Source organism: Trachemys scripta, chromosome 11 (assembly GCF_013100865.1).
Source record: "Trachemys scripta elegans isolate TJP31775 chromosome 11, CAS_Tse_1.0, whole genome shotgun sequence".
Taxonomy (NCBI): Eukaryota; Metazoa; Chordata; order Testudines; family Emydidae; genus Trachemys; species Trachemys scripta.
In genome coordinates, this window is record NC_048308.1 from 33,584,547 (window position 1) to 33,728,725 (window position 144,179).

Genomic DNA, 144,179 nt, shown 5'->3' on the forward strand with positions numbered 1-144,179 from the left:
CAGTTCAAGCCACAGGGGCTCATTCAGCCAAAATTACACATAAGCAACTTTTGAAGAAATCGTAAAAGTCAGTTTCATTCTACAAATTACCTTCATTCCTCTGGCTTCTGAATTTGAAGCAATACAGCTTTAAAATTTAGATCTCCTTCCAGCTTTTGGAGCAGGAATTCCTTTTGTATATTCATGTGGGCTTTTCTATTCTATTCAGTCTATTCTAGCAACTTCCTCACCTCCATTGACCAACAATTAGGAACTTCCATGTGTCTATAGATCTTGTGCCATCTGAAGTTCTTGAGATGCATTTGCAGTTTATTTCTTCTATTCTGTTATTACTTGTCTCTAGGTTTGGCCAGTCCTTCTTGAAGTCTTTCCCTGACAATGACGATTGATGATATTTGATAGAAGGTGTCCTAAAGGGAAAGAAGGTGTCAGTTTTTGCTCTGTTTATATGATTGGTTCCTACTAGCTCCCTCTCAAGATATGGCCCTCTTATATTCCAATATCTAGCCCAAAAATTCATGATTTTCTCACTTGGATTATCTTGTATACCATCTTTGAGTAGTATTTGATATCTCAGCAGGAAAGGCTGGCGTTCCCTTCCAAAAATGTGATATACATCATTAATCAAATTAGCTGCTTCTGTTCATTCGCAGCTGCATGCCAAAGGGATTCTGTTGATTTTTTGTTTGTTTGTTTGAAAAATTATCACTCCAGGCCATCTCAGATATTGCTGATTCTCATCATATTGGAAAACTTTAGGTTAGCCACACAACACCTCTAATGAACCAGAGTACCACCTTCTCCAAGGTGATCTTTGGACACTCAGACATATTATATTTGGCTTAAATAAAGACATAAGGGTTTGATATCCACTCATGAGGAAAATCACTGACTTTTCTGCGCTTTGCTTGGAGGCTACTAACAACATTCTACCACTGCCAGTGCGAATTTTCAAATCAGGCTAGGGAATGGGACAGAAATGGTGACGATGATAGGTTACCTCCTTCTGTAAGGATATCCATCACAATAGTAAAAATGCTATATGAGTTAGGTGGTATTATTTATTGTTGACCTCTCAGCAGCTTTTGAAGCCTTTGATCATTTGGTGTTGCTGTCTTGTAGGTATAGGGAGAACATTTTTTAGATGGCTTTTCTCACAAGTACTAAATTCATTACATTTTTGAAATCCTACAGAGTGGAGGAAGTTCACTATATAGTTTAAAATCCCTCTTCTGTTCAAGATCAGGCCTTCTGAGCTAAGGTTCTGAGATGCCTCATTAGAGGAACTTTGTAAAATAAAGTTTATTTGTATGCCTAAGACTTTGCCAGAAATTGTAGGTTAGATATCTTTGCTTCTGCCGTGTTTGGTTGCTGCAGTATAGATTATGACTTTATAAACACCTCCTTTTTGGGTGATCAGATGATGAGATCCCACCAGTTCCAAGTTCATAGTGGCTAAGAGTGCAGAAAGAAGAATGTATTAACTGCTAATGATTATTCTGTATCTCAGCTTTGTCAATATATACCGATCCACCCTAAGGATTACACTACAGGCTTTGTTCAGTTACATTAAAAGCATTTTTAAATTGCACTTTTATTTGCCTGTTCGTTAGTCTTGCTGTCATGGGAACTTGTTCTCTGGAAATAAGGCTTTTAGTAGAGAAGAGGGAAGCATCCAGAAATTAAAAACTTCCAAAGATAGGTAAGAATGCTTGATCTGGAATGTAGGAACATCACTACCAGGTAGCAAACTCTACCCTCTATATTCCTATTTGTGAGAAATAAAAAAAAAAAAATCAGAGCGTCATTTCATTTAAACAATGATAATTATAACTTATCTGTAGAGATTTCTTGTATTTGATATAAAGCAGGGTAATACATGTTTTTATTTTAATAAATTAGGGATGACCTTGCAGGATTTGTATTTTCACTCTTGAGTTATACCTCATTCTAGTTGGCAGAGAGAACCTACTACTCTGCACTGTCATTTCCATATAAATGCATAAGGTATAGACAAATACAAAGCATGTTTATACTGATTAGATAATGCCAGAAGCAGGGTATTATGGACACATCCACATTGATGGGGTACTAAGTGTATTATAGGCAGGTAATTATACCTTTGCCAAATGTAATTGTTTAGCTTAAAATTTTCTAACCTAGGTCTCTTCCTTGTGTTGTTTTGGGTTTTTTAAAGTTTCAGCAAAACCAGTCCAGCCATCTCCATGAATGAAGTTAGGGAAAAAACAGGTAATTTTGCCAATTAAAAAATATTTCTTTGAACCATTTTAGCACCGCCGTACTTTGAAATAGGTACTTGAAATGTGGCAGAAAGAAGACTGGGGTGAAGTAGGTGCTTTGTGCTGTCCCTGTTAAATCTGTTGGCTATCAAATAGTGGAGGTCCACAGAGCTTCAGCAATGTAGCAGCCATAGAGGGTAACTTATTTAATGGTGAACACTGCATTAAACTCTCTTTAAATATACACTTGTTTGATTTACTACTTATGCATAATATTTTTATGACGTGTGAAGATGGACGCATTCCTTGTCAATATGAATCCCTCTCTTTTCTTTCTTTAAACAATAAAATCACAGAGACAAAGAAAGTAAATACAATAAAAAATGAAATCTTTATTTTTTGGCTCGATTATAACGTAGTTTACGTTCTTTATGGTAACAGCAATTTCCTGCATGCAGTTCACCAACACATTACAAGTCAAAAGCTTTAGTAAAAGAGTCTACCTTTAACTTTAGCTTGTGTATGAAACACAAAATGTCCTGATCTAGATTATACAAGTGTGCCATTTTATTCCCGGAAAATATTGTGGGTCCCATATTGTATTTAGAAGAGTTCTAGCGCAGCATGAATCAAAAAGATTAAGTATAATCTATGTCAGGGGTCGGCAACCTTTCAGAAGTGGGGTGCCAAGTCTTCATTTATTCACTGTAATTTAAGATTTCGCATGCCAGCAATACATTTTAGCGTTTTTAGAAGGTCTCTCTCTCTAAGTCTATATTATATAACTAAACTATTATTGTATGTAAAGTAAATAATAGTGCAGCGAGGTGAGTGGGGCTGGCGGCCAGTATCCCAGGCCAGCAGCAGGCTGAGAGGGGCCGGTGGCCAGGATCCCGGCTGACACGGGGCTGGTGGCCGGAACCCCAGACCGGCTGTGGGCTGAACGGTGCAGGTGGCCAGGACCCCAGCTGGCATGGGGCTGGTGGCTGGAACCCCAGACCGGCTGTGGGCTGAGCGGGGCCAGTGGCCAGGACCCCGGCTGGCAGGGGGCCGGTGGCCGGAACCCCAGACTGGCTGCGGGCTGAGCAGGGCTGGCGGCCGGTATCCCAGACCAGCAGTGGGCTGAGCAAGGCCGGCGGCCGGGACCCCGGCTGGCAAAGGGCCGGCGGCCAGAACCCCAGACCATCAGCGGGCTGAGCAGGGCCAGTGGACAGAATCCCAGACTGGCAGCGGGCTGAGCGGCTTAGCCCGCTGCTGGTCTGGGGTTCCAGCCACCGGCTCCTGCCAGCTGAGGCCACCGGCCCCACTCAGTCCGCTGCTGGCTGAGGGTTCCGTTCATCCAGGCTGAGCAGGGCCGGCGGCCGGGACTCTGGCTGGCAGCAGAGTGCCACTAAAAATCGGCTTGCGTGCCGCAGGTTGCCAACCCCTGAGCTATGTAAACAAACACTGGAAAAATAGCAAGGATTCCATGAACAATAAGACTATCTCAAAACTTCTGATGCAAGCAGTGCTAGAAATTCAAACATTCCCCCGCCACTTCCACTTACTAGCTATAACTATTTGGAACCAAATAAACTTGGTTTCCAGTTTTACACAAAATATTTCACATTGAAATGTTTGCAATATTGAAACAAAGTAGCCTACAAATACTCACTATTTTCTTTATTTCTTTCATTGTGAAGTTCTCCATTGAAAATTAACATGGATAGAAAATAAACAAGTGACTGTGGAAAATAACTTAAGAAACAATTACATGAATCTGATGACAGTTTTCTTATGTACAAAAATGCTGCCAAGTAATATGATTTATTTTTACATTATTTATATATGCTAACCACATTTTCAACAGGTTAAACAGTTTGTAGGAGGCCCTATACAGTCTGGCTTTACACCAAATAGTAACCATTTAAAATGCAAAACTAAAGAAGCTGGTAAATAACTGCAAACTATTGCTTAATGATATGAAGGAATGAGGTCTGGTTGAACAATTTAATTCACTTTACCACTGACATATGGCTTCCTACAGTGAAGAACTCTGAACAGTAGACCGAGCAAAATACAGCAGCAAAGGCAATATTAACATGCATCAGTGATACCCTCCAAACTATCTATAATGGTACAGAATACAATAGATTACCTGTTGAAAGCTTGCAAACTAAATATTCTGTGGTACTTATTTGATACAAAGTACTGTGGCATGGCCACTTATTTGTATGCTCAAATATGCACAACAGTGTAAAATAAGTATTTACATAACAGAGGGCATTTTATTGACCTATTAGATGTCAGTCTAACTGAGAGAAGAACATACGAAACAATACCTCAAGATAAAGTAGAATTTCTAAACAAGTGACTTGTTTTGGTGAAGTCACTTTTCAAGAGCAGATTCCATACGATATTTTTTTCCTGTGGAACATTTAACAAAAACAAAGATTATGTGACTGGAATTTGGGATGAAGTTTGCACTTCCTGATATTTAACAATTTGCATTAAAATAATCCATTTCTAAATTCTTGTAAATTACAGGAGACTTTGCAGGCACATAAAGATTTGTCTGGATGCGACAACACAACTAGTTAAAACACCTCAAATTTTAGAGCCACCCTGAAATGTGGAAGTAATTAAAACTCTGTTACTTTGTCTGATGTCATTTTTTTCCATGCGTGATCTAGAAGTGCAGCATGCCTTCATGCAAATCACTGCTGTCTGTACATTATAGAGAATTAGAGAGCAGAACACCTGGTCCTCGAACCCTCTTCCCCAACATAAAACCCGTTTACAAAAATAGTCACATATAATAGTAAACAACCTGTGAATTAAAAAAACAATAAATTCACCAAAACCAATTTTGTAAAAATATGGCAAATGTGGCAGTTGAATTACAAACAGTGGATACAGTTACTGTACTAAATATTTTGCAGTATGTTAAAACCCACAAAAATTATAGCTTTGCACACCTTTCATGGTCCCTACAGACTGTAGCCACTGTGTGTCTCCTCTTCAGCAGTGTCAGCTGTAGTGAAAACAGAAACCTCTTGTCAAGGTTGTTACCCTGTTTTACAGAGTCACAGGTTGATGACAAGAGATCACTGTCTTGTTATAGGCACTGACCTTGAGTGTGTGTATATATATATGTATAATATGTATATACATATATATATATATATATATATGTATATGTAAAAACTGTCAGTTTGGCATAAACCTCCTTCAGGAGTCCTGTTGACACAAATACATCTTTCAAAGGCTGTAAACAATTTGTCACACAAACAGAATTCTTAGTTTTTTATTTTTTACTTTCCCTAACATTTTTACCTTTATAGTCTTTTTCTATTTTATCTTTTTCATATTTCTCTTTGTCTGGCTTTGTAACACTATCATAGGAAGGTGGAGAGGTTGTAGAGGAGCTCTCATACGTTTTTTCTGGAGTGGAGTTTTCATTGAGTTTATCAATAATCATATCTTTGACAGGTAAGCCATCCCCTTCGGTTTTATCTTTGTTATACATACAGGAGACTTTTTTAACTTTTTGCTTTAAAATGTAACATCTGTAAGCACGCTGAATAACAGTAGCAGATACCTCTTCTTGTTTTCTTTTTAATGTAGTTGTAATTGGCTCATAGGAGACTTTAGAAGGATTTGCTGCCATAAACCGGTCTTCCATCTGTATTCGAAGTGCATCCATCTCATCACTGTCCCCCAAAACACGCTTTGTAAAAGCAAACAAGATGTCAAGGCAGTGAATTCTGTCACCACTCACCATGGGCAGATCCATTGCAATAAGCTGAACTTTGTTTGGTTTTGCTATAAGAAGAGGAGGATCCAGTGAAGCTGCAAAATCAGACAGTTTACTGTATTCTATGAACTGGGTGGCATCTGGATCAAACTTTTCCCAAACCTCATAGAACATCTCAAAGTCGTCCTCACTCAAGGGCTCGGCACTTTCTTCTGTAGCAACACTGAAGTTCTCCAAAATAACAGCAATATACATGTTTACTACAACTAGAAATGAGATGATAATATAACTGACAAAAAAGAAAATCCCAACTGAAGGGTTACCACAGTCTCCTTTAACCGAGCTTCCTGGGTGATCTTTGTAAGGGTCACAGTCTGGTTCTCCACTGTTAAGAATTGGCGCTAACAAACCATCCCAACCAGCTGACGTGGTAATTTGAAATAGGCAGATCATACTGTTGCCAAAAGTTTCAAAGTTGAACATGTCATCAATCCCAACTTCTCTCTTAACGTAGGCAAAGTTGGACATTCCAAATATAGCATAGATAAACATGACCAGGAAAAGCAGGAGACCAATGTTAAACAAAGCAGGAAGAGACATCATCAAAGCAAAAAGCAAAGTACGGATCCCTTTAGCTCCCTTAATGAGACGTAGGATTCGGCCGATTCTGGCAAGTCGGATAACTCTGAACAAGGTGGGGGACACAAAATATTTTTCAATCACCTTAGCTAGAAACATACCTGTTAAAACAAAAAATTCACATTGTAAAGTAAATAATACAATAGCAGCTCTTAAAGTATATTAACTCATTATTTGTGGAAATATTTATTGCTGCATCAGAAAAAATCAGAACAGTAAGTTCTTTATTTTAAATGCTGAAAGTTAATATCAACCTTCACTGAAAAGAAGATAATAGCTTTCACGTCACATGGACTGTTTTATTTAATTGTAAAAATGTTACATTGGAGGCTGTGACACTGTCGTTTCCTTCTGTACAGATTATACCAAGTAAAGATACCCTCCAGGAAAAGGGAAATGAGTGAGAGAAAGAAGGTTGCTTACAGCAAAGATAGCTCGTTCCTATCTAAACTTTGCATCAACTCATAAGGAAGCCTAGAAACAGAAATTTCTTTGAGTGCATTAGTTCTTGCAACTCAGTCTCCTACAAGCCTTTTATATCAAACAGTAATAATTAGATGAAAAGTAGGGTGAGCTCATGCAAGTTGTTGGAATTTGTACCTCAGGCTCTGCAGAGTGCTCCACAAAGCCACTATGGGTATGTCTACACTGCAATTAGACACCCACTGCTGGCCCATGCCAGCTGACTCAGGCTAAAGGGCTGTCTAATTGCGGTGTAGATGTTTGGCTCAGGCTGCAGCCCGGGCTCTAGGATTCTGTGAGGTGGGAAGGTCCTAGAGCTTGGGCTGGAGCCTGAGCCCAAACGTCTACACCACAATTAAATGATCCCCGTAGCCCAAGCCCAGCTCAGGATTTTTCATTGCAGTGAAGACATACCCTATGAGGTCCATCAGAAAATCTGCAAAAACAATTCCACATCACCTTGAAGTGTCGTGAACTGTCACAAATTGCACCATTGAGATTCATTGCCTTTTCGCTAACTGAACTCTAAATATTTAGCCTACATGATGATTAAAAAAATCCCTCCCTGTTCACATACTCAGTTTTGCTCCTGAATACAGATTCTGACATTTCAAATTACAATAAACCAAATCAAATTGGTAAAAATGCTCTTACATGCATCATTTTATGCACATTGTACTATAAAAATGAAAACTGAAGAATTGCTATCTAAATTGAATTGTAGGCCATATAGCAAATGACAAAGCTATATATAAAGCATCATAAAATCATTAAAGGAAATGTTCACTTTCTGCTCACATAGCCCCTTCATAAAAGTGAACTGTTCTTACCCACAATGGAGAGAATGACAACCACAAAATCAAAAATGTTCCAGCCTATGGTGAAGTAGTAATAACGGAGTGAAATCAATTTCAGGACACATTCTCCAGTGAAAAGGACAATGAATACCAGGTTTATCCTGTGTAAAATAGTTTCCATCTCATCACTCTGGTCATCTGTTTCTATCATCATGGTGACCATGTTAAGGCAGATAAGAATCATGATGCTGATGTCAAATACTTGTTTTGTTACAAAATCAAAGACCAGGCCTTGGAATTTGTTCTGCAAAAACAAAAACAAATACTATTTAAAGTTTGAAAATATGTTTTTCCTTACAAATTGCAAATTCGGGGAGAGCAATTCTCTGTAGCTTGGCAGGAATTAGCTTTGTAGAAGAGGAGTTGGTACCCTCTGGGCTGTGAAGGTGGATCAGTTTAACTTATCCTTTCCCCCTTTTGACTTGTGTCTGAACAAGTTGTCAGAGGTGAGCAAGAAGGGAATCACTATTGGCTGGAGGGTTGATGGCAATGCTGTGAGGAATAAAGATTAGGAAAGTCAAAGGCCACCTTTTTCACCAGTCTGTGCTCCAGGAACAGGAAATGTTATCTCCCAGCCTCTGTTCTGCGTAACTGCCCTTCACTGATTGTGCTCACTGACTTAGTTGAATGGTTAAAGTTATATCCCTTACTTACTGGTTCCATCACCCCAGGTTATGCATTACTTAGTTTGATGACTACATACGTGCTTCCAGTTTGACTATTATTTAATTTGCTGTAGTGGATAGCTTCTGCAAGAAGTATTATTTTCCAAAAGTTGTAGGGGTTGAGTGGAACAGTTCATCAAACAATACAGTATCTGGTTCACCACATCAGGTAGCTCACATAAAGATTTAGCCTCGTGGAAATTGAACATCTATGAACACAGTTTCATCTCTTCCCACACTTCCTGACAGGCCCTCCTTAGTTGTCTTTGAGGTCGGAGGTAATTAGGGTCTGCTCCCCTCTGTCTTTGTCTTCAAAGCCCACCAAGTTGCCACTATCACTCTCCCTTATTGCAGGTCTTTATGGAACTCCCAGTAAGGGCCAGTGCATCCCCATTTCCTGCAAAGGTCTTCTGGAGTGAGAAGACCAGGAAGTCAAGGTTAGGAAAGATCCCCTCTCCCTCCAGGTTAGCAAAAGCAATAAGCAGCCAGAATTGACTGCAGCTGCCCTGGGACTCAGCTAAATTACATAGTGCATCATGAAACTTAGCACAGGTATCTAGGGAATCCCCCATTTCATATGTCCAATGTATATGTTCTTAAAGAAAATATGAGAACAGCCCTAGTTATTCAAGTAAGCTAACTCTCAAAAAAATAGGGGCAAGGAGAAAATTCTACCTCTTTAATGAAAATAATGGAAAAAACTGGTTCCCTCTACCACATATATACTGTACTTTGAACTGCTGTGGGAAAGTTGCATGGATCAGGCCATTCATGCTCTGTGGAAACCAGTGTCCAGAGTGGCAGAGATCCAACCTGGCACTGGCTACTGAGAGCCAGCCGACACCAGGAAGCCAGTGAGGCTGGTAGCAGCCAGGAAAAGACTCTGCCCCACCCAGGGGTTAAGTAAAGGGACCCTTTTTTGTTTAAGCTAGCTAACATTCACAGCACTGCAGCACTCATCTCTGGACTCCTCCTCAGCATATCATCTACATGGGAAGTGCTAGGGAGGGAGCTGGGGGATGGGAAGAGTTGTGAGTGTTGCGAGGTAGGAAATTAGTTGATTTGTTAATGTTTAGTACCTACTAGTTAACCCTAATCCTTTCATCCCCAGTTCTTATTTTCCTGTTTCCAGTAAAGTCCCCCTTTGTTACATTGTTATTTTTGGGTGCATCATTCCTTTGCTGAACTTTGAGTTGTTATATATTGTTTCTTGTGCATTGGGTTTTATACACCTTGTCTGTTAGTAGCATTATTCATTTTCCCAAGGGACTGCACTGCTTGTGGCTCAGACACAATGTGGTGTCACTTTGGGTAGAGGCACTAGGTGTCAGAAAAAGAACCCAAGATCCAACCCATGTGAGGAGAGGGGAGAAGCCACTAAAAGGAGTAAGCATCAGGGTGGAGGCTTGGGCCACTACTTTAAAATGGGTATTTAATGCAGGAGGCATGAAAATAAAGGCACTCTTACCGCTGGCCTAGGTATAGGTTTTTGTGGTTTCTTGGACCCCAGTTTTTTCATTGCATTGTAGTATTTCTTCTGTTCTTCTGTCATAAATATGTCTTGACCTCCAAAGTAAGGAAATGAGATCAAAACTGGTTACAACCATGTTTACAGACATAACCTCTAACTATTGTATGTCACCATATAATTTAGTGATGTACATTTGAGTTTACATTTGATTTATATACTAAAAGGGCAATTTTCAGGTATCATACGAGTGTTATTGAACAGCTCTGTCAGCACAAAGTAATCCCAATGATCACTTCCACTGGTAGTGGGACGATTCCTCCAGTGTTTGCAAAACCACCTCTCCCTACTCCCCAGTAACATAAGACCACTACAGCAGTTTCTGCTCTTACCTGTTCCCAGTCCCTGACACTGAGCACGTGTCTGCAGGAAAGGGGCATGGCTAGAGCATTTCTGTGTCCTCACAGTCTCAGACTGCTGGAATGATTCTTCAGGTGACAGTGAGCCAGATATAAATTAGGGCATCTCACTAGCCCAGGAGTTCTGCACTAGCACTAGCCCAGGGGTTCTCAAGCTGGGGGTTACGACCCCTCAGGGAGTCACGAGGTTATTACATGGGGGGTCACGAGCTGTCACCTTCCACACCCAGGGGGTCTCACTCAGAGGCTTGCTGTGTGAAAGCAGTCACCAGTACGAAAGTTTGAGAACCACTGCACTAGCCTCTTCCTGGCTGGCTCCAGGATTGGGGGGCTTAATGGTGGCCACCTTAGAAACCACCTTAGAACCATCCTCTGCCTCATTCCTGGACTGTTCCAAACACAGCGTGGATGCAGGTCACCATTGGGATCATAGTCTATACAGTTAGTTTACGAAACAAGCAAAATGGAGTGATACTGAGGGGGATCACGGAGCATTCTGTCATACGAAGACCTGAATTAAAAAAAATCCAAACAAACTGGAGCCCCTATCCATTTTAAGGGTTTTATCTAGACTAGGAGTGCTTTACTTGTATAAGAATACTGTAATCTATACCAGAAAAGTGCTTCTAGTGTGATGTACCTATACCAGTAAAGCTGTGCTTTATACTGGTATGGCAAAACTAGTGCCCTGGAATGAAACAAGTTACTCCAGTAAAAGTTCAGTTTTGCTGGTGTAACTGAGTCTGTACAAAGGACTTCTGCCAGCACAGCTTTTTTGGTTAGGGATCACCTCTTCACATCCTCCACTAGGGTGACCAGACCCCCATCCCTGTCCCGATTTTTCACACTTGCTAACTGGTCACCCCATCCTCGACTGACATAGCTATATTTGTAGAAGTCTGTAGTGTAGACAAAGCCTAAGACTTTCAGGGCCTGTTATTTGTTTTTCACATTAGCCTCCATTTTGCAGGTACAAATGCTACCAGTCAAATATCTGACTATTTGATTTGTGGGTGCTTTCAACATTCTAACATTTGTGTTAGTTGATTATGGACACAATTCAATGGAAGTCCAGTGTTAAATTTAAAGGCTGTCAGTGTCTATTAAACTGGAAACTTAAGCCTCAAGTCATGGCATTTGCCCCTTGAAACATCCGAAGAAGCTGCAGGTTGGTCTGCAGTTATTCTGAAGAGAAATCCTGACTGTTTAAAGATGTTCATTCACAGCCGAGTTTTGCCTTAGACTCAGCTGGGAGTAGAATGGAAACGTTTTATCTCATTAATTGATTAGAGTGGCCACAGCTGAAGCCAAAGGATTTTCACAGCAAACACAGACATTTAAGATGATACTCAGGCTGCTAGTTCCATCAGACATCTGAAGAATTACTAAGGATCCTAGGGTCTCCAATTATTTTTAAGTAAATTATTTTAAAATTACTTTAAAGTTCAACAGATTCAGAGAAAAAAATTAAATTTCCCATTGTTTTCTTACCCTTTTTCCACCTTTCCAATGAACTATAAATTAAAGGAGGGTTAAATATGGTTTACAAATTCCTCCCATTTCCTATAATTGAACAGGTCCGAATCATATGGCTCATTCCTACAGATCCTTAATAAGCTTTACTCCTGTGATAAATCCTGTTGGAATTAATGGGACTTATTCTTATAAAGGCTTGTAAAATTGGATTTGTAGTTGCTTCCTTGTTTTTTTCTATTTTATTTATGTTATATACACTTTATTTATGTTATGTCTACACTGGAGCTGGAAAGTGTAATTTCCAGCCTGAGGAGACATACCCACGCTAGCTCTGATAGAGCTAGCACACTAAAAATAGAAGTATAGTCCCAGTGGTGCGAGTAGTGGGGACAGGTGCCAAGTACGTGCCTAGGATCGTGGATGGGATTGTACTTGGGGCGGCTAGTCCCTCCCGCCACTTGTGGCTATACTTCATTGAATGATAATTATTTAAGTAGTAAGCACATCTGATTAATTTTAAAGAGGGACTTTTTCCAAGAGGATAACTTTCCTGCTAATTAGAGTGATAACACACATGTTCCTCTTTTGCTTATATACTGTAAATTTTCTTGCACAATTTGCAAATTTCTGTGAACATATTTGTACAAAAATATTGTTGCCTGCCTTCTCTTGTCTTCTTGCACTGAAGTCAAAGTGCTGAAATTATGATGTTGCAGTCATATCCATGGCAGCAAATTTTTTCATTACAAAAACAGGACCAGGTAGAAGGTGAATTTATTTAGATACTTGAAAATAAATTGTGTGTTCATCATCTTTACAGAGAACAAGTCATTGGTTCTCTTTAAGGAATGTCTAAAAGGGAAATAGACTTGGGGATTCATAGCTTTTATTATATCTTGTTCACTTTTAAAGTAGTAAATAAATACTTGAAATACTTATCTTCTTTTTTTGTTGATTGAAGTTGTCTATGATGACACCAATAAAAAGGTTCAGGGTGAAAAATGATCCGAAGATGATAAAGATGACAAAGTAAAGATACATGTACAGGTTGTCCTCATACTTAGGCTGATCTAGTAGCTATAAAACATTATACATTTATATATTATCTGCATGAACACTGAGAATCAAAAATTTCATTTAATTCATAAAGCAGCAACTCATGGCAAGAGGTGATAGATAGATACAGATACCATAGTATAGGTAGATAGTATACTTAACTACTTTATATTAGCAATATATTTTATTTGCCTAGCAAAGTGAAGCTTGCACTCAACTAGATGGAATTTCTCTCTGTCTCTCGGTCTCTGTTTGTGGGGAGGGGAAAATGGGGACACCCAATTCCCAGCATAGGGGAAGAATGGGGGACCCTGGTACATGGGGAGGAGGAAGTGGGGGCCGGCACACACATCAGCTTTAACTAGGTCTGTGATTGATGGCAACCATTAACAAATTCCAGTGTAACAACTAGGGCTGTCAAACAATAAACAAAAAAAAATTGCAATTAATCACGAAATTAGAAAAAAATAGTCTCAGTCGCAGTTTTAATCACCCTGTTACACAATAGAAGAATACCAATTTAAATTTATTATAAATATTTTTGGATGTTTTTCTACATTTTCAAATATATTGATATCAATTACAACACAGAATACAGAGTGCACAGTGCTCACTTTACATTATTATTTTTTATTACAAATATTTGCACTGTAAAAAAGATAAAATAGTATTTTTCAATTCACCTCATACAAGTCCACTCAGTCCTACTTTTTGTTCAGCCAATGGCTAAGACAAACAAGTTTGGTTACATTTACGGGAGATAATGCTGCCCGCTTCTAATTTACAATGTCACTTGAAAGTGAGAACAGGCGTTCGCATGGCATGGTTGTAGCTGGTGTTGCGAGTTATTTACATGCCAGATATGCTAAACATTTGTATGCCCCTTCATGCTTCAACTTGTAGGCTCTAAAGTTTTACATTGTTTTGTTTTTGAGTGCTGTTATGTAAAAATAAATTCTACATTTGTAAGTTGTACTTTCATGATAGAGATTTCTTTACAGTACTTGTATGAGGTGAATTAAAAAATACTATTTCTATCCCCCCGGATACCTTCTCAGATGCTCCTCAACCCTGAAAAGTGATTTGCATCGAATAAGTTGGGCAACATATAGTGCCCAGTCTACATGAGCAATGAAGTGTGTGACCTTCTAATTATCAATTTTGAAACAAGGTTGCATGTTCCTCTATATTCAATGTATGCGTTTCCTGAATATCACTTTTTTTTTAACAATTCACACAGATGATTACCAAAGGCAGTGTTTAATCCATCACCATTTGGCATCTTTAAATTGAGACTAGATGGTTTTCTAAAAAATAATCTAAACAGACTAATTCAACTATAATAGGGTTACCATATTCAAACATTTAAAAAAGAGGATACTCCACGAGCCCCTGGCCCCGCCCCAACTCTGCCCCTTCCCCGCCCCGCCCCCCAGCCCCACCCCAACCCTGCCCCCATTCCAACCCCTTCCCCAAAGTCCCTGCCCCAACTCTGCCCCCTCCTCTGAGCACCCCACATTCCCCCTCCTCCCTCCCACTCTGATCTTGGTTGGGGGTTGCTAAGTGCTTCTCTGCTCCCCACTCGCCCTGCAGCCCCTGCACACACCCCCGCTCCTGCAGCCTCTGTGCCCCCTGCTCCCCACTGGCCCTGCAGCCCCTGCACCCCCCCGTCCCTGCAGCCTCTGCGCCCCCCACCTGCCCTGCCCCTGCACCCCCCTGCCACCTCTATGCCCCTGCCTCCCTTGCTCCTCCTCACCCTGCAGCCTCTGCACCCCACCGCCTGCCCTGCCCCTGCGCCCCCTGCCCCTGCCTGCCCTGCTCCTCGCTCTGCAGCCCCTGCACCCCCTGTCCCTGCAGCCTCTGCACCCCCGTCTGCCCTGCCCCTGCGCCCCCCTGCCCCTGCAGCCTGTATGCCCCTGCCTGCCCTGCTCTTCCACGCCCTGCAGCCTCTGCACCCCCCGCCTGCCCTGGCTCTGCGCCCCCCTGCCCCTGCCTGTCCTGCTCCTTGCCCTGCAGCCCCTGCACCCCCGTCTGCCCTGCCCCTGCACCCCCTGCCCCTGCAGCCTCTATGCCCCTGCCTGCCCTGCTCCTCCTCGCCCTACAGCCTCTGCACTCCCCCGCCTGCCCTGCTCCCCTGCTGACCTGGCAGCCTCTGCCTGGCGGGGGCTTCAGATGCTCAGCAGCGACTGGGGCAGCGCGGGTCCCTGCAGCCCCGGCACACGCCGCACTCCTGCCCCGTGCTGCAGCCTCCTTCCTACCACGCGGGGTGATGGGGCCGCAGGAAGGGTCCCCCAGTGGCCGGGGAGTCCCCGCCCATGAGGGAAGCCCGAGCCGCTGGCTGGGCCCGGTATCCCCATGGTCCTGTGGGCTCGGCTGGGGCGCGTGGTCCGCCCGGCCTCCGGGGACAGCAGTGGCCCCTCCGCCGCCTTCTGAGGCTGCGCCCCCCTCTTCCCCCGCCCGAGCTCACTACAATGTAGCCGGGCGACTGGGCTGCGCTGTGGACCCGGCGGATCGTGCTGGGGCCGGGCGGACCCTGGCTTATGCTGTCTCCCTATTTCCCCGGACATGTCCGGCTTTTTGGCAATTCCCCCGGACAAGGATTTGAGCACCAAAAAGCCGGACATGTCTGGGGAAATCCGGATGTATGGTAACCCTAAACTACAAATTATCGGGCTTAATAGAAATAAGGAAGATTAATTCCCTTGATTGCAGGAATTGCTTTGTGAAATTCTATAGCCTATGTTATGTAGAAAATATCATTAGTTGATTAAAATTGTAGTTTTGGCTTTATAATCAGTGAATCCATGTCGTTACTGTTCAATATTTTCAATACAATTCAATATAGCTATAAAAATTTCATTACATATGCAGAATGTCAGAATATATTCAACAAATATAAATGGTCTTAAAACTTATATTCTACTTACATCTCGTGAATCAACAGCTGCATACATAATATCCATCCATCCTTTAAATGTAGCCTGGAAATGGAACACAAGTGTTTTTTTACCTGTAAAAATCCAGGCCCTACAAAATTACTAGAGCCCATCTCCTAATAATCTTTTTTTGAAAATACAAATTCATGCCAGCACAGTTCATACCACAATAAAAACACTCATATAATACAATTACACCTCTATCCCGATATAACGCGACCCGATATAACACGAATTCGGATATAACGCGGTAAAGCAGTGCTCTGGGGGGGTGGGGGGGGCTGCGCACTCCAGTGGATCAAAGCAAGTTTGATATAACACGGTTTCACCTATAATGCGGTAAGATTTTTTGGCTCCTGAGGACAGCGTTATATCGAGGTAGAGGTGTATATGTATCTAGTATTAGTTTCCTACACTTTTTCATAAATAGTTATCAGCTATACTAAAAATGTTCCGATCATATGTATGCTACCACTTCATCCCTTCACCATGCACCATATATGGCCCTTGATTTTTGCTAAGAAGCTTCAGTGATATCATTAGGAGGTTTTTTGTATGGAATAAGTGGCAATTATTGCCCATTTTAAGTAACAGTATTGGGTAAAATAAGTATAATCAGGCAGTACCATAAAATGTGATTTCTAATACTTCACTATTCATTTAATATATGGTAACTCCTCGCTTAATGTTGTACACCTCTACCCCAATATAACGCGACCCGATATAACACGAATTTGGATATAATGCAGTAAAGCAGCACTCCAGGGGGGTGGGGCTGTGCGCTCCAGCGGATCAAAGCAAGTTCAGTATAACGCATTTTCACCTATAATGGGGTAAGATTTTTTGGCTCCCGAGGACAGCGTTATATCGGGGTAGAGGCCTAGTTATGTTCCTGAAAAATGCGACTTTAAGCAAAACGATGTTAAGTGAATCCAATTTCCCCATAAGAATTAATGTAAATGTGGGGGTTAGGTTCCAGGGAAATTTTTTATTCTAAAAACTATATCTACATATAGCGTACACACAGTATACGTTTTAAACAATTTAATACTGTTCACAGCTATAATGATTGTGAAGCTTGGTTGAGGTAGTGAAGTTAGAGGGTGGAAGAGGGTGGGATATTTCCCAGGGAATGCCTTACTGCTAAATGATGAACTAGCACTTGGCTGAGCCCTCAAGGGTTAACACATTGTTGTTAATGTAGCCTCTCGCACTCTACAAGGCAGCAGGAATGGAGGGAAGGGGAGACAGCATAGCAGATAGAGACAGACACACACCTTGTGTGTGGGGGAGAGCGAGAAATGCACACTGCCCCTTTAAGTAGGCTGACCCCTCTTAAGTGCATTGTCTTGTAAGTGGATCAGGAAGTTGAGACAGCAGCTGCTGCCCCAAGCTCTCTCTGTCTCTCTCCGTCCCTGTCCCCACCCTGCTCTATATGGAGAAGGGGTAAGCTGGGTGTAGGAGTAGGGGGGGAGTGGGACACCCTGACATTAGCTCTCCCCTCCCTCCCCGTGCACAGCAAGCAGGAGGCTCGGGGAGCAGCTCCAAGGCAGAGGGCAGGAGCAGCACATGGCAGTGGGGGGACAGGCAGTTGAACTGCCTGGCAATTGATAGCCTGCTGGGCGGCTGCCGCACAGGGAACTTAGAGGAGCGGGGAGCTGATGGGGGTGGGGCTGCCGGTCCACCCTGGTTACAAGCCCCCACCAGATAGCTCCACCGGGCTGCTCTTCCTGCAAAGCAGGAGGCTGCCAAACGATGTTATAAGGGAGCATTGCACAACTTTAAACGAGCATGTTCCCTAATTGATCAGCAACGTAACAACAAAACAATGTAAACCAGGATGACTTTAAGTGAGGAGTTACTGTACCGTGTAGAGCTGTATTATACATATCAATCCAATAGGAAAGTTATGAGTCTTTAGTATATTTGTCCTCCTTAAAACATTTTTAGAATGATCCTATTTACCTCATTAATGTTAGTCTAGTTTCCCTTGCTTTAATTATTTGTAAATGACAATTGTATAGATTTTTTAGTGGCAACCACTGTTTGTCCCAGCCATGCAAGAAGAAAGACAAGGCCCAAGGGATGTGGTTTAAGTGGGCCACACATTTATTAATGTAACATCTAGGGACTATCCTGCAATAACTTGTCCAGAGCAGGTCATCCTTCCTTCCTTCCATGATTTGTTCACTTAGTGGAGGTTAGGAACCACAACTGGTTCCTGCCTGATGCTGGGATCTTACCACCCTCCATGTGTACAAGGATTAAGGGGCTACAGAAAAGTGGGTTCTCTTCTTGTTGAATCAGACATTAGGAGCTCCATCCCGATTCCCCATCTTCTTTAGGAGAGGCCGTCCCCTAACTCCACTTCCAATTACTGTCTACCAGGGAACTCGACTCCCATCCCATTGAATGAGTATCTGCACTGGACAACTGTCAAGTTATCAGTTTGAACTGTATCTCCTGACCTAACCACCAGATCCCTGAGCTGCTGTGGGGAAGACTAAAAAACCCGCCCTGCCCCTGTCAATCTGGCAGTGAGGGGAAAATTCCTTCCCTCTCCCAAACAGGTGACCAGCACGATGCCCACAGAAAACCTGTTCCTACTGTAATCTCAGGGATGGGAGGGTGGGATTTGTTATTCTGGGCATATAATGGCACCCTGGCCAGGAGAAAGGGCACACGTGCCCTCCCCTTGGGTGCATGGGGTGCCAGGGGGTTCTGGGGCACCCCTCCTCAGACCAGCCAATCAGCTAGGATGCCTGCCCTCTTCTCAGCTCCATTTTCCCCATCCCAAACCCACAAGGAACTGAACTCCCATGAGGAGGGGGGAGAGGGACAGGGAGGGAGGGGGACCCTTAAAAAAGCCACAGAGCCCTCTTTCTTGTGCCAGCCTAGACTAATTCCCACTCCCGAGGCTGCAGGGGGTGCAATTGTATTGTGCATCATCAAAACGCCTCCTTTTACCTTTTTAACATTAGGGACTATCAATACAAGAAGGAATTCCCTATGTTAGAATGGGTAATCCCTCTTGTACCACTAATATCTTAATTGCAGTAATATGAGTCTTTTTAAGGGTTCTGACTGTATATGAAGAAATTAACCTGCTTTTTGATGAAAGTTGCCCATTTCACTTGTACTTTTTTTCAAATACAGCAATATAAAATACAGAAATTCACTTACTACTTGAAGCAGCGCAAGATACCCAGCGCCTACATTATCGAAGTTTACTTTCACATTTTTCCATCGGGCACTTTCATTCTTTTTTATGAGGTCCTCGCACTGAGTATAATTGTCAACATCGCTGATATCAAACATCTCACCAGTTGTTGTGTTAACACAGTGGTAGAACTTGCCAGCAAACAGATTTACTCCCATGATGCTGAAGATTAGCCAGAATATCAGACAAACCAGTAGCACATTCATGATGGATGGAATTGCTCCTATCAGGGCATTAACAACCACCTAGCATACAAATTAAAGACAAAAAAGCCTCAATGTATGTTTTATAATTAAAGAATCTATTAATGTTCTATTAATATTTCTATAAAACTAACACTTAGATTTTTTTTTCTGCCTATGTTTTATAATGAAATATTTTAGCAAATATTGAAAGAAAATAATATCTTTAATGAAACTGAAAAAAGCAAGAAATAAAAACCTACATGGAAAGCCAGACAATGAAAAAGTATGAAAAGAAATTAAAGAAAACCTGGTAGTGGTTAGATGGAGCCTTAGAATTTGTGTGCTCTAGAAAAAAGAGAGAAAGAAATGTTAAATATTAAGAACATAAATCAAAATCTATAAACAGTGCAACAAAATATATTTTTAAATAAATGTAAAGAATGACTGATGATGGAAGACTGAGCAAAAGAATTTTACACGTAGAGTCGGCAGTACTGATGATTTGATTCTCAGACTGAATTAAAACATTAGGAATTATACACATGATATTCTAATATTCACATAGAAAAGTTAGACAACTCTGTACCATGCCTTTGCTTTTGTCATCACATAATTAATTTTAAACCTTGGTCTAAAATAATCTTTATATTCATTGGACTTAATGAGTGCAAAGAAATTCACACTTCTGTTAATTTGTTTTTCTTGGCTATGTTTAATTTATATACAATTAAGCAATTCTACAGGGAAAAAGTGACTGCAAAAGATCAGACCAAGTGCAACTGAGCAAAAGGTTATTTGAATTATGTATAATGATTCTATTTTACTCTGAAAAGAAGATTCAACAGCTGAGGAAACAGCAAAGAATCTGTCTGCGGTGAAGGTTTTAGGTGGTTAATTTTGTATCCAAAGACCACTAAAATCAAGAGGAGTCTTTCCATTTACTTCACTAGGCTTTTGTTTGGGGCCTATGGGGTGTGGGGAAAGAGCTAATATTTTATCTAGTTGCCAGACACAAAGGATCCAGCTTTTTTGCCACCCCAAGCGGCGAAGAGAAAAACAAACAAAAAAGCTGTGATCGGCGGCACTTCTGCGGCTGCTCTACCGTGCCGTTTCATTCTTCGGCAGCAATTCGGTGGCCGGTCCTTCCCTCCGAGAGGGACTGAGGGATCCGCCGCTGAATTGCTGCCGAAGACCCGGATGTGCCGCCCCCTTCCATGGGCCGCCCCAAGCACCAGCTTGCTGCGCCGGTGCCTAGAGCCGGCCCTGGTGATGGGGTGTATCAGCCCCACACTGGTACAGCAGGGGTTAACCCTTCTCTTTTAGCCGAGGAGGCCACACGCCCCCAGCTTTGCTGGGCATGCTCCAGCTGGAAGCAGGATATAAAAGCCAGCAGAGCAGCTCAGTCTGGGCTGACCATGGGGTGTGTCACCAACTCCTGAGGGAGGACCGCCTGCACTCCAAGATGCGGAGGCCAGCCCTGTGGAGATGGACCCCGACACAGGACATCATAGAGAGGGGAGAGACCGGAGAATCCCAGAGACAGAGGACTCCAGAGACTCGGGTAGGAAGTGACCGAGGGAGGTTTTGTGGGGAAATGGTAACAGAACCGGGCCAAGGTGCAGCGTGTTTCGGTCGGACCTCACCTTGCCAGTAGTACTGGCTCTGGCCATTGTGCTACACTGCCCCAACAACAGGGGCTATAGTATAGTCTCTGGCCATTGAGCCGCACTGCCCTGACAGCAGAGGCTGTAATATTGATTCTGGCCATTACACCGCACTGCGCTGCTATCAAGGGCCGCATTAAGGACTGAGGCCCCTGAGCTGCGCAGCTCCGAGACCCGGGGCACCCCTTCAAACTCGATGTGATGCACCTCTTCCCTGCCCCCACAGGGTGACGGGGTGTATCAACCCCGCGACAATTGGAAAGAAACAGTACTGTTTGTATGTGAGCTTAAAGTATACAGATAGATTATAAAGGGAGTTTTGTAGAAGCTGAGTTTTCCAAGGTGAAGGTTAACATATGAATGTTATCCATTTTGTTACAAATCAGTTTTTTCAGGCATTAACATCACCTGTCATTGCAACAGAGATAACTGCTGTTATATTTAGGCAGATTGGCAAGATATGGAAATCTGAATAATTTTCTAAACAGGAAAGAATTGGAAGGCTGTGTGGGAAGAGAGGCAAGGTGGTGGAGTCACACAGGCTCATCAAAATTGCTTTGGTCCTTAGGAGAAACATACACAATAAAATTCAAAGTTAAGGGGCAGTAGCTAAAAGAACTCTGCTCCCATCTCTGTCTTCCATTTTTACCCCATCCTTCCCACTACCATTTATTGAGAGCCCTCCCCTCACTTCCTATCCTGTGGGGGTGCCTCTCAGAAATACAGAAATGTGTGTCCGCCCCGATTCCAGCCAGCAGGGAATCTCATGCTCCTGACAAACCTTACATCCCACTGCTACCATCCTTTTCACCACCATGTTGCTTTGTGTCCCATGCCAGTTCTGACACGTGAGGCAGGGGATGGAGGCTGGCAGCAGAAGTAGATGGAATTAGCATCCCAGGAAGACTGGAGGAGGAACTGGAGTTTCTCAGTTCTAAGGACAGTTTCTCCCCACTCAGGTCCCTAAATCCAATGGGAATTATAACAGCTCCAGGGCTGGAATAACTCACCTCTGTAGTCATGAGTAGAGTGGGTACACTCTAAGTCTGACCTGCAAGAAGTAAACTACATGCATGTAAACCCTGTGCAGATACCTTTCCCTCACACACTTTCATATACTCCGTCATAGGAGTATTGTAGTAAGCCCCAGTATCATTATTTAAAACCTGATTGCCATACATAGTAGAAAGATAGCAACCACAGTTCTTCAAGCTAAGTGGCCACAATTTTTGTAGACTTTTTTTTTCTTAGCAGGAGGGAAATACAGAAACTATGGTTCTTTCACTCATCATGTGATTGGAATTAACAATGCATCCTGATAATTCCTTAATGTTTTACACAAAACCTCTGTAATTAGCTAGGCGGTAAATAACCTAAAAATATGTGTGATTGCTTGTAAATACTAATGCTTGCAAAGGGATATAAGTTTTAGTTATGTAATAAAGCAGAGGTAGGCAACCTATGGCACGTGTGCCAAAGTAGGCACGCGAGCTGATTTTCAGTGGCACTCACACTGGCCGGTTCCTGGCCACCGGTCTGGGGGGTTCTGCTCTTTAATTTAATTTTAAATGAAGCTTCTTAAACATTTTAAATACCTTATTTACCTTACATACAACAATAGTTTAGTTATATATTATAGACTTATAGAAAAAGACCTTCTAAAAACGTTAAAATGTATTACTGGCACGCGAAACCTTAAATTAGAGTGAATAAATGAAGACTCGGCACACCACTTCTGAAAGGTTGCCGACCCCTGTAATAAAGTATCCTACTGTAGATACTGGTATGCAATAGAAAAGAGGATAGTGCAATATTTCTGCATGGATTTGTCATTCCTCATTTTGCAAATATGGTTTCTGTTTATGGTTTCTGTTTATGGTTTCTGATTATTTCAGGTTTTTTCATTTGTCTCACCCGCATCCCTTCAAATCGTGACAAGGCTCTTAGAGGTCTCAAAGCTCTGAGTGTCCTAAGCGATTTAATGGCACCAAGTTCGGAATAGCCCAAGGCATTGGCTACTAGACTAACCAACGACACCTAGAGAAAAACAGAAAAACAATAATTATTCATTTCCTGAACCTGTTGATATTAGGATATAATATGTGTTATGTGGGTTTCTTAAGACTGGTTGGACCTCTTTCTACAGTATTCCTTTTTTAGCCATAGGAAATGTTTAAAAAAATAATTGAGGAAGGGAAAATTCTTATAGGACACCTGTTTATGGAACCTTTGTTGACATAAAAAAGTCCTTAAATTTTCACATATTTTGTTGGAGGGGCAAGGAACCATAATGGACCTAAAGAGGGCCTGTTTTTTAAAAAAAAGAGTATACATTAGTCTGTACTGTTTGCCAATTTGTCTTATCTTTATCTCTTCTTATCTGGTTAGAGTTCAATATCTAGACATAGCTCACTGTTCTCAAAGGATATAGTTTTCAAAAGCGCCTACGTATCTTAAGGGCCTGAGTTCTACTGACTTTCAATAGGTTTTAGTCGCTTTCAAAAATTTTACCCACGGTCTTTAATAAGGATTCTTTTTACCTTTATCTGAGGTTTTTACGTACTTTATAGATGTGGCTAAGTGTTATTTATTATCCTCATTTTACAAAGGCACAGAGAGGTTATGTAACTTGTCCAGGGTCAAGCAGTGGCGAGTTAATAGAACAGGTCGGACTAGGATCTAGTTCTCCTAACTTCTGGTTCACTGCTCTAACCAGCACATCATGAGCCTTCCCTACAGACTTGATCATTTGGTCAGACTCAAAGGGCACGGATCCAGTCTTAGCTCCATGCCATACATGGAGCAACGCATGATAGCCATATAAAATAATAGTTCCTGTAAGCCACCATATCTACCTTAGAATCCAGGAACTAGTAGATAGAACACCTGGAGTGCAAAAATTTTTGGTAAAAAGTGGGCAGACACCCCAGTAATTGGTGCAGATTCCACAACACTCTTATTTATTCTTCCGCTTACCAACAAGTTTGGTAGGTTTCAGTGGCAGCAGTTCACCTGTGAAAGGCTGATGATTGCTGTGATAACTCAGCATGGACATCTTCCCATGGCCTGTTGTCAGGAAGACTTCATAAACCTTAGATATTAATAATACAGTCGCTGTTCCACACCCAGACATAAAAACATAGTGACTAATATCTGTGAAATTAGTATTGGTGGAGCTGCCATATTCCTACTTTCTTGACTATCTTCTTCCAAAGGGGAGATTTGAGAAGGATGATTAACAATATCACTAAGGTCCAAAAATGACTTATTGAGCAAAAGCCTAACCACAACCCATTTAAAGGCACATTCTTGTACATTATAAGTCTTATGAAAGTAAAGATAGCAGGATTTGAACTACAGTGATTGCCATTTAAAAGGCATTGTTTACCAACAGATGAGCAATTGAGGTTCCCAACTTATTTCCTGTTCTAAATACAGGAAAGTACGGTGCTACCTCAAATACTTGTGTGACAGCTATTGGCGAATTTCAGCTTTCTATTGACCACGACTGTATATTTACAAAGACACACAGGCAATGAAATCATATTGGTACTATATCAGAGAAGATTGCTCAATGTAAATTACTCTACCTTGAGAGAGGATTAACTTTTATGTCTGAAATTAAGCTAATTTAAGCAGTCTTTAAATGGAAGAATTTGCCACAGTTGTGTTTCTCTTGATTAAACTACCTATTCCATTCCACCACCAGAAGTATAGAAGACATGTATACCTGAATATATGCCTATTTCTTTCCAGTACTTGAAAGAATCCTGAAGACCTTCACTTAATCCCACAGAATTTATAAAATAAGTAACTTTTCAGATATAAGTATTCACTGATATGACAATAAGGAATACCCCTTATGTGCTATAATAGCACCCCTGTTTTATTTTATATATAAACAAAAATGACTTGAACCACAAATATGGGAGTATGTATCTAGAAATGACAATCTGAGAGCAGATAGTAATAAAACACCTGATTAATTCTATTTTGCTATATAGAGTAATCTGACAGAAAGTAATTTTGTAATTAATTCACTCAACATACCTTTCAAATGGATTATGTCTAAGGAAGAATGCATTTTTACCAAAGGAAAGGCTTATATTATTTTATTAGTGCCATAATGGATAAGGTTGTAATGGAATTTACTGTGCCTTAGCACGGTATTAGCAAGAAAAATCTTACTGATGACTGTTCAGTAATAAGATAAAATATTAATATTTCTGTCCTTACAAGGCAGATTTAAAATAATCTATTTTCTTTCTAAATCTATAATGAAAAAGTACTTTTTTATACTGTGCCATTATTAATATATTCTAGAGGTGACAAAATGTGGAGTGCATTGTATTGTGAACAAAATATTTATAATTCATTCCTGTCGACAAGAGATAACCAGGCCCAGATGAGGGATAATACATAGTATTGAAAACACCACATTCTGTGTATGGATTCAAGAATCAACTATAAACTATAACAATATTAAACACATCCACAGTTAGGAGGACAAAACACCTCCTTTGAAACCGTTTACATACTAATGGCAGATTCATGAGCTACTCCTCTCCCACATTGGCCCCACTTTTAGGATGCTCTCAGCCCCCTCTCTCAATTAAACAGGACTCTTTGGGCAAAATCTTCAGCTTGTGTAAATAGATGCAGCTCCATTAAGTTCAGTAGAATTGTGCCAATTTACAAAAGTGAGGTTGTGGCTGTTAAGGTCATTTCTCAACCCACTTTGTCTGTAAGTTCTTTGTGCTACTTGTAGAGTCCTCAGCCTCACTGTAGCACTCTTACTTTCATGCCTTATTAGTTTCTTCATAAAAAATATTGAACTTACTGTAAATTACAACTGTATGACTGAACTAGTCAGGAAAAGATGGACAAAGTAAGAGGACATAATTTGCTTGTAATCATTAGGATTAGTTTTATAGTATATGTAGTGTGGATAGTTATTGTAATCCATACACTCTACTGCTTCAGTATCCTTAGTTTGAATTTTGGCACCAACTCTTTTACTGCTTAGGTAAGAAAATAACTTATCTTTTAATACCTTAGCAATCAGAAACTGTTTTTTTTTTTAAATTAATACATTTATGTGTATAGATGCAGTAATGAAGAGTGGATCTTAACAATAAACTTTTAAACTCATCCTAAAAATGTTAGCAGAAAAGTGAGGGTCAGGGATGTGTGACTGATATTTAGGAATAGGGATCTCCCAATACAAGTCTAATATTTTGAAAAAGTTTTTAAAACTTTTTGGAGGGATTTAATACCCACAAGTAGCTCTTCTCAGGATGACCTTATGCCTCCAAGACTCCATTGCAGGTGAAGTCTGAGAGGAAACCTAGATCTCCCACACTATAACAGCAGGAGAGAAGGTGGAAGAAGGACCGGGAATACAGAGGGGGCATGTTCAACCACTTCCACAGCCCAAAACTATCAGAGGGAAGTACTGCAGGAAGGGGCAGGCATGTCAGCTATAAGCGGCAGGTGAGAACTGGTAAGAGGGAAGGAGAGGGAAACCTGCCCTGCTGAAAGGGAAGAGGAAAGAAGAGCTAGAGAGGGGGTAGCAGGCAGGACAGAACTGGTGGGAAGAAAAGGGAGTGTATTCTTCCAGCTCAGGCCAAAGAGAAAGTGTTTTCTGGGACCACAGCACAAGACTGAGCACCGTATCAGAGAGTCCCAAAGTTACCTATATTCTACACAAATGTGGTGGCCCTTTACTTTTGTTGTTGAAAATTATTTATATCAGAAATGCAGAATCATGAAACTGAGGTGATATGAGGGAGTTATAATGAAGCTAAAGCTTCAGGGTGGGATTTTCAAAAACACTCACCATTAGCCCAACTCTGTTACCATTAAAGTGAGTGCATTTGAAAATCTGACCGAGAGCTGTGAGAATAATTCATTACATTCATTAGGAGATGAATTTCACTTCTGTCTATTTGCAAATTGTCCACAAAATAGATTGTGATTTTCTCAAGTTTGTTTTTCTAAATAATTCACTCAGTACTTTTTGTGAATAATTACTGGTCTATAGTTTGTTCCTTGCAAGTATTCAGAATTTAATTTGATTAGACACATAATTCACAAACTGTATTTCTGTTCCCTGACTGGTTGAGCAAAACTGTTAGGATTAGGTTTACTGTGTAAAGAGTCATAATTATGAATCAGAAATTCACTTTCAGCAACCGTTTTGCAATACCTATCTTAAAATGGGCTCTACCATAGATTTCCTATGTGGGCACGTCACTTAATCTTTCTCTACCACTAATTCCCAACTATAAATGGAGATAAAACTTCTTTTCTCTGGCCCTTTTCCTGTTTTGTCTATTTAGATTGTAAGCTCTTTAGGGCAGGGATTGTCTACTGCTCCATGTACATATAGTACTAGACACTATTGTACTACAAATAATAATTAATAATACTTTTGGGGAACATTCCTGCTGGGAAATTAATTTTCATAGAAAGCTAAGAGTCATGTGTACAGTCAAAGTGAATTAATTTAAATATTTGAACAAATAAGCATGGAACATTTTTAGGCATGTTCACCCAGATCTATTAATAATATATAAGTCAGCAGTATGACCTATCTTTCTCATGGAGCATCTATTAAGCTTTTTTTTTTTTTTTTTTTTTGCTTAGTTTAATTGTTCTTTTGGAATTTAAACCTATATGAGTTGTTGAGATGCTGGGATACAGGAAGGTCAAATCAGTGATTGTATCCCAATTATAGATATACTAGTGCCCAGTAGTATTCAGCAAATATGTTATTTGTTTAATATGATTATATCTTATTATATTCAGATTTTATATACTACAGTTTAAAAAATGGGCACACTCAATAAAGTTCTAAAGATACATATAATAAAATCAACAGACTCCAGAAATTGCCCAAGATAACACTGCCCCAGCAGCAACTTAGATAAGCACAAATGTAATAGCTAACAAAATCATCCAACTGTTCCCCAACTTCACTCACCTTTTAGCTCACTATGGGCCAAGAAGAAGGTATGGGCCTGCCAACCTGCCGTAAAGGCTACAAATTCAGACTGTTCTGGACCAAAGGGGGAGAACACATTTTGAAGGTTCAGGACCATCACAGAGTCCTGCCAGACGTCCCTTTACTTTTATAGCCATAAAGCTCTGGTTTGGGCACTTCCACTTCTGGTTTGGGCACTTCCAGTTGTGGCAGTTTTTCCCAGGGAGAGAGGCCATATCCTACATAGGTTAAAACCTTTGAGGAATGTCCCTGTTCATCCTTAAAACAATTTAGCTGATAGTTGTTTAGGCAATCAAGCAATTTTTATTAGGTGCAAATTTCAGTCCTTTACAATGGGAAAAGAGGTTGTAGGGAGAGAAGCATAAACCCCATAAATGGGAGAATGTAAACATAGCTTCTGTGTCACAGTCTGAATCTGTCTCTATTACTTTCCCTCGTACTCTCAAGTGAGTTCATAAGTTTTTTTTTGGAAGTGCTGATTTGGAGTGCTCAAGAGGGAACTGCTGAATTAGCCTTAGGCACAGTAAAACATTTGTTGACTGCATTCCAGAACATGGAATATATTTTTTCTAGGAAGGCGGGATGTTCAGCTGTTGTCTGGTTATTCTTATTTTTATAAAATTAAGGAAAATGGGGAAATTTTAAATTAGATTGCAAAATATTTATCACTTCTGAGGACCTCATTCTGAGATTCTTTTCTTAGGCAACGCTATTGCTGAAAAAGCACCAAAAACTCTACATCAAGTATGCTCTTTAAAAAAAATAAATCAATTGGAGCCTTCAATATAAAAACAGAGCAACTGAAACGTGATCTATGGCTCATCTATAAAGGTGTGAGTACATTTCTTCTTTAAAATTCCCAGATAGAAGCCCCTGAATTCTGCATTACCATCCTCTTATTGAAACCACACATTGAGACTACCACATAATGGCACTGGCCTTTCACCATGGTGTAGCATACATTACGTCATCCAGGTGAAAATTATGTTTTTCTCCACTTCCTAGCTGCATGGTAGACCAACTAAGCCAGTTTGTCATGTGAGACTCCTGAACCTGACAAATTTCTAGAGCAGGGGTAGTCAATAGGCGGACCGTGGGCCAAATCTGGACTTCCAGATGCTTTTGAATGGACCCAAAATCTTTTTATTTACTTATTATTATTGTTATTGGGTTTTTTTTAATTTTCTCTGAAGTCTGGACCTTCACTATACCTTGACTAATAAATTTGGACCTTGACAAAAAATAATTGACTACCCCTGTTCTAGAGCATACTAACAGAAACATTACAGTCAAGGGACCCAAATTTGGACTGCCTAGTGAAGCAATACAATAACTTAGTGGCAACAATCATAAGCACCTTTGCCTCCAAGATACTCATTCTCATTTGAACGCACACATCACTTTGGCTCACTAAAGAACTGAGTCAGATAATATGAGAAGGCAGGAGACCAAAATATTCTGGGAGCACTGATCCCTTAAGACAATGAACATAAGAACATAAGTATCAGAGGGGTAGCCGTGTTAGTCTGGATCTGTAAATGCAGCAAAAATGCTGCATCCGACAAAGTGGGTATTCACCCACGAAAGCTCATGCTCCAATACGTCTGTTAGTCTGTAAGGTGCCATAAGAACATAAGAACAGCCATACAGGGTTAGACAATCACCGTCCTGCACTTTAAGAAAGTGGGGGGGTTATCTGGCTGGACTGGGTAGGAATTTTTCCCTTACCATCATATTGGCCAGGTGCAGTTGGGGTTTTTTGCCTTCCTCGCAGCAGGTTCAGGTGGGCTCTGTTCATGCAGAGCATGACGGGCGGTAGGCCATATGTTGCAACTCTTTATTTAAGTGTATAATGGATGTTCAGTGCAGGTACTCCATAAATTAAGGTACAAAAGAATGGATAAATGGCTTGGAAAAGGAATTAAGGAGAGGTGCTTGGTAATTGAGCAAGCCGGGGGCAGTTGGGGACTCCTATGATTGGTACAGCAGGGAGCCAACCCCCCATCATTATAGTCTATGTTAACCCATCCTACGAGGGCGGGTGGTCAGTAAGGTCCCAGCAAGGGAATTGTTGGAGGGACCTGGAGGGGGGAGCTGGTGGAAGTCCCCCCCCCCCCGGAATTGGAGGGTCCCAGCAGTGGGTCTGCTGGAGGGACATGAACGGAAAGGTGTGTGTGTGTATGTGGGGAGAGGAGGGCGGAAGGGGAAAGAGGGGCTGAAAAAAAGCATTCACCCCGCCCCTCGGTGAATTGTGGGGGTTTTCACCTGCACTGCACATTTTATCCACCGGGTTAATCCCAGACATCTAATAATGAAGTTGCGGCCTGATTAAACCCATATCTAATGTCTCCTGTCATTTTTTCGGCATAGCCAGACAAAGGTCCATCTAGCCCAGTATCCTGTCTTTGTACAATGGCCAATGCCAGGTGCCCCATAGGGAATGAACAGAACAGGTAATCATCAAGTGATCCATCCCCTGCAAGGACTTTGTACATATATGCCATGGCTGGGAAGGAAGCCAAGAAAGCTTCTCTCCTCTTCCATCATAAACCCTCCCAAATCATAGCTGACTTATTTATTACAAATTGTCAAACTCGTAATAAAGCTTTGACAGCATTTGGACCAAACATAATTTCTTAGATGCAAAGTTTGGATGGCTGTAGAAAAATTCCATGATGATATAATGTATTATTTGAGAAACAACATGTGATCATATAATAAGACTGTGTCATAATGTATATTCACAAATTGTGGAGTTTTGCACAGGACCTTAACTTTGGTATGTCCTGGCTTTAGTTTAGTAAGTAATGTTCTGTTAGTTAACAGATTTTTCTTTTGAATATAAATGTACGTTTAGTAACACCATCGGATAACAACAGGCTGTTAGTAAAATTTTCATTATTTTTTGCTGAAAGTACTGTGTTCATTAGAAATCTACTTCACAATAGTGAACTTTGTAACTCTGTTGATAGGAAAATCAGTCAAAAAAGACTCGAAGAATAAAGAACTTACATCAACAATCAAGAAGTCCAGCCAGCACCAGGCATTAGTGAAATACATTTGAAAACCATAGGCAACCCATTTCAGAAGCATTTCCAGAATGAAGATGTAAGTGAAAACCTTGTCAGCATATTCCAGCATGGTCTTGATAGTCTTGCGCTGCTCTATATATATGTCTTCAAAAGCCTGTGAACACAAAGTTTGCAAGTATTCATAACACTTCCTGGTTCAGAAAGATCAATTAGATAAATGAAAAAAGTGGCAGGATTTAAGTTGTTGTCTCTTCTTTGTGCACCATTTTCAACTCTTATGTTACTTAGCTCCCATTTCATTACATCTGCTTCAATGGAATCCAACTTTGAGAGAGGCAGTCTTGTTTTGTGCTTTCTCCAATAGAATACGGAGAATATGTTTTGAATACGAATCCTTTTCTTAAGCAAAAGGAAAAGTCTAGTCTCTTTTATTTGAGAAACAAGAAATATAGGGACTCCATATGTAATTCTGTGTACTGTTTGTGTGACCCTCAATTGGCTGTGACTTTTTTTGACAATTGAGGTTTTACAAAATCAAAGTAAATAATTCCAGGCCAAATCCTGAGGCCCTTAGTCAGATTTTTACTCAACCTTTAAATAAATCCTCACAGAAGTTAGTGAGAAATTTGCCTGGGTAAGAATTATTGCCTGTAGAGACTTCAGGATTTGCAATCCTATTTTATTGCTGAATCAAGAAATAAATACAAAGAATGATTTTCTGCCAAAATTTTAATATGGGGCTTAACCCAAAAAAATCCTCCTGTTCCAGATACGTATATTCTCTCAGAGAGGAGTAGTGAGTAGTGAGGAAGATTTTATTTACTTCCCCATTTAAATAAAACCTTCTTCCTATCAGCATAATCAAGAAAATTATGTAATGCAGAGCTTATGTAATTTGAAATGGGATAGTGGTGAAGAGTGACGATCTTTTTGGAAACAATTGCCATTTTGTGAAATTTTATGCATTCCAAAGATGACAAAAAATTTAGAAAATCATAATAGTAAGAAAACAATGAGCCAGGGTGGAGCATGAAGGGGATGATTTAAGCAGAATGAAAGCTTCACCAGATAGTTCAAATGGCCCGAAATCCTAAAGTAAAATAATTTGAAGCCATAAATGTGTACATGTTTTCATGTCAAAACCATGATTTGCATATGATTTTGATGTGCATTCATACATCGGCCCAGGTCCTCTCAGAAGTAGAGATGGACTCACAATTTAAAATTTTGGTCCAAATCCAAACAGTAACAAAAGTCAGTAGTATTCAGTCCAAAACTTCTGCAATGAGTAACCACTATAAATTCTGGGTAACTCCACTGGCTTTAATAAAGTTACTCCAGATTTACAGCAGTCTAATTAAAAGCAGAGTTTAGCCCAGTGTTTTGGATTTGGTCCATCTCTAATCAAAACATATGTGAATTTTAGCAAGCCTTCCAACCTTGGTCCACATTTCAAAACTGTAATGAAACATGAAATGCAGGAAGTTTTAGAGTGATTTTGGTTTTCAGCATGAACATTTTGCAAAGCTGCGATTAAAATACATCTATCAATACTTCTTTATCTTGCAGATTATAACGTGAGTGTTTGCTTCTGCTGATTCCCAAATATTTCTTAAATTGAATAGATTTTCATACTGATCAAAAACTATCCTGTATGAAAACATACTTTTAATAAATCACCCTTCTAAAAACTTATTTTTCAGAATATGTCATAATTGTTTCACTCACCAGAGCGCCACTGCTCAGAAGAATCATGAAGACAATGAATGTCTCAAACCAGTTGTGTTCAACTATGCTGTAGCAGGTTTTCCTAAGATTCCACCAGTTTTTGCCTTTCCCATCTTCTATACTTACTTGACAACATGTGAACTTCTGCACACAACCTGTAAACATATTAAATAACTAGAAATTGGAATAAAATAGCAACTTATTTTGAAATAGTTAATCGCTCTGGCATCCAAATTATTATAAAAATTCTTAGTTTGATAGCCACTCTCTTTATGAGATACTTTTAAAATCTGATACTGGAATCCCCTACTTGCCGTTACAAGGTTCTGAATATCTGAATAGTGATAGTAAATAGATTTAAACTACATTTAGGAGTGAAACCATGGAGAGAAATTGACAGTGATTTGCATTTACAACTAAGTATGAAATTGACTTTAAAAACATCTCTCTATATTACACACAATCTGTGAACTACAGTAGAACCTCAGAGTTACGAACACCTCGGGAATGGAGGTTGTTCGTAACTCTGAGATGTTCATAACTCTGAACAAAACATTATGGTTCTTTCAAAAGTTTACAACTGAACATTGACTTAATACAGCTTTGAAACTTTACTATGCAGATGAAAACTGCTCCTTTCCCTTTTATTTTTTTTAGTAGTTTACATTTAACATAGCACTGTACTGTATTTACTTTTTTTTGTCTCTGCTGCTGCCTGATTGGTACTTCCAGTTCCAAATGAAGTGTATGGTTGACTGGTCAGTTCGTAACTCTGGTGTTCATAATTCTGAGGTTCTACTGTATATCCAAAACACAGTAGTGTTTGTGGCTGTTGGCCCATGTCAGTTCTGTTTCTCTCAGAAAAACAGAGTTGCTCCAAATTCTAAGGGCCTTCTCTATTGACTACAAAACACAATTATAGGATTGGAAAAATTAATACTGCAAGTACCTTAATATTGAGATATAATAGCGATTGAGCAGGGAGGAGAGTTAGCCACCTTCCAGAGAATTCCTACTTTGACAGTTGATTGTTATCACTGAGAAGGGAGTAGCTTCTCTTGGCTAGTGAAACCAGGAAGGCCCATGGTGTTTCAAGAGCCAACTGTTGTAGAAGCAAATTGTGATTGAATCAAGCCCCAGTTTGCTAACGCAATCTTTAGGCAATATTGTGTTTTGTTACCTTCTGTAAAACAGGCTATTGGTTCAAGCGCTTCTTCAGGTTCAATCTCAGCTTGTTCGCCCTCTCCAGGAGGGGCAATATCAACTGTGCTGCCTTCAGATGAGCTGGATGCATTTAGCTTCTGAAAATAAAATCCCACAGGAAATTTTTTTTTCCTCACTAACTATATATTATTCATAGAAGACATTGAAATATGTCAGTGCTCCACAAGTTTTAAATAAGATTATCAGTAAATACATATTGATAATATGCATTACTATAAGTAAAATCGTAGTATTAAAATCTATGTAGTGTGGTTTTGATTTCTAGAATATCTTCTTATAGGAAATTCTAAAAAATAATTTGTCCACTAACCTGATCCATGTGTAAGAATTCTGAAATTAAGGTTCAATAATATTAAAATTGGTCAATTTGCATATGCCATACTGTTAGTTATTTCACTCCCTCTTATATTGGATTAAACTGTGAATGTCACTTAATCTTTCCAGCACAATGACCAAACCAATAGAAATCAGCATATCTTCATGTCCACTACAAATGGTATTTTCTCTAAAATATACAGTGTATGGATTGAAATGTTGAAAATTAGATCTTTTTTCCGGTAGCAAACCTTATGACAGTACACATGACCTGTTGTTTAAGTATCTTACTGTAATGTCAGTTGAGAGGAGCAGCAAGTTAACTTTAGGACAAGCCACTATTTTGCATTATCTTCCACTATGCATGTATTATCGTTATACATAGTCAAATCATGCAGTCCTTACTCAGGCAAAACTCCTACTGACTTCAGTGGAAGTTTTGCTGAGGACTGAAGAGTGCATGATTCAGGGACTGATCCAAATGCTCCTGAACTCAATGGAAGCCTCTCCACTGACTTTAGTGGACTTTGAATCAGGCCACTGGTCTAATGGCAGTTTAAGGCTATCTATTATTCTGGCACCTGTATTTGCTTTTAAATTTGCAAGTAAAACTATTTTTAAATGCATTTGTTTCTGAGCACAACTAAAGTGAAAACAAGCACTCATCAAAGAGTTTGTAACATCTTTTTAGCTGTTCATAGTTTGTTGATTTGTGTCTTGAATTACTTCAATCAGAAATACATTCTTATTCAGTTTTAAATAAGTAATGTAACCAAGTCTTCAGCCCTAAAGAAAGCACCGTAGTGAAATACATCATTATAGACCATGCAGCTGTAGAAGTAATATGCTACATCACTGTAATTTAGATTATAGTATGGGTAAGAAACTGTTAGTGTTATTGCCATATAATTTATAATGTCAGGAATGGCTACATACTCTACGGTTAATTTTACAGATTTATATAGGAATTGATGTAAGTACATCGAGTACACTACATACATGAAACATTAATACTGATAACTGGATGCTGATTAGGAGCATTATTTAAAGATTGATCCTGTATTGTATTAGAATACAGAATAACTTAGCGGCATTATTTATATTGAAAATTTGAGTCTGATTCCTGATCATGAAATAATAATCCTAGTCTAGGCTAAAGTACTTGGATGCTGATGTGCCTTATCCTGAGATGTTGTGTAAATCTGTGTAGCTCCATTGACTTCCAATCAAGGGGAGCGTGACCTCCGTTAAGCTACACAAATTTACACCACCCTGAGGATCTCGCCTGACACCTTTATCAGCCCAAGATATGGATACTACTGAATCAATAGGCACCACTCTCAGGTAGCTGTTACCCTGCTGAAATATCTAATGAACAAATATTTAATTGAATACAATGATAAACAAAATGATTGATTAAATGTGGACATGAGATTCGGGAGCTGTCATGTTTGTGAACATATAGACATCAAATTCTGAGGATATCAATCAGAATGCTGAGACTTGCACAATGTATGGAAAACTATAATATGGTTGAAAGGCAGTGACTGTATCTGAGCTCTGACTGGCTGTGACAGTCTGTTTCAGTATAAACCTTGAGAAAATGTTACTTTATGATTTCTTGTGGCTTTTTTGGAATTTTGTGTAGCTTTTGTAAAGGAGATGAACAGTTCTGAAAACTACATTTTCTATTGATCTTTAGTTAAGGACTGATATTACATCCTTGCCTTCCATTAACTCAGGAGACAGCTTGCAGGATCAGGCCTTAAATTATTTGGAAACAAAGGACATGATCCATACATAATTGAAATTGATGTGACTCTTTCCATTGACTGCACTGGGCTTTGGAGCAGGCCTAAAGAAATAGGGTTACTGTAGATCCACATCTAAATAATAAGTACATTATAATTTTTTCTTTGAGCAGCTCTGCATATTCCCACTTATGGGTATTGCGCTGCCTGGTGGTGCCTGATGTTAGAACCTTCTCCAAGCAGTGTCTGTTCGAGCACTTGCACAGCCCCTTTGTCTCTGCCCTCAGCATCTACAGATGTTGTAAGGAGTGGGGGCAATGCCTTCTATCACCTCACTTTCTTCCAACCACTGTGCCAGATGGAAATAAACCACTCCAGACCATTCGGATCTGAGTTTTTTCCCCCAGTTCTTAGTGTCTTGGTAATTGTTTAGTATAGTTTTAGTTAGTTAGTTAAGTCAGTTAGTAGCTTGGTGAAACTGAAGAAAAAGCAGAAGCTAAATGAATTCTTTGTCGGTCTTAACTGTAGAGGATGTGTGGGAGATTCCCATTCTTTTTCGATGACACATCTCCCAGACTGAGATGTCAATATTGGACATTTTGGAACAAATTAATAAATTAAACAGTACTAAGTCACCAGGACCAGATGGTATTCACCCAAGAGTTCAGAAGGAGCTCAAACGTGAAATTGCAGAACTACTAACTATTACTATGTAACCTATCACTTAAATGAGCCTCCGTAACAAATGATTAGAGAATAGCTAATGTAATGATGAATTTTTTAAACAAAAGGCTCCAGAGGCAGTCCTGGCAATACCAGGCAAACTGATTGAAACTATAGTAAAGAACAGAATTATCAGACACATAGACACACACTATGTTTTAGTGAAGATTCAACATGGCTTGTTGTTTCCTAGTGAAAGGAAATCATTCCTCACCAATCTATTAGAATTCTTTGAAGGTATCAACAAGCATGTGGACAAGGGTGATCCAATGGATATAGTGTACTTAGACTTTCAGAAAGACCTTGACAAGGTCCGACACCAAAAACTCGTAAGCAAAGTCACAGTCATGGGGTGAGAGGGTATATCCTCTCATGGATCAGTAACTGGTTAAGAGATAGGAAACAAAGGGTAGGAATAAATGGTCAGTTTTCATACTGGAGAGAGGTAAGTAGTGGGGACCTCAAGGATCCATACTGGGACATACTGTCACTTACTCCTGCAAAATGAAATAATTTAAAGGCTGCAGGAAATCAGAACCTTTGTTGGGTCTGTCTCCAGATCCTGTTGCTCAAGCAGCCAGGGCTTCAAAGGCACAGGTGATGATGAAGAGCAGACTGTCTGCTACAGAACCAAGAGCCACATTGTCAGCTCCAGCTGTGTTGGTTCCGAAGAAGCATTCAAGGGAGAAGATAGCCACCGTTAGAAATGCCAGATCCCTCATTTCAGATTTGTCAGATCTATCTGATTCTGACAGGGCCTCTACAACTATGGCTCCAAAATCCAGACTGGCTCTGGCTTCAGCTTCAAGTACCAAGCAGGCAGATCTGTGTATTTCACCAGATTCCATGCCATCCAGGTCTTCAGCTCCAACTTCGACCTGTGTCCAGTTTCAGCTCCAACTTCGGGTCCATAGAATATATTTACTTTGGCTGATGTACACCATTTGGTTTCTGAGGGCTTCTTGGATCTGAATGAGAGGAAGAGACTGGCTTCATCAGTTCTGAGTTCAGTGTCAATTCTCCTGAAAAAAGGAGAAGAGAAGAGGAGATTATTAGTCTTTCTCCTGGTCCATCTACACCTTCTCCTCCTAAGTCTCCTACAGTGTCCCCACAAAGAGTTTTCTCTCCAATCTCTAGGTCCATTACTATCTTCAGTGGAATCCATTACTGATCCAAGGCCAGATCCATGTTTAGAGGTTGACAGAGGAAGAATAAAGAGACTGTTTCTTCCTGCTTCTTCTTTTTGATCCTCCTCCTGCACGTATGTTCTCACATCACAGTTGTGGGGGAGACTGGCAGTCCTGGAGTCCATGGCCTTATTGGGAGCTGCCACAGGAATTTTTCAGTCATCCTCCTTATGGATGGAAAGGTGATATTTTATCTGTAAAGGATCCAGTGGTGGAGAAATCCTCGGATCCAGTTCCACCAGATCTGTCTGCATCTCAGATAGTGGTACCTGATTGTCTGTTTGAAGAAGAAGATACGGAGATAACTTCTGTTTTTGAACAGGAGTAGGCTGACATAGACCCCGATCCTGATTTGTCACCAGATGAGCATGTGGGAGTGGCTTCTGCCTCTTTTCCTTTTGAGGATGCTCTGCAGTGCCATGACCTGATGGATCACACAGTGTTCACATTGAAATTAACTTCACTAGTTGTGGAGAAAACATCCCATCCAGTGTTCGACATTGTTTAAGCTACCTGCAAGAGTCGGAAGTTTATCAAATCTTGATGGTCTACCGCAGCGAGCTACATCTGTGTGGTCCACTTTTACTTTTTGCCAGCCTATTTTGAAGAAGGCAGATAAATTATATCAGATACCCTCGTAGCAGTTTTTATATTTTTACACACAACCTGTACCTAATTCATTAGGTTGTGGCTGCTACCAGTAGCATGTTGAGGTCTGGACAAGCACTGATAGAGAAGGGAAAATATTGATTCCTTAGGGAAAAAAGTATTCTCCTCTTCCCTTCTTGGAAAATTATCAAGCAACTATGATCCACTCTCAGTTCCACTTATGGGAAAAAATGGCATTGTTTGTGCAGGATTTGCCAGATAACAAAAGGAAATTAGCAAATGTGATCCTAATGGAGGTGAAAATATGACAAAGCATGCTTTTGGAGCTTCTTTAGACACCTTGAACTCTTCTGCTAGAGCACTGGCATATGCAGTTACCTAGAGTAGACAAGCTTGGCTTTGTTGCTCTTCTCTGGCTCAGGATATGAGAATTGAGTTAGCGGATGGTCTTTTAAGTAAAAAGGCAGATGAGTTGCTGGAAAATCTGAAGGGACAAGCTCAAAAGCTGCTATTTGGGCTTTGATTTCTTTTACCAGGTGGAGAACTTTGACTACTCATTTCCATTAACAGAAACACAGTCTTCCTTGACTTATTTCCCATTGAATCAAAGACATCAGTAACAACACGAACAGGGTATGTCTTTCCAGAGCCAAAACAAGAAGTCTTTCGAATCAAAGCCTAAATCTAAACAATCTGCTTCCTCCCTGTTGTCTTTGGTGAACAACCAACCCTCAGATTTTCTGACAGGATCAAGAGTCCAGAATCAATCAGTGGGGATCTTCCCTTCCTGTTTGGAGACAGGCTAGCATATTTTCTCATCAGATGGAGGACAGATAATACATTGGACAAATGGGTTCTACAAATTATAGAAAAGGACTAGGTCAATCAATCTGAGAAATTTCCCCCTTTCAATTCCTTGTACCCTACCTTTTTCAGGGAACCTTCTCATGAGGCTATTTTACTTTCAGAAGTGCAGAAATTCCTTCTGATAGGAGCTGTTGAGGAGGTATCTAAAACCTGAGAGGTTGAGTTTTACTCAAGAGACTTTTTGGTACAGAAAAAGTACAGTTTCATCTGATTTTAGATTTAAGGAATCTGAACAAATACATATGAAAGTTTCAGTTATGTATGTTAGCTCTGGCCTCCATAATTCCTTCACTTTCAGCTATAGATTGGTTTGTGATGCTTGAGTGAAAGGACACATTTTCATATTTCTGCCAGTACAGTCATCAAAAATACCTTTGTTTCAAGGTGTTGGGAGGCCATTTCCAATACAACATGATCCCATTTGGCCTGTTGACCACACCAATAGTGTTTGCAAAGTGCCTTTCTGTAGTAGCTGCTCAGATGTGAAAGCGGGTTATTTTTGTTTACCCATAATTGAGTGATTGGCTGTTTAAGGATGCTGTTCGCAAGGATCTATCAAGCCATACTGCTATACAACCACCCTTTTTTCAGACTTGGAGATGCTTCTGAATGTCAAAAAGTTGAATTTCTGCCCAACTCAGAGAATTGTACTCATAGACTCCATATTGGACTTGGTGATAGGAAATATCTTTTTACCAGAGGACAATTTTTTAAAAATAGTGCTGTATGTTTTAAATTCTCAAATATGTCTAACACAGAAAGTAATTTTCTTCCTGGGTCTCATGGCAGCTAAGACTTACAAGACTCTGTTTGCACATCTCAGAATGAGGACAATGCAGCACTGGATGTTTCAGGTTTACAGGCCAAATCTGGACAATCTTCAATTGTCAGTTAATATCCTTTGAGACATTTTGGACTCACCTGTCTCTCCTTGGGATTTTATTTGTTTTTTATCTACATTTGTGAAGTCAGCTTTTGAACCCTTGGCTGAGTGTTTATGTATTAAAATTACATTAATTGTTGCCATAACGTCAGCCAGAAATTAATGGAATTAAAGGCCTTGGGACTGATCCACCGTACATCTTTTCATAAAGGGGGTTCTTAGACCTGATTTTAAGCTTATGCCAAAAGTCGTTTCTAAATTTCACATTAATCAGACAATTAATTTGCTGCTATTTGTTCCAAGACCACCTTGTAAAAAAGGGGAATCAGTTTGAAATATTTTAGATAGAAGAACTGTTGCATATTATTTAAATAGAACTAAAATTTTTGGAAAATCATCTAGATTATTCGTCTCTTATTCTAAGAATCACATGGATCATACTGTGTCTCCCCAGATTTTTTCTAGATGGATAAAGGAATGTTTTGTTGAATGTTACAAGTTAGCAGAAATTCCTGTACCTACAACAGTACGATCTCATTCCACCAGAGCTGTGGCAATGCCTTTTACTTGTCCTGCGCAAGTCCCTGTTACTAAAATCTACACTGCTTCAACCTGAAGTTCTGTGCACACTTTTTCTAAACGTTATGCTCTCAATTTGGCTTCAAGGGCTGAAAAGCAGGCCATTCATCTTATTTTAAGATAGACAGTCCTGGTTTTAAATGATTTGTCCCCTGTCTGGTAGGGACGTGCCAGCAGGGGTGAGCCCACCGCCATTCTAGGAAGTACCGGAATGCCTGGTACTCTGGGGGTTTGTGAGTGGCCATCCTAAGGGCTGATGCTAGATTTGATAGAGCGGTGCTTCAGTCTCAGTTCAATGAAGACTCTGTTCCTTCATTGAGATTATTTTCAGTACTGCTTATCAAACTATTCCATAAGTGGGAATATGCAAAGCCCCTCGAAGAAGAAATGAAGGTTAATTGTAACCAGAGTTCTTAGAGGTGGCTCTGCATATTTACACTTCCCAACCTCCTTCTCCACTTTCTCAGAGTCCTTTTATTTTTTTTCTCTGGGTTGGCGGTGGAAGGAACTGAGGTGTTAGAGGGTGCTGCACCCCTTTATAGAGCTTTGCCCTCAGAACATTCAGAGATACTGACAGGGGGGATAAAAGGGGGTGTACTGTTAGGCACCACTAGGCAAGGCAATACCCAGAAGCATGAATATACAGAACATCTCAAAGAACTCCAGTTGCAAGTAACTTTCATTTTATGCACATGAGGATTTCCACTGAGTTCCCATTGACTTGAGTTGGATCGGGTCTCACATGCCTAAAATTACTCATGAGGGTATGTTTTTACACGATTGGGGCCTTAATTGGGCTACACATTCTAGGAGCTGACAGATACCATAGTTCTATTCCTTTAGACTTGGTGTTGTATGTTATGGTTATAATGAAATGCAGTACCACCCATCTTTATTTTTTTTATGTGAATGTCATATAAAATAATAATTTTGTTATAATAAAGGACACTCATTTGTTACAAGAAGATGTCACTGGACTCAAATACTGTTGTATGTTGTTAATCTCCTCTTGCTGGATACATGTAGTCACCCAGTCAAGTACTTTACAAACAATATACATGAAGGCATTTACAGATAATTGGTTTTCAAAATAGGAAGTCCTGATCCTATTTTAGTAATTGTACTTCTGTTATCTTGAAAGACATCAATTTAAATGTTTCATCTGATAGGTGTTGATGAAGCAGAATTTAAAATTTTCATTTGCTAGTTGGTGATTGTAGCATTAATGGACATGATTTCTGATTGGAAGATCACATCTCTTTAGTGCTTTGACCTACAAGAGACCAGTTTGTCCACAAGTATTGCTTTTGAAAAGAACACTGGATAATGTATTTACTATTTCCAACTAGTGGCTGATTTTTTTTATTTTTTTTTACTGGTACCTAAAAATCAGTCATTGAACAAACTGCTTGACTCACACTAGAGTGTCCTGAAATAGAAAAATCTCTAACAAATAGAACAATCCAAAAAATTCCATATAAAAGTTATTTTTAGAAACCATCTTTCTCTTGTAAAATATTGTGTGAGCCATCATATACATGAAACATACAAGCAAGGTGTGAGGAGGGTAAGATAATTATCTCAGGATTTGGATAACATTGCAAACTATTCTAGCTTTACTTGGCTACCAGGATATCCTCACACCTCCCTCCTCATTCCCCCCATCCTGATGTGCATCCTTTTAGTTTACCGGAGGAATAACTAATTATCAAGCATGCATGTATGTATATATTCTTAATTAGGCATAATTGAGCTCATTGTTTATTTTATATATATACTATATATATATACTACATACTACATATGTATTATAAAACACAAAAAGTGCATGTATGTGGTGTAACATACACACACACACACACACACACANACTTTTGGCATAAATTATGTGTCCTGTTCATATGCAGTTTATGAAAATTCAAGATATGTGGGTGCCCAAATGAATACAGAATATTGCTCTTCGTACCTAGCAAGTTTGCATTAAACATTTCAAAATATAAATAAATGTAAATATTTTTGTGACATGAGTAGATTTTGAAATGTTCCAATTATATTCATTAAGGAATTTAAATGTGACAATAAGCATTACATAAATCATCTAGAACTTCCTTTAGTAAACCAATACATTTATAAGGGCTGAATCAAAAAGGGTTGTTTTTATATTTTTAAAAACTATGCATGCTCCCTTTTTTCTTTGTTCTTTTTAAAGTTGAACATTCCTTTAATGGTTTGATCCATATTACCAAAACCTGAAGAGCATGCAGTTATTGTTAAAGTACTTCATCAAAAATATCTAGAAGAGTCATTAGCATAGTCAAATGTATGTTGGGGTTGCCAGTCTTGCCTGACCATGCTGTGATGTGAGTCACATGACTCAGCAGAGAGCAGCTGTGCATGTTTCTACTATCTTGCAATGGATGGGGAAGGAACATAGCTTAGTTGCATGCAGGCCAGTCAATAGCCATTAAAAAAGTGATACGTATAACTTGCTTAGGTAACCTGTGTAAAAGTGGTGATACGTTGCTCTACCTGGTTAAAAAGCACCAGAGCTGCGTTCTTGATTGCTCCAGCTTGGTTTTACCCCTGTGAGAAGTAAGAACGGTAGGCAGTGAAGTTCAAGATTATAGTACCTCTACTTTTCTTCTCTTTGGAAACTCTAATTCAAACATGGCTTCAAAACAGTAAAAATATATTTACTAAATATTTTATCAGTTGGCAAAAAGGAGGATACATATTGGCTGACAAAAGAGTTCAACAAACATTCCTAAGGATTGACTGTAAGTTTATATCTAGTATCATCAGATTCATATAAAATACAGGAGCTGAAGCTAATAACTGTTCTGCAAAATTGTGGCTCACAATTAAGAAACAAAAATGAACTAACTACATAATAATATGGCTAGCACAGATTTTGAAAGTATATGATAGCTTTAAAGATAAATCTTAACAAACATTATTTTAACGCTTGGCAGAATATTCTTCGAATTTTCACACTTAAATTGTTTACTCTTCATTTAATTGACCGTGTGCATATTTTATCATTCTAAACTGAATGCATACAATAAGCAAAATACTTTGAGGTTTTCTGTTTTATAGTTCCTGCTTCCATCCTTTTAACAATGATAGAATTTACATGTAGAAATACCTCACAAAACAGTGAATTCTCCTTGAATTTCTATCCAAATTAGATATTGTGAGGTACTGTATTATGTAAAAAACTATTTTAACATTATTATTTTATGACTATTTGGCTTTCTAAAGTTTCTTGATCCATTTGGGAAGGAATGAGCCAGCTGGATGGTTGGACCTGGCCCATCAGTGGCATTTGAGACAGTGGGCTGACACGTTACAGATCCAAACTATCAGGCACTCTAAAGAAGCTGATACTTTGGATGGTGTAGTGCCATTTGGGAAGGAACTGGCCCTTTGAATTGGCCAGGTGGTAGGGAAGGGGAATTCATGCTATTGGTTTGCAAAGCTGTGAACATATTGATCAAGTCATACATTCACAGCTGTAGAAAGGGGCAACACCTTCTCTTTTTCTACTATTTACTGATCTTGGGTGAAATCCTGGACCCATCAAAGTCAACGAGAGGCCAGGATTTCAATCTTTGTTCTGAGGATTAGGGGGCATCGATGTTAAAGAATCATTTTAATGTTGCTAACCTGAACTATTTATTGCTGATTTCAGATATTAACTTGAGACTTATTCCTCCAATTTTATGATGATTCATATAAAATATATATATATGCAGTGAATTCTGCTTAATAGCAATCCATATATTAACAACTTCTGGTTAGTAGCAACATTTTGGTGGGAACCAGTCCTGTCCAATTGACCTTAGTGTAAATGGGATTTGGATATTGGCAACAGCATGACGCTTATTAAGAAAGGCCCAGGTGCAGGTTTGCAAGGCTGCAGCCAGGGCAAGAAGTGTGGGGATGTGCTTTCTCTGGCTGCAGTCTCACAAACCTGCCTGCAGCCGGGTGCTCAGCACATTCCAGTGGTTCTGGTGCTGCAGAGGCTGTGGAAAGGACAGTAGCAGGGAAGGAGGATGCCACCTGGAAGCTGGAGCTGCACTGTCTCTCTCTATGCATTCTCCAGGATGTGCCCTGCTGAGACGCTGCACCGCAGGAAGGAAGCACTGGCATATGCTGAGCCCTAATCACCTGAGAGTGCAAGGAGAGGTACTGTGCAGCTCCGTGAACCCCCAGTGCCTTCACTTCCTGTAGAAAGTCCTGGCATCTGGGTTGCTGCTCCCCTTCCTGCTGCTGCCCTGTGCACAGGCTGGTTTACAGGGCTGAAGCCAGGGATGGCATGTCCCAGCACTTCCTTCCCTGGCTGCACCCTCACAAACTAGACTTCCACTTATTGGCAACTGCCAGATAATGGCAACTCTTTGCTGGCAATTGAGGGTTGCTAATAAGAAGAATCTTCAAAATAAGCATCACCTGTGGTCAGGAATCTTGGAATTCTGATTGATTCAGGCCTTTTCTTCAGATAGTCATGAATCTGCAGTTGCAAAGTCAGCTTTCCACTAACTGGAAAAATATCTAGAACTCAGTTCTTCTTCTCTGATGCACCAAATACTAATTCTGACTTATGATCTCCCAGGTTGTTTACTGTAATAGTCTTCTTGCTGGCAGGGCTGCCCAGAGGATTGAGGGGGCCTGGGGCAAAGCAATGTCAGGAGCCCCTTCCATAAAAAAAAGTTGCAATACTATAGAATACTATATTCTCGAGGGAGCCCCGGGGCAAATTGCCCCATTTGCCCCCCCCTCCCCCGGGCGGCCCTGCTTGCTGGCATTTTAATCCACTTAATATTTGCTAACTGGTACAGAATACAATAGCTAGGATTCTGATGTGTGCGAAGGTTAACCCACTCCATACATTGTATTGATCAGCCATATTTTATACTCCACAAAGTGGCACTACGATAGTTCCACCTATGTTCAGGGTCTTCTATGTTCACATAGGGGTTGGGGGAGGGCATTCCCAGTGTTATTGGAAAGTGATTTGTGATGTCTCAAGGCACTATAAAAATTGTAGCTGCTTTCATTGTTGTAAATGAAACAATTTCCAACTAGGCAGTTTTATTGTTTAAATGAAGTCCTGAAATTCACAGGCAAAAATGTGTGTGCAGCTGCCCAGAGTGCATGTATAAGTATATATAGGGGTATTTTAGGGTCCACACGGGAAAGATATGCCAGGTGCACTAAGTAAATACTACCAGGGAATCTGTCGGAGATACAGATGGGTAGTGACAAAAGAACTGCTATATTTCCAAGTACATGTAAAAGAGAAACATATAGCTGTCTAAATGTTTCAGAGTAAATAACGATCATATTCATTTAAAAGTACAAGTATATCTCCAATATGTCAGCTGTCAAGACTTTTCTTAGGAAGACGTGAAGAGCCTGTGGGAGACAGTCATGTACCAGCCAAGCTGGTATTATCTCCTCCTATGCGCAATGTTTAATTGAACCTATGAAGAGATAACCACACAAAAGGCCTCTTTTGAAGGTATCAACTGATAAAGAGCTAGCAGACTTCTAAAAAACGTGGTGTGTGTTATGACTAGGAGGAACTTAGATACTGTTTTGAAGTCAAATGGGACATGTCTCTGGAAGGTCAAAGAGTGTAATATCATGAAACAGTTGTAAAATACAGGAACAATACAGAATAGACAACTTCATTTTTCCAAAGTCCATTGCTGATTGTACTGAATATTTAGACTACATCTAGCATAGCACTGAGTACTGTGATACTCCGTCAATAAACTGTATTACGAAGAGACAGTTGCTTCTCCAAAGTTAAGATTGTAATTTAGTTTCCATTCTAATACCTCTTCCCCTAATATCCTACAAATGTCATTTTTCCTTTAATATTTGGCAAATGTAGGCCAGGGAAACTTTTTTAACCAAATTTGAGATGATTTGGATAAGTTACTTTTGGAATATGGGACTCAGAAACAATAAGTATTTTTTGAAAGAATGTCAAATGATTTTGCCACATTTTATCTAAAACACAAATTGTCCTAGAAATTTCTAATGAGATTTATTTGAATGATTTTGGTGAGATCTCTAGAGGACATAACCCTTTTAAGACAGGGAAAGGCACATTTGGCAAGTTATTTATTCACTGGCAAATTAGTCACACCTTTCTGTCTTTCTCGTTCTTTCTTCTTAAAGTAAATCTCTAGCTTGTTTCCTGTGGAGACAGCCTTCAAAAAGAAAACTGATTGCTAGAGGGTTTTTGCACTCTGATTTATTTGGGTGCAAAACCAGGAAAACTGAAGTCCATTCTCTCAACTACCAGCAGCTGTAATTTCCAACTCAATTACTTGCGCCTGTTATCTTCCTCAGCTCCCTCCACCCCACTTCTGTACATCTTGTCAATGGAGACAGATAATCAAATAAATGTTTCTAGTGCTCTCCCCTAAAGTATTGCTCTTAGAATCAGTGGCTATGCCACCAATGACACTGGAAAAAAATTGTTAATACTTTAGTACCTGAGCCAACATAGCTTTCCACAACTCCTTCCTGGTAAAATGAAGTTCTATTGACAGAGGAGTCTTCTGAGGGCATTCTGATGTGCTAAGAGTACTCTAAGAACCCTGTGCGATGTTTGGGGGAAGGGAAATGCTGTCTCATCCCTTACCCCTGGTTCTGAGGTACCAAGCAGGAGTTATGTTTTAATGGAATCCATAATGAGTTCTCCAAGCAGGAGTTATGTTTTAATGGAATCCCTTGAGAGAGAAAGTATCAGAGGGGTAGCCGTGTTAGTCTGAATCTGTAAAAAGCAACAGAGGGCTTGCATCTGAAGAAGTGAGGTTCTGACCCACGAAAGCTTATGCTCCCAGTACTTCTGTTAGTCTCAAAGGTGCCACAGGACCCTCTGTTGCTTTTTGAGAGAGAAAGTGGAGCGGATGATATTGTGTGTCTCCAGAGGTCTAATTTTTAAACACTGGGATAGAAGGTATGTGTAATCTTCAGCCTCCTGTGTACGAAAGACAGCGAGTAGCAGAATCGTCAATATGCATGGGTTAGGCTGGTGGCAACAGAATCTTCACAACTTGCTCATCAAGCATCAGAATTGTTTCTCACATACTCCCAGCAAAGGGCAGGCGACAGCATTTCTACATATACAAAAGAGGTACAGATAGTGACATCTTCCCCCACAGTAAGAGACAGAGCTAGTCCAGTAGGGAAGAATGGAAAGTAATGGGGCTTGAGATAAAAATAAACATGGAACTCCTAACTACCATGGTACCATTCCTTAACTACCCAACACTCATTTATACACACTGTAAATGTGCATATTTGAATGTTAGGTAGCTAACCGCTGCCAGTAATAGTGCACGAGCAGAGACCAGCACAAGCAGCTGGACTCCAATTTCTCTTGCTACTAGTGATTACTACAGTCCTATGGAAATCAAATTTCCAGGGCCATCCTGTCCCCGATGCAGAGTGCTTGCAGAGCTCTTAAGCTCCACATGCTTGTGCTGATGAATTTTGCAGCCTTCACCAGCCAGCTTCCATCCAGCCAAAGTCATCTGACCACTTCTCTCTTAGGTTCCTTGTATTGACTCTTGCTTGCTTGCAGTGCCAGGTTTTCCTTCCTGAAGACTTAATGATTCATCAAAAGCCTGCATGAGGACTCTGGTTCATGTGGATATACTAAGGTCTTGGGGACTATAGAATAGCTGAAGGGAGAAAAAGCTTTGATGGAGAGATGAAATGGAAGTATGGAGCCTGAAGAAGCAAACAGAGGCTGGAGAATATGGAGTAGCTAATGTGTAGAAGTCAACTGGGAAGTCAAAATCCATATAGAACTTCTAGGCAGCTTTACTCTATCCCATTCCCTGACTCCAAGTGCCCTACAGAGCTTATGAGCCTCCCTAGTTCCTAATGCATATCATAAACATTTTTAAAAAAAATTCTAAGGAATTTCTCAGAAAAATAACTTTGCTAGATTGGAGAAAAGCACATATCATTGTATTTATCAAACACAACCATTAAAAAAGCAGAACATTTAGAAGTAAATGAAAACATACGGACAATGTCACACAAACAATATTAAATGTGTGTGTGGGGGGAGCTCTCAGGCGACCTTGTCCATTCATACCAAAAATGTTGACCACAAAAACCACAATGGCTTATTCTTAATCTTCAAATGGGTATGCTGACAGGCTTTCTTTAAAACTATGTGTAATTCATAAATAAAGGCATACACTTCACATTCCTGATTAGACATATAGCATATATAATTATGGGAATACCATCTTTCCATAAATCATATCTGATATTGGCTGTTGAAATATATGGCATTCTTTGAAAATATGGGAGCTGTATGACTCACTGAGCGAAACTGGTCTATCATTTAACATATAAGCAAGGGCATTCAGAGACTCTCTGCAGGCAATGGAAAGATTGTAATTTAGCCTGGAATACAGAGGTAGCTACATATTTAAGGACAAACATCAGCAGGGGAGAAATTCTGAGTGTGTATATGCAAGTCCAAAGGAGCATTAGAAATAATGTATCTCAGAGACAGAAGTTGGTAAAGAAGGTAACATACAATATGGAATAAAATTGGAACACAGAATGGACATCGTGCTGGAGGCCAAGTTAGTGACACAGATGCTGGACTTGATCAAACTTATCATCAATATGCTAATGAAAAAGATTACTTCAGGGCTAGAATTCTAATGCAGGTAACTCACCCCTTGACTTCAAAGACTCTCCAGGGTATAAGGGAAATGAAGGAAAGGAGGAGTGAGGTTCTAGGGAGAGAAACAAGGAAGTTCCTCTGAAAGACTCAAGGTCACAGAACCAGTGACTAGAACTTTGGTATGCCAGAGTGAGAAGAAAAAGGGGTTGAGAAACTAATTGACAGAGCTTGCTAATGCGGTGACCATCATAATTTCTTTAAACTGAAACGATTAGGCCTGCCTAGGTGAGTGTATGGAAGCCTTAGATCTAAGTGTGTGTTTGATACCATTTAGATTTATTCTCGTCTCAGTTTTTAGTACATTTTATTGTATTTGACATTTTTGAATCTCAAACTGTTTCTGAGATAATCTACAGTTCATCCTGTTGAGAGGTCCTTCAGCTCCTGAAGGAAGTTAATGATAGGGGATTGTGCCTAAACCCTATTTGGATTCTTATTCAAAAGTGCCAACCAAGGTGTTTTGATACTAAGGCCTGGTCTACACTGGGGGAGGGGTGGGGAGGGAGAAATCGATCTTAGTTACGTAACTTCAGCTACGTGAATAACATAGCTGAAGTCGACGTACTTAGATCTACTTACTGCAATGTCTTCACTGTGGTAGGTCGATTGCTGACACTCCCCCATTGACTCTGCCTACGCTTCTCACTCCAGTGGAGTACTGGAGTCAACAGGAGAGTTCTCAGCGGTCAATTTATCGCATCTTCACTAGACACGATAAATCAACCCCTGCTGGATCGATTGCTCTGGAGGTAAGTGTAGACATGCCCTAAGTAAGCCATAAGGTACAGTTGGTTCTCTGGCTGTGGTGAGCCTGAACCATAGGAAGAGGCTGAATACCACAGACAAGAGACAAGTTTGAGGGGCCAAGGTGACACATAATAAAGAATTACTCCTCACAGTTCAGTACGGTTCCAGGTGCCATCTATTATATGTGCATCATTAAACAAAAAATAACAGACTACCCCCCCATATGCAGTCATGAACGTGTAGCTCCTAGATAGAAAAAACAAAACATACTATAATGATGAAGCATCACTCATATTGTATACTTTCTGCACTCCACCCACAAGCTGTACAAGAACCAGGTCCATTCTAAATTGAGGATGCTTATAGCCATAGATTGTAGACATCTTAAAGCCCAAATTCCTGGATTTCTAATATTTTTCAAAATAATTATGTCCTTGAAAATTTGTTTTGAATTTACTTACCCTTAACTTATAATATGTACTCTGAGCACTCCACTGTACAAAGTTTTTCTTTGTCTGAGAATCAAGTATCAGAGAGGTAGCCGTGTTAGTCTGTATCCACAAAAACAGTGAGGAGTCCGGCGGCACCTTAAAGACTGACAGATTTATTTGGGCATAAGCTTTCGTGGGTAAAAAACCCACTTCTTCAGATGCATGGAAGAAGTGGGTTTTTTAGCCATGAAAGCTTATGCCCAAATAAATCTGTTAGTCTTTAAGGTGCCACCAAACTCCTCGTTGTTTTTGTCTGAGAATATTATCTATACCCATTAATCTCCAGGGCGTCAGCCATGTCTATTTTGAGGAAGCTGTTGGTTTTTTGGTTCGGTTAAAAAAAAATCTTTTGTCTGCTTTTGCACAATAACAAACACTTAGTTACATTAATAATAGTATCATTTTTTCATGTAAGCTACTGCTACAGCGCTATACAATATAATGGTTAGTCTGTACTCCTGCACAGTTTTAAGGTACTGGTCTAAATGACACTTCAGCTGGTCTAAAAATCATTCATTGGTCTATTTATTCTATGATGTCTTAGTATTCATCTTTAGTAATTACCCACATATATATATTTTTACTTTTCATATATATATATATATATAATAAAAAATTAGATTCGGTATGTGCAGAGAGATACCCTTGAGTCATCAATTATAATATTCGTGGGCCTTCATCAATACTCAGATTTCACAAGCTCTGATCATTGTTATAATTACTACTGAAATGATGTCTTATGAAATTTGCATCATCTCCTAAAACTTCACATAATAAAATCTGAAAGAAATTTATAAATCACACAACTGCTGTAATAAGTAAGCTAATAAGTAGACTATTACTTTTTCTTTTTTCCAGACTGACAGTGAAAATGCAGCATCTAAGGAATCCTGATGCATAATTAGGTAGATCAGTGCCAAATTATCATACACATTACTCTGAATGTATAGTGTTTTTATACAATACAGTAAGAGATTTATTAAACAATACTGAAAATCAAATTAAATAATGAATAAATAAGTGCATAATTACTTATTTTTCATATATAAAAAGCCCTACCTGTTTGCTTTCTTCCATATCCGACTCACTGCTAAACTCTTCTGTGTTTAAATTTTCAAAATCTGATTCTCCAATAGCAATAGGTACTGTCACAGTAAGGCCCGGATTGTTTATGAATGACATATAATCATTTTCATCAATTACATATTTTTCCACACTGCTGCCTGTTCCTACACCACTGGTCGTTCCATTCCCATCTCTGAGACAATTAAGATCTTTGCTTATTTCAATGACAGTATGGTTGGAAATGCAGCTGTCTTTCTTGTTGTTTAGATCTTCAAGTGCTTTGATTTCCTCTAATGCTTTTTGCTTTCTAACAAAGGCTTTTTGGACGAATTCCTGTAACTTTTTTTTCACATAATCTATTCCCTTCTGAATCCTTGCAACGGCAATCTGGAGATTGTTCATTTCATTATCATCATCTGTAGCAGCAAGGTTATCTGAACTAAACGAGCTCAGTAGCAAGGCCAGAAACAGGTTCAATACCTAAAAGATGAGAAAACATAGCTATATATTATATGTGTGTATATAAGAAATTAGTATTTTTAAAGGATACTATCTAATTAAAAATTATACACACTATTTGTTTTTAAAAAGAAACGTATTTAATTTATTTTGGATAATCAAATAACAAACAACAATAAATATGAAAGCATTTTACAAAACTTTACCCACACAATGAAAATAAATCAGTTTAGCTTCCAAAATTCTCGCATACTAACATATTACTGCTGGTTTTGGATTCTAAATATCTCAAGACAATGTTTATTCATTTAAAAATAGCTTTAAAAAGTTCTGTGTGACTGTATCAACCAGAGTGTTGAGAGAACACTGTCCAAGCCCTTTTGAAAGATCTGGTAGAATTTAACAAGGATAGGATCGGATTCTATAGAAACTATTGTAAAAAACTACATAATTTAATGGTAAAATTATGTCGTCCTTAGATTGTCTAACCACTCGTAAGACATTCATAGCAGGAATGTAATTTTCAGCCAAATTCTATAGGATGGCTTAACAACTATATAGAAAGGTTACCAATCTTTATTAAATCCTACAGTACTCCCATAAGGAGTATTTAAAAAATACTTTCTAAACACCACTGCTTAGAATACTACTTAGCAAACAAAAAATAAAATTATTATAATTTTCAGTTTTGCTTATCTTTCCATTTAGCACACAATGATTTCCTCTGGGTTTTTTTTGGAATTTGATATTACAATGGCCTTCTTTGTTTGTTCGTCAGAAACATTAATGAGGCTAGTATCAATACTGCTCTGAGAATATGGTTTATTATTTATACTGTAGGCTAGAAGATGGTACACAAAAGAACAAACCATTTTTATTATTTTATTTTACCAAAGTCTTCCATAAACTCGGGCTATTTTCTTTTAAATCTTCATAGCAGTAGACAATTTTACAGCTATATGTCTATATCTAGATAGATATATACAAGATTGATATATATCAAACAATCTGGTGTAAACTTCCTCACTAGAGTACTCTTTTTAAAGTAGTGGTCTGGATAGTTTAAAGGTCATGGGATATTCACACTTTCACATCTCGGAGTAGAAGCTGTCATCTGATGGCTGACTAGTTGTAATCTCTGTCAGTCTATTTCCTAATGAACATGTGTCCACAAAAATTTAAGAAAAACACAGGGCTCTCAGTCAGAGTGTAAATCCAGGACAGATGTCAAACAAACAAAAAAACCAATCACTGTACTTTTGGGGTGATCATACTTTCCACATGTGCAAGTGTGCCGGTCTTCTCCTTTCTGTTCTACTAAAGGGCCAATTCTGCAGACCTTGCACATTCAAACCTTCACTGAAGTCACAGAAATATGTGGGCACAAAGAAATGCAGGATCAGGCTCAAATATTATGCCTGAGGAAAACGAATAATGTTGAAATGCAGAGCAGGTTTCTGCTGCCTAGCAAGCCATCTAGAGCTCTGCACACTTCTGCTGACTTCACTGATGGCCTAATGACAAGGTTGCTAAGTCAGAGAAATGAATGGCAGTAGCCATGTTGATTGCTGTAGAATCTCTCTCTCTAATATATGCAATAAAATATATGTCCAAAAGAGGATGAAATATCAACAAAAAAAGGACATTTTCTTTTCAATCAACTCAAAGTATGTTACAAAAATGGACAATAAAAAAAAACCTTAAAACTAAAATAAAAGAACAGGAGACTCTTATCTTAAACACTACTTCCCAGTTAGAAACATATTTTTTCAAAAGTTCTAAATTGGCCAATTTAATTTACATTGGGCACAAACTTGGCACTTTAGCTGTCAGCTTGGATGCAAATTCTGTTCTGAAAATACAGCTAATCAGTATGTCATTCTTATTCTTCTAGTTTGTCATGAAAATAGTTTAAAGCAATTTTAGAGGACTCCACAAATGGTGTAATTTTAAAATAGAAGTTTTACAGGCACATGTTGGGTGCAAATGCATATTGCTCTGGAAGTTTGTTTTATAATATATACAGGTATCTTGAAAAAGTAACAATAGCCAAACTTCGAAAACTTATACACCTAGTTAGGTAGATAAAGTTAGGCATCTGAATCCAACATGTACTACATAATTAAGCACAACTGAATGATTTATGAAATTTAATTGTGAGTGTAGTTTTTTATTAATTTAAGCTAAAATCACAGTTGTTGTCCATTAAAGACCTTATACAATCCATGCAAAAGTCTTGTGTTTATAAGGACACCCCAGTATTCTTTGGAGCATATATTTTCTAGTACAGGGAGAAAAAGGGGATAACAGCTGACAGAGTCACAGAGGGCTAGATTATGTCTTCATACACAACTCTAAGCAAGGGGTAGTGCAGCATACACAGCACGAAACCAGATTAATAGATTCCAAGGCCAGAAGGAACCATTGTGATCGTCTAGTCTGACCTCCTGTATAACACGGGCCATATACTCTTCCCCAAATTATTCCTAGAGCATCTTTCTTAGAAAAATATCGAGTATTGATTTTAAAATGGCCAGTGAGAGAGAATACACCTAAACCCTGGGTAAATTACTCCAGTGGTTAATTATCCCCACTGTTAAAAATGTACGCCTTATTACCAGTCTAAATTCGTCTAGCTTCTACTTTGTGGGAGACACTCTGACTCAGACAACACCTCTGAGTTAATTATTTGCTGCTCACTCACTCCATGCATGGGAATAAGTGGATGTGCAGTATCTGCTTACTCCTGCACACCTGGACGCAAGCTTAGGGTACCCCACACTGCAGTGTAAGGGTGGGGTGGGGAGCTGTTCCTCCCTCTCTCTCCTCTGGTGGGAATGTAGTCCAAGCCATACAGAGGTTTTTACAAAGTAAGCATGGAAAACCTTTATTTGTTAAGTGTTATATATACTTTTTTGTTGGAAAATGAATATCTGAAAAATTACATACCACAAGGTTTCCAATGACCATGACCAGCATGAAAACAATAAGGCACATGGCTTGGCCTGCAACTTCCATACAATCCCACATAGTCTCTATCCATTCTCCACACAGCACTCGGAATACAATCAAGAAAGAGTGGAAAAAGTCATGCATGTGCCAGCGTGGAAGTACGCAGTCTGTAGCAATCTTGCAGACACAGTCTTTGTAGCTTTTACCAAACAGCTGCATACCAACCACAGCAAAAATGAAGACAATGATGGCCAGCACCAACGTCAAATTTCCCAAAGCCCCCACTGAGTTACCAATAATCTTTATCAGCATATTCAGTGTTGGCCAAGATTTTGCCAACTTAAATACTCGGAGCTGAAAAACAAGAGCAAAGGAGCATTTTAGTACTAATTACAATGAAGGTGTGTCTTGCATCTCCATTTATAAAAAGTTCTGTATTGTAAAATATTTCATTTTATAAATTTAGATGCCATTTTCTGTGGATGCAGTCTACACTATATTTGTAATGCAGAACCTGTAGGGCCTGTTCCCAATTAAAGTTTAGAAAATATAAAAATGTCTTTTAAAATGAACTAAAGAAACTAGGATGTGAGAATATGGCTTGTAATAATACTGGTAAGAGAGCTAGAAATGGATATTTTAAATGTGTAAATAATACATCAGCTGATAAATGTTGAGATAGTTAAAATTTTCACAAAGATTTAGGAAAGTTTAATGGATTATCTGGGGATTGAGAAAGACACAGGGGAGTGAATGGGGAGGAAAATTCCATATTTAAGGCAAAAAAATTGAATTGGGGTTGCATTTGGTTAGTTTGCTGCAGTGCATCCTCCATGTGGCTACTCATGAAAAGAACCCAGAAGCTTAAACTATTGCGTAATGCATTAGCTCATCTCTAATGGTGTCTGAGTCATTTTGAATTTACAGCACTGTTACTCCATGGACTACACTGACAACCTTTCCCCTTTTGATGCCATTCAAGGGATTGGTAAGCCCTAAATGGACTTGGATCCACTACAGTACACTAGGTAATATTTCCTGTCTGATCATAGGCTTAAATAATCCAAGCCAATCCAAGCTAAAAATGTTCTTAGCAGAAGCTTCCTACCTCTGTTCTCCCTACAGGTCTTTGAGAGTGGGTTTTTTGGTGAACTTCCATCCTGGGGGTGATCTTGAAACAATCATTCTGAGAGGTGTGACCTATGCTGTTCAGTTTACTAAAGTGTCAGTTTAGAAACCCAATTATGCTAATTTAAAGGTTCACATTGTAAACTAATCACTGCTCTTGAAAGCATGTGGAAAGATAGAGGAAGGATCATAATATTAAAATCTTTACAGTCTGTTGCGAGGGACAGCTCATTGTGGTACCAGCTCAGTGTCTGAGGGGAGGGTATGGTAGATAATCAGCACTTTCTCCTCTCCCTCAATCAAGCTCAAGGAGCCTAGTAGAGCCTTGCAAGGCAGTGAGCCCCACCAAGAGAAGTCAAATCAGTGAGCACACACAATCCTATTTTTAATATCTGCACAAACTGCTGTGGGCAATTTTGGCAATTCACACAGGAGTGTGGTGGGGCCTCTTGGGAGGGAGTGTGGAGTTGTTTTCCATTTGAACTCCTGAACGGAGAGGAATATGCTACAGTCCTTAGAGGTGCATAGTAGTTTGCACTTCCCCACATCAGATGCAGTGCTCAACCTGCAGCAGCTCCACCCTGTCCTCAGCACGCTGTCCTGCGAGTAGGGTCTTAAAGGAATGATCTAGTCTTAATTAACAGTGGACAAATTTTAAAGCAATATTTTGATAATGATAAAGTGACCCAGTACAGCCGTTCTTATGTTCTTATGTTCTTATGATCTCCATTTAAAAAACAAAACAAAACATTTTCTGTCCGTAAACATAATATGGTATTTGAAGTTGCTAGATGCCACAGCAATGGATGCCATAGAAAAACCTAAGCTAGTTAGTTATATTTCCTAGTCTTAGTATTGGGAAGTATTGCAGTTTTTGAGAAACTACATGTGGTAACAACTGATAAAAGTTGACTTTTTAATAGTGCATATTGTGGCTCCAGTAACTATATGTACATTGGCCTGTAAAAACATGATGTTTGGATATAGGGTGATAAAAAAGCAAACATTTACAATGGTACCATATAAATATTTCACTGAAACATACATTCTTAATTTAGGTGATGCCACGGTAAAGTCAATACTTTGATATGGTACTGTGTTACCTCTAATGGAAATCACTGTAATTATTGCTACATTTTGTCCTCTCTTGCTCCATCCTTTTTCCATTGAAGCAAATATATTACAAATGGTGAATGGAGGTGAGGAAATAGAGAGAAGGCAAAATGTTTGGAAGGCTGGGGTCAGGTCAGGACTTAACTGATGATTTTGTGTATTTTTTATGGTTGTATTAGTAATTATGTGCTTGCACGACCTTAACTAGCTTTTAATAAATGTATTGGATTGGGGGAAGACAGATGGATAAGGTACATTAATAAACATATATGTATATATTGTATGTAATTTACATGCCATATTTTACATTCTGATCATATCTTTAATAATATCTTTCATCACTCCATCATTTGCTGTATTGTTGATAAAAAGACTTGAAAAGTACCATGTTTTGCTCCCTCCCTTGATAAATTAGATTAAATTATTGACAAAAAATTGAAAATGTGATCGTATATCTCACGCTTAATTAATCAAAGTTATCCATCAGTGGATTTTAATGAGAAAATATAAAAATGAAATTAAAATATAAGGGGTTTGTACATGTCACCTGAACCTTGTGTTAAAAAAACAGATTTATTACTATTGGACCTGATTTTAAAAATTAAGCATTCACAATCATTCTTCCACCAGTACTATTCCACATCACATTGTGCATGCCGTGAAAATAGAAGTTTTTTGAATGTGCCATATAAACATACTGTGTCTGAATTATAAGTATAATTAGGACCCGTAAATAAAAATCCCCACGTAAATGTTATTTATTAATATATTTACCAATCTGAATGAGCGGAGAACTGATAATCCTTCAACATTTGCAAGACCAAGTTCCATTAAACTAAGGCTGACAATAATACCATCAAAAATATTCCAGCCTTCTTGGAAATAATAATAAGGATCCATGGCAATTATCTTTAAAACCATTTCTGCTGTGAAGATCCCAGTAAATACCTAAATGCAAAATGTAATCAATTAGTCTATTTTACTGGAAGTTTGTTTATAAATGTATTTGAGCAAATTTCTACAATCCAGCTGTAGACTCATAGACTTTAAGTCAGAAGGAACCATCACGATCATCTAGTCTGACCTCCTGCACATTGCAGGCCACAGAACCTCACCCACCCAGTCCTGTAATAGACCCCTAACCTCTGGCTGAGTTACTGAAGTCTTCAAATCATGATTTAAAAAATTCAAGATACAGAGAATCCACCATTTACATTAGTTTAGATCTGCAAGTGACACGTGCCCAGTGCTGCAGAAGAAGGCAAAACTTTCCCAGGATCTCTGTCAGTCTGACTGAGAGTAAAATTCCTTCCAGACCCCAAATATGTCACTCAGGCCCTGAGCATGTGGGCAAGGCCCACCAGCCAGTCATCCATAGGCTATAACTGTTACATATAACAGCTTGTTATATATCTACATAGTTCCTTAATATTTTCACACAGTAATATTCAGTAATTAAAATCAGTGACTGAAAGACTTTACCTTCTGGCATTTATCTAGTAACTTATGTTTTATGAGTTGGTGCTTTCAGTCCAGTTCCTACAGGATACATCACATAAAAATAACACAAGAATTGACAGTAATTTGCATCCTTGCTGGCAGTCTCAGAAGAGAGTCTGAGATAACTTCCCCCTAATGGTGGTTCCTTCAGGTCAGAACTGAAGTATGGAGGTGGAATAGTACAGAGAAGCTTGCTCTGTCTGGGCTGTTCCTGTTCTGTGGATAAAGAGAGGGTTCGATCCTTCAATGCTGCCAATCTAGCACCTTCCGTGAGCTCCACATTCATATGGAAAAATGTGGTTCAAAATATTTGAAGGGACCAAGGGTAAATGGCAAAACCCCATTGATTTTAGTGGGGCCAGGGATTTCACCCTGAGATCTCTTCTGCACTACATACTGATAAGCAGCATGTAAAGCCCTAGTGATTCTGAAACAAATTATGTAGTGCCAGATACATCCCAATACCACAGTTCTGTTCTGCAATACCACAGAAGTGTGTCCAGGATTTTCCTAGTTATCTGCTGAAGCAGGAATTGTGCATTCTGCCACCACACTGTGACTGTGCAGTTCCTTCATCCCATTTGCTCTCAGCCCCACAATAGTTAATTCTATGGCAGCAGGACTGACTTTTTCAAACCACTATGCAAGTGTGATGCTGTGGGTGACTGGACCTAAATCTGGGAATTTCAGAATTGGGAGTACAGTACCTGAAACACCATTAAAACATTAATCACTGTCAAATGGTACAAATCAATATTTTTTACAAGTATTACTTTTCAAAAATAACAAAACTATACAGTTAGACAAGATTTAAGGGAGATTACAGCATAATCAGAGGAAAAGAGACAACTCTGCAGAACAGTTACAATTGGGGTCAAGGGATTTAGGTAGTAAATGAAACACAAATTTTAAAAAGTCTTTCTTCCCGAACACACATGCCCATCACCCACAAATAATTTTTCTTGAGCTTTTGCTGCACCATCAAAACCAATGGAAATAGAACATTTTAGCTGAAATTAATCTACCTTTTCTGATTATTACTGGTCGTTCTTAATCTGAAATGACTAATAAATTGTGTAGAAAGTAAATCATTCCATTTCATAACTATTTCTTCCTTCTCATCACAATACTGCAAGAGCACAATCTTCTGTTTGCCATATCATAATCAATCCCCTAACAATAGAATATGATATCAACAAATAATAAAACATTCTTTGGATGCAAACCACCAAATGAGGAACTGAGGATTTAATTGAAACCAGTAGAGAGGACATTCTCTGTATGCACATACCCTTAATTAAGGTTAATTAATTATTAGAATGGATAATGCAAAGCCTACTTCTTGTTAACATGCAGAGAAAGGAAATCAGGAATTCAAAATGGGGGGGGGGGCGAGAAGGTGGAAAGCAGGACCTGGGATTGGTAAATGGCTGGAGTGAGAGGGGCCTAAATTAATCTTTTGCAAGACAGACTATAATGTCTTGCGGAAGAATAATCTGGAATGTGTAATGAATACAAGGAAAATATGAGTGATTTCAGTTGTTGCATGAGGAAGGAAACCCTAATTTATAGAAGAGCATCTCAGATTGTCATTTTAATTTTCTCTGTTTTTATATTTTATTAATGTACTGTTTTAAAGGGTCATTGCCAAAATGTAAAGGCTACAGAAAATGTTTCTGTTCTTTAAAACATCTTCTTACAGAGCTATATGTCAGACCTCCTGAAATCAGTGTTCAAAATGAATAGAAGCTAGACTTCTCAACATCCAGCAATGATAATTAGGGCACTTGGTTGATTTTGGTTCTCAGGCATGCATATGACGAGTCTGTGTGTCTCATTCCATCTCTCTGCTATCCATACTTTCTGCAATCTTGTGCACGGGCAAGGGATTAAAATTTTATAAGAATCCTGTTCTCAGACAAAGAATTCTTGCAACTAAGCATGAAAATGGCAAGTGGAGTGAATGAATGAGACAGTGTATATATATCTATAGGTATAGATATATATTCAGAGAGAGAGAGCGAGAGAGAGAGTATACACACACACACACACACACACACACACACACACAACAAAGTTGGCAGGTCTTACTATCCAGAAAGGCAAGCGTGCATAGCCCCAAGCCTATGGGTGAAGTTTTAACAGTGTGTGTAGATAAATATGTAAAATTGACACAACACTTCTGCACACACAACTGTCAAATGTACTTAGCTATTCTTTATAGTGGGATTTGTTCAATACAGTATTAGTATCAATGCTACAATACCATACCATATTTCATTTGGATTACAAAAATGACAGCAAAATTCATAGGAATTTTTTTTGATGGAAAATACCATTTCTGTCTAAATCAGAACATTTAGGAAAATGTGTTTACTTTATGAACTTTTGCACAAAAATTTCCATTTTGAGACTTCTGAAAATGTTTCAGAATTCCAAAATTTTATGTTAAATGTTTTTCATTTTTATTTTTATTTTATATTATTTCATACTATGTCAGCACTATGACTGCTATTGATAATGTACAAAATAATGGTGGACATATTCTATTCTATTGTTTTATTTTTATTTTAAACATCGTTAAGGGCAGCTGCTACTTAGTACTGATTGGAGTGACCCTCCAATGATTGGAGTGATGTAGAAAAGATAAAATGTTTTATCAGTAGTAAGTAGGAGCTGCCCTAAATGATTTTGAAAATAAAAAAAAAATAGAATATTTCAATGATTATGTCATGTTATGACATGTCAGTTAGCACACAATGTTATGAAATAATGTAAAAATAATATAAAAATTGGAGAAGAGAGAATAAAATAACATTCTAAATAAAATTTCAGAATTTCAAAATGAAGATTTTCTGAAACTGATTTTTTTTTCTTGGAAATTCCAGTTCATGAGAAATTTAAAAAATATTTGTTTTTTGTTCTGAAATTCCAAGTTTCAAATTCCAACTTTAAATGGCACCCAGTTTTTCTAGTGATATTGTTGGTAAATTTACAAACACTTGAGCACTTTCTGATACGCATTAAAATATAACCTTCTAGTTTGGTGAGTATTTTTCCAGTTACCTAAAGTGTCACTGGCATGTTAGTAGCAAGAGGTATGCCATTCCAGTATTACTATTTTCATATAAAAGTAACTGAAGACAATTCAAAGAGGTATTCTGATAGTGGAATATTTTATTAGCTTTCTGACATTAAAAAAATATTTTCTATGCAAAGAGTGTCAGCACCAACGGGAGAGAATTAAATCATCATCTAGCAGCTAAAAAAGACAAAATCTAAGGTAGGCTTCAAAGAATCTGTCAAGCAATTTACCTAAACTGAAGATTATGCTGTCAAACAATATTCAACGCTTTCATTACAACTCAAGATTATTGGCCTGATCATGCTCCTGTAAAAATCAGCTGCAACGCTGGCCTCAATGGAAGAGGCCATTCTTATCTGTGAGAGTCCAATGTACACTTTCTAACCTGCTTATAAAAGGCTGTCTGGAATGAAGTTAAAACACGTTTTTATCTATCTAATGAATGCTATATATACACTTTCTTTTAGGAAAATGCATTTTTATCCACTACATGGTACATTAGAACCCACTTACCAGGTTTCCCACAGTAAGCACACTGCTGAACTGTTCTGTCATTGGGTAGTGTTCCATGGCCATAAACAATGTGTTTAGAACAATGCAGATAGTAATAGCAAGATCAACAAATGGATCCATCACAACCAAATTGACTATATGTTTTACTTTTAACCATGGGCTCCAGCAGTCCCAGATCAAGAAAGTGTTTGCAAATCTGTACCAGCATGGTGGACATTTTTGTCTGGATTCTTCAAGTTCTGGGGAAAAAAATGTTTAACATTAACTTATAAAACCAACAATTTTCCTAACAGAGCCACTAGAAGTTCTTAGTTTAAAATTAAAAAAATATCCCAGAGGTTTATGTGCGGCTAAAATATAGTATATGAAAGAATTAGTCATATGCAATTTGTACACTAAACACACACATTTCCAAATGAGTGTTTATATCTTTATAAGTATAATGATACTGCTGCTTTCACATTAACTGTGTAGTACATGATTTTCTCAATTAAAATGTATTCACTATTACAATAAACAATAAACAATACTGAACCACTACTTTCACATACTGCAATGTGAGGGATACTCTCATTCTTTACTCAAATCAGTAGCGGATTACCGTTTTGTGGGGCCCTGGACTAGAGCAAGTGGGGGCCCCTCCCCACCTCTTCTGCCTGCAGTCCCCTCTCCGGGCACTCCTCGGCAAGCGCCCATATCACAACCCTGCTCCCTGGCAGGAGCATCAGGCAGAGCAGGTTGGGGCACAGGGGCACCCTTTTTCTGGGGCCCCCCAATTGGCCGGGGCCCCTGGGCATGGGGCCCATTGGCCCAGTGGCTAATCCACCACTAACTCAAATCACTGTTGTTGTTTTTTAAAACAACAACCACTGTTGTTGTTTTTTAAAACAACAACAACATGCAGTATGTGGGTTAAGACAAACACAACCCTTCCCCCACTCAGTTTTAATAGGAAAAGTTGTCTTTTCATATACTTACAATAAATCTATCAATTAAGAAGCAGATCTATTATGAAAGCCTGTGTCCTCTGTTGGGAATATTTGATTCCTACTTTTCCTTACATTTGACATCATCATAAAGATCAGATTTCCAGAAGCCAAATTGCTTCTAAATAGTGTTTAATTACAAGGATGAACATCCAGTGTGAGAAATCAGACCTTAATGGGATGTTTGGGGATGGGGCAGAAGGAAGATGGAGATATTCTGGTTTAAGTGAAAAGAAGTTAGCCTAGTGAAAAGCACCCCACTCCCCCTTTTCCCTCCTTCCCCCCCAAAATGTCATGGCACTGTTTAGTAGAAGTTGAGTCTGAGTGTGTGCATTGCAAAGGGCATCAGTAGGTGATGAGCAATTTCCAAAATTCTATATAAATATTAGTAGTGAAGATCTTCCTGCAGTAAGATAGAACAGGTTGATTGGGTGGAATAACCAAATTTCTGAATGGCTAGCTAGTCAGAATGCTGACGGGGGAGATTATTGTTAGGAATCAGGGCCTGCAGCAGAGCCAGTCTTCAGGTAACTTAACGAGTGCAGCTGGCCTGTAGTAGTCTGCATAATTGGCTATACCACATGATCAGTTGGAGTCAGCAGACCAGTTCTTAAGCTGAGCACCAATTCCGTGAGTGTTCAAAACATTTCCCCCTGATTGCGTTAGTTCCTGCCCACCCCCCATTCCAGGTAACCCAATTCTTACACTTGGCTCTGGTTCCTGACTTTGACTCTGAACTTTGGTTCCATCTCCTGGCTCCTGACCCTTGACTCTGACCTCTTACTGACCCTGGGCTGCAATTCCTGGCTACTGATACCTACTCTAATCACTAGCCCCAAACGACCACATCTCGGTTATTGACAGTGATCCTGAACTGGGATGGAAAATGGGCTTTCAGAGAGAATGATTGGGAGGACAAGGAAGACAGGGTTTCCCTAGCCATATTCCAGAGGCTGAAAAAACACTGCCTTTGAGGCTACAAAGGAGCTATCAGGATGGTATAAGCTCAAATCTATCTGATTTTTCTGCCTGTCCTTGCTAGTAAAGGAAGAGGAAGAGAAAGGTAAACAGTGAGAATCTTCTTCAGCTGAAGGAAGAGGTGACAGAGGTGAGAGCAGAACTTGCTCAGAACTTTGCATAATGGGAAGCAAACTGGCCCATCTACACATAGTGCTTCATTTAGAGACCTTGGCAAATTTGTACTAACTTTGTACAACTTTGTATTAATCAGTCAAATTTGTATGGACTCAACTGACATCAAATCTAGTAGAAAGGAAGACTCTATTGTGATCTGAGATTTGTAAAAACGCATTGGAAGTATTTTTACAAGAGGATAGGTAATGTACACCTTCATCTCTGATTATAATTAAGCTTGGATTGATTTGCTTCTCTGAGAAATGAGAAAGTGACTTAGGAACTCATTTTAAAAAATGTGTTGAAATTTTGACTTTTCACAAATGAATTTGAAGAGTACTTTGTAAATTTTGTTTATACATTTTCTTTAACTTTGAGATAGAAGACACGTTACAAAGGAAATTAAATAGGCTTTGTCTGACTTTTTAGAATTGCTGTTAAAATTTTTCCTACACATATTAATCAGTAATACTGTGCCAAAAGGTATCATGATAGATCTTTAGAGCAAGTCAAAATGTTATGTTATTTGAATGAAGTTCCAGTATATTCAGTTTTCATCATGTTTCCAAATCACCTTTCATTCTTCTACTTTTTGTGAATAAATATTTTATAGAAGGAACTTGCAATATATGAGGTTTTTATACTTTTGTATAAAATGTTATTTATATTTTTGTCTGCACAAGTGTAACTCAAGAGAAGAAGTGGATGTCTAGGGTTGGAGGGACCCAATTTATTTTTATATGTTTTTTTTTAATCAAAAGACATCAATTGTTGTTCACTTTCCATACTTGTCTATCTTTGGACTTTAAGGTAAGGACTTTGGGTAAGGACCATGCATAGCACGTCTCTGGGACTACCATATACAAATTATTAATATGTAATGATAGTTTCTGTGAAGGTTTGCTTTAATCTCCTATTGACCTGATGTTTTAGAAAGAAATCTCGTTCTGCGATATCAGCTCTCTCTTTGACCTCTACCACTTCATCATAAATGCTAGTATCATGGAATAGTCTTTCTCCTTTTGCGGTTAAAAAAAAAAGACATAATTAGTCATCTGCCCTTGGATGGCTGTTACCCTTCAGACCTGATCTCCCTTTCAGTGGCTGCACTAAGAGAAATTATCTTTCTTTCTCCTCACAGGGGAATATTTCCCTAACAGTGTTTGTTTTGTTTCTCCTACTCTGTTCTAGACTGGAGCTAATATATAAAAATATATAGATTGGGACTAATATCATAGGAGGTTTAGGATAAATCAGGGTAAATGATTAAGAACATGTGCTGGAAATGTTCATTATGTACTTCCAATGCCATACAGACTTCACCTGTCCAATTATACAATTACAAGTGAAATTGTGTACATCTTGTCTTAAGTGCAGCAACTAACACAAATGGAGTGAAATGTGTATAAAAATGAAATTCGTCACATACCTTCCATTGTGTTTGTGAGTATGCTAGCTATACTCATTGCTCTTTGCCTTGCAGCAGAATCTTCCAACATTTCCATGGAAATTTGATAAGAACTCAATCTTCTTTTTCTTATTTCTGTTTCTGTAGTGGTGCACTGCAAATGAAATGCTGGTGAATTAAACCATTTTCAGTAACTTATTAACAGCACAATATACAAATCCTATCATGACTTTCAAGTAAAGTCTGCTATGAATAGCTTCTTATCCAATATATTAGACTTTCCTTACATACTGCAAGTTTCTGTCTCTACTAGGATTATCTTTGCTGTTTCCTAGATGTCTGGTGGGAATTTCAAACTGCCCAATAAGCAGTGAGCTAATCGGAAGTGGGTATATGCAAATACACGCAGTGTGATTAGATAGAGGAGAAGGAGGATTTTAGGTTTTAGCAGAGATTCAGGTTCTCTCATTGAAGGGGTTGTTTGAGAAAGTATTTGCAAGATGACTCAATTTGGAGAGCAAATTTCCAAGCAGTGCTGGGAAGTTGGGGGCCAATGGTTAATTTAAACAAATGCTGTGAGTAAACTAAAATTTGCTGCCAGGTATCTTTTTGCTAAATGCTTATTAATCTCTTAAGAAATTAACCGCAGTTGTAGCCTAGTACCCAAAGTTCCTGACAGATGTGCATATTTGCCAGTCATAAGGTAGCAATGGCAAAAAAACTAGTATTTAAAAGGGTAATATTGGTGCATGAAATACAGTAGTAAGGAATTAATGATGATCATGCTATCAAATGTTGCATTCCCATCTTGCTAAGATATCTCACAATTTCTATAAAAGCATTTCTGATGATGGAAAAATCAAGTTATAATCATTGTTTTTTCATCCACCTAAATCTCACTGTTTCAAAAGGGTTGCAATAAATATGGAAGTCACCACATATTTTCCTAGTCCATTCAAGTTTATAAATGTTTAGGATATATAATATGATGGCCTTGGACTTTTGCCTTCTGTTTTATATGATCTCAAGTTACCTTTATAAAGCAATAAATATTAAACTCTGATTTAAACATTCTTTAGCAGGCTACTGCTCCTGAGCCTGTGTATATTTTTTACAATTTTTGCTTTTCCTCTTGCTTGAGACATGGTGCAGTGGTCTGAACATAGGAGTGGGAGTCAGGAATTCGTGAATCCCAATTCCTGCTCTCTCTCACCAAATCACTGTATGGCTTTGGCAAGTCACTTAGGGCAGTACATAGTGCAGTGATCTGCATCATATGGAGTGTAAATTCTAAAGCACAGCAGCATGTTATGCACTAACTAGCCAGTGTTGACCCTCCTGGCGGTTACTAAAAGTCCCCTAGTGTGTGTTAATGTAGTACTGCTTGAAATAGGATGACATTAACGTGCAGTAGGGAACTTTTAATGTGCATCAGCAGGGTCCACATGGGCCAGTTAGTGCACAAAACGCTGGTGCATATGAGTATTTACCTCCCATTCCCAATTGGTGCGGACTAATGTACTGTGTAGACAAGCCCTTACTTTCTCTGCCTTAGTTCTACCACCTGTAAAATGGGGATAATAATTCTTGCTTACTTCACAAGGGGGTTGCAGTGATTAATTGGTTAATGTTGGTTTAGCATGAAGATAAAAAGCCCTGTACAAGTGATGACAATTATCATTCCTGAAAAGGAGACTCGACATAAACAGGCTGAATCTCTTTTAGATGAAAAGATCTATCAAATATGCACAAGCAAACATGTACCAACTGACAGTTTCCTTAGTTAATTTTTTGAATTTCTGGTCCAAAGACCTATGTCAGGATAGGAAATAAACATAGAAACAAAACAAGAAATATATGGTGGTAGTGAAATTTAAATGCTGCATTGTAAAGATGTTTGTGATTAAATTCAGTGCTATTAAAAGCTAGCCAGTGTCATTGACAATACATTTTGTATAATATTATACTGTATATACCATCATTTTTTGTAAATATTTTAAATATCTCTTTTGGGATTCCAGAATTTTACAACATCAGCTGAAATTAATGCAATTGGATGTGTGTATAATAAACACATTTTCTCATTAATATTATGAAGCTGGTCTTCCTCCCATTGAAGTTCTTGGTATTACCCCTTATCTTGTTAGTTCTATGTGTTTGCAAGTACTGTACTTTTACTTAGTTGTGGACTGAAGGAAGTTTTTTGGGGGGCAAAACTTAGATCCAGATGAAAACATTCAATTAAGATATTTTTCTCTCCGTGCAGATCTCCCATTGAAGACAGTGCATGTAGGAACAGCAGAATATTTCAGTTCAGTTCTGCAATATGTATCTGAAATTCCCCTGCCCCTTTACTGTGTTAAAAGAATTACAAGATATAGATGAATTTGCAGCTGTAGAAACACCTGCCTGAACTATTTCAAACTTGATTATATGACAGTGAAGTTACTATGATCAGTGGTTTGTCTATGATCACCTCTGGGAGAAGTTGTCCAGTAGGCGAAGTGAGAGCTGAAGGTCCTCCAACCAAAGAAACCACCCCATTGCAATCTACAGTGCTGTGCATCTTCCCATTTGGTGGAAGCGCTGGTACCATCCTGGATGACGTACTGGCTTCACTAATGTTACTGTTGCGTCTTTCACCATGTCTGTTTGGAGCAAAGAAAGACTCTCTTCTGCTCTCGTTGTCTTCAAGAGTGCTGTGCTCATCATCAGCGAAGTCATTTTCTGATCCTATATCTTTTGCTCGACCTCTGAAGCTGAAAATGCTCGTTCTGCTGTTGCGCCTTGGGGAAAACAGGGAGCCACGAATACTCAGCAAAGACTGTAGAAAACCCCGCCCCCCACAAAGAACAGCATTAGTAAATGAAACACTTTAAAATACAATATCTTGTTTTCTCGTGATAAGTAGTTACCACGCTCTAGAGAGAGAATATTTATTTGTTTTTAAGCACCAACAATGTGCTCACAGGGCCACATTATCTACGGAGGGGGGGAGTGATTGTTTTTGAAGTGTTATGGAGGCTGTAGTCAGAAAGAGGGAGGAGAATGAAGTCCAGCCACTGGTATCAAAGTTTTTGGTTGTGCGGGGAGGGAAACAGGAAAGTTTAGCAGTTAGGAGCATTGGCAAGAAGAAAAGGGACTGAGGTGGTGTCCACCATTTTCTGGGTTCTGGAGAGAGGCATGCTTCCCACCTACACCCTGACTGTTTATGTGCTCTACTTTTTTCTGTCTCCCACAAGATTGCAGGGATGAGGGGTTAACAAGCAGTTGCTTGGGGTGGCCAAGGGAGAGGGGCGGCACCTGCGGCAATTCGGGGGCGGCAGGTCCCTCACTCCCTCTAGGAGTGAAGGACCTGCTGCTGAACTGCCGCCACCGATCGCCGTTTTTTTTTTTTTCCCCAAATGCCGCCACCGATCGTGATCACGGGCTTTTTTTTTTTTTTTTTTTTTGCTTGGGGCGGCAGAAATGCTGGAGCTGGCCCTGATTACTCATCGCATCTCACTCTACTTTCCTGAGGGATGAGTGTTCTAATGATCAGTGCTAAAGTCACTCTGGATAAGCCTGGGCTGTACACCAGTCTGTAGTCTTCACCAGCAGGCCCCGTGTTGTGGGGGCCGCGTAAGCAGCACTCTCAAACTACCACCCAGTGAAAAGTTTGGAGAAGACATGCTGGAAACTGTATTGGCACATGCCCACCCTCACTGTGCTGTGAGGGAATGGCTGCAGAGCCCTCGTAGACTGCACAGAGTTCCCAGAAGGCTGCCACTTATGCATTACGGTTCTAAAGGTGGGTTTTGCATATAGTTGAAATTACTTTTAATAAAATTTTAGGGCCATGAGTTCTAATTCTGCCCTTAAATGGGAATGTGGGACTTGGAAGGAGCTTGCATGAGTGTCCCAGGCAGGATTTGACTCAAAGCAAGTATACAGAGATCAGCACTGAGAAAAAGCAAATCAAACTTTGTTGGTAATTCTTCTATTTAATTACAGTACAAGAAACTGCTTCATAGAACCTTTGTCTTCTTTTCTGCATATTTCATTAGCAGCATTCATGAATAAATAAAACTAGTAACAGTCTTGGAGAAAACAAACCCTGCAATAAGCTTTCTTCAAGCTTCCCTTTTTACCAGTCTTCATGTCTTGGTATATTAAGTCTCAATTCAGCCACTATTTTTTCAGGAAAAAATGAGTATTTACGTGCATAAAATAATAGCATTTACATTCAGATTTTATTGTGAGTGCAAGAAAGAATATGAAAAGCAAAGTCTACTTTTAATAAATATTTATCCCTACATCTGTACTAAGAACCTGAGCACAAAATACTGTTGGAAATATATATATATTATATGTGGGACTGGTAGCACTGCCTTTTATTAAGGCTACCCAACACTTCCAGTTATAAGACCCAGGCTTATAACTTTGCCAGACTTTAACCATTTGGGCTGAAAACTTCCATGCCAGCTATCTGCCTCAGTCTAAATGTTTTTGGAAAAATCTGCTTAAAGTTGCAGAGCCATTTCCAAGAATGAGGCTAAGAAAATATGTTATTTTGCCCATGTTAAAAAATTCTGGTGTCCTTTCCTTTGAAAAGCTCTAGTGTCGTGTGTCCCTCCTCAAATCTGCCCAGATTTGGTAACATTATAAGCCCTTGAAAAATCACAGATCACACATCTCAGTAGAGACTTCTTAGGTTTTAGCAGCTAAATTCCCTGAAGAGTCTGTCTACCTGGAGCATGCTCCAGCCTGGAGCTGATCAGGACTTTCCCTGCAATTGAAGCTCTTGAAGCTGTGGGCTATGCTGGGTCCACTTGAACTGACACTTGAATTGAGAGCAGGGAAGCTCTCTGTCCTGTGCTCTCAATGCTTCCCCTGCTGTGTTCAGGAGGAGGAAGCTGACAGATTCCAATGTGATGGAGAGAAGAGCCAGACCTGCAGAGAACTTGGGAGAAATTGATTGGGACAAGGAGCCTGGGGTGGCAACTAGGAACAGAGGTTGCTGGAGGTGGGATGGGGAAGGTGAGAAGAGGGTAAATGCAAATGGAAGTTGGGGTGGGCAGGACACTGGGACTGGCTGGGTAAGATGATTGGAATTCAGTGCTGGGGAGGGAATGTTGAAGGCAGGGGAACTGGGAGCCCAGGGGTGGGCGAGATGACTGAGATTGTCTGAGGAGCCAGGTGGAGAGACTGCAACTATCTTGTCAAGGAGACTGGAACTGGAATAGGTAGTCTATAAGGGTGAGACTAGGACTGATCTGAGAAGCTCCTGCTGAATGACCCATGGGGTATCAGTATGGTGCCAAATGATGGAATTTCTGTTTTTTCTGTTTGCTTTTTTAAAAACCAAGTAAATGACACACAAACTACATTAGAAGAACAATATTAAGGTTGCGAAGTCAAGCACTCAAAAGGTAGGAAATGCCAGAATTAAGGTTGTCTCTCTAACCTTCATTCAGCCCCCTTGAGTGTGTGCATTAAGATACAATTGTGACTTACACAATCATATTCTATTTTTATCATCATCGAGTGAATAGAATGGATGGTGCTCACTTAAGTGAGCAGCTATTTTGTTTTTTCCTCGTTCAGTGTGTGGCTCCATGCTTATTTCCTGCACACTATTCAAACCCTACTGTGAAGACAGAATTATTAATTTCCTCCTGGACTTTTCTGTGGCATTCCTCACTGTAATATATCCAAGTACTATACAAATGGTTATGAATTTATTTCACAAAACTCCTGTGAGGTGAGGGATTGAAATTATTCCCATTTTACAGATGGGGAATTGAAACACAGAGAGATTGATGTAAAAATTGTCCACTAATTTTGGTGTCCAATTTGAGACCTCTAGGACCTGATTTTCAGAGTACTTATTATATATAGTGCTTTATATGTTCAACACATATCTCCCATTGACTTCATTTGCAGCTGTGAGTGCTCAGCACTTCTGCAAATGAGACCTGAAGGTCTCCAGTCAGACACCCAGAAAATTAGGAATGCACAGTTAGTGACAACCCATGAAAAGTTTGCTTTAAGTAACATAATGTATCCTTTATCACATAGCAACTCTGTGGCAAAGGCAGGGATAGAATCCAATTCCCCAGGGCAGCATTCAGCTGCCTACACCAGGAGATCCTGCCTCATTCACTACCTACCGTTCACCTCCTGTAACATATGAAGCACATATCCTACAGACAACAGTCTCCTTCACTACATAACCCTGAATCATGCCCAAAGAAGATCCATCCTGTGCACTGAATGAAGCAGGGGCCCTGTGGAAAAAACAGTATGTGGTCATGTAATTGTATCATAATGCGTACACACAAAGAAGCTGAATTAAAGTTGGTGTATTTCTGGCATTTAGTAACTTTTGAGAGCTTGACATTGCAAATGCTCTTATAACATAGTTTGTGTGTGTAATTGTATATATAACTTCTTTCCTGCATTGCATCCACTAAAAAAGGTTTTCATTTCTGTATGTTTTTAAGGTATACCAAACTTTTGTGACTATTGTGTGTGTGTGTCCCTTTTTAGGAAGTTATAGCAATTAGATAGAGGTGCTCTCTTGGACTAATTTTGATCTTTCTTGGCAATTAATTATATTTAATTTTGTATTTTTCATAACTCAATTATACATCATTTATATTCTGCAGTTATACCTTAGTACTCTGTATAGTTACATATCTACCAAAATGAATTGTTACAGTTATTTACTTGGTGGCACTGCAATTTGTTTGATAAATAGTATAACAAAGACTGCAGTGCATTCATCTTTAATTTAAGTTATACAACTCAAAACCTGAGATAACCAATTTTTGTAATAATTTCTAAGGCCTAACTCTGCAATCCTTCCATATGCTGGGCTCCCGTTGATTTTGAGCCCTAAGTTGAGCCCTAAGGGAGTAACTCCAGAGAGAAAAGTGCACAGTCAGTTTGAAAGAGCTGTGTGCTTCTCAGACACACATGCTCAAAAGATACATTCAGAAGAAATAGACCCCTCACTCCAAATCTGTAGCAGTTGCTGTGCATGCAGGGGGACACATGGGATACAGGAGCTAATCCAGCTCCCATTGAAATGAATGGAGACCTCCCCAGGGGAGCTGGAGCAGATCCATAGTGAATAGGGTGTGAGAGGAGATCTGTGGATGAAGACTGCTGCTCCTCACTCATATGCACACACATGGAGTCTTGAGCCAGTGGATCAGAGCAGCACACAGACCCAGGGCTGCCCAGAGGTTGGGGCAAGTGGTGCAATTTACCCCAGGCCCAGGGCCCAACAGGGGCCCCCACAAGAATATAGTATTCTATAGTATTGCAACTTTTTTTTATGGAAGGGGCCCCATAAATTGCTTTGCTCCAGGCCCTCTGAATTCTCTGGGCAGCCCTGCACAGACCTATTCGCCATGTTTTCTCTGCTCTTTCAGCCTGTTCATCATGTTAACCATCGCTACTCACACTATAATGTACAATCACTAGGGAATTCTCTGTGTGGCACGAGGCACAGAATATTTCCAACACAGACTCTTCCCATCTCCCTTCATTGCACAACAGACAGATGGCATTTCCATTGCATTTTGGCCATTTCCTGGATATGTAGAGGGGCAAGATTTGCCCCGAAGTACTGATATTGCTTCACAAAAAGTGACCAAGTTAGCTAGTTAAATTGGTGATTTGATACTCTTTAGATCACTAGCTCCCTTGATAAGTTCAGTGGTGAAAAGTTTTACTTTAGGTGGTTGTTCTTCTGGCTACTTTATCCCTGCTTGTGTAAGTCGTGGCCAGTTAAGAAAAGCCATTTCCCATTTTTTACTGTACCTTTCCCTTATTTAATCTGAAACCTAAAATGTACCATGTTTGTTTCTATCTGATGGGTTTTCATTTTTCATTTTACATGACGAATTATCATTTAGTTCAGTGTTATGGAAAGTATTTAAAGAGCCTTGAGATTTTTAAGCTTGCTAAGGTTCTATAGTAGTTTCTTAGCTCTTGCTGATGGGGGACTTGGTGGTAAAAGGCAAGAAGGCTTTCAGAGAGGTGAATAAAATATGATGGACTAGTCCATGCCAATGATACTTTACTGTTAGAAAATAAATCCACATCAAGTATTTCCCATACGATCTCTGTCCTGTAAGCATACAAGAGAGTTGCAGGGCATGGGGTTAACTATGGGAGGGTGTGTGATTTAGTAGATAGAGCTCAGGACTAGGATTCAGAAGTTCATGGTTCTACTGGCTCTGTCACTGACCCTTCTGTGTGACCTAAGCAAGTCATTTAGTATCCCCACCTCTGAAACAGGGATGATAATACGTATCAAACTCAGACGGATACTGTCAAGCTTAATTCATGACTATAAAGCCTTTTAAGCTCCTTAGATGAAAGGCATTTTATGGGCCTGATCCAAAGTCCATTGCAATGAATGGTGAGACACTCATCAACTGTAATGGGCTTTGGATCAGACCCAAAATACATAAGATCAAAGTACTATTATTATATCAAATCAAATTATAGCTACCCAAGAATTTTTATCTCTAGATGTTAAATGGGCACCTAAATGCACACAGTATCTGGGAATTTGAATTGAGTTATATAAGCAAAGTTATCCCAGTGTGATAGAAGGGATACCTTGACTTAGGACTTGTCTACATAGGGAGGTTGGTGTGCACAAGCCAAGGGGTAAATCTACAGCACACTAGTTTAACACACAGTAGTTCACTGTGTGGACCCTGCTACAGCGCACTAAGTTTGTAGTGCGCTTTGTCATCCTACTGTTTCAAACATCAGAGCACACTATTGAATTTTTAGTGTGCTGTAGCAGGATCCACAGGGTGAGTTAGTGGATGTCAAGTATGTCTAAATTACTTATTGGTATAAGCTTAAATGTTCCCCTGTCCCATTCTCATTATTTTGAAAACTCAGAAATATTTTTCTCATTTGCCACCATTTAAAAATGCATCTGAAGAAGTGAGGTTTTTTTAAATCCACGAAAATTTATGCCCAAATAAATCTGTTAGTCTTTAAGATGCCACCAGACTCCGTGTTGTTTTTGTGGATACAGACTAACATGGCTACCCCCTGACATTTAAAAATGGGTTCAGTAACACAAACAACAAAAGTTAAGGGTGGTCTGGTATTCCTAGAATACATGGGGATGTTGTCTCCTACAAAGGTTTTATTGTTTGGGGCTTGAGATGATTTAGGAGTGGACAAACAATGAGTGACTTATGTAAGTTTTCCTAATGAGTTCCAATCAAAAACTTTTTAACACTCCACATCATCAAGTGGTCTGTGTATGCACGATATTTTATGGAAATACATTTTTAGAAGTGTTTTAGCAAAGTTTTGGGTAAGTAAGCCCATGTTAGATGATTTAACAGAAACATCAAGCTAACTGTTTGAAACACTGCTGACTATAATGATTACAAAAACTAAATTTAACAGAAGCTCTTTTCCCCGCATTTTCCTTTTCTTCTCTCTTCATATAGTCATAGTCTTCTACCTGTAACATTGCTGGAATTTCCATGATAAACAGATCATGGTAGTAGAAGAACATAAATTATTTAGTAAGAGCACTGTACCTGGTGGGGGGAAGTGAACCTCTTTTCATATGTCAGTCGACTCGCTTCCATCGAGAATCGGAAACTTTTCCTTCTGATACTGTCCTCTGATTCAGATTTGGGGAACTTTTCAACATCTCCCTTGTCTTCTGCTTCAGACAGTTCCTTCTGTCTTCTTTTCTTCCTTCTGTTTCTCCTTTCTTTAGCACTCTTTGAGCTCAACTTCGATGCTTCTGAGGAACTTTCCAAGAGCTCCCCTAGTCCCCCTACTCCACTCAAATCTCTTGACGCAACAGACGCTGCTACTACTGCTGCCGTTGCCTGTTGGTTTACAAGGTGTGCTATTTTTAGAATGTAGATAGCTAACAATTTTATATACTTGTACTGATTTTTATTATTATCAGTATAATCAGTTGCAATTTGTGAGCAACATTTCAATCAGGCAAACAGTCTCAAAAAAATAAATTCAAGACAATTTTGTTCAGAGAAATATTTAGTTCCCTATTATATAGAGCATAAGACAACAAAAGAACTAATTTAAGTAGTACCATAACAGCATATCTCCCCAAAGACAAAGGTAGAGTACATTAGCTTAAAATCAACGTAGTACAAGAAATCATGAGCATTGCATCCTCCAGGCACTTCAGATCTATGTGCTTCTCCATCTCTCACAAGAAAGGCAATACATCCTACTCCAGAACAACTCAGCTGGTCCCCTCTGCCTGTTCACAGTGAGAACTACTAGTTGTTCTTCCTGTATGGAGATATGTAACTCATACCATGTGACTTGATCCATTAGAATAGTTAGGGGGATTGATTGACTTAACCATCAGGGCAAAGAGACATTTAGGGCAGATCCACACCCTTTTCCCGGGTGACTGTAAACTGTTCTGAAATGCTGTGGTGGAGGATATGTTGGGGAAGCTGCCAGGCCTCCACAGGTTGACAAGATCAGAAGATGTGTGACTCCAGAAATGGCTAATTTTGTGTGTGAACAGGGGGATCAGTAATTGCCCACCAAAATAACATCATATTTGGTACCAGAGTTATTCAGGGTAGATGTGGTGTACCTCTCTGACAGGGGAATGGCTATATTTTTGATTGATGTTAGAGAGGGAATTGTTAAGCTATCTGAGAACCTGGCTTCAGGTGGGGGGAGGCAGCCAAGCTGTTTGCTGGCTTTTCCTTGTGACATGTGTTCAGTGTAAGTACTCGTTTGATAGGGGAGCTGGTTCCCTGATAAACTGGAATTAGAAGCAGACTTAAGGGAAGGCATCCCCAGAGAAGCTGGGGAATGGGGTTGTGGCTCCTAATGTACACCTAATGCGGTGTAGCAAGGAGAAAATCTACTTTCCCAGCCCATTTACCTTCACACAAGAAAAGGGCATTGGAGTCCTAGCCACGGGCTTGGATCAGATGCCGTGGGGCTGGAGGGGGCTGATGACATCCCTCAAACAGGTGGAAAGGAGCGATGATCCATGCTATATGAGTTGTTGCTGAATAGTTCCCAATGAGTACATTAATAAAGTTGTGGCCTAAATAAACCATATTGCAAGATGTTGCATCTTGTCTTTCTTCCTGTGTGTTTGGGACAAAAGTTCTACATCCTGCTCTAAAAGTACTCAGTTGGTTCTTTTTGGCTATTCATAGTGAGGATTAATTGTTGTTCTTTCTATATGGGGTTAGGAAACTCACAATATACAACCTGATCCATTAGAATAGATAAATAAAATTAACTAATTTAGATCTTCATTAACGTTTGCAGACTATGTAATGTTAAAAAGAATCTCAAGCAGATAGTTTATTGAGAAGAACGTAACAGCCAAAATGTTGTCCCAAAGGTTTAAGATTATCCCACTCAATTGCCTACAATAAGAATGTGGGGCCAGATTCTTGATTCCCCATCTGGCTGCTTTTTTGCTCTTCAGGAAGTAAAATGGTTCACTAACAAGACAGATGGGGATTCTCCTGACACAGCGAAATTCCTAGGTGGTATAAAGATGATATAAGGTTCTATGCCACTTGCTCTTATCCTCTTCCTCAACCTCAGAATAAAGAGGGGTCAGAGACAAGGGGGGATGCGGCCAGAATCCCTTGAGCTTTGGTGATACCCAGGTGGTGCCTACCAAACCACTCCAGTTTTTGCAACTTTGAACAAGCTGAGGGCTGCTTTAAGTTTTGTTTGGGGATGAATTAATCACTGAAGGAGTGAAAATGTGACTTTCAACCCTTTTCCACCTCCAGCCTTGCCTTGATCACAACTCAACTGGATCCAGTGACCTGCCCTGTAATGGGTGAATCCTTCCCACTTTCTCATACACACAAAGAAACATGGCAACATCACCCCTATTGTCAGATTACTCCACTGACTCCCCATTCATTTAAACAATAATTTTGCATAGACTTTATCCAGCTTTTGTTTCTCTCTGTTCCCCCCAGTGCTTGCTCATCTAGCATCAGTCTCTGTTGCTTCATGCAAATGCACAAGTACAGTGGCAGCCGTCTGGAATAGCCTCCAGATAGCCTTCAATTTAATTAATCTCCGTCAGCTTTCAGATATTGCCTGAAACCTTATCTTATCCCCCCCACTTGCCTATAGAGCTTTGTTTTTAACTTTGTAGCTGCATTTTTTAATATAATGTATGAAAAGTACTAGAGAAAGTAAAGTCTATATTAAATGTTAATAAACACAACGGCTAAATTTTTGAACAATTCCATATCAATGACAATAAATATCAATACCAAATGTGAAAAAAGGATGTACCATTGCTAATATATATTTTTATTCTCCACAATTCTGCTCCTTTCTGAATGATTTGAAGTGACAATGTGTAACGGCTAAAATATATATATATGCTAATTCAGATAGTGAAGAAATCTTTCTTTTCAAGTTAAAGATAGAAGGGCCTGATTATCCATTGCCTTGCACCTTATGGAGTCATTTATACCTGGTCAAAGTATGTGTAAAATAATACGAGTGTAAACTACTAGAGGATTCTGATTTGCTTGCATTTTATACCCATTTTGTACTTCTGATTTGCAAGGCAGTGGAAATGCAAGCCCAGAAATTAGATGTTGGGTTCTCACAGATAACACCTTCTCAGACCATTTGTCTTTGGATAATAAACCCTCATACAACAGGTGTATATTAAAAATTACATTTTCTTGTAAAATTATTTACAATGTCTGCTTTTCCCAGTAAACAAGATTGTTATAAGAGATTATCCAAGAAGTAATTCCATCCATCAAGCCTTTGTTACTTAAATGATTTATATCCTTTTCTAAGGCCCTAATAGACTTCAGTGTGGTTACAAGTAGGTATGTGCTTAAATACTTTGCTGGAACGAGGTTTATGAGTATATCCTAATACTAATACCTTTCCTTCAGTCAATGCTTGAGAGGGATTATTAAATACAGCAGCTCTGAACATTCTCTCACAGACTGTAAACCAGAAGCAACTTCTTTTAATGCCACCCAACTTTTTCACAACTGTTATGAGATCTGTAACCCCAGGATGTCATCGATATCATGCATTGTAATTCTCCATTATTTCTGTAACATTGTAATCCCAAATCTTTTACCTGTAGAATCCTATGGTGAACTTAAGGCTTGTCTACATTACCCGCTGGATCAATGGGCAGTGATCGATCCAGCGATGGTCAATTTATCGCGTCTAGTCTAGACGCGATAAATCGACTGTCAAGCACTCTCCCATCGACTCCGGTACTCCACCAGGGTGAGAGGCGTAAGCAGAGTCGATGGGAGAGTGTCAGCCATCGACTTACCACAGTGAGATTATAAATTGTTGATTCACTTTAGGTGATAAACAAGGATTCTTGTTTTTCAGTTCACTGTTAAGTATATTAAATATTATTACACGTACTAATTTCTGGGAGTAATTTATCATTTTAGGCATAAGAATAAGGATGTGCAGAAACAGACAAAGTACATTTTCTTCACAAAAAATACCTGAGCGTCTTCTTGTTGTTTTTTTAGCTGTTCAAGCATCTGCTGAAATTCTGCCTCTTTCTGCTCTGCTTCTTCCAGTGTTGCTTGATTCTGTTCTTCATAGGCCATGGCGACCACAGCCAGGATCAAATTCACCAGATAGAAAGAGCCCAAAAAAATCACCAGAACAAAAAATATCATGTATGTTTTGCCAGCAGCTCGTAGAGTCTGGGGGAAAACAATTCCATATAAATGTGTAGTGTCACTGCTAGTCTGATAGTATGTTAGTGATGCAATTCATGCTCTGATAAGTAGTAGTTTAAAGAGTTTTGTCACAACTAGGGCTGTCAAGCAATTAAAAAAATTAATCACAATTATTTGCGCAATTAATCGTGCTGCTACACAATAATGGAATACCATTTATTTAATATTTTTTTAATTTCAATAACAACACAGAATACAAAGTGCACAGTGCTCACTTTATATTTATTTTTATTACAAATATTTGCACTGTAAAAAAACAAAGAAATAATATTTCTTCATTCACCTCATAGTAGTGTAGTGCAATCTTTTTATCATAAACGTTGAACTTACAAATGTAGAATTTTATACAATAAAATAACTGCATTAAAAAATAAAACAATGTAAAACTTTAGAGCCTACAAGTCCATTCAGTCCTATTCAACCAATCACCCAGACAAACAAAGTTTGGTTACAATTTACAGGAGATAATGCCCACTTCTTGTTTACAATATCAGCTGAAAGTGAGAACAGGCGTTCGCATGGCACCGTTGTAGCCAGCATCACAAGATATTTACGTGCCAGATGTGCTAAAGATTCATATGTCCCTTCATGCGTCAACCACCATTCCAGGGGACATGTGTCCATGCTGATGACAGGTTCTGCTCGATAACTATCCAAAGCAGAGCATACCGACGCATGTTCATTTTCATCATCTGAGTCAGATGCCACCAGCAGAAGGTTGAGTTTCTTTTTTGGTTTTTCGGAGTCTGTAGTTTCCACATCGGAGTGTTGCTCTTTCAAGACTTCTGAAAGCATGCTTCTCACCTCATCCCTCTCAGATTTTGGATGGCACTTCAGATTCTTACACCTTGGGTCGAGTGCTCTAGTTATCTTTAGAAATCTCACATTGGTACCCTCTTTGCGTTTTGTCAAATCTGCTGTGAAAGTGTTCTTAAAATGAACATGTGCTGGATCATCATCCAAGACTGCTATAAAATGAAATATATGGCAGAGTGCAGGTAAAACAGAACAGGAGACATACAATTCTCCCCCAAGGAGTTCAGTCACAAATTTAATTAATGCATTATTTTTTAACGAGCGTCATCAACATGGAAGCATGTCCTCTGGAATGGTGGCCAAAGCATGAAGGGGCATATAAATATTTAGCATATCTAGCACGCAAATACCTTGCAACACTGGCTACAAAAGTGCCATGTGAATGCCTGTTCTCACTTTCAGGTGACCTTGTAAATAAAAAGCAGGCAGCAGTATCTCCCGTAAATGCAAACAAATTTGTTTGTCTTAGCGATTGGCTGAACAAGAAGTAGGACTGAGTGGACTTGTAGGCGCTAAAGTTTTACATTGTTTTGTTTTTGAGTGAAGTTATGTAAGTGTGACAGGGTTGTAGCTCACCGCTGTGGCGCCTCCTCCTGGTCGTCTTGGGGAATTGGCTCGAACCAGTAGGGCGCCCTTCGGGTGGCGTCTAGCCTGTCGTTCCACCTGCGTTGGGGCCGCGGACTTGCGTCGCCCTCCAGGTACGGAGTCCTCTTTCGGAGCACTGTCCTCCGACAGTGCCCCTTGTCCACTCACACCCCCTTCCGGGGGAGGTGTGTTAAACAACAGTCCCACACCCTCAAGTCCGATCCTCACAGTCCAGGACCTGGTGTGGTTCTGACCGGCCACTCCCTGCGGTCTGTGACTGTGCGCGGGGTAGCACAGCAAAAAAAGGGGGAAAAAGGGGGGGGGGACTCAGGCCCGCCCACTACTCTGAGTCCCGGTCCAGAGGCCCTCGAGTGACAGTCTCACTGTCCGAGGTGCTGGCCTCCCAGCTCTGGAGACAGACCTTCCCCTCTGAAGGCCTGGGACAGACTGACTGCTCCTGCTCTGGGCAGCCTTTTATATGGCTAAGCCGGGCTCTGATTGGCTGGCTCCAATCTGCCTTCTTATTGGCTCCCAGTAAGCCCTCTCCTGATTGGCCGCGCGTCTATGCAGGCGCTTAGGCCTGCCGCAGCCCAGTCTCTCTGGGTGTGGGGTAATCGCCCCACCACAGTAAGAAAAAAAATCTGCATTTATAAGTTATACTTTCACAATAAAGAGATTGTACTTCAGTACTTGTAGGAGGTGAATTGAAAAATACTATTTCTTTTGTTTATAATTTTTACAGTGCATATATTTTTAATCAAAATAATAATATAAAGCAAGCACTGTACACTTTATATTCTGGGTTGTAATAGAAATCAATATATTTGAAAATGTAGAAAAGCATCCAAAAATATTGAATACATTGCCATTAGTATTCTATTGTTTATCAGTGCAATTAATCGCAATTTAAAAAATTAATCACGATTAATTTTTTTTAATCACATGAGTTAACTGCAATAAATCGACAGCCCTAGTCACAACTGAATATGTCCATTCATAAAATTTTACCATATCAAATAATACTTAGCACTTGATTCACACAAGGTTCTTACCAACTGGTAAAGATTTTCCCAGAAGTCCTGAGTCATCAGCCGAAAGAGTGACAAGAATGCCCAGCTGAATGTGTCAAAGCTCGTGTAGCCATAATTGGGGTTTCTACCAGCTTTCACACATATATATCCTTCTGGACATTGACTGTGTGAAGACAGAATATGAGGTGTTATAGTTACTTTCAGTCCACTCTGACTCTGTGTTAAGTTTCAGAACAAAATGCATTGTTTTCATTTGCCATATCATCTATTATTTTTGGACAGTTGTTCTTTAGGAAACTCTTGTCAATTAAAATTTTGTGTTTTCAGACAACTCCAGAAAGCTCCCCAAAACCTAGCTAAGATAAACATAAATGAAAAATGCCCCTTTAGTTCGTATTTTGTTGCTAAATAGCACTTGCTTGTTTTCCGTAATGAAAACCCGTCAAACTATTCCATTCAGAATTTCACTGGCCACATTTTTCAACAATAATCTGCAATCCAAACTAGTAATTCACAGACAAAAAATATTTGCTAAAATGGAGGTTGTAAATAAAGCTGGGTGAATAACTGATTTTTTGGTTCACTGGCAGATCTGGAAAAAAAAACTGGTTTGGGTCAAACCAAATCTAAAAACTGTAAATTGAAAAAAATCTGTTTCTGGTTGAATGAAACTTGGGGTTGGACACAGACATTTAGGCCAGTGGCACTCATGTGGGTTGTGAGAGACCCTGGCTGAGTTCCTCGACCTGCCTGTTATGGAAAAGTAATTTGAACTTCAGTCTCCCACATCAGAGGGAGACTGCCTTAGCCACTGTTCTATAGGTTAGTCTAAGACAGGGCACTCTAAATCTCTCTTATTGGAGCTGTTCCACTTTGTATAAAGAATTAGGGTTGTCAACTTTGTTTGGATGAATTCCTGGAGGTTTCATCACATAACATTACCTTTAATTAAAGATTAAACCTTTAATTCCTGGAGACTCAAGGACAATCCTGGAGGGTTGGTAACCCTATGAAGAATTCATTGGAGCAGCAGCTTGAACTTGGATCTCCCACGTCATACATGAATGCTCTAACCATCAGGCTATACCGTCATTCTCATGGTCTTTCCAAGGCCTAATTATGAATGACTGTGAATTGCCACTATGAATGATAGTGTGTCAGGAAAAGAGAATAAGGATGCAATATGGGGGATGCAAATTCAAGTTCCTTTTTGCATCCCAGGCAAGTGCACTAACCACTGGGTAAAAGTTATAATGGAGGTCATAACCTCAGATTCCAGGCATAGGCCTCTATTATTTATTTGTTTTGTTACTGTTGTTATTAGTGGCCAAAAATATTTGGCAAATTCACAAATAGTTTCAGCTTAACCAAAATGGCAATTTCTAGTGAATAAATTACTTGTTTGAAAATTTTCACTCAGCTCTAGTTGTAAATATCCAGTAATTTAGAACATTAGACAAATGTGGCTTTAAGTCAGGAAGTCCACAGTTAAGATTAAGAAACAAATGTTTTCTATAAATTGTTTCACTCTACACATTCAGTTTCTGGAGCTTAACTGGCAAGTAAATTCCTTCAACTCTGCCCATTTGATTGGTAAAGTTGGCCACTCTGCAAGACCTATTTAGAAGCCTGTAAATTGCTGAAACCTTGTGGAGTTTTCAAAGGTTCAAATACTTGTATAAAACAAGTGTTGAATTAACCAGCCAGACATCCAAAAAAGTATTAAGCTGTTCTAGCTCATGCTCAGAAAAATAAATTACAACTTCTAGACCAATCTGGACCAACCTAGTTTGACTCTTAAGATTCAGTTGGAGAGTGGAGTGCCATATAGCTGTTCTCCGCGAGGCATATGCACCAGGAAGAAACTGTGAGACACAGAGGGTGGAATAATTTACTGCACCTTTTTTATGATGTAACTATTACACCCGTGTGTTCAGCCCAATCTGCTGGCTAGTGCATGCAGGAGCTTCTTTGTGAATGGTGAATAACAGGCAAACAACCTCTGCTGTCCCCTCAGTGCCTTGCTCCATAATCCAAAAAGGTCCTAGGTGACTGCATAGGAGATAAGTTCTCCCCCTTATCTCCTTGTGCAGTCAAGCAGGATCACGATGCAGCAAACCCCTAGATGATGAAGCACAAACTTTGTACAGAACTTGTTTTTTGGTAGAAGTTCACACACAAAACCATTGCAGCAAAAAGAATTTTGGGGAAAGTTAAGCAGCAGACAGAATCAGGGTTGAAATGGAAGTAAGGTACATCCTTGAACTATGCAGTCACCATTGTGCCTTAATTATATTAATAATTTTGTATTTTATCTTAATCATATTTTGTATTTTCTCTTTCTTGACTTTATTCTTCTCAGCTCACACCTTTCATTCAATGTTACTTGTCTCTAAAGGGACTATACCAAAGTGGATATTTTTATCATGAATATAACATCACTTTTCAAGCAGGCAGGAACAAACGTTGATAGTGAGTATTTCATATGACCAGAAATTAGACTACCTTGACCAGAGCAGTTGAGTCAGTTCTTGTGGTAACTTAAGTCCAATGTAAAATTACTACAAAAACTTTTCCAATGTTACAAAATACGGAATCGTAAATGTTCTAGTTAAGTTAGACAGACACCTGATTTTATTTTGGGTTTCATCTCCAGTTACTGCATCCTGTTTCAACAAAACACAACAGAATATTTTTGAAAGTGTCTTACCCTGCATCAGAGCTATTACCACAAAGTAGGGCATCTCGTTGTCCCTCCAAAACGTAAAAATGAGCTGTTGAGAAATAATTTTTAAAAGTATAAAGAATAATTTTTATAAAGAATAAATGAAAAAAATATTAAGTCAAAGTACAAATAAATATAATGTATAATCAAGTCAAAACTGTTCAGATGCTGAGTGCTCCCCAATTTATGTAGGAACTTTTCTATTTATCATATCTGAATTACTTTTGACCACTGTTTGTCATACCATATCAGTATACAAGAAAATATATCCCTTTCTGTATTTGCGTCTGTTTTGTTGATCTTTTAGTCACAGTTTAATAGTAGTTCTTACTTTCATCCTCAATGTACTCCTTCCAGTTAAACGTGCTCACAGTTGTATTAACAAAGGTACCATTTACGTCCATTGTGCTATTCAAGTAGGAAGTAATGTTTACTTCAAAAGTGGAATTGTCTGGAGGCCACTGCAAGCATTTATGCCTCAAGTTGCCCATGAACAGCTGCAGTCCTATTAGTGCAAATACACTCAGACAAAACACAGTCAGGATCATTACATCTGAGAGCTTCTTCACAGACTGAATTAGGGCTCCTACAATAGTCTTCAAGCCTGCAAACGCAAAGGAATTCAAAGATGTATTAAAAAGTATCACATGTGCTGCCTGTACATTTAAAATTTCATGCAGAAGCCCAAAATAATAATTTTCTTATTTATAAAAAAGTAAAGCTTCATGAACAGCCTCATAGCTTGTGAAGATGAATGAACAGCAAAAAATTCTTGTTTATGTATATACAATGTACGTATGTTCCAAATACACTTAATGCATTATTTTATTCGCAAACAGGGAAGTTTATCAGTCATGGGTTACCCGAATACATGAACAACATGTAAAGAAAAATCTTCCTATTTTTTAATTTTATTTTATTTATTTATTTTTAATGTTCTACATTGCCTCCATTCCAAACCATTATTAAATAGGAATCCACAGCAATATGTAAAACTAGAGTTGAGAGAATTCAAATTTCCAAAGGTAATTACTGTAATTCTCACATGCAGTGCCCGTGCTAATTTTTTGACAAATCAAACTCCCTTTTTCTCTGTTTGGCGATCAGTTTTTAAAACTGATTTCTTTTTTCAGTGATTGCAATAAATGGTAACATTCAAATCAATAAGAAAGCCACAGCACTAAACCTTTGACAATGTGAAAGAGAAAACTTGTCATAATAAAATGCAAAAGAAAAAAAAGTGTCCTAACAATCCACAGGCTATATATTTTGTAGATGTTTCATGCAAGAATTTGTTAAACTCAAAGGCTGATTTTTCAAAGAAAAAAGCTAATGTTAAAAAGGCAAAGAATCATATTGCTGTCTGATGATTCCTGACTTTTTATATAATATGAGTGGTGAGTAAAGAGGCTTATATTAAAAAGAAGTGAATTCAACTTCAATGGAACTAAAGTCAGCCTCAGTGTTTAACCTAGCTCTCACCTGGAATAACTGATATTGTTTTCAATGCTCGGAGAACTCTGAACGTTCTCAACGCTGAGACATTGCCCAGGTCCACAAACTCTGTCACATATCTGTAATAGGGGAGTTCACACACAAACACAATGACAGCACACAGATAACAGTTGGAGATACAAGGGGCCTAACACCTTACACCAATTACTTCTTACCTGGGATTACAGAAATAGTTTTCAAAGCTCTCAATACTCTGAAAGTTCGAAGAGCTGAAACATTGCCTAGGTTTACAAATTCTGTTACATACCTGTAGGATTAAATCACAGTTATTCAGAATTTAGGCAGCGTTTTTGCTACTTACTTGGGTCTTTCGTCAAGACCTCTTTGGTGATTTTAGCAAATAAATTAAGTCAGCAATTTACCTTTCTCTGTAGTTCATCTCGCTTTATTACACACGTATTGTCATCAAGTACATTTAAATTTCATTGAAGTGAAACTCACTAATTTTATATTTGAAAAGCTAATAAAGCTAAATCAGTTTAGTAATAGTAGTACGGTGGCATGAAGTCAAAGGGATGGCTTTCATTCTGGTGAGCAGAAAGAATGCAGGACATGAAATTAGTGTCCCTTAGTGACTGACATGCCATGCTGGCTCCTGCATTATTTTACGTCGAACTATGAATGCTAAAATGAGTGATACATACAATAGCTAAACATTAGTAGCTGGAGGAATTCTATACATTTAAATCAGAGCATGCCTGATAATATGCTATTTGCTGCCACTAATTTCATGCCCTCATAAGCTTAAAAAATGGTTAAACCACTTACGCCATCAAAATGACACTGAAGTCAAGCCAATTCCATGGGTCACGAAGGAAAGTAAAACCTTCTAAACAGAAGCCCCTTGCAAGAATTTTTATAAGCGATTCAAAGGTATAAATTCCAGTGAATGTGTACCTGAGGAAAAGTATCGAAGCAAGAATTACAGACACATGGCCTTGATATGTCTGTTGCTATATACAGTATCATTTTTTACAATAGCTTTATATTTTCTATAATGAAAAAAACAAGAAAATTCTTTTGAATTGAATGGAGAAACCTATAAATTTCATGTGTCTACAAAATTATATGAAGGCAATAATTGTAAAGTAAATGAAATTAGACTTCAAAGTGTATATATTGTGCTGATTTTCTACAGGCTTGATTCAGCCTTCAGTTTGTGCCCACATATTTACACCTGCAAATAATTACAGGCACAAATATTTATAGGTACATTTTCTAGCACTTACATGGCTGGTTACCTGTTTGCATTCACAAATCATGTAGGTAAATGTCTATGTACTATAAAAAGTGCACAGAATTGTTTGCAGTGTCAAAATCAGAGCCCTCTTCTGAAAAACTGGTCTTGTAACTTACTATATTAATCACTATAGTATATATACATTTCATAAATAAGTAGAATTTTATCATAATAAAGAATGCCTAGATCTTGTATTGTTCAAGAACAGTCTGAGACCATGTTACCATAAAAGGGATGTGATTTAGTTCATGGATCTCCTGAGATATGCCGAGCTCTTGAAGGATCCACAAGATCATGCATTGTGTGGAGGCCCTTCTGCTCTGTTGTCAGGCTTCAATCAGCCACAAAGACCATGGCCCCTGATGGATATGTCCTTCTAGAGATCCCCTACTACATCTGTCCCTGGAAGTCCCCAAATGGGGATTCCACAGCGTGGTGAGGCCAGCCAACATGAGTCAATATAGAGATAAATGGGGAGTGAGGAAGGAACTGAAAGTGGTTAAAACATTATTTAGAGTCTAATAATATATTTTAAAAGAATAATTCATAGCTGTATTTTTGTTAGCACAATTGGACTAAATTCTGTCTACACAACCATGAGCCTGTGCAGCAAAGAGAAGCAGACATGCTTCCTGGTGTCTTCACTTCACTAGGAGTCCTGCTAACACAGGGCAGCATTCCAAATGTCAGGTCAGAACAATGTATTGCTTCGCTGCTCTTTGAAATCAGGAGCTCATTGCTTATTGTTTTGTGTCTGGTTTCTGGTTTTCCGCTTGTTGTTGTTTTGGGGGAGAGAGGGAGTTTGCCTATTTGATGGCAGTTTGTGACTTCATGAGGGTGAGAGTCAACCCATACATTTTTTGCCTGACAGCCATATACTCTCAAGCCAGGGTGAATGTCCACATGCACTAAGATGCACTCTGGAGACATGACTGGCCTCTCAAATTAAGCACATGAATGTTTGTATGCATGTTTGCGGCTATCTAGGCTTCTTTTCCTTCTTGTAAATCAGTGCCACTAAGGACAAGATTTAGTCTGTAATATCTCACAGGAAAGCTTCAGCTGTTCATCAGACAGAAGGTTGAAGAACAAGGTACTATTTTTAAATCACTTAAATAATTTAAGAGAAAAGGCCAGAAATATATTGATGATCTCATGGAATCTAATCTCTTATGAGTGTAGAAAAGCAAGTTTTCAAGTAAACCTTCTATTAGTGCTTCTTGAATGGATCTACATCAAACTAAAATTGTTGTTCCAATAAGTATGTTTAACTTACTCTACATTCTTTGTCCACTCCGGAGGGTTACTCATGGTCATAAATACACAGTTGGTCAAAATAGTGCACATAATAAGCATGCTGAACAATGTAGACAGAAGTCAAGGAATGTAAGCCATTCGTGTATTATATCATCCAAAAGACACAACAGTATTTTAATACCTGGATTAGTAACATAGATAGTGTATAAATATATATACACGTAATATAACTTATACTAAATAAAACTTTAAAAGTTTGCATGTAATTTCATCTATCTTAATTAACACACCATCCAGCACAGTGGTTCTGTATTGTGAAACAATGTATTTATCTTTCAACTCTATTAGGCTGAGGATTTAAATGAAATCCACAACATCCTTAGGTATGAAAAAATATGAAATAAGTATAGTTTTTCTCTTGATCTGAACACAATACAGACTGGGACAGGATGTTATCTTTATCTTCCCATATGTTTGTATAGCACCTAAAACAATATGGACTAATCCTGATTTAGACTTCAGATGCTAATGTAATATATGAACTTCATACCCTCATATCTCAATGCCTGTACTTTGACCCATCAACCTTTTACCCCCAATCGGGGATATTGCAGATTATGTATTCCTTATGCCACCTGATCTTAAACCAAACTTTGCACCCTCGATAATCTGTATGTTATTCCTTGGTAACCAGAAACTTCTATGCTCAAACTCTGTTCACTATTTTTTTTAACATCATCTTAATAAAATTTTTAAAACAATAAAATAACAACAACAACAACAAAATAAGGATTACTGATGAGGTCTACTCACATGAGTTAGGACTCACATGAAACTAGCTACTTGCATGTATATTAGTTGTGGTTTTCTTCAACATTTGCACTGTTGTTCAGTTGAAGTCAGAGATACCAATAGGGCTGCATGGAAGCTCATTGCAGGATTGGAGCATGAATTTTAATTGCATAAATATACTGCTTAATATAATATTTCAGTGGCTTGCATTTTCTTAACTGGATTAAAGTGAATTTGCAGTCATAAAAAAGAATTTATAATACTCTATGGACTATGGTTATTTTACACTCCCCTAATATTACAAGGCTCTGAGTGATCTGAGACATTTGTAAAATTGGGTTGTAAGTGTGCATGCTTTATTTGTATTTTACCATTCTATTTTCTGATGCTGACTATTTTCTTACAGTGTAAATGACCAATGACTGATGTCAGGTACTATAAACATACTGTAGCTGCAAACATGAACCTGGCCTTTAGTTTATTGTTTAAAGCTGCAGTTCTGCATTAAGTTACATTAATGTTGAGCCTTATGTGTGTGTGGAGCCAATGGGACTCTGCACAGGCCCAGGGGTCAAAGCTAGCAGATCATGATGCAGGAGAATGTGTAGAGCCTAAGTTGTTACTCTAATAATTGACAGGTTTCAGAGTGGTAGCCGTGTTAGTCTGTATCAGCAAAAACAACGAGGAGTCCTTTTGGCACCTCAAAGACTAACAAATTTATTTGGGCATAAGCTTTTGTGGGCTAGAACCCACTTCATCAGATGCATGGAGTGGAAAAATACAGGAGCAGGTATAAATACATGAAAAGATGTGAGTTGCCTTACCAAGTGTGAGGTCACCTCTATTTTCCACTCCATGCATCTGATGAAGTGGTCTAATAATTGAAAATATCTTCCTTTTCTCTGATTCTGATCACTTATGCAGCACCTTCTCACCTAATGAAAAAAACAATATCAATGTGCCCATACAAATAGCTCTTTACTTATGTAAGTATTCCTCTAAAGTGAATCAGTGTCATCAGATTTAATGGGAGTATTTGCATGAGTAACAGGATCAGACTCAGTTATTTCTTATTAATGAAGTCACTGGGGCTCTGCATGGATGCAGGAGTCTTCCCACATAGAGTTCATTGAAGGAGAAAGGCCTAAATTTGTATCTAAAACCAAATATTTAAAATCTGACAGTAGTGGGTGATTCAGTGATGAATTCTGTGGTTTGGGATGAGCTGCAGTTGTGACACTGATGCTTTTTAAGAGTGATTGGAGTATGTTCAGTGAATGTATGTACAGACACAAGGGCATTTATTTGTATATTTAAATGAAAAATGTTATTTCAGTAATGATACTTTTTAAAACAGTCACATTTAAAATTAACCACTTGAAAAGGATATGAATGTACCAAAATCTTAATAGCAATTTTTCTAACGGGGTTGACAGGAGTTAAAATGTACAAGGCAGATGTGGCACTGAATCGGAAAATTGTCTTTCCTTTATTCAGTACTATGAAAGTCTGGAAAAAAAAGAATATACAATGAAAGTACAGTGTACATAGCATTTTCAACTCTGGCACTTTGTTCCCCCCCTTGGATTTCAATGGAAGACAAAGGAACTGTCCACCTTGTAGGACTAGCCTTTAGAAATGAAAGTCCTATTCTGTTCATCACCTGTGGCAAGTAAATGTCAGATTTCTAAGGAAACAGCTGATTTAAGTTATCCATTGTTAATTTTCTAATGTTCTAAAATTTGTGTTATAGAAATTTTAATGGGATCAGGATTCAACGCATATAGTATCAATGGGAATTTTTATCATCAATGTTAATGGCAGCAGAATATGGCCTTTCATCACTAAAATAAACATGTATTTTTATTTCATTTATATTACACATTTTCAGACATATAAAGACAATTTATAACAATAAAATCAAGTATTTAAGTAAAATCAAGGTTACAAATAAAATCAAATACATTATATTGCACTCAAACATGAACAACATCTAAATCAGGGGTAGGCAACCTGTGGCATGCGTGCCGAAGGTGGCACGCGTGCCGAAGGCGGCACGCAAGCTGATTTTCAGTGGTACTCACACCGCCTGGGTCCTGGCCACCGGTCCGGGGGACTCTGCATTTTAATTTAATTTTAAATGAAGCTTCTTAAACATTTTAAAAACCTTATTTACTTTACATACAACAATAGTTTAATTATATATTATAGACTTATAGAAAGAGACCTTCTAAAAATGTTAACATGTATTACTGGCATGCAAATCCTTAAATTAGAGTGAATAAATGAAAACTCGGCACACCACTTCTGAAAGGTTGCCGACCCCTGATCTAAATGCTAAGGGCAAATTCTAATATACTAACTGTAGCTTAGCAGTATCTTCCTCCACAAATGGGGCTACTTGTAAAGTACTGTATTCATTGTGACTAAAGGTATGAGAATCTGACCCTAAATAATTTAAATATAATTAGAAAATCACTGTATTTTGAGTTCAGATTTTAAATAACATTAGTATCAATTATATGAATTTCCTGAATTGGTATGTCCCTAGGCAAATGAAGGGAATAACAAAAATGCCAGCTGATATCAGTCCCAGCAGCCTGAGACCATGAAAGAGATCCAAAAGGACAAACTCTGTTCTCAGCTATAGCAGTGCTACCTTACTGACTCTGTCTGTGAACATTCAGTTTTGTGTATGTATTGTCATTTACATGTTGGCTTAAAGGACACACAGTCAGTGTTTTCCAAATGGTGCCTTTCCTGTAGGTGGTTCTCTTCTAGATTTTTGTCATTTCTATTCTAAATGTGTATGTGTTTGGGATTCACTTTGATCTTTGGTCCTTCCTGAAACTTCTTCAGGGCATTATACTACAGTTCCTTTCAGTCTTTGTCAAATCCCTTTACTCTGCTCTGTAATATCACAATAGAGTCTTTGTTATGCTCTCAGCAGAGCTATCTAATATCACTGCTTTCTAAGTTGCTTTGCACTCTGTAAAAACTAGCATGTGATTAGAGATGCTGCCATCTCCCTAACTTCCTCACTCCCACAAGGTCTCCTCTCTGGTGGGAGGTAAACTGGACTCCACTTTGGTGGGGGAGAAACCAAGGAAGCTGCCCTTTCCCCAAGGTCAATGGTCTGGTACATATAGTGGGGAAATCAGGCTGTGAAAGACCACCCACATGATGTGTCTCTTGTTAGGAGGGAGTCATGCTAACACAGACTGCCTCCCACTCCCAGGACTGACTTTCTGTCAGTGGTGGTGCGAAAATACTGCTCATCTTAAGGTCAGTGCTGCAGCAGAGTCGGTTGCCAGATTCCAATTCATACACAATTTTCTCCTGATTGCAACAACCTCTATGATTAAAAGTACTTTCTGCTAATTAGATAAGTGATAGCAACAGGAAAAGGGATGAGTAATTCTAATTAGTCACTTATGATGTCCATTCTTCTTTTGTTCAAAGAATCAAGCTGCTAGACATTTAAGAACAGATGCCATTTGTAGTAAACAGAGTCTGAAGTTTACTCATTACTGCTAATGGGTTAGCTAGTCCCTGACTAGTTTGTCTTTTTTAACCTTTGTATCCTACATCTTTGTCCCCACATGATGTTTTGAGTTCACTGATGATCAAAAATTAGCTTTAAGTTTGTTGAGGATGTCCACTACTAGCTTTTAGCTATGTACTCTCTTTCCACATTAATTAACTACACAAGTGCAATTTATTTCATCTTCATTAGTAAGTGATGGGTTTTGTAATCACATATTGGAATCTACTTTACTTTCCACTCAAGTTAATTTTTAATATTGAACTTGGAGCTGTAATTTAAAAAAAAATACCAATGCTGCTAAGGAAAGCAACTCTAACTACAGTAGACCAGCAATGTTAGTATCATGTGATTATTCCAATGAACAATATAAGGGGCTGTTTACCTTTTCATTTCCTCCTCCTGTTACAGGTCTGTGAAGTTCAGACCTCCCACAATCACCAAAGACCAATTTAGTATGATGCCCCTGCTGGAAGAGTCACATATAGTCCAAAGCCTTCTCTAGAGGTTCTCTTCCAACAATTTTTCTCCTATACTCATATTTTTGTAAATTCTTCTTTTTTGCTATTCAACTTATAATATGGTACAATATAGAAAAAAGGTGACTTACCTTACCTCTGTGAGCTATCTACAGTTTTGCCAACTTCAAGCATTTAAAAATCAAATTGCCATAAAAACATATTGGCTTAAAATTCATAAGTATTTTTTAGATATTTAGATCATTTGTAGTGTTTTCTTTATCTGCCATCTGATTTTTTTAGTGGGAAGCTGCCCACTGCTCCCCAGCCTATTGTATGGCTGTGCAAAAAGAATGACAGGAGACATTAGATATGGATTTAATCAGTCCGCAACTTTATTATTAGACAGATGTCTGGGACTAACCCAGTGGATAAAATGTGTGCAGTGCAGCTGCAAAATTTATGTCCCTCCAGCAGATTCACTGCTGAGACCTTACCAATTCCAGCCACTTTTGAGGCAGAAGGGCTTCCACAGCCCGCCCCCCATCCCGTTTTCATCCAGGTCCCTCCAGCAATTCCCTTGCCGGGACCTTACCGACCATGCCTCCTCATAGGAGGGGTTAAGGTGGACTATAATGATGGGGGGGTTGGCTCCCTGCTGTACCAACCATAGGAGTCCCCAACTGCCCCCGGCTTGCTCAATTACCAAGCACCTCTCCTTAATTCCTTTTCCAAGCCATTTTTTTGTTCTTTTGTGCCTTAATTTATTGAGTACCTGCACTGAACATCCGCTATACAGTTAAATAAAGAGTTGTGACATATGGCCTACCGCCAGTCATGCTATGCATGAACAGAGCCCACCTGAACCTGCTGTGAGGAAGGCGAACTCCCCCCCCCCTTACCTGGCCAATATGGTGGTAAGGGAAAAATTCCTTCCCAGCCCCCCTTAGTGGAGCAGCTAGCGTAATGCCCACAGCAGATATAGCTAAACACCCAGCATATTTGTGACCTAATTAGAGAGGGCAGGTGGGTGCTGCCCAGCCTGTTCAGAGTAAAGAAGGGAGGGGCCAGGCCCAGCTGACCTTTTAAAACCCCTCATTCCTAGGTGGTGAGTCATCCACCACGCTGACTGCTCTTCCAGCAGCTTTACCTCTTCCCTCCTCCCCAAAGCCAGAAAACATTACCTTCTCCCAGCCAGCCAGCCAGCCAAACTCCTCCCTGCTCAAGTGCAGGGTAGCGATTAGTTAGTCACCTTCCTGTATCCATTGCTGCCAACTCTTGCAAGTTTATCTTTCAGGTCTTACAGTATTGTTTGTTTGTGGGTTTTTTAAGTTTCGAATAATTTCACAGTACTTGGCTTCACACTCAGCAAATTTCCTGTATACAAAGTGGCCACCACTCGAGTTGGGCTAAAATTTTTGGATGATTCATTTTTTTCACTTCAGCAGGTTACATAGGCTGCTTGAACACTACTTCATTTAATTCAAATGATTGTAATAGATTATAGTAGATGTTAGCCTTAATATAGTCATACATTCAAATTTAGTTTTAAATAGATTTATTTTAGAAAGAAAAATGTATTTTATTTAAAAAATCAGATTTTTTTAATTTAAATCTGAGTTTTAATTATCAGTTTTTATCTACCCTGAAAGCAGCAGATGCTGCATTGTACCCTTCTCCTTATTTGCAGGTATGCGGTCAGAAAGGAAATGTTGGATGGAGCAGTAGTGGGGCAGGGAGGAGTCAGGCGTAGAAAAGCCAGTGTGTGGGATCGTAAGAGAACAGAGTACCAGCCTGTGGAGAGAAGTTGGTTAGGGCAGAAGCAAGGCTTGTTTGTGAAGGAGAGGTTCAGTCATACCATGGAAGGACAGAGCTGTGGCGGAAGTGGAAGAGCAGGGTAGAGGGTTTACGGGAAGGGAGTGCAAAAAAAAAAAAAAAAAAGTCTAAGCGGGAGGGACAGCAGAAAAGAAAGAGACAACTTGGGATCAGAGGGAGAAATGAAGAGGACAGAGGCAATAGTGAAGAGAAACAGAATGAGGAGGGAATGGGAAAGAGAAAAGAAAGGAGAGCAGAGAAAGAAAACAGAAAATGCTGAAGATAAAAACAGACTGGCTGGATCAAAACATGTCTTTTAGAAAGAGAGAGCTTAAAAGAACAAATAAAAATGAAAACCCTGAAAATAAATTTAAGAGAAAAAAAGGACACTGAAAAAAGTTGATGTTTCTTGGCTTGAGAATATAATAAGACAAAGGAAAGGTGAAAAAACATAGTCACACCAAGGTGATTGCTTACTTGTCCATTTCTCCCACATACATCTTTGTACCTGTTGCACATGGTCCCTTATGCATGGAACACCCTTACTAAACTAGTCTTCAAAGCCACAAAACTCTTCTTCAAATTTTTCCTCAAGACTCAACTTCACTGTGATGCCTATAAGAGGTTTCCTCCATTCAGTATTTTGATTCTGTTCTTTAATGGTTGTTGGCTATTTACAATCAAAATTTAGAAGTTTTCCCAGACTTTTAGCCAGCTGAATCAGTCCCCTCTTTTACTGAGTGGTGTTTGTTATCAAAAGCAGAGTCAAAGTGGAGCTATCAGGATCCTTCGGAGATGGTCAGGATATTCATTTACAAGATCCTAGGATATATGGTGCTACATAAGGTAAAGTGCATAGTAAGTTAAAGGGATGGCTTGCATGAGTAAGGGGTTGCAGAATCAGATCTTAGGTGAAGATGGAAAAAATAATAGGAGGAGATGACAACACAGGAAGGAGCCAGAGAAGGGTACTGTCAGGGTGAGGACAATATGATTATGCAATTGGTTGGGGCTGGAGTGTGCTTCTTGTGGGTTACAAACTCTCTTTCAAATATAAATACATTATGTGGTACGGAACTGCTACTTTATATCCACAGCCTTATCCGCTTATTTGTCCACTTCTCCCACAAGCATATTTGAACCCTTTGCACACTGCCTCTTATGCATAGAACTCCCTTCCTGAACTAGCCTTCAAAGCCATAAAACTCTCCTGCATATCTCAACTTTACTATGATGTCTACCACAAACTGCCAGTTGAAGATTGGCTGGCACAACCCTATAACCTACAACCTTCTCCATCCCAGAATCTGTTTTCAACAATCTTCAGGCCAATTTTGTGCCACTTACCTGGTGTCAATCAGGCATAACTCAGTTATAGCCTGTGGGGTTACAGCAGTATAGAAGTGGCATAAATCAGATTGGAGTCAGGCCAATAGGCTTTCAGTATAGTGTTGTGGTTTGATTGCTCTGAAAATACAGTGATTAAACTTTAACCTCTATCATTAATAGTTGATAGAATAATGCTACTCTGTGTAGAAGATTACTCTCCAGTAATTTTTCCAAGTATTAAATACTGAAAGGTACAATTAGATTAAAGGATCAGATATATTATAATGAAAATAACATAATGCATTTACTTTCACAGAGGGAGAGAGAGAATAGGGAAAAAAATTCAATTGCTCTAGAGAATTTTACCCAACTGTCAACAGGGGCATCCAAACAGCAGTCTTAATAAACACTCACTTTTTTATTGATATAATATGGGTCCAGGTCCTCCAAGGGCTCGGACACCATTCCTGGAGGTATGTCACCATAAATAAATGGCAGTGTCTTTCCTGCTTCCAAGTCACTATTTGGCTTTGGGCCATCTTCATCATCATTGTCTGTATGATCTTGTTTGGGTTTTTTAGCTTTTTCTTCTGCAGCACGCTTTTCAATAGCTGCGAGAGATTCTCTAGTAAAATAGCAGAAGCTGTCAGGTCCTGGTGGTACCAGCAATGCCTGTGCCATCTTTTCATCCTGCAAATTTAATTATGTTTAGCCTCTTGCATAAGAATGTCCTACAAAAGAAAATGCAAACAAGTTAGGAAAAATAGTGAAGGAAAAAACCCCACTACATCTGGTTATTTAATACCACACCTAGCAAATACAAATTTATGCTCACTATAACAATAAATGCTAATAATTTAAATGCCCAAGTAGTTACATCTCATATATTTTACCAAACTGATACCACTCTGTGAACCAAACCTCTGAGCCTTTTAGATGAGAGAAAACAGGAATTTTGATCAGGGCCAGCCAGGAGCAGAATGGTGCTCCTAACTTCTGGTCTGGGAGTTGCTGCAGCATTAACTAATTTTAAAAAGACTTTGAAGATCTTCTTATTTGCTAAAGATTGGGGAAAATTTTAATAGTTATTTTTAACAGAGGAAAAAGAGAATGATTATACATATTTAGTTTTTACTGTTTGGTATATTTTAATAGACATCATATAAATGTGAAATATTATTTTAAACATTGAGTGAATTTTAGTGCTAGAAAAGAGGACAAAAGACTCGATTATCTGTCCATCCACAAAAGGCACACATCTAACAAGGTGGAAAAAGCTACTGCATTGCCAACACAAGTACTCCTCACATTTGGTGTGGTTACAATGCATAGCAAAACAAAGCAAGAGGTACCATCAATATTACATCGGGTATAGTGCAAAAAACAGAATGGGGACTCCTGGTGAGAAGCTGCAGCAGATGGTAGAGTAATATAAAAATGGAGAGAACTTTTCTCAAGGAAAAGCCTGGACAACCATGAAAGGTAAAGTAACAGCGGAGCCACAGAGATTCTGGAGAGGGCAGAAGACATTGATACCGGGGGGAAATGGTTAAGGCAGACTGTGAATTCAGCAAGCAACCCAATAACATGCAGCTATGCTTAAACTTTTATTCTTTTAAGATTTTTTCATGCTGGGATACAAGGATGTGGCCTTTGCAGATATCTGCTAGAAACAGCCTGACCAAGACACCTGCTTCATATTAATATACCCAGCAATAATAAGGATCCTGTAGTCAAATCCACACCTTATTTCCATTCAAAAGGGGAAGCTGAAAATGACTTTAACAGGCTTTCTCTGGAGACTGAGAATTGAGCTGCCACATTTGCCCAGATAGCTGTTTGAGACTCCCCTGGGCCTTGCTGGCTGAGCAACACTTTTCTGCCACACATTACAGGTTTGAGCACTTGTCACTTGAATCTGTTGACCTAGGTGCCTTTTCCTTATAATTGGTCTTAAAAAAACATGGTTCTTCTTAGGATTGTTATTGGAACAATAAACGATTATTTATTTGATTAGGTTGTTTTCATTTTAAAACACTGTCATTGTTAACATTATGCTTATAGTGCCTTGTCTACATTGGGAAAAATGTGTACCCCATATTATAGCAACTACCACCCAGGGCAAAGCTAAACCAGTGGTAGGAACAGTGTGAGGTTAGCATAGACAGGGCTCAAGCATTTTCACCACCATAGCATAAAAACATGCTCTGAAAAAGTTTTTATGACAAAGTGGCAAAATTTCCTGAGCCCTCTCTCCAGTAGAGATGTAGAAGCAATGCAGCTGCATTGTTGATAACTAGTGCTGTAATATAGATACCATAGGTGTTTTGTAATCAATATTACACTATGTTCTTTAATTATTTTGTGAATCACTCTAAGACCAAGGCATCATTTTCCCTACATCAGTCCAGCTGGTACAAAGAGGCTGTTGGACAAGTATAATCTCCTCCACCTCTGTAAATACTCCAGCTGCAGGGACCTCTATTCTAGGGACAGAGCTAGCTCCACCAGCTCTGCATAGAGTTTGCAGGGGTCCTGGCACATGCAGCATTTCAGGGTAAGGAGAGGGAAGACTGGGGACAGGAAGAAGCATGATCAAGGCAGTCCTGCACTCCAGCAATTCTGTGGTGTTACCGGGAGCTAAACCAGTCCTCAGCTGCCCCTGAATAAGGGAGGTTCAAACCGCTTCCTCTCTATTCCTAGTGCCAGCACAAGTATGAATCTAGCCTTCCCTGTCTACTGGATGAATATGGAAATTTTTAGCTGTAAATCTCACTGCACTTAAGCTTAGTTACTACCATTCAGCTAAGATGCAATTCAGTTGCTGGAATGTGAACAGCACCCGTCAGAATTCAAAGAGAGATGCAGAATTTTAGACATTTAGAAACTTAAAATAAGTTCAAATGTCCTTCATGCAAAAAGTGCATTTAAAGAGGGATATTTAAAAAAAAAAACCCGTAGGATTTGGACCAAGTAATAAAAAGGTGGCACCACACTTCTCTGCAGATCTGTTCTTTCACAGATAACAGGCAGCATGTTGCAGCAGCTTCGGGGTAAGAGGGGTGTTAAATGTTTATAACATACTGTAAGGAGTAGGACATGGGCAGTCATGGTTAGAGTCAAATGCCAGGAACCAAAGCCAGGTGTCAGAGCTGGAGGCAGAGTCAGGAGTCAAGTCAAGGGTTAAAGCCAGATTGGAGTCAGAGTCAGGGAATGAGCCAGTGGTCAAGCCATGGGTCGGAGCCAGTAGGGTGTAGGAGCAGGGACCTGGAGCAAAGCAGGAAAGAAGGAACCAGGAGCAGATGGGGATCTGGGATAAGGAGGTAGGAACAGGTTGGGAGGGAAAAAACAGGAGTCGGGTCAGTAGGCAGGGTCAATAGGGACAGCCAGTCAGGGATTCACCTAGTTGTTCAGACACCTTCCTGTGCCTCATTCTGGCTTTAGTACATCTGGGACAGCCAGCAGGGCCGGATGTCTCCCCCAATCAGGAACTTTGTCAGAGGAGCTCTTAGGGAGCTAACGCTCTGCTAGCCCCTTTCTCCCAAGGTTCCAGTGAGCTGCCAGGTGTCCGCCATGGGCTGAGCACTGCCTGGGGGCCCAGGTTAGAGATATGTGATTCCTCATGTATACATCCCAGTCCATGGAGTTAGTTAGAAAACCTAATTTCTGGGTGACTACTATATCATAAGATCCCATATTACAAAAAAAAAAAAAGCCATAGAATACGTTGGAGTATATTTTAGCATGACATTTCGTGATATACCCTATTGCACTTTTCTCTCAGTCACTTTCCTCCATTAACTGGTGGCTGGAGGAGTTGAGCAGAACATATAGCCACACACTTGTATCCAGGTATATTCTGTTTAAATATGTTTAAATTAATTTTTTTCACTAATTTATAACAGTGGTTTTATATTAAATTATTTCTGCTACTGAGTGGATGCATTATATTTCTTTTATATGTGATTCCTTTTTCCAGTATTTATATTTGAAACCTCTCAGAAGTGAAGTAAAATGTCTTTGAGCTGAAGACATGCCATCAATGTTTTTTTATATCTGAATAAGCTAAACTAAATTGCCTGAAGGCATCTACAAAGACTTTTATGACATCTGAAGACAAGTTACTGGTGAAAGTGAAAGTTTCAGTGCAGAACCTTATAGAATCTATACTTAATTATTTAAAATAATGTCATCTACCTAGAATGTAGATAATAAAACAGTGTTATCTAATTATTGCTATATTCTATCTACACCATTCCTATCTTACTCAAAGAAATGCACAAGTAACAAAAATACTCAACTTTGTGATATTTGTCATGGCTTTGTTTTTGCCCTTAGAGCACTGGGACTTGAGTTATGTCTTCATCTGGAACCTAAGAAAAAAGCTGACTACTGAGTTTTTTCAGTCCACTAAAACATTGGCACACAGATATGTCTTTGATTATTGTTGGCATAAGTGCAAGACTAGCAAAGGGATTTTGTAAAATGACCTTATGTCCTCATTGTTTCTATTCTATTCCTTTATTTTCAAGGGCTTATAATTAGGCAACTTGCTCTGGGCTAAATAGTACACTAGGCTCGCAGATGCAGAGACTCCGGGTTTAAATTTCTCTTCTAAATGACAAGTGATAATGAGTTTAGCTATCTCATCATAGTCCATAATAGACATCTGTTCACCTTACAAAACCAGAGTTGCTACTATGAGGTGTTGGGGGTGGCGGGAGGAGGGAGGGTTGAGGAACAGGACTGACTGCAGCAGTCACCCTCACTAATAGCAGCAGCATGCCTAGCAAGGGTTGTCTTTTTCTGCTGCTTTGAAGAACCAGTACATAGAAAGTTCTGTTAAAGGTAACAGAGTCATCACACAGCACCTTCAACACAAACTAACAGTGTGTAGAACCCTGAACTAATGGCCATCCTCACCTATGTGGATCTGCTATGGTGTGGGACTAGGAAAACAAGAAGCAAAGCACCGAGAGAGAAGGAGGAAGCAGAAGAAAAAAGTGTACAGAGGAGTGAGCAGGAGAGGAGGTCTACAAGGGGGGATAAGCCTAGAAAGAAGAGGGAAAGATTAAAAATGAAGGTGAAGAAAAACACCAAGGTGGCAGACACAACACCTTGTGAGTGTGAGGGAGTTGAGTGCATGGGGGTGCAGGAATGGGAGCAAATGAATTGGTGTAAGACTGCTGTTTTAAAGGACAGAAGGTATTCTTGCTTCTATTTTTTGTCCTGGGCTCTTTGGCCTCCAGCTGTAGCCCCCACTCAAAGCAAAAAACCACCTCTGGCAGAATTCAGAATAACTGTCAGTCTCTGGTAATAGCAAGAGTGTTGCAAGTCAGGAATGAGATACATTTATTTGCAGAGATGTGTGGAAATACACGAATAGCACTTACTAGTCTATTCCCCCAGGCCTTGAGCTAGCCAGTGCTATTAACGGGTTAGATTCACTGGCATCACCATTAAACAAAAATAATTACAAAAATATAATTTGGTTTTAAATTTGTTTATAGATTTTTCATCAGGGATACATTTTTACTTGAATAGTTAAAACTAAAATAAAATATCCACAAAACTGTGTGGTTTGCAGAAACATAAAAATAGAAATTTGTCATCATAGGATTCTTTATAACTTAACATCCAAGTGATTAAAACAATTAACATTTTGCAGGTTATATTGCACAACACAGGCTTTAGATTTTGGAAGCAAGATAAGTTCTCTCTAAACCAGGGATCTCAAACTCAAATCACCATGAGATCCACATGAGGACTAGTACATTGGCCTGAGGGCAGCATCACTGACACCTTTTCATATAAAGATACAAAAGCCCCCACCCTCTGCCCCCAGCCCTGCCCCCACTCCACCCCTTCCATGAGGCCCCACCCCTGCCCTGCCTCTTCCCACCCCTTCCCCGCCACCATTTCACCCTGTTCCCCAAAGACCCCACCCCAACTCTGATCCCTCCCTGCCCCATTCCAACCCCTTCCCCAAATCCCCGCCCCTGTCCCGTCTCTTCTCCGCTTCCTCCCCTGAACACACGGCTCCCCACTCCTCCCCACTCCCTTCTAGAAAGTACTAAGTGCTGCCGAACAGCTGTTTGGCAGTGGGAAGCGCCTGGAGGTAGGCAGAGGAGAGGGGACGTGGTGCGCTGGAGGGGCGGTGGGTGCGGGGAGCTTGGTGGCTGCAGGAAATAACTTTGGGTGCAGGGAGCCTGGCAGGCTATAGCAAATAACTCTGCAGTCCACATGCAGCCCACGGGCCACGTGTTTGAGACCCATGTTCTAAACCATGGTGTTCTGGGCAAATTCCCAACTGGGTAAATAATATATTAAATTCACCATATAGCCTCCTTTAGCAAAGACACTTCTTCATATACTTCTTATCCCAAATGACTGTATAGCGTTGCCATGAACTATTTATTAAATGGTTGCTCACATTTCAATGGTGGATGACGTTTTTATGAGTTTGTTGTAGACTCTTATTTTATTAAACATGTATTAACTGTTTTTCACAAGAATTTTTAACTGAATATGTGTGTGTGTGTGTGGGAACATATATATACGCCTATATATGGGAACAATTTTGCATAGAGCAAAACTATATAGTTACTTGCTCCAGCAAAAGCCTTGACACATCTTTGTTACAATAATCAACATTTAGCCTTTTTATGGTTGCCATTCTTGTCTTTACACTTACTTTTAAATTTATTTTTTACCTTTTTTTAAAAAATAGGAAAAATAAAAAATAAAACTCCAAAAAGAAAAAGATTCATGAAATGTGACTACTGTAATCCAAACTGGCGCAAGCATGGTCATTCAGAGTTAAGGCAGATACTTGAAGACAGATCCAGCTGAAAATATCCATGGGCTTTTGAGCCATGTGAGCTCCAGAAGGCCCTGGATGTTGGCTCCAAAGCAGCAGGTGTATTCAAAGGAAAAGTTGACCTGTCATGAAAGCTAAAAACACTGTGCAGCTTTGCAACCAAGATTTGCTGCAAAGCAGCACAGAGATGGATGCTTCTGTATTCCAGTAGTCAAGATTAATGGCACAGTCATTGGCCCACACTTGCAGTAGTGCAACTATTTGGAGTTAAGTCTGAGAACTGGGAACTAATTGGTTATGAAGTAGAGATGAACTGAAACGCAGTGTTGAGTATAGCTCAAGTGTGGCCAAACTGTGGCTCGTGAGCCGCATGCAGCTCTTTCACAGTTAAAGTGCAGTTCCTGGAGCCTCTCCCCCCCGCGCCCCCGAGACTGGGAAGTGGGGAGCTTGGGGCTTCTGCCCTGTAGCAGGGTGGTGGGACCAGGGACTTCTGCCCTGCATGGTGGGGGTTCTAAGGGCTTTGGCCCAGTGGGGGGGCATCGGGGCAGAAGTCCTGCACCCCAACAGGCGCCGCCCCATGGGGCAGGTTGTGCACATCTTGCGGCTCTCGAACTTCTGAAAATTATTGTATGAAGCTCACGTCAGTGAGTTTGGCCACTCCTGATAAGGTATTTAGCTGCATACAAGGTAAATTCTGATATTTGGCCTTGGACAAATATTTTTTCAAAATCCTATCAGAAGCCAAATAGAAGGATGTTCAGCTTCCTTCCTACTGTATCTGCAGCATGCTCAGCTGGACTATTGCTTCTCCACTTTTCCCCTCAGCCATTTCTGATGGGGCTGCAGCCCAGGCTGATGAAAGGTTTTGAGGAAGTTCCACTTCCTTCATCTTTCCCTAAAATCTCCATCCATCTCTTTTGCCCTGTTCAGGTTATCCGCTGACTGTCATTCCTATCCCACGTACCACCCCAATATTAGACACCTTCACCCATTCACTCTCACTCCACCTTCCTCCACTGTATCAGACAGTCCTAATCAGGAGTGAATTCAGAAACCCTGACAGAATACAGGTTTAAGTGGTTTCAGTAGCTTTTTGTACTATTTGTATCATTCTCCACTCCTGCAATTTGTATTAAAACAGTAAAATGAGAAAAATATGGTTTTAAATATAGGGGTCCAGTAAAGAAAGTTTGTGTAATTAACAATGATGGCCTGATTCTGATCTCACTTCAGTTTTACACTGTTATAATGCCATTTACTTCACAAAAGGTTTCCAGGTTTTATACTAGTGTGACTGAAATCTAAATCAGGCTTATTTTATTATGGTCACAACAGCAAGGTATTAACAAAATATAATACATTCTGGTGAATGAGATTGTGAGGTTGACTAAATACTGTTTTTATTACAAGCATTCTGCTGCAATAAATGGTCAAGTAAATACATGAAAATATATTATTTAATGTTTAAGCCACAATTCAGCTTGTAATTCAGCTTTGGCTGAATAGCATTTTTCCAGCTGTTTGGTATTTGCCCAAATGCTACAGTCAGACAACTGGGTGCCAGACTTTAGTTTGCTGATGTAAGAAAGCTTTCCACACTTCCCATTACTTTTCTCACCAGCTTTCCTGTTGCACTGTTTTGCACGAGAGATTGTAACTTCTGTGGTCCTTGACCCAGTATTCAAGCCATTAACCACTTAGCTCACTCTGAGATTACTGTTCAGCAGCCAAGGACACCAGCCTTGATGTCTCATTTGTCTACTTCCGTTCAAATGTTCGTGTTTTTTTCAAAGCCAGCTGCTGTACATGTAATTCCTTCCCCCGTATGCCATCCCATCACCTTCTCCTTATTCAAATCCCTTCTAAAGACACAATTTTGCTACAATGCCCCAAAAAAGGTAGTTAAAAAGCAAAACCAAACAATACTCCCCTAGCGGGGACACAATGCTATTCCTTTCCCTGATTTTCTAAGTGCATCTCTCTTAGACTTATCTTTCTACTAGACTGGAAGCTCTTTGGGTAAAGGAGAATTTCCTTTTTGTGGTGAACAGAACCACAAACACATTTTTAGAGTTTAACATATAACAAAAAAACTCTCTCAGTCTGACATGTGCGTCAGTGATTATCCCCCATTTAGTGGTCTCCACATCCAATGATCTTCAATAAAGCACAGATTTTATTGGCAAGTACAGAAAATAGAGAGAATGCAATATAAATTGACTAAATTATATATATGGCTAGAGTAATTAAGAAAAGATTTGTTAGCTAGGCTTAGGGTTTACAGTACAAAATGTTCTCTAATATAGCTGAAATCTGAAATTTTCCTTTCACAGTGTAAAAACTACCAGTGTTAGGTGCTGTGGTGGACAGGGCGGGGTCATACTCAGGTAGCTTCAAAGCTCTTTCTCCCTTTCAAAGGTCTTTTAGGGTTTTGGTAAGTCTTTGGAAGTGGTGTCTTGTTAGCATTTTCCCTCTCAGTTACTCTGTAACAAGAGTCCGCTCCTTCTGAGACACAGAAGCTTTCCTCCTAGCTAGGGCCCTTTCAAGCGACCAACTCTCCTTTTAAAGTTTGCTTCCTCCAACTGGAGCAAGCTGTGCAGGTGAGTCTATTTGGTAGGGATTGCACCCAGCGGCGCTCATTAGCCTTCTCCTGATTGGGGTGGGGGCATGCCCCATTTCATTTGCCTTTAAGAAAGCTGAGCTTCTCACCAAGGGAACAGAACCTTAAGCAAGCAGTTTTTTCACTTGATTTCTGGCTATACTTTAGTTTCCTTTTATACACATTAACCACTGTGTAAAAGTCCTTGCTGACTTGAACTGTTTTTTTTTTAATTATCATGCAAATCTATATAGCCGCTTTATAGGCAGCCTATGCCACACAGCTATAGAACACTATACATTAGAATTAGCAGGTACTGTCCACATAAAATCTATGGCCAGAATTTTCAAAATTGTGCTGGGGAAAGGAAAAACTTTCAGAATAGCTTAGCATTGACCTAGCTCTGCTTCTGTTGAAGTCAATGGGTTATCGTTCATTTCAATGAGAATTGACTTCAGTGGTAGCAGAATTAGACCAACGCTGAGCATTTTTTTTAAACATACCATAGGTGCCTAAAGTTAGATGCCTAAATAAGAATTGAGAAGCTTAACTGTAGGCATCTATGGTATGATTTTCAAAAATACTCAGCTTTCATCTAATTCTGCTCCCTTTGAGGTCAATTCCCATTGAAATATGTGGCCAGAGTTTCAAACATAGCACCTTGTATGGTCAGAACTCCTTATAATCAGGTGACTTAATTAGATGCCTAAATACTGAAAGTAGGAAACTAGCTTTACGCAGCCATTCTTGAAAATCTTGGTCATTATATTATATATAGGTACTTACATGGCTCTTGTCATCATAATATTTAAACAGCTCATTATTTGGATTCCATGCACCCATACTCAGTTTATTTGTAAATATCTGGCAGTGTTGGTGCTATATCAGTCAACTCTTTGCTAAAAAGGGCTTTGTCCTGGCCATGCAGGAATAAAGACAAGATGCAAAGGATCAGGTGAGATAGACTTCTGTCTGGAAGGAAGGGGGTGTAAATACTCTCCCTCTCCTGGGTGTACATAGTGGATCAGAGTCCCACCTGAACCAGCCTCTTCTGGTCCACATGTTTTCTTCCTGCTACCTGGTAAATTCAATTTGTGATGAGCGCATTTTCTTCAGTGATAGTCTTTTCCAAGTATATGCCAAGCTGCACCAAATGTGCTCAGATGTGTTTACAGGACTAAAAAGATTTATGTACAATGCACTACTAATTTCTAGGAAGCAGCTACATCATTTTCAGAAGTGGGACAAAAGAAATAAAGATTTCTATTCCAGTCTATGAGCACAAAAACTGATGTCAATAAGATGTGGTGAAAAGATTTTCACTCTGTTTTTAATGCTTGATTTTATGTTAGACATTATGGGTGCATAATCTGACATGACACAACCATTCAAGCATTTAAAAATGCTTCAATTATAATGTTAGGTATACAGTATCAGAAGTGCATGCAGCTTCTTAAACTAGGAACATAATAAGAGAGAAAACATGGTCAAGTAGCCTTTTTTCATTCCTGGTTGTAATTGCAAAAACTAACAAGTTCCAAGAAATCCCTCTTCTACAATAGTGTGATACAAAATAGTACATTTCTTCCAGGGGGCAGAAGAAATTGCTTGAATACGCAGCACTGCTTATTATCACCAGCATATGATTCCTCCCTCAGATTGCACATCATCACTGCAGTTCGTTTTCTCTGCAACTCTATTAAACCAAGAAGTTCTCTAAAAGGATCTAATTTTTTGCAACATAGGGATGCCATTATATACTGTGCAGTTTAAACAGTTTTCTCATATGACTTCATTATTTTGCTTTGTGTGATGAAATTTTGTATTGGTCTGAGATTGCATTTAAATATGGATTACCGATGGGTGACTTTGCTTGCTAATTTGATTCATGCCCCCAATCATTTAACAAATCACTCATCAATAGTTAATATCTAAATGCAAAGTGGTTTCACTAATTCATATAAAGTATTTGTATGAATTCATTCGAATTAGCCAACCCGTTTTGGTTTGTAAAACTGCTTTAGAAATCACAACATAGGCATTACTTTTAGGCATTACCACAATATAAATATTAATAATAAAAATAATGGAATAGTAATCAATAAAAGTAATATATAATTAAAAGTGCTATATGTGAACTAGAAGTTTATTATTATTTGTCACGCCAGACAACCATTTGCTTTTTTTGACAGGATTTACAAAATTAATTGATGTAGGGAATGTAACAAGAATAAGACATTTTTATTTTAGTGAAATATTTGACAAGTCTCATGAAATCTTAGTTGAAAAATTAATTAAAATGGGTTTGTATATGACCAGTGTCACAAAGTTTGAAAACTGGCTGAAGAGCAGTAAACAAAGGAAAATACCAAATAGAAATGTATGAAATCTGAAAAGGTGGTATTAAGAGGGGTGCTACGGGAACTGATGTTAGGTCAAATCTTCTTTAACTTCCTCATTAATGACAGGTTTCAGAGTAGCAGACGTGTTAGTCTGTATCCGTAAAAAAAAAAAAAAAAAAGGAGTAGTTGTGGCACCTTAGAGTTAGTCTCTAAGGTGCCACAAGTACTCCTGTTCTTTCCTCATTAATGATCTGCAAGAGAGTGTGAAAGCGTGTTAATTAAATTTTATGAACCCCAGTCACGACAAAGTATCAGGGGGTAGCCGTGTTAGTCTGTATCTACAAAAACAACAAGGAGTCTGGTGGCACCTTAAAGACTAACAGATTTATTTGGGCATAAGCTTTCGTGGGTAAAAACCTCACTTCTTCGGGTGCATCTGAAGAAGTGAGGTTTTTACCCACGAAAGCTTATGCCCAAATAAATCTGTTAGTCTTTAAGGTGCACCAGACTCCTTGTTGTTTTTGTAGATACAGACTAGCACGGCTACCCCCTGATACTTTGTCGTGACTGGGGTTCATAAAATTTAATTAACATGCTTTCACACTCTCTTGCAGATCATTAATGAGGAAAGAACAGGAGTACTTGTGGCAACTTAGAGACTAACTCTAAGGTGCCACAACTACTCCTGTTTTTTTTGTTTTTTTTTACGGATACAGACTAACACGGCTGNTTATGCCCAAATAAATCTGTTAGTCTTTAAGGTGCCACCAGACTCCTGGTTGTTTTTGTAGTCACAACAAAGAAAGGAATTTTAAGAGTTTGGAAGTGTGGGCAAGAAATCATAAATGAAATTCAATCTGAATAAATGAAAGATCATACAGACAGGGAAATATTCTCAAACACAGATTATCACTGGGAAAAAATGGGGTTGAGACCATCCTAATAGAAAAACAAATACTTTGTGTTTCTTCAGTTTTCAGTTGCATTACAGACAAATGGATCTATATTGTCAAGGTGCCACCTCTACAATATCCGCCTCCATAATACCATGTCTGAGTCCCTACTACATTGAAAGGATGTCTGTGGCTCAGCTATCATCCTGTATGTTCAGGATCCCCAGCAAATACACTGCCTGAATTAATAACCATTGAGCATCTGCACATAGCAGAATCCATGTTGAGGAAACAGGAGTAAGATGATTCACAGTCAGGACTTCCTCAGCCCCCAAACCCACTTTGGACCCAGAACTGTGCAGAGGAGACACACAACCCCAGGGAAAGTAGGCCCCATGCAGTCACATCCCTCCCCCATCATGTAGGCTTGAAGAAGGGAGGAACTCCTTAGGCTGAGCCACCGGCGGGGCCAAAGACTGAAGCCAGCCAGCAGACTAGCTACAGAAGCAGTTTCTGCAGGTACCTTTGGACAGTGGCGATATCATCAGACTATGTTTTCTACAATTTTCACTGTTTTACTCTGGACATTCTTTTCCGTTTGCTGACTAGTGCTTTGTTTGTGTCCTCACCAGCCCTCTCCCTCCCAGTTACTTCTCTTCAGTCTCATTCTTTTCTTCCCCCTAATCCACTTACCTCCCTTCCCTCAATGTTCCCTTCCTTTGTTCTTTTCAGTGTATCCCCTCTTGCCTTCCCTCCTTACCAACATTTGCTTTATAAAACATTAAATATATATTAAATAAATATATATCAACAAAAACTCAGCTAATAATACCAAAACTAACAATATTTACTGAGTTCTGTTCACTCTGCTTGTTTGCTACAGTTGTTTCCCCCACACTTTATCTGTCTTATCTATTTAGATTGTAAGCTCTTTGGAGCAGGGCCCCTCTCTTAGTCTTGTCTACGTGAACACTTACTTTATGGCAAGCGGGGGTGAAAATCTACCCCTCACTAGTCTGCTGTGCATTATGTGTCTATATGGACCCTGCTGCTGCACACTAAAAGTCACATAGCGTGCTTTGATCTACCCCACTTTGAAATGGGAGTAGACTAAAGAGCACTTGGGAACTTTTAGTGCATGGCAGCAGGATCCTCACAGATGCTTAGTGTGCGGAATGCTAGTGTGATTGAGATTTACACCCCACTTTGCCACAAACTAAGTGTGCATGTAGACAGCCCCTTAGTGCATAGAGTTCCTTGTACAATGGGGTCCCCTGAGCTACTGAAACATAAACAGTAAATACTAGTAAAAATTCACACAGAGCCTCTGACTTGAGATGTTAATTCCCGATCTCTAGTTAGCACTGTATCGTCACTGGCTGTTCCATTGCAATGGTTGCTGAGGATGTCTAAAGAGGGACCAGTTTATGTTCTGACAATCTTGCTGTGACAAGCAGAGCACTTGGGCTATGTGAGCAATCATATGAGTTCCCCATTCCTGTAGACATGCATCTGTAATTACTTTAATTCAGTCAGGCTCTGTAAGAGTCTGTCTGCTCATAATCCTTGCTTGGAAAAAAACCCTTGGAAGAGTAGCTGATTAGATTGGGATAGGTCTCTAAGGAAACCTTCTCTTCGTGGTCCCAGACTGACAGAAGAAAGCTTGCAGGTATCTTGATTCTGTATAAGACTTTGTTGACCCTTGCTTTGTTCCTGTAGGTCCCCAGAAAGCAGCAAGAATATAACCATGAAATTGATAAGATAGTAGAAAAGGTGGATTTCTTTGTTGAGGGATGCCAATTAGATGAACATAAGTTTTCCAGGGGTCTAAAAAGAGGTCAAAGCTTAGGTACTAGATGTGTCTGAAGCAGATTTCAAAGTGGAGGAATCTGAAAAAGGCTGAGCGTATGGAGACAGACCTCAATGAGTTCTACTGATCATAGGACACCCCGTGCATAAGGGAAAGTTTGCCATCCTGAACCTGGCCGATATATAATTAAGTGGTTCAGGGGGACAACTCCAACACAGAATGAAAGCTCTCCCAACATCTTCAAGTACTAAATGTCTGGAACAACTACCTAAGTTCCCCTGATAGTAAATAACTTCAGTAAATAGCCTAATAACCAGAGGCTTCTGGATACCTTAGCAAGGGTGATCATTTGCCCCAGACAAGAGGAAACATGGAAAGTAGATCAGGAGAAATATTGTTCCTTGCTGAGAGCTGAGAAAGTAGACTTGGCCTTACCTTTGTGTTTATGGACAATGGCAGATCTTGAAATATAGCCACTGAACCTGTTGTTCTAGTAAGGATAGAAGGGTCACTTCTCTGGGTGAATGTGGAACTCAAAAGATTACAGACCTGGAGTAGAAATGTTCCTCCTCTGAAGCTGAAGCTTCTTCAAGACTGTCTCACTTTGTTTGTATCCAATGTTTATCTGAATAGATCAAAATAGACAAAGGTATGATAAAAAAGAGGAGAGTAGTTATATGTTTCTCCAGTCTACGACTGAAGAATCTTATGAAAATGCAGCATGAAACACTGATTATTTCATATACCACATCACAGATGACTCAGACTTGTGAAGGGTCTCAAAACTGTATATGTTTTGGATTCCTAGGTATTTGTTAGGTTTTTGTTTATGGTTTTAACCGAAGCCATCGGGGTACTAAAGCATCTAGGGCATGCATCAAGAGAGCATATAGAATAACTGTATTCTTTCTACAAGGAATGTTCCAGTTTTTTATTTAGAGAATTTTAGGGTGCCATAACACCCTCCATAAAACTTTCTGTTTTTAAACAGGAGAAGATAGAAGGATCCACTCTAGATGTGGTGGAAAATTTTGTATCCCTTTCCACCTTTTACATCTTAAGACATACCTTTATAATGGACTCTTTCTTTTTGTGCGTCTCCTATTTTTTAATCTATCCCAAGGAACTCAAGAATGAGAAAGTAGTTTCCTCTCAAGTTTTCTCATTTCAAGGGGATTCCTCTTCACAGAAGCTGATCAGAGGGTTCTAAGGCCTTGGAAACCTTAACAATGTGTCAATCTAGGATAGGTCATCAGTCTACTAACACCATCCAAATCAGTCCTCACCCACTGAGGTTGTGGTGCAGTAGTTTTTCTCCTTGGAGTAAGATTTTTTTTCTGGCTCTTTTCTTACTTCTTTTGACTTTGTCATTATTTTCTTTCTTGTTCTTATTAACAGGAAGAAACAGAGGAAGAAGATGGGGAATCCCTAGCTAGTTCAAAGGGATATGCTCCTGCCAAAATAGTCCATACCAGAATACACCCCCTGAATGGGGCCCACTACTACAGAGAGAATGAGAATAAGCTGCTGGTGCATACAACTTGTAGATATAATAAAGGGAACCTGTGCTGACCAAAGGTCAAAAAGAAAAAAAAAAGGTGTGTTTGGGGAGGGGAAAGTTCCTGACATGTTAAAAGCTTTTCATTTAATCTTTGTATTTTACGTGGTCTTTATTTGTTATTTTTAATTATATGGGATCACCAAACACACTAAAGGAGACATTTTAAATTCAGTATTAATCCAGAATTACATTTCCCCAGAGATACAGTAGTTGATACTGTTATTAAGCTTGTTCTGTTTTGTTTGGCACTGAATTACAAAATCCATTCAGGTTCAACAGAAACTCAGCAAAACATTTTCAAGGCCAGGTCAGATGAGTCAATGCACATTTTCTGAAGAGTCAGAAAGCAAAGCTCTATAGGACAAAATTTAGAGCTGCCTTCACCCAGCACAATCTTCCCTAAGGGGAGAGTGACTCTCCTACCACCACCTGCCATCCACCAACACAAATCTGCGTGGAAGTGCAGCTGCCCCGGGGTGCAGTTTTCCTATCCCTTTACCCCTGGGGTGAATCCAGCTGATATCCTCAAAGTGGCATACTGGATGAAATCTGACATAGTCAAATTCAGTACTGGTAGGCAAAAATTGTGATACTTGACTCTTGCAGGGTTAAAAATTCTGAGAAAGAGACATTATGCTCTGCTAACAAAATAGTAAAAATTAATAATACTTAGCACTTATACAACACTTTCAATTTTCAAAGCATGCTATACACATTATCCAATTATTCAAACATTAAATAAGCTGCTAAAAATAGAGGAGTTCCACCTGCAACTAGTGGAAGGTGAACAATTGTAACAAATTTCAGAGTAGCAGCCGTTAGTTTGTATCCTCAAAAAGAACACGAGTATTTGTGGCACCTTAGAGACTAACAAATTTATTAGAGCATAAGCTTCCGTGGGCTACAGCCCACTTCTTCGGATGCATATAGAATGGAACATATATTGAGGAGATATATATACACACATAGAGAGAGCATGAACAGGTGGGAGTTGTCTTACCAACTCTGAGAGGCCAATTAAGTAAGAGAAAAAAAAAACTTTTGAAGTGATAATCAAGATAGCCCAGTACAGACAAAGATTGTAACAAAGATTACAGTATAGCTGAGTAAAGTTCAGTATATCTTTATTTTGAGAGAGAGTGAAAACTCCTTCCTCCACACTTAACCCCCTAGCACATCCACTGTGCTCCCTATTTATAATTACCTGCTACCCAATTAACAAGTTATTAAGCCTAACATCTGCATTTGCTTTAACTTCAGCCTACTGCACTGTATCCATTAACACTTAACATTGAAATAATGGGTAGTCACTGCAAAAAAATAAAGCTTGTTGACGGTACGGTGAGCCCTTTGTCCTGCAGAGAACAGATAAATTTTAATGGGGGCTGGATTACTTCAAGGTAATTTTTATCACAGAATTGCAATTAATAATTAATCTCATTTAGCTGCTGAATTAAGCATCTAATTTCTCTGTAATGCAGCTAATTAGAAGTACATTTAAAATAATATTCTGCTCTGGTTTTCCTTTATTTCTTGTTTTTATATTTTGCAAGTTTTTAATCTATTTTCCTTCGTTCTCACAACAAACTGTTAAAACTCCCACACTGTGGACATGTCTACACTATACACTTTTATTGTGTTTGAATATGGTTGGGCACAACTCAGTTAGCTGAAGTGATGCTGACCAGGACTGCCTGTCAGTGTGGACCAAAACAAACCAGCATCATAACAGCTAATTGTGATTAAGTACCCAGCAGTGATTGCTATAGTCAATGGAACAATGGCCCAGATAAGCCCCTCCTTTGAGGAGTCATACCCCAGCTATGCCCCTTGGAGATTCTGCCCTTTCAGGCTTCAGCCTCTCTCTTGCAAGGGAGAGACTGCTGGGGGTCTCTTACAATTCTAGTGGTATCAATATTATGTCACAAAAAGCTAAGGGTCAGATCCTCAACTGTGCTAGAACTCCGCTCAGTGCAGACAAGGAGTAGGGGGTGGGCAGAGATGGCTGTGCTCACCTTTGCATTATCCCAGTCTCCAAGGCTCCCGAGGGCGACTTCAGCCACTATGTAATTGAGGGTATGTCTACACTGGAGGTGGAAGGTGTAATTTCCAGCTCAAGCAGACATCCTCATGCTAGCTCTGATTGAGAAAGCACACTAAAAATAGAAGTGTAGGGACCGTGCCACATGTGACTGGGGCGAACCCCAAGCACAAACCTGTCGAAGACTTTCTGCTGCTTGTGCCACTGAAGCTACATTGCTGTTTTTAGTGTGCTAACTCAATCAGAGTTTGTGCTGGTATATCTACGTGAGCTGGAGATGACACCTTCCAGCCCCAGTGCAGACATACGCTTAGAGTATAAGACTGTTCTAAATTAAGCCAGTTTGTAAAGGCCGCCAGTAGGCTACTATGCAAGTTGTGGATCACCAAAGTGCACCCCAGCCAATTCTCCCCAGTCATGCTCAGGCACCTTTGCATCCCCTTTGAGTTGACAGAGCCTTGCAAAAGAGACCACAGCATGGGCCAGGATCTGATCCTCTGAGTTCAACTTTTAGACACGGAAAAAGTTGAAGATGGTCATATACTCGTTGTGAAAGTTAATTCCACACTGGTGTTGAACAATGTCTATGGCTCAAACAAGTAGCATTCTGACTTCAAATACAAACTAACTGTACAACTAATGGAGATGGAGAGTGGTCCCAAAGTGTTAGCTACATAATACTCAACCCTATTTTTAGATAAAACAGGTACAGTTACTCTGCAGGACTCACCCTCCAAATTAAACTCTCGCTTTACAATTGAGGATTACATAACATTTGGAGATTAGTAAATTCTTCAAGGAAAGACTGCTCAGTCTTCTCAACCACACACTCCACATACTCTCCATTTGATTATTTTCTAATCTTTTTATATTCTGATACATGTAGCATTAGATGTGAGGACAAGAGTAATATCTGATCATGCTCCGGTATCCATTGCCTTGTTGCAATATGAGCCACCACAGAACATTAGGAGATGATAATTGAATGAACGAGTCACAATTTTTACTCTTCTTTAAAAAAAACTAAGAAATAACTCTCTATTTGAAAATCAATATTCCATCAGCTCCTTTACAGATTGGTCTGGGAAGGGAAGCACTAAAAACCGATCTGACAGGAAAAATTATTGCTTATGTTTCTTACAAAAATAATAATCTAAACTCAAAATTATCTGAAACATTAAGAACCATAGATTTGGAATACTTCTGTTTTCCTATCCCAACTAAACTCCCGCAACTACTCAGTATAAGACATGCAGAGAGCAAACTCCACATAGCACAAGATGTATGGACTTTATTTAGACTTCAACAGTCCTATTGAGAGTCAAAAAAATTAAAAAAAAAAATACAGGAAAACTTCTAGCAGATATTCTCCCAGCTGAATACCATAACTAACATTTGAGGGGGAAAACCCAAAGCTTTGTTTACCTCACAAATAGATATAAATATTCAATTTAAAAACTTCTATATGGTGCTCTGTACCTACAAACCATCTATTCCAAGGTCTGAATTCACTACCTTTTCCAACTCTATCAGAAGATCAAGTTGATTTCTTGGAGGCATTCAGGCAGAGTAGATTAGAGTGTCTATTAAAAGTATAAAAAAAAAAAGCCAGAGGGTTGGACAGATTTCTAATTGAAAGGTATCAATCCAATCTTGACCTGGTCACTCCTTTACTACTGTATGTTTGACCAGGCAAAATCTAAGGGAAAGCTGCAACTCCTCTCCAAAACGCCCTTGTCAGTACTATATTGAAACTGAAACAATCCGGACCCGACCGCGCCAGTAAACCAGGAACCTGGATTCCACTACGCAGGCTGGCCTTTAGCACACAGCTGAGCTGTGTGCTAATTGGGCCGCAGGTTGAGAACCGCTGATCTAGATAATGCTTAGTCCTGCCTTGAGTGCAGGGGACTGGACTAGAAGACCTCTTGAGGTCCCTTCCAGTCCTACAATTCTCTGTTTCACCCTAAGAGAAAGGGTAAGTCCCACAGTGCCATCCGATGGGCCAGAAGAAATAGAAATATAGAGCAGAAAGTCATCAGCATACTGATGAAAATGCAGCCCATGCTTCGTCACTAATCCCCCAAATGAATGTTAAACCGTAATAGTGACTGAATGGGACTCTTTGAAAAGCCAGAAGAGAGAACCCTGAGGACAGATGACTTATTGCTCAATATTTCCCACAGCAAAAAAAAAAAAAAAAAAGGAACAAAATGAAAAAGTTATTTTGGTGACTTTATCTTCTCCTGCTAGTGACCACTAGAATGTCAACAGTATTTCATGGACTGCAATATTGAATCCAGTTGTTAGATCTAAGAGAATCAATATGGACATATAATTTTGACCATCAAAAGGAAGAGATCATGAACTAACAATATAAGCACATTTTCTATAACATACCCAAACCTGAAAACCAAAATGCCTGGGAACAGAGAGAGCAGAGAACTCCAAATTTTGTCACTGCTGCTCTACAGCCTTCTTGACAATCTTCCCTCAAAAATGGAGATTTTGAAACAGGGCAACAGTTAACTAGATTGTCAGTGTCAAAAAGTGATTTCTTAAATCATCTCCTTGCCAAACCCAAATGAGAAACCACAAACATATTAAATTCTTAAAATCATGTATTTATTTATTTAAATTGTGTTAACACATAGATGCTTCAGCCACACTGAGCTAGGCACTGTGGAAACAAACAGTTCTTCCATACCCTCACTTGCTTTGAGCACAGGCCTTAGAAACTGCTCTATCCAATATCCAGGATCCAGTCGTACTTTATATACCAACCTAAAAGTGCTCTTGTATATAAGGTGAGACCTTGCTTTGTAAGCAGTGTTCCTTATAATTCTGTGTTTTCTTGATTTCTACAGCTTGTCTTTGCAAATAATTTCCAAATGAAAGAACATCTTAATATTGTTATACACAGATATTTGTAGAACTGCTATTTAAAAATAATCCCATTTATCAAAGTGATAAATGAGAGATATTTTTCTCCATTTACCCTTAGTGGCTCACTCCTAGAATTATTAATAATAATAATATTGAATTTAAGCGGCTTAATGGGGAGTAGTAACACAGAAGGGACATGAAAACTCTTGTGATTGCTTTCTTAATAGTCCTTTTAAGAAGTATATACTAAGAAAAGGAATTAATGTTATACACTGTACAATGTCTGCTATATCATGAATAATGTGGCCTCTGCTTTATTAACTGTTGGTAAACTCCTCCTCCCATATAAAGACTCACACAACCTGTAATTCCAAGAAACAAATAATTGTACAGAACAACAACATTTCCTTAAATATCTTTTTAAAACCTAGGCAATTACATTAGGCTTCTTCAAACATCACCTGTCTGAGCTAAATATAAATTAGTTGTATACTGTCTATATCCCTGAATCTCTAGAATTTGACAACCTTATTAAACCTGCTGTTTTTAATTGCTGGGCACCAATATATTTATTCCTCTTCCTAAAGATCAATATCACTTCCACTGGGGACATAGAACACTCCAGATGAGTCAATGAAATATATACCTTGATTATAAGAAAATATACATTTAACAAAAATCAGTTTTTGTAAAGAAGGCATTGCAACACAATGTCATATTTATAGTAAGAGGCCAGATATCAGGCTTCACTCTGTTTAAAAAAAAATCACACCACAGATAGTCAATTCAAAATGGCTTTGAATTCCCCATTCTTTCTTTTGCTTTACATTAGCAACAAACAGAGGCTGCAATATGATTTTGAAATGTGAAAATGGTTACACTGCTCAGATTTCTAAGGTATATAATGAAATGTTTTGTCAGCTTACCTGATGAAAAGAGAACAACAAATCACAGCAAAGCCCAGCATCCAAAAATGATATGATAATATAATATGCCTCCTCCTGAAATTATCCAGATTTCTGCCCACAAAGGTTTGCAAATTAATTACAATTTCTGCATTCTCTTTGGAAAAGAAAACACAGAGACCTTTCCAGAATCCTCTTTGCTTCTGCCTCCGCTTCCTGTTCTCAGTCACACTCTATGGTACCCAACATATATTAGAAAACAGCTTATTAGGAGGGGCGGTAGGGGGAGAGAAAAGAAAAAGGTGGGTGGGGGGGGGGAAGGGAGACAAGCACCTAACATGGCAGCTCCACCTACTGGCAAAGAGAGTGAATAAATGTAAAGCATCAATTTGTGAAGCTCTTTCTTCCAACCTACACTTGACTCCTACATAACTATGCTCCTCCATGAAAGAAATAAACAAACAAAGCAACAAGATAGATGATTGAATACAAGCACAATACTGCCTAATCATGTTTTAAAAATTTTAATTAAAGTTTTATTTTATTTGAAATAAATGCAATTGTCTAATTTCTTTTTTTAAAGTACTTCATTATAAAAAGTTATTGTTTCCATAAATGATAAAAATACAGAAATGAGAAAAATGTAAATAAGACAGTGCAGACACTTGGATATTCAAACAGACGTGTGTCACCCTTCTTGTTTTCATAGTATCCTTCTATTTCAGTTGCCTATCCTTTATTTTATGTATCATTTTTATTCTATTTATATATGTATTGTTTGTTATTACTAATATTAGATACAAGCACAGACACAGAATGATGTGTGAGAGAGTCAGGGCCGGCTCTGGCTTTTTGGCCGCCCCAAGCAAAAAAAAAAAAAACCCCGCAGCGGCCAGAACAGCAAAGCAAAACAAAAAAACCTGCAGTGCAGCCAGAGCCAGGGTGCAGGGGGACTCCCTGCGCTGCAGATGTGCCCCAGCTAGTGGGGGGAGGAGGAGGGAACGGGGGGCGAGAGAGAAGAGGGGGCAGCCACGGCTTCAGTGGGGCGCTGCCACGTGGCCCCGACCGGTGCACCGCCTGCCGGGAGGCTCCGCACTGCTCCGGTCGGCTGGGAGGGAAGGACACAGGCTGCCCTGCCGGGCTTGCTGCAGGGCACTCCCGTCCTCCACGTCGCTGCCCCCTACAGGGCGGCCGGAGTGTAACAACACACACATACACAAAAAAAGCGGCCGTGTCGCCCTAGGATTGGGCGGAATGCCGCCTCCTACAAGCTGCCGCCCCAAGCACCAGCTTGCTCGGCTGGTGCCTGGAGCCGGCCCTGGAGAGAGTGATCGGTCTCTGTCCTAAGTTAGAGGAGCCTCAAGGAAGCTCTAACTTACACCCAACTGTCTATTCTTCCCACGGACCATACAGGCAGCTTGAGAATTATCAGGGCACAGAGATGCCTGAGCCACATCCCGTTTCTGCTGGTCACATTCCTTAAACTGGAAGCTAGTAATAATGAGGTAGGAGCTGCTATGACATCTATAATTCACGCAGAAATTCCCTCATCCTGGAGGTATCCTCTAGCTGGTCAAGCCAGCATTACAACTGAATCACACCACCAGAACAGCACAAAGCAGCAGTGACCGAGGCAAGGAACTGGTCCATAATGTTGTATCCATTATCTATAATCTACCTATATCATCCATATAGACCCCAGTTTAGCATAAATGTCTGTAATTTTAAGTATATGAGTAATCCTATTGATTTCTATTAGACTATTAACATATTCAAAGGGTGTAAAGTGCTTACAGGCTTTCTTGAATCAGGGTCATAAAGGCAGACAAATAAATATTTATTTCTGACAGTGATCCCAAAATAAAGACATTATCAATTTCAATCCCCTTCTCCCTAGAGAAGAGGATGCCCACATAATTTTTATATCTAAAGCCTACAGTTGTGTAGTTTCACAATTAATACTGATTGCCATCTTTCTTGGTATTTGCTTTGCTGTATCGAAAGGCCTGATGAAACAAAGAAATATATGCAGACAGATCGACTCACCCATGTGGATATCTGTTGACTTCACAGGGCTCTGCACTGGCACAAGGGTTTGCCTGCATGCATCTTGCTGCATAGGTACTAAGGAAGCAATTCCTGATGTCCTTATCCAGGCAAGTCTCTCATTAATTCCAGTGTGACTCCTAGGGTCTGAGTATGCACTGCACAACTGAGTCCAAAGAAAAATTGAATTGCTTCTAAATTATATTTTTAACATACAACTTTTCCAATTTATGTACAAATTAACAAAGGACATATTTAAAAAAAAATAAAAACATTCCTGGTCCCTGTGGGTTCTTGTAATTTGTTTTGTAGGATTCTTTTGCTCAGCAAATCACATGACTATGTAAAAAGCAACAAAGAGTCTTGTGGCACCTTATAGACTAACAGATGTATTGGAGCATAAGCTTATCTGTTAGTCTGTAAGGTGCCACAGGACCCTTTGTTGCTTTTTACAGATCCAGACTAACACGGCTACCCCTCTGATACTTGACACATGACTATGGTTTTTAAAACTTGCAGTTTTATTTCAAAATAGTTAGAAACCATTGTTTTGTGGTGGTACTGTGGTTCAGAGGCAAGCTGGTTAGTCCCCAGATAGGACTTGCATTCATTTACATGCTGTATTCCTTTTATTGATTTATTTTAAAAGAAATAAAAGCTATCTGGGGTTGGTCTTTAAAAGACTTTTTTTTAGAAGGGCTCTGAGTCCCAGTATGAAGTACGATCCTCAAGTAACATCATAGCTATAAAATATAGCTCTTTTATTTCACTAGATGATAGTGGGGATTTTTGCAATATTTGTTAAATATATATCACCTGAAAAACATTTTCAAGGTCCAGCAAAGCTAAATCAGAAAATAAATCACTTCAGCCATATAAAGATAAGGGACCCTATCCTTGGTTAGGGGAGGAACTCACAGTGCAGTTCAAGATGGAGGGTGTATATGCAAAGGTAACTGTAAGCCATTTTTGTACACCCTCGATTCTGGGTTGACTAGGTGCCAGATCAGTCCTAGATTATACATGCTGCTCTAACTTAGGCTGCATGCCACTGGCCTCCAGGGACTGTTACTTTTACAGCACTTGAGTATTGTGAAGGCACAGGGAAGCCCTGCTCCTCCTTCCTTCTGGTTATGTCCCTTATACTGACCGTAAGATGCAAGGTGATATAAGAGTTGTTCAATTGTCTGTATATCATGGGTCCCTCTGTGCTGAGGTGATCCTCCCATGAATGGATATGCCGACTTTAGAGTGGCACAAAACTGCTCCAAAGAATATAAGGAAGAATCTGGTACATTATCTCTATAAAACCCATCCTAGCCATGTTAGAAAAGGTTTAGCTAAGTAAATAGTCATGTTAAGCCACAGAATTGATATTGCCTGCCCTTGTTATATGGGATCTCTCATTTAAGTCCTCAAAATGCTGAGTTATTACTACTTAAGAATTGCCCAAGAATCAAGGCTGTTTCGAAAGGATAGGACAGAAGGTTGAGAGAAAATAATTCAAGGTCTAACGGCAAGATTTCTTCAGACTGTCTGAGGAAACCGTGTCTGCAGCCTTTCGTAAGAATGTGCTGTGGGCGTTGCTGAAGAAGCTTCCCTTTTTTCCCTGTCTGTGAATTAATTAATTAATTTAAAAATGGATATCAAACATTAAAATATTATATTATGTGCCAGATACAGTAGTGAACAATAGGAAACATGATGCAATCTAATATTATGATAGAATGAAGTGATATATAAAGTCAACTTTAAGTAATGCAGCTTTTGGCAAAATATTGTAAACTTTAATGGGTTTACCTCAGGGGCAATCCTGTTATGGAAAGAAAGGGGTTGCATTCATATTAATTTATTTTAGTTTAGCGACATAGTGAAAAAGTAAGGCTAACGTTTGCAATTAAGCATGCTTATGCTATCAAATTAGTGAAATGCACCTGTGCTGAAAGAGGCAGTAAATAAAAGGAACTGAAACCAAATAATGTGTTTATAAAAACACTTGATCACAGAGTGGAATACTCAAAAGTATTGCATGCACATAGCTCAGTCAGACATACCAATTGACCTGCCATTGTTTTTAAAACAAGGAGAACAGAAATAGAAGATTTATACAGCTGTTCTGACCTGCTGGAGAATGAGAGTTCCTGATGTGACTTTGTATTTTTAACTGTCCATTATACAAGTTTAAAGAGCATCAGAATATATGGGAGGACTTCATAACTATAAACTGGACATTTTAGCAGCTAGCAGAGTGTTGATGGAGAAACTGCAACTTGAGCAAGCATAACTGTGAAGTTGGCCAAGGAATGCACCATAGTAGCCCATGCAGCAGTAAGATGCTGACTGGAGCAAACCAGCTGGTTTTCAAGGTATGTCCCAATGGAAGTATGGGTCACCCTCTGAGTGGTCCATGCCAACACCTCCAAGAAGTGGAACCAAGCTGGACCAACCAGCAGAAATGGAATAAAACAGCCTGTCTCCTTCAGCAAAAGACAAAAACATCTGGAAGGAAGAAGACCGGTCCTGGTCTGCCACCTATAGCAGTTCCTATTTCAGGCAGACATCTTTAACTGTCTCTTTTTATTGTCCAGCAACTTGGGTTGATCCCTAGCGCACCTTGAAAAGACTATAGTTGTGTCCATCCTTTGCTCCATTTGTGTTTTCAGTGTCAGCTCCTGCTGTGAACAATATCTGAACTGAAAGCTGATGGCTAAGCAAAGATCTGGTGATAAGTAACACATTGGGTGACAATCCACATCTGTCAGTTGACCACTTTCTGAAACTGGGTATCTCCATTAGTAAGGCAGTGTACATGCTTGTGTATTGCTGTAAAGATTGTCACAAAGTTACAGTGTGTGCCCTTGTTTTGTAACTGCACTCAGTCTATACAGTCTGTCAAAAATGTACAAGTTTATATACGATAGTTAGGAGTGCTAGTCATATCCTGGGGCTAATATAATTTGTGGGATTTTTGTTTTCTTCCTCTATTACATTAGCAACACTGGAATTGATAAATCTAAACATAGTCACCTTCCCAAGATAGAGACTAAGTATTATTTTCTCTTGTGATTGTGACTTGGTTCTGAAAACCTGAATGGATATATCGACCAGTTTTCTAGTTCGTTAGCCAAATCATAGTCTAATACTATTTTTGTCTTCTTATAGTTGATACTAATAGACTTTAAGGCCAGAAGGGACCATGATCATTTAGGCTGATCTCCTGCACGTTGTAGGCCACAGAACCTCAATCACTCATTCCTGTAGTAGGCCCATAACCTCTCTCTCTCTCTGTATTATTGAAATCCTCAAATCATGGTTTAAAGACTTCAAGTTATGGAAATCACTGTTCACTCTAGTTCAAACCAGCAAGTGACCTGGTCCCCAAGCTGCAGAAGAAGGTGAAAATCCCCAGGGTCTCTACCGATCTGACCATGGGGAAAAATTCCTTCCCAATCCCAAATATGGCAATCAGTTAAACCATGAGCATGGGGCAAGACTCACCAGTCAGACACCTGGGAAGTAACTCAGAGCCCTCCCCCCTCTAGTGTCCCATCTCCAGCCATTTTGTAAAACCCTGTTGTATTTTATCCCAATTACTGTTTACTTCTATGTCCTTAACTACTCTTTCTTTCAAGATTTTCACACAGTTGATGTCAAACTAACGGGTCTGTAGTTACCGAAATCGCTTTTTTTCTTAAATACAGATAAAATATTTGCAATTCCCCAGTGATAGGGCACAACTCCTGAGTTTACAGATTCATTAAAAATATTTCTGGGCTTGCAATTTCATGTCCCAGTTCCTTTAATATTTTTGGATGGACATTATCTGGCCCCCAAATTTGGTTCCATTAAGCTAGTTGAGTTTGGCTTCTATCCTGAATGTGGTAATTTCTATTTCCATATCCTTGTTCCCATTAGCCATCCTACCACTACCCCCCATGCTCCTCATTATGCTTATTAGAAACTGAGGCAAAATATTTGTTTGGGTGTTGGGCCATTTCTCGATTATCTTTAATTTCCACCCCATCTTCAGTGCTTAGTGGTCCAACTTCTTCTTTCCTTGTTTTCTTTTTATTTATATGGCTATAGAACCTTTTACAATTCATTTTAATTTCCCTTGCAAGGTCCAACTCTGCTTGGCGTTTGGCAGTTCTCACTTTTTTCCTGACACTTTCTGACCTCCAAGAGATAGCTTGCATTACTGGTCCATCCTTCTTCCATTTTTTGTGGGCTTTTTGCTTTCTCTTAATAACCCATTTAAGATGCGTGTACATCCAGTTTGCTCTGCAACCCTTCCTTATGATTTTTTCCCCTTGCTAGGGATGCAGACTTCAGATACTTTAAGTCAATGTTGCAGAAACTAATTCCAAACCTCCTCCACATTCAGAGCCTTGAGTTCTTCAGTCCAGTCCACTTCCCTAACTAATTCCCTTAATTTTTTGAGAATCTTGGTTTTTTATTCTTAGCCCAATCATTAAGGTTGGTAAAACCACAGGGTTGTGAAGGCAACACACTCAGTGAAGTAACCCCTTTGACATATTAAGAAAGGTCAATGACTGGCTTGAAAAAGAAATTCAACCACTCTTCCTCAGTCAGAAAATTGGAGGCTGTGCATACAGAACCTTCACCTTCTGGGGAGAAGGTAAATCAGAAATTTCGCAGACTGCTAAAGGCTATAACATGATTGCAACGGACCTGTTGGGGTAAAAAAAGGCAAAAATATATCTCCTTCTCATACCCTTCAGTAATAGTAATCCAAACATCAGTAAATATTACAATAATTTAAAAGTGTAAGGATTTAATAGGAACCTCAAACCCCAGCCTGCTAATATAACTTAATTGGTCACTGAACATGGTGTCTGAAAAGTTACATCCTTCAAGGCATATACAGTATAAATATCACAATATTGTTGTGTATTTAGGCTAGCAGTACTCTTTACTTTTACTAACTGTCAACTTTTAAAATAATCCCAAATTATTTCAGCAATTGTGTTATTAAATACCAGCTATAGCCTTACTGTCCTTATATAGAAATGCTATTGAGAGATGAGAGGCCTAATTCTGATATCAGTCACAGTATAATTCTATTGAGTAAAGTGGGGTTACCCTGGATTTTCACTAGGAAAGAGTAAGAATCAGGCCCAGACTTTAATTAAACTAAAAACAGCATGCTTAAGTGCTGAACTCCAGATTCAGACTGTACACTTATTCAGGTAGCCTAGAATCACGGCAATAAAACTATAGAAATTTGAACTGTATGTTCTAATTGCCTCATTCTCCCTCAGAATACTGTGGATGCCTAGTGATATTTCCCTATGTTCATTTAGTTATCAGAAAGACAACAACAGTAGAAAACTTAAATAGGAGCCACCCATAAGCCCTAGGTTATGTCAGCCTAGTCTTCAGCTTTTACTTTAATTCGCCTATTCTGTGCACCCAGTAATACTGATCCTTTTTACGATCCGATCGCTCCTATGTTAACTACATTTCATGAGAATTTAATGAGACTTTGTAGTAGGAGAAATCTGTCTTTGTCCTATTTCACAAAATAAAATGTAAATGTATCAGATTCCTTTGAACCCCTTCTGGAACCATAAGCTAAAGTAATCATTATCCATCATGACATCTGAGAATGCTGAGTTATTCAAAACAATCACTGCTTATAGTGGAGATACAAAATTCACTATATATATAAATAGTTTGAATAAATAAAATAACTAAAAAATTGTTATACCAGGTCAGACCAATGGTCCATCTAGTCCAGTATTCTGTTTCTAGCAGTCTTGTGATGGGGCAGCTGCCACTCACTGGCAGAAAAGAGGTTAAAAGCTACTCTGGAGGCAGCCAATCAGAAAAGGGCTGAAGGGAGCAGCCAATCAGGGACAAGCAGACCCATATAAAAAGGGAGCTGCAGGGCAGAGGAAGGCAGCTCTCTGCTGGGAGCCCAGGGAGGAAGGACTGCCTCTCTGGAGGGCTGAGAGAACTGCCAGCACCCTGGACAGACTTGTGCTATGAGCAGGAACCAGGGGAGTGAGAGACAGCTCCTGGCTGGCTGCTGGGATTTGCAGGCTGAGGCCCTGAGGCAAAGGCATAGAGGATGCTGGGGCCATGAGGAAATAGCCAGACAATTTGCTGCCGTAGCCACTAAGGGAAGTGGCTGAACTGCGGACTGCAGGGGAGCACAGTGTGTGGCACGGCTGGAGGGCTGTGTCGCTGAAGAGGATGCAGTGGTCCTTGGAGAGATGTGGGTCCTAGAGCATGAGTGATTGTGGCGAGGCACCACCTGAAGAGGGTGCATTAACATTCAGAGCTAATTCCCAGAACAGCCAGTGGGAGATGCCAGAGTGGTGAGTGCACCCCATTATAAGTGACCAGTATCAGATGCTTCAGTACTGGAAGAAATGCAGTGATAGAATTCCAATTATGGAATAACTTGTCCACAGAAGAAGGTTCTTTCTAATCTCTTTCAGTTAATGGTTAGTGTATGGCCTGAAGCATAAGATTTATATCCCTTATAATTTTTTTATCCTACTTAATCCAACTAGATATTCTCATTATCCAACATGAAGTCCTTTTAGGAATACCATAATAGCGTTTCAAAAGGCAACAAATTTAAAATTGATCAAAGGAAACACTTTTTTGTGCAACCTATAATTTACTTGTAGAACTCATTGCTAGATCTCACTAAGGCCAAGAGCTTATAGTAGGAGTCCAAAAAATTGATTAAACATTTTATCTGGTAAATAAGGAAAACTGGGAGGAGGGATGGTCTTGTGGTTCAGGCACTGGACCATGACTCAGAAAAGCTGGGTTCAATTCATTGCTCTGCTACAGACTTCTTGTGTGACTTAGGGCAAATCATGTGCTTCCATTCTTCATCTGTGAAATGGGAATGATTATACTTTGAGGGTACATTCGTTAGTGTTAGTCACTCTACTGTGGAGATGGAAGTCATACATGTATCATTGTTCTTTATATTTTCATAGCATGCACCCTATTGTGCTAGGCACTCAACAAATGTTGAATAGAAGACAGTCCATGTCCCAAAGAATTTACCATCTAAAAGACAAGGCAGACAAATAGACATAAACAACAAGCAAACCATTTGCAAAATACTTATCATTTAAGACAGATAAAGATTTTAAGAAATGAACAAATGAGGCAAACAATGCAATAGCAACAATTGCAGTAGTTCTCTCAGAGCTAGTCACAGAATCTAATAATCCTCTCCCAGGACACTTATAAACAAATAGGTTCCATTCATATGCTTCCATTCCATTTATTACCACTGAATCATGCAGTTTAATTGATCAGATTAATCATCACTTGGATGGAGATGTTTTGTTAAGCAGACCTCACTTTACAATTTATTTGTAAAGTATCTTAAAGCTGAGTTCTATTAGCCATGCTGTGAGATGCAGAGAAATTTCTAACAGTTATCTTCATAGAAAATAGTATCTTTACCATTAAATCTTGCATAAGTATTTGTCCAAAAGAGATGTAATGAATAATCAGACACTACTGATCACCTCTTGTCTCATAAAAGAAAAATGACCTTTCCCTGGCCTGCCTTTACCTATGAATAATATGGATATAGAAAATGTTAATTGTCTTGAGTAGCTTTTTCATGAGCAACATTAATGCATACTTAATGGTCCTGCATTGTAAGAAGGACAGGTATAGAAGCAGATGAGTAGCTAAAAGTGTTAAAACCCCAGAACACAAAGATGCATTTTAAAATAGCACCTTAAAAATAAAGTGCATTTTTAGCTCTGGCACTAAAATACATGTGTGATATATGGGCTTGATTGTCTAGCCCTCCTTGATCTGTAAGGACAGAATCAAACTATTTGTACAGTGCATATGAGACAAGACTGGCACTAGTATATACTGTTGATTCATCACGGAAGTCTAAGTAGAAGCAAATACAATCTGCTGTTGCTGGGCAAGGTAGGAGTTTCCATTCTGAAGAGGGAAGCAACAAGGGGATTTTTCAGCAAATCGACACCATCTTTTTTTGCTTCTATATTCACTGCATCAGCATGACAAGGAAACGAAAAGTGACATCAACAATTCAAGCACTGGGTAGTCGAGAATGGAGTGACTGCCTTTTATATTTTGAAAATACCATTAATCTGATTAGAAAACATTCCATGCAGTAGCTTTTCTTTAATCAACACAGAAGTTTTCTTTTTTCCTCCCATTTTGTCTTAAGGTTGAAGTGAAATACTAGCCACTGTGTTGTAAACTTGGACATAGGCTAATACACACCGGAAACAACTATTTTTGTTGTACCTGGGAAGACTAATTTTTTTTTTTTAAAGTTGTGATAACTGACATGTAGCAGAGACGGCCAGCATAATTTCCACTGCTGATGTGGGATATAGGGACTTTGCCATGATCATCCATCTGGCATGCTGCTCTTCTGGCTTTGCTCCCTGCATGGAGATGAGGGAGGGTGGATTGCCAGATCTTCCCCAATCCTGCTAACCTCTTTCCTGCCAGAGGGAGTGGGATGGGGGTGAACCCCGTCTGGCATAGGCTGCATATTGCTTGAGACTGGTTCTCTAATCCTTTCCTGTCTCCTTTCCTGCCCAGGGAAGACAGTTGAGGTGACCCCCACCCAAACAGGACTGTCAGGGCACTGTGTAGCCTGCAGAGCCAGATACGCTCCCCAGTGAGACACTCAGTAAGAGGAGGGAGCAGAAAACAGAGCTTTACTTTTGCCTCTGGCTTTTCTCAGCCTCTCCCCCTCTCTTTAGACCAGAGGGCAGCAGCCATCACAGATGCCTCAGAAGGGGAAGAGGAGCTTGGGATAATCTCCCCAAAAATCAAACACCGCTCTGGGATGCAGCTGGAATCAGACACATTGTTGAACTGAATTGTTAGTCAAAATATTTGAAATAAAACCTGGCATTTCCCTCAGAAAAGCTCTGCAACAGGTAGATCCACTTGAGCCACCAGCCACTGTGGAGGGGAAAAAACTGGTGGGAACTACGAGAGCATTCCCCTGCTGCCAGTGACTGACCGGTCTGGTTCTGCCTCCATACTGTAGACAGGCTGGAGTACATTGTAGCAGATCTGTGAACCTCATTGCATAAAGAAAGGAGATTTTCAGGTAAGTATAGATACATTTTCCTTTTCCTTTGGTAAATTGTACCAATGGTTAACTACATCGCTGTTAATTTTCACTTTTTCCAGTTTGAATTTGTCTAGCTTCAACTATTTAAGATTAATTTGTCTGTTTGGAAAACAGAGCAGGGAGAATGCCTTTGGGAAGATAGAGCTGCACATGCAGAATCATAGGACTAGGGCAGATCCAAAACTAGGGAATTTTTGGTTTACTCTTGTGTTAATATGTTAGCTGTGTTAGTTTGTTATAAACACCATGCCTTCAGGAGAAGACCTTGCTAAGTGGAACCGTGGTTTTGTTTTGGGGTTTTTTTTCGTATGAGTTATTCTGTTAAGTTACACTCCTCTTTCATCAGCTGATGTTTTGTCTTTGCTCACTTCATATGGACACCCTCCCATAAATCCAGTATATTGTGTTCAGTAACATTTACATTCTTTTCTCTTTCTTAAAAATACCACATTTTACATTTGTAAAAAGCACATTCACTGGCTTGCTGCTAATAGCTCCATCCTGTCCATGAGCTGGGCACACTGATTTTTTTGTTGTTGTTGCCGACAACAGCTATCAGCTTAGGATTGAAGAGCTCTAGCTCTTGAAACACTCACATGACAGTGCCTTGCACACCAGCTAGTCCACTTAACCAACATAAGTGAAATGTTTCAACCCCAAAATGAAAGCAGCACTATGGCTAGATTCCCCACACACACTGATCTGTTCATCACATATGGGGAGATGGGGGCAGGTGGCTAAAAGTGACTTTAAACTGCTGAGCAACAGCTCATTCCAACATGTAAGTGAGAGCAGTCTGACAGGTGCTGGATGCCAACAGCCAACAAGGGACCAGATCAGCCCCCACCACACATGCCCTGATTACATCCCTACCTCAGAGGGCAGAAGGGGGATGGTGTAGGACAATGGGTTCTCAAACTTTTGTACTGGTGACCCCTTTCACATAGCAAGCCTCTCAGTGCGACCCCCCCTTATAAATTAAAAAAACTTTTTATATATTTAACACTATTATAAATGCTGGAGGCAAAGTGGGGTTTGGGGTGGAGGCTGACAGCTCGCAACCCCCCTCTCCCCCCCGTAATAACCTCGCGACTCCCTGAGGGGTCCTGACCCCCAGTTTGAGAACCCCTGATGTAGGACCTACTATGGCAGCTATATAATCCAAGGATTCCCCTAGGCAGGAGGAATTTCCCAAGTGGCTGAATACAATAGCTTTGGGATTACTTTGTACCAGTGGAGAGGCACAAAGCAGCCCTAGCACTCCAGAGAATCAGGTCTAGGGTTTCAGTATTTGTTATGGGCTTGTACCAGTGCACAGTTAAAAAATAATAAGATAAAGGTTCTGAATGCTGCAAGTTATTTATTTGAAGCATGTAAAAGGCAAGTGCAGACAAATCTACTTACTATAGAAGCTACAGGCATACTGCTCCTTACACTTGATGTTCTGTGTATAGGCTTGACAAAATATATTTGGTGGATAATATTAATATTTGTTTTTTTTAATTTTTGATTTATCAATTTGAATTTTCAGAGTTGTAAGAAACAGAGGGTCTCAGGCAATTATTTAACAGTTGACACTGATTCAAAATTTAAATCTGTTAAAAATTGTCAACATTACATGTCAAAATATACAAAGTAAATATTCTTAAATCAACAAACCATACCTCTTTTTCCATGGAAGCTGGAGTCTGACCTTTTGCTCCATCTCTTTGGGGTAAATGTTTTTGCATGATTTAATAGGTTATTTTCTATGTAGATGACTGTTAGCCATGCTCTGAGATGCAAAGAGATATTTCTAGTGTAAACTAGTTCTACCAGCATGCTCGAATGAGCAGAAAGATTCTTCTAGCTATCCCAAATTCAAGACACTTAACCAATAAGAACCAGAAAACGATTTGTTCAAATGACATTTATTTTCATCCAAACAGTGATTGCTATTAATCTGGTAAATTAAATCATGAATGAAATCCAGTTGCTTGCAGGTGTTCTGGGGAGAGCATTATTAGATTTGTATTAGCTAACAATTTTAGTAAATTTCTCAAAACTATCACAATGCCTTTTGCCTCTATCTTTCTAGCAGAACTGTGTTTTTTTTTTATTTTCTCACATTATCTGGTTGTTGTAATTTGGAAAGTGTGTAGCCATTATGAAATTAAGTTTGTTGCATAGATGTAAAGTTTAAAAGAGACTGCATATTTGTGGAAGTTACCTGTGTTTTTATTATGTCGTTTTGTAGTTTCCAAAATTGTATCATGCTCTTCACAGAACACAAACATGATTCTCTCCTGAAAGAGATTCCACTATAAATTTCATCTGTGACATGAATGCAAGTGACAAAAAGCAGGGAAGTGTGCAAAAGGATGAGGCTTACAGAATTTCAATAATGCAGTTACTCAGCTTAGGCTTATGTGTGGTGGTCCAGTTTTGTTTTTAAATATGTGAAACAATTATTGACTCACTTATTGTGGGCTTTGGGGAAGAGTTGAGTTTTCAGGATGGGTTTAAATGAGGTATGATGGACCAAGTAAGGAGTGCATACCACATGTAGACAAATACTTCAACATGACTTCAGCACTTAAGGGCTTTGCTGAATAGGGATGGATTAAAGCAAATACTGGCATAATTTTTGCATTCTTTTTTAGAAGAAAGTGGTATATATTTTACTTACTCCCATCACACTCACAAAACAGCTAAAATAGTTTTGTTCAAACTTTGCAAAAATATTTGTGCCAAAGTCACTGATACATTCTGTCAGCCTTGGATCACTCCATTGACAAAAAGGAGCCATAAACCCAACTTAAAGATTTGCATCTTTTGAGTGGTACAAAGCAGTCAGAACATGCCACCAGATCTGTGGCTTGCATTTAGGCAGAGACCAATGCTGGAAAACTTCAACTGAAGTGAAAATTTCAGAAATGGGCAAGAGAAAAAGACTAATAGAAATTATGCTACTGTTCCCACTTCAATAAATGCATTAATTTATAAATATGTATCTTCAGTGAGTCTCTTCCATCCCTAACTTCTGTTAAGTTTTTTAGAATTGATTAAACTTGTCATCTTATCATTGGGTTCAAAGAAAGCTAGTAGATTTTCACCCACTTTGTGCAATAGGCCAGATTGGTATTGAATCACTATTATAGATTTCAATGAAATATAGCTTGTGTGAAAGTGATTATTTTGTGAAAAGCGCAATCAATAACTGACTTAATTAGAATATAGACATCCAAGACTGATGCTTTAGGCCCATGTTATTAGCAGCTAGAAGATTTATTCATTCTGGTTTAGCTATCTAGACCTGTAGAAAAATTGTACTTAATGTGACAAACACAATGTACTTGGAAGCATTTTTTTGCATGAAAAGTCCTCTGTGCAGGCAGAGCTGTAGTTCAGCACCAAGGACAGCAGTTATTTTAATTAAGGAAGTAAACTAGTAAAGATAAAATGAACTCTGCTTTTGTTTAGGTGCAGCCATAAAAATTAATTCCAGAAGACTGCAAGAATATCATTTTTAGACTTCTTTAATGGTGATACATTGTACAGTTAGATATCTCAAGAATGCTGGACAAAATTATATCTTTATAGTTTCCTTATCTTAGGTGTCATACACATACTCATTATAATCTTTCCCTCTTTTATAAATTTGACAATAGCAACAAAACACTTCCTGAACTGCATTTTCAGGGTGATGATAGTACTTCTTATTTATGTAACAAAGAAGGAAAGTGAAATCTGTAGTGTGCCAACTTAAATAATTCTTACCCTTTACAGTTTGCTGTTCATGTAAGTGATGGGGATGACAAAATAGTCTTATTCTGCTATCTTCACCCACAGGCATTGTCTCCTGGGTGTTCATGGAATACCTCATGTATATATGTGTTGCAGATTTCAATGGCAACTGTCCATCTCCAAAGATGACAGTGCAACCACCAAAGCAGTTCAGTTACTATGTCATCCTGCAGCATCGCAAGTAACAAAGTCCAATTGTCAAGTGACATCCATTCTCGCAGATAATGCATGCATAAAGCACAGGGTCAGAAGATGAAGCTGGTGTACTACTAGCATTTGAGGCCTGCTACACTTTCCTCTTTTCTCTCGATGATCTCAACCATCTCTCTTTAGCTTCTTTGACACCCTGGTGCAATGGACCCATCCAATTTTAGATGCATCTTCCCAGCTTGCATTGTCAATATTGAAAGTCTTCAAGTCTCTTGCAAATGTCCTTAAACCTGAGCCTAGTTTGACCAGTGGCCTTGGAGATTCTGCAAGTTCTCCATATAGGACATCCTTTTGAATGCATCCATTGTCCATCTGGTGCAAGCCAATGGAGGTATCTGAGTCTGAGAATAGTGATTAGACTTGATGATTTTGCTTTCTCAAGTATTTCCGTGTCAGGAACTTTGGTTTCCCACTTGATATTTAGAATATAGTGAAGACAGCAGATGTGGAAGGGTTTAGCCTTCTCTCATGCCTGCTGTAGGTGGTCCAGGTCTTGCCACCAAACAGCAGTGTGCTCAAAATATATGTTTGATAGGCTCATATCTTGGTCTTAAATGTCAGTTTTCTGTTATCCCATACATGCTTGGTCAGCTGGCCAAATGTGGTGGCTGCCTTTATGATGCTAGAATTAACTTCTCAGTAGATGACTCGCTTATCTGATGCAATTGATCTTAGATAGCAGAACTTGTGCACAACTTCTAGCATGGTGCTAGCTATTAAAATTTCTGTTCAGTCAACACACCTTGTACCTTAGTCATTGTCTTCTTTTAGAGTGATGGGGCACTCTACTCACCTCAGGTAGTTTCCCCTCCTGGCCATGCTGGAGGTGGGTGGGCTGATGACCCTTCCTGCAGTTGCACTCCTTACATGCTCTCTCTTTTGCCATCTGTGCCCCATCTCTTGCTCTAGCAGCTGCTGCCTTCTCTTCATGACTCAGCCCTCTGGCCCAATCACTCAGCATATTTCCACCTTCTGGGGTACAGTCACAAGGTCCACTCACTGCGAGCAGCACCTCCTGCTATCCATCCTCCGCTCTCCCTCTGGTATTGTATTCACCCATCTTGTCTCGCTCTGCTGTCCCACTCACTCCTGGGTCTACAGCTTCCTCGCTGTGACTAAAGTCCTCCCCCTTCCAAAATATTCAGTCTTTCCAGACCTGCTGTCTGGCTGGCATCTCCAATGCCCTTGCCACTTCCCAGTGGCTGCTAGGGGAACCCAGGCCCATCCTCTACACTGGGGTCCAGTCCAGGGGCCCTATAACAAGCAGCCAAGGTCTCTGTATCATCCTGCCTCTTGCTTCTGTTTCCCTGCTCTTCTTCCTACCTATCTGGCTTCCCCGCTCTCTGGGTATGCCAGCCTCCCAATTCCCTCCATTCAGGAAGTGACTGCAGCCTTCTTCCCTACAACCTTTCCAAGTAGCAGCTGCTGTCTGTAGCCAACTAACTGGCTTTATGCAGGCCCCACCTTTTCCTGCACAGGCGAGCCTGTTCTTCTAATCAGGGCTTTCCTCTCAGTGTTTAATCTACTAGGTTAATTGGCTCATCTGGCCTCCATTAACCCCTCCAATTCCTGTATGGCGTAGACACCCAATCACAGGTACCAAAGTCCTTCTGCACAGTTGGTCTCAGACACTCTTCTCCAGAACTGCCCTGATATTTCCCCAGTGGTCAGTAGAAGAATCTGGGCCCACCCACTACTCTGATTTCCAATCAAGGAACTCCATACCTGGCAACCATCCTGTTGCTCCTTCCTTGGACTCATTCCTACACCTCTGGGTGTACTTGCTCAAACTCCCTCCTCATAGTGAGTAACTGTAGACTACTGAACCCCTAGCCTCAAACACACCTCCAGGGAACGACTCAGCCTAATTACCTGCAGCCCCATCTCTGTTGCCAGCTTCCTGGATTTATAAGCCTAGCCCAGCTCCTCCCCCAGCTGGACTTCATCAGCGAATTAGGCCTTAGCACACCCTGGTTTTCCTCCAGGTGCAGCCTATAGGTTAATAGGTGTAATTTACCCCTTCAGGCCTTGTGTGGGTAGACACTCCATCACAGATGGTTAGTCCAAATTCATCATAAGCTGGTACAAAGCTATTGCAAAGTTGCTGTAGCTTCTCTTCACTATGTGCAATGAGCACTGCATCATCAGCGAAAAGAAGCAGGTGTTTGCCTTTGCCTTTTGCTGTTAGACATGCACTGTTGAAGAGTTTTTTACATCGGATCTTATATAGAGATGTACACGCTCAGTGCTAGATGACAAAGCAGCAAAGAAAAGAATATACTGAAGAGTGTAGGTGCCAAAACACATCCCTGTTTGACACCACTGTGAATTTCAAAACTGTCAGATTAATAATCATAACATTGGACTGTACCCTTCATGGCATCATGGAAGCATTGAATCAGACTGAGGAGGACTGATATACCAGAGTACAATCCAGACTAACATGTAGTTGTGTCACCCTTGCCCTGTAACCTGGGATGCCCTTCACAATGCCTTGCTGCTGTAGGTTCCAGCTTGGATTGCTCACAAACAGCCTCCCATATGCAAGTCACTCCCCACTGTGTCTCTGTGGGTGCTGCAGCCAGCTAGCCACATCTTGGCTCTTACAGCCTTAAAAATTACCAGCCCAAAACACTCCCAGTCCCAGATTTTCCCTTAGTAACATATGTCCTGTATGCCCAGTCCTCTCCTGGACAGTACACATATATTAAGTCCATTATTCCTTTAAGGGAATAATATGCACACAACAACTTGTTACCCCAAATGGTGTTAAGCAGACACTTCAGTGAATGCACTGGATTAGATAAAAAAATTAACAAATGTATTAACTACAAAGAGATTTTAAGTGAGTAAAAATAATGATGCATAAAAATCAGAAATGGTTACAAGAAAAATAAAGATTAAATGCTTATCTGTGCCTAACTATATTAGATTCAAAGCAAAGTTTTCTCACCACATGCTTTCAGCTGTCTTACTGACTGAACTCTTTGGGTTAGGAACCCTCCCCCGGAGTCCAACAGCTGTGTCCTTTGTCTCTTCAGGTGCAGTGAATGTGATAGGCAGGGAGAGAGAGGGGAGGTGCATTGAGCTATTTGTCCCTCCTTTTTATTTCAGTCACCCTTTTGAAAAACATTTCCAGATGAAACCCAGAAGACAACACGCCTAAATGGAAGGATATTCCCTACTGTGTTTTTTTCACCTGCTTGATTACTCTATTTACTTCCTAAATGGAAATTAAGGCAAGCGCACACATGAACTTCTGCCTGGGCAGGGCTGTAAGGTTTGGAACTTGTGTTAATAGCATCTACAGGGGAATCTTAACATCACATACAATGTTGCCACATGTATTTTACCAGGACAATACTGACCAGCAAATTATGAGTTTTCAAATGATACCTTACAAGGCATACTTTGTACAAAGATTATTACAATAGGGTGTGAATACAGGATGTAGTCCCTCACCAGAGGCAACCAATTCTTTCTAGTAATTGGAAAAGGTCCTTTTGCTTGAGCTGCCACCGCTGCTGGCAGCAGCTAGTGCAGCTGGCCCCCAGGCTTCCCCAGCTGCTGGGGTGGTCCTGGGGTCAGCCGCACCAGCACTGCAAAATTCACGGATGTCATGGAAGCTGTGACTTTTGTGACCTCCGAGAATGCTTATCAGTGATGATTTTATATTTTCTTCCTGGTCATTGATGAAAATGTTAAACAGTGTAGTGCCAAGAATTGATCCTTGCAAGACTCCTCTAGGAACATACTCTCTTCATGATCATTGCCCATTTACAATTATATTTTGAGACCTATCAGTTAGCCAGATTTTAATCCATTTAATGTGTGCCATGTTAATTTTATATCATTCTAGTTTTTAAATCAAAATGTCATTTGGTACCAAGTCAAAAGACTTACAGAAGTCTAAATAAATTATGCACAACTAGTCCCTTTATCAACCAAATGCGTAATCTCATCAAAAGATATCAAGTTAGCATGACAGGATCTATTTTCCATAAACCAAGGTTGCTTAGCATTAATTATATTGCTGTCCTTTAATTCTTTATTAATTGATTCCTGTATCAATAAATTCATTATCTTGCCCAGACTGACAATCCTGTAATTAACTGGGTCATCCCATTTACTCTTTTTAAATATTTGCACATTAGCTTTCTTCTAGTCTGCTGGAACTTCCTCAGTGTTCCAAGACTTGTTGAACATCAACATTAATGGTCCAGTAAGCTCCTCAGCTAGGCAACACATCAGGGAGGCATGCAGGGTCTAGTCTCTTTCCCCCCACAACCCCCGCAGCCAGCCCCGGAGGGGAGCAGAAGGGACAGGGACAGATCCTCTTCGGGCCTATGGGAGACTGCCCCGTGCAGCACAGCAGCTCCCTGGGAGAGCAGAGGCTCGGCTTGCAAGGACAGCAGCCGAGTGAGCCAGAGTGAGCCGGAGCCTCCCCTTCCCCGCCCCCACGTCATGCTTGGCCCCTGTCTCCGGAAGCCAAGCCTGGACAGGAAGCAGGTTGCCACTGTCCCACTCCCTAGCCAGGCTCTCTCCCAGGACACTGGCTGTGCTGCACAGAGCAGCAACCAGGAGAGGCTCCGTCCCACTCCCCGCCCAGGCCTGGCTGCTAGGGAGAACAGCCAAACATGATGGGGGGGGTGGGGAAGGGCAGGGAGCCAGCACAGCAGGAAGACAGAGCTCCTCCCCGCAAGGTAACATGGGGTGGGGAGAGCACAGGGGCCCCAGGCTGGGGGTGGGTTGGGGAGGAGACAAGTGGGGACGTCACGTGTCCTCCCCTTTAGTGTGTGTCCCCCACTATGGGGAGGCACCAGTCGTCTATTCCACCCAGGTTTGCATCTGTTTGCTTATTACTCCTGGGGAAATTATGCACCACTGGAATGTACAGAATTTATGTCCCCCGCAGATTTCTTTGCTTCCCTGCAAAAAAAATGACTTTCTGATGGGGAAGCAAAGGGAAGCCACAGGAGTGGTCAGGCGACCCTCCACAGCAGTATTTTTTGGGTGACCAGGGCAGCCAGCAGAGAGGTCAATCCCTTCTCTCCAGAGATGGAGGAAAATGTTTAGGCATATGTACTTATGCTGGCAAAGCCACTTGTACTAGATATTCTTAGTGACATGTTGCATTCTGATGCTGCACTTGGATATCTGACCACAGCCACTAATAAGTTTTTGACTGCAAAACCTACCTCATGTTTGCAGCAGTCTTGTTGCTTGTTCTGTGCCAGAAAATGGGTATAATGCATCTCCTGTAGAGTGCCTGTTGTTACCCGAAATTGGGCCAGCTAGTAAGCTTAGGGAGGACTAATGACCCACCAGAGTTTAGCAGAAAGCAGCATGTTTATTATATTGATAGCTAAGCTCAAAAGAAGGAGGGGAGGATGTCACATTCACATACTCACACTCCCAGGACAGGCATGGCACTGGAGATGTCAGGATCCTTCAAGGTAAGTGTTCCATAGTGCAGCGATGGATGGTGCAATGAAGGTAAGTCTTCCCAAGGCACAATAGAATGCAATACAGCAAACCACTGGCCCAGCGGTCCGGGCAAAGGGCCTTCATGGGAGGTACAATCTTGTGAGTGCACTCCTGAGCACATGGCCTCTTCCCCTTTTAAGGACCTGCTCCTCATGGCCTGTGACTAGAGATGACTTGGCCATGTCTGGTTGGTCATACTCCACCTCAGACAGTGTCCATGCAGTGTCCATGTATTGGACGTGTGATTGCTGCCTAATCAGAGTGCCAGACACCTTGTCTGATCTTCCAGCTGCTCATTCATCCCACAAGCATTCCAGGAGGAAGTGGGAGGGGGAAAGCCACTTCGCAGGCATTCAAAGAGGGAGAGGAGACACAAACGGGGGGGAAGGTGTAACAGACCTTTTAAGCATACAGGTTATACATAGCATACAGATCGCTACTGCTCCTACAACACCTATGTCAGATAGCCACACTTTTTGAAACCAGATTATGTCAATGATTTCAGGCTTTCTAGGGTCACTGACCTCTAGATCATTTGACATACTAGTGCATATTGTTCTCACATTCCAAAAGGACGTCTGAAGAGGGCAACCATTGTTCCTGAACCTTCAGTGTGTACGCCTAGGCAGAAAAAAATAAGGAGGCGGAGGTTCGTCTTAGACTCATAGTCCCCTCTTGGCCATGCTGATTAGGCCCAAAGACTTGGAGATATTTGTAAGCCAGCCCAGCTGCAGGAGATGCCGAATGGCAGAACTGAATTGCAATGCCAACCACCTGTCATTTTCTTTGCAGTGGATTTCTCCCATAGTTTTTGTTCAGCCAAAAACTAGTTGCAAGCGTTGTGAACTAGACCCTTAATGTTCATTTTCAGATGGAATATTTACAAGAATCATGGCTTGTATTATAAAGCAGACTCTGCTGTCTTGTAGATCCATCTTCAACACCCAACTGAATTCACATGATCTACAGATTAATAATGAACATTAGTTAATGGAAATGAATGGTGTGGTTTTTCTGGAAAAAATTGCATTATTGCCTCTTTCTGACACTCATACAAGCTAAAACAAACTTTTTCATCTAAAAATCACAGACAAAACATAATGGCATGATAAAGTTGGTTAGGAAATATCCATATATTACATGTATAGCCTACTTTTGTAATTTTGCTTTTCTCTCAAACTACAAATAATATTTATTTATTATAGCAAGGGATGTCTTACAACCAAATTACCCTAAAATATATAAGCATGTAGGCAGTTACAAAAATTAGTACATGAGGAATTTCCTACAATAATTGGAGTAACAATGTACATTGGCCTGATGTGAGGGAAGGCTTGGTTTTTGTGACAGATCATGTCCTTGATTCTTTCAAGCACACAACAGTGGCCAATACTGGACTAACATGAAGACATATTGGCATATGGAGGAACACAATGGGCCTGGTTCTCCACTTCCTTCACCTCTTATTGTCATTTAGTCTTATAGACGGTAAATGCAACTAGTATATAAAACTGCAGCGTGTCTCCTCAGCAACATGGACTACCACAAGCACATCAGCCTGACCTCCTCATGTTACACTGCCTTCCCAGAGACTACTTCAGTGTGCTCAATGGCCTGAGACCATCATATCTAATGGATCACCTAAATCTTTAGGATGAGGTTTGTGGTCAACAATTCCACTTCACAAGCAGAAAAGAAATTTCTACCAGGAGTGCAGAAGACAGAGCTTTCTCAGGGGTCAGGCTGAGACTGTGGAGTGAGCCATCACAAACCTCACCATCTTCTGCTCCTAGTGCAAGGTGAATGTCTTCAACCTGGATGTCTCTAACATAAACACATTTCAACTTAAAATAAAGTCAAAACCTACCAAAATAAAACACTACACTACACACATACTTTTCCCTTTGGGGAAAGACTGAGACGAAGAATGATCCATGTGTGACAGAGGTTAGTCACACTGATGTAGTATTGGAAAGCACACAGATACTATGGCCCTGAAGACAATACTGGAACCTATATAGAAAAGAAAAGTGCAAATCACTAACAATTCTGAATGGTAGCATTTTATATTTTGCACAGGTATAAATGACTATATAACCAAAGCTGTGGAGAAATAGGTCCTACATCAAATGAAAAGAGATCATTGACAATTGACATTTGATCCCGCCATACTGAGAAAGGAAACATAAAACAATAATTAAATTAAATAAAACATCAAGACAAAGCCAATGCAGCATAAATGCTAGATTATGCTAGAGTGGCTAAAGGTTAATCTTTCATGGTAGAGACCAGATAGAGAGTAAAAATTATTTCTCCTCCCTACTTTATGACTGGCAGCCCAGAAGTTAGCTGCTTTTCCTGTGCTCACAAAGAATCTCTCTCTCTCTCTCTCTCTCTCTCTCTGTTTCTGGAAGAAACGGTCTTATGTCCATCTTTTTGCAAGCATTAAAACTAGTTTCCATAATCTCAATTTTTCCATGTAGCAATACATTGTTTTCTGTGACACCAGGAAATATTTTAAACTTTCATCCTGCACTTGTAGTCCAGATATTTTATCCTAGAGTCTACGCTGGAGTGTGGCCACTTTATACCATGCTGCCAAGCAATCCATACATGTAACCAGCCATGGGTGAATCACCCCGCTATAGGGGATCCTCCAGTAGCACAGTGACTCCTATTACACACCAACTGTTGCTGACATAAAGATCATGACTAGAGCAAAACAGAGTGTGGCTGGGGCAGCCATATCAGTCTTCGGGCCACTGGCAGTCAGCATAATTTAAGGTCAGACGGGACCATCATGATCACCTCCTGTACGCTGCACGCCAAAGAACCTCACCCACTCACTCCTGTAATAGACCAATAGCCTCTGGCTGAGTTACTGAAGCTCTCAAATCATGATTTAAATCAGTGGTGGGCAACCTGCAGCCTGTCAGGGTAATCCGCTGATGGGCTGCGAGACAGTTTGTTTACATTGACCATCTGCAGGCACAGCTGCCCACAGCCCCAGTGGCCAGAAACGGCGAACTGCGGCCACTGGGAGCTGCGGGCGGCTGTGCCTGCGGTCGGTCAATATAAACAAACTGTCTTGCAGCCCGCCAGCGGATTACCCTGACAGGCTGCAGGTTGTCCACCACTGATTTAAAGACTTCAAATTGCAGAGAATCCACCATTTACACTAGTTTAAACCTGCAACTGATGCATGCTTTATGCTGCAAAGGAAGATGAACCCCCCCCCCGCCCCTCGGGTCTCTGCCAATCTGACCACAGGGAAAATTCCTTCCCAACCCCAAATAAGGTGATCAATTAGACCCTGGACATGTGGGCAAGATCCACCAGCCAGACACCTGGGAAAGAATATTTTGTGGTAGCTCAGAGCCCTCCCCGTCTAGTGTCCCATCACCTGCCATTGGAGATATTTGCTGCTACGTGTCATTATAGGCAGTCTTATCGTACCATCCCCTCCATAAACTTATCAAGCTCAGTCTTGAAGCCAGTTAGGTTTTTTGCCCCCAGTGCTCCCCTTGGAAGGCTTTTCCAGAACTTCACTCCTCTGATAGTTAGAAATAGTTCCCATATGTTCTTCTAGCCACACTGGTGCCTAACTTAAATAACTCCTCTCCCTCTCTGGTATTTATCCTTCTAATGGATTAATTTACAATGGAGACCAAAATTATATAGAGGCTGGCCAAAATTAGGGAAACACAAAAGTGAGTTTTACACTTCTTTAATTCCTTCCTCCTGTGTGATGTTATGCTCATTGCCCCAAACCCAAGCATCTATCCCTTTACATAGGAATCAAATCATTAATTTTTGAATTATAGAAATGTGCGTTAGGTCATACAGAACCCCAAACCAAGGCTGAAGGCATTGTATGGCCAAAAAGCAATCTTTAACATTAAGTCATTTTTAGGAGGAGGTTGACATGGGGATGATAATTTTATATGTAAAGAGGCCACATGTTGGTATATAACAAAGGGAAGATGTTATAGTGCCCTGAGTTTTCTTGCGATTCATAATATATGGATCCAACAAAAGCAAAAATTGTGTCAAACAAGTTTATTAATATAAAATCAGAATACTATAAGTCTCTTATGCCTCACCTCACACTTTACTAAATGTTTAGTGGTCAGATTCAATAGTTCATATTTTCTTCTTTTAGATCAATGTGGTTGTAGGCTAAATAGTGATTATACCAGTTTTTGTAAGATAACTTGCAGTTCTGACCATAAGGGTGTTAAAAAAAATAGATGATCTAATTCTCTCTGCCAGTAGGTGGCGCTGTCATGTAATACGCTGTCTTTTTTTTTTTTTTTTAACATTATCTTTTTTTCTCCCCACCCCTCCACCTCCATCAGTACACCCCTTCCCCCCACATCAGTTTGCTGATAGATGTTGGGGACCATAGAGTGAATCTCATAACAGGAAGCTAGGGCAGAGGAGACAGAATACTGCAGAGGTTTCTTTGTTGTTGGGTTTTTTTTCTTTCTTTCCATGAGGCTAATATAAATATAAGAGTTACAAGCTTCTTTGCTGAGGAAC

General features: G+C 39.6%; 2 protein-coding genes across 5 annotated transcripts in view; one reads left to right on the forward strand and one right to left on the reverse strand.

The window, feature by feature from the left end:
• Positions 1-3,511: 3,511 nt before the first annotated feature.
• LOC117884838 (sodium channel protein type 2 subunit alpha-like) lies at positions 3,512-119,203 on the reverse strand. Of its 4 annotated transcripts, none has more exons than XM_034785686.1 (28): positions 118,991-119,203; positions 112,126-112,201; positions 97,527-97,843; positions 91,357-91,475; positions 89,194-89,283; positions 87,446-87,574; positions 86,833-86,924; positions 85,494-85,766; positions 85,148-85,211; positions 82,459-82,600; positions 79,763-79,969; positions 75,815-76,114; positions 68,719-69,066; positions 66,264-66,396; positions 62,715-62,953; positions 58,391-58,564; positions 55,373-55,729; positions 51,959-52,444; positions 33,970-34,090; positions 32,790-32,944; positions 31,042-31,215; positions 22,938-23,060; positions 19,138-19,419; positions 15,946-15,999; positions 12,902-13,039; positions 10,068-10,172; positions 7,908-8,178; positions 3,512-6,716 (listed from the first exon to the last, which is right to left on the reverse strand). In XM_034785686.1, the coding sequence occupies exons 3-28, from the start codon at positions 97,791-97,793 to the stop codon at positions 5,527-5,529; spliced, it is 6,033 nt and encodes a 2,010-aa protein (XP_034641577.1). In that variant the 5' UTR covers positions 97,794-97,843; positions 112,126-112,201; positions 118,991-119,203; the 3' UTR covers positions 3,512-5,526. The 4 variants fall into 4 exon arrangements, with proteins under 4 accessions (XP_034641577.1, XP_034641579.1, XP_034641576.1 ...); XM_034785688.1 differs by lacking the exon at positions 86,833-86,924 and adding an exon at positions 86,645-86,736 and having other exon boundaries at positions 112,012-112,201; XM_034785685.1 differs by having other exon boundaries at positions 112,012-112,201.
• A 24,820-nt stretch (positions 119,204-144,023) lies between these two features.
• Positions 144,024-144,179, forward strand: part of LOC117884840 (sodium channel protein type 2 subunit alpha) — a 127,614-nt gene continuing 127,458 nt past the window's right edge. The window contains exon 1 of the mRNA XM_034785698.1: positions 144,024-144,179. This exon is cut by the window's right edge and continues 86 nt beyond it. The gene's annotated coding sequence lies outside the window, so the exon portion shown is untranslated.

Coding starts and splice junctions, on each gene's coding strand:
- LOC117884838 (XM_034785687.1), bottom strand. CDS start 97,793: ATGGCACAGGCATTGCTGGTACCACCAGGACCTGACAGCTTCTGCTAT. Junction 86,925..87,445: donor TTCAGTGTCATTTTGATGGC/GTAAGTGGTTTA, acceptor TTAATCCTACAG/GTATGTAACAGAATTTGTAA. Junction 52,445..55,372: donor TGGTCATTGGAAACCTTGTG/GTATGTAATTTT, acceptor CTCATCTTTTAG/GTATTGAACCTGTTTCTGGC.